This window comes from Chanodichthys erythropterus, chromosome 5 (genome assembly GCF_024489055.1).
Source record: "Chanodichthys erythropterus isolate Z2021 chromosome 5, ASM2448905v1, whole genome shotgun sequence".
NCBI lineage: Eukaryota > Metazoa > Chordata > Actinopteri > Cypriniformes > Xenocyprididae > Chanodichthys > Chanodichthys erythropterus.
The window spans coordinates 30,857,766-31,001,944 of NC_090225.1; the positions used below are offsets into that span (position 1 = coordinate 30,857,766).

Genomic DNA, 144,179 nt, shown 5'->3' on the forward strand with positions numbered 1-144,179 from the left:
CTAAGAAATGTTCATTTCCAGGTTATAGGAAATAACAATCTTATTCTACTAAAAGCCTGTAGTCAGGACCGACATGAATAGGGACTCCCGTACATGAGCGCAAAACACGGACAACCTTACGTGTGACATGAACAAGACTTTATTAACTAGACTAAACACTTAAACTACTCTAACATTCACACACATACATGCATACAGTTTACCAAGAGAGAGAGAGAAAGCAGAGTACAGGAAGCAAGAAGTTACAGCATTGTTGGACATTCAGCAGATCAACAGCCTTGAGCAAACCATCAGTTTAGTTTTAACAGGCCCTTCTTTAAAAGGGGTAAGGATACTCAATGTATCCGATAATGAGACTAAGTTTGATACTTGCATGTCTCTCCAAGTTGAATTAAAACTGTCCTGATGCAATTTGTGGAGGCTCCTGTTGAATCTTTGCTGATATTTTCTTGACGAAAGAGAACCGGCTGGATTCAGAGGATCTTTGGTGAATGGAAGGTCTAGGCCGAGGCCTGGCACAAGCTTGGGGTTCCTTAGAAGCTTCTAGCTTCTTAAAGCATCATCTTGACGTCAGCATTCATCAGTAAAAGAGAAGAAGAGGAGGAAGAGCAGGAAGAGAGGGGGTTCCTTGTGATCAGTGAATATAAGGGGTGAAGATGTCACACCCTCTTGAGGTGTCTGAGCCAATAAGGAGTTCCCCTTTCAGAGGGAAGTTTCTACGAGTCTTTGTTCTGTAGCAAGATATTAGCATAAGACACTGGATTGGATGAATGAGAGAATAACCTTCTAGATTCTTATAATACTAATGTGTCACAGAGTTAGTAACATGTGACATAAATTACCAAATAGGAAATGAAAGTTGGAGTCCGTAGATACCAAGCATGCTGCCAATGTGATCTCAGTTAACTATACATTTGCAACTATGGAACATTAATACCAAAATAGTTCAAAGAGAGAAATTAATACATAGAATAAAGCCTATAAAAGGAAAGTCATGAGATGGGAAACTTGGATACATGTTTATACATTTCCCAAGTGGTTATATAGAGAATACGTAGGATTAAGAGAGTTTATTTGTCCTTCTCAGGAAGAATGAGTCACTAGTCTCTCCAGAATTCTTCTGGATCATAAAAGTACCATATAACTGTAACAGGACACCTAGGTTGGCCTGTGTGCTAGCAACATTGGGATGCTGGTTACAGTTTTAGGGGGATGAGTTCAGAGAACTTTGATAGGGAGAGTGAGTTTATGGGTAATTCATTGAATACCATGAATAATTGTGTGGCTGATTGGTCCAGACGCTACATCCCCCCCTTTCGATCGTTGTTGTTCTTTCTATGGACAACAGCGAACGACGTTGAAGGTGTAGAGAGATCAGACACACCACTGGCACACAAGGCTGGAAGGCTGTGATGGGCTCTGGTTGTATGTGTCTCTTGGAGTGGTGGTCGTTCCATTGCGGTTGATGTAGACAGTAGACAAGCTCAGGTCTCTGAGCTGGTGTTGTGTGAGTGGTCAGAAGCTTCTACTTCTGAGTACTCCTCAGGTAAGAACTGTTCAAGGAGCTATCTTACTAGCGTTAGAAGCTCCTGCAGGTCCGATGCAGGCGTGTCCAGTCGTCCTTGTGCTGCCTGCTGTTGGAGATCCTGCTGTGTCTGCAGGAAGAGGATGCTCCCATCCCTGGCTTCTCCCTGTGGTAGGTCTGGTACCTGGGTCTGTCTGAATTAATCCTTCTCCTTCTGCAGCTGCAGAGGATTTCAGGAAATTGGCTGATAAGGTGTCAAGCAGAAGGCTTTGGCTTCCCCCTCTGTACCTCTGTGCTTGGCTGGGGGAGGTTCTTCTGCTGACTCCATGCAGTGAAGTGAGATGTTTCTCCTGCAATGGTTCTGTTTGCTGCAGGTAAGAGAGTCTCAGTTCTCTTTTCTTCTGTGTCTCTATTCTGTCAGGGTCCTTGTGTCTGTCCCGAGCCTCCATCTCTAGCTGGTCTATGTGGCTTTTAGCATGCATCAGCTCCTTGTGAGTCTCTGTGATCTGGAGTTTGAGGTTGTTCACCTCCTGTTTCAAAACAGCGAGGATGTGGGCCAAGAAGAAGTTGACTTCAGTCAGATAATTGTGATCACACCTCTGGTTTGAGTCATCTGCCTTTACTTCTCTTCCATCTTTGTCCAGTTGCTTTTGGCTCTGTTGCTGTAATTGATCAGCAGCACTGGTTAGGAGGGTGTTCCTCACGACACATAGCCAGTCCTTTTGGTCTGCCATCTGGGCAGTTAGGCTGAGCATCTGCAACATTTAGGCACGCTTGTGGTGAGAGTAAGGGCAAGAGACTACTGCAAGATCAAACAGAATTTAGGGCTAAAGGCACAGTGAGCAGCCAGGTGTATAAAATACAGCTAGGTTTAATAAATGACTTAAGATGGTTCTTGTGGTCAAATTATTTCTTAGTATTTCTTACTGATGGCTCACAACAGGCTTGACCTCTGAACAAATGGAAAAGAGAAAGAGAGAGGAAGAGGAGAGCTTTCCTATTAGATTGTGCTTATTAGTGGTGCTCAAAATTATGCCATAGCAATCATTCAGATTCCTTTGTAACTGGCTCATAAAATTGAAGCAACTGTTGTAAATAAACAAAATCAAGAAGGAGAGTATGTCTAGTTGCTTGTGGTTATATTGGGAAATTAAACCACACAAGACTAAACAGGAAAATGTAAATAAATCACATAGATGAAAGAAATAATTCTAGTAAAAACAAATAGCTGACTGCTATTATAATTAAAACCAATAAAATATTTAAAGAAGTGATTAAAACAGCAGAATGACTTGGTATTGGGAATAGTCAATAGCACTAGTGATTAACAATTAGATTAGCTTTGGAAATCACTGTATAGTTGGTCACAGCTGCAGCGTGTTCAGGACCACACCATGTGTGTGTCCCTCCCAGAAGTTTAGTCAACGTGTTATTGAAAAATCTCAATAAATCCTAGAATTCTTCTTTAGTTAAACAGTTTACATGTAATTAAATTTAGATTTAATTACCCTAATAACTGCAGATTTAGCTGAACAGTGTTCAGAGAGAAATGCACCTAAGTGCAGGTGAAATTAGCTGAGAAGAATTAAAGGTAAGGAAAGAGAGAAATCAGAAAACCAGGAATATGGTTAAGGGAAATTGGTTTAGATCAGTTCACACTGCATGCACACAAGCTATAGTTAAAGGCTTCACGTAAATGATGCTAACCACTAACTGTAGAAGCTATTAGTTAGCTTAGCCTGAGCGGAAGGGTTGCTAGGTGGGGTTAGCTTAGTGACCTAGCCTGGTTTGTTTACACCATGGCATCACAAGGTGATGAGTTAGCACTTCCTGTGACAAGTCGTTGTCATGGGAACCAATGCACACCACAGCAATTCAAACAGTTCATGAAGACTGTCTGCTCATTTCAAACTAGTTACGTACAGAGTTAAAATGTGACGCTTATACTTTCAGATTTTCAAAAACTTGATATTACATTCAGTAAAATGCAAATATGTTTTGGCATTTGCAAATTTTACTCATGTAAACTCTTCTCTCTACTTTAAACAACGTCTTGTACTTGTTTAAAGGGTAATTACACAGTTTGCTGTAAGTCAAAGCTTGTTTAAGCATATATAGTTAAGTCCGTCTTGTGCAGGTATACTGATATTCCTTTCAGCGAGTGAAACACAGTTTTGGTCAAGAGGTAGCTATGCTTGTAGATGCAGCCAAAGTTTAGATGAATGACATCAATCTTAACTATAAAAGGGGAGCATTACCCAAATCTACATTTATATAACACTGTACTGAGATTCATTCATCAGAAACAGGTTAAGCAATACTGCAATTGGTATTTCTCCAACCAAAGCAGAATAATCAATTCTGGTACAGTTTACATGCCGCTGAGCTGAGATTCCTTCGTCAACACAGGCTTACGCTCTAATACTGAGATTAGGATTTCTTCGCTAAAATCAGATTAACTTTACACTGATACCATTTGAACATATGCTAAAATGTCTTAAGAGTAGACTCTTTCAGTTACAGTAGAGATGTCAATTCAAGCTATCACTTTATCAGCATCTAACAAGCCAGCAATTAGTGACCAAAATGCACATCGTCTGACATATTCTGACTGGAATTATCAAATGCACACTTTTAAGTTGACAGTGGTTTAAGCTCATAACCTTTGTTTATTCATGCCCGTATTCTCCACCATTACTGTAGCAAATTAGCTCAAAATAAATATGAATAATTAATCATAACTAGTTATAATTAATTATTAATATTTTAATCAGTCAATAAAATTAACTTAATGTAATAAAATTAATATTACAATCAATTAACCTGTTGTTCAATGAACACACAGTGTTAATTGTTTATTACCTAAGAAATGTTCATTTCCAGGTTATAGGAAATAACAATCTTATTCTACTAAAAGCCTGTAGTCAGGACCGACATGAATAGGGACTCCCGTACATGAGCGCAAAACACGGACAACCTTACGTGTGACATGAACAAGACTTTATTAACTAGACTAAACACTTAAACTACTCTAACATTCACACACATACATGCATACAGTTTACCAAGAGAGAGAGAAAGCAGAGTACAGGAAGCAAGAAGTTACAGCATTGTTGGACATTCAGCAGATCAACAGCCTTGAGCAAACCATCAGTTTAGTTTTAACAGGCCCTTCTTTAAAAGGGGTAAGGATACTCAATGTATCCGATAATGAGACTAAGTTTGATACTTGCATGTCTCTCCAAGTTGAATTAAAACTGTCCTGATGCAATTTGTGGAGGCTCCTGTTGAATCTTTGCTGATATTTTCTTGACGAAAGAGAACCGGCTGGATTCAGAGGATCTTTGGTGAATGGAAGGTCTAGGCCGAGGCCTGGCACAAGCTTGGGGTTCCTTAGAAGCTTCTAGCTTCTTAAAGCATCATCTTGACGTCAGCATTCATCAGTAAAAGAGAAGAAGAGGAGGAAGAGCAGGAAGAGAGGGGGTTCCTTGTGATCAGTGAATATAAGGGGTGAAGATGTCACACCCTCTTGAGGTGTCTGAGCCAATAAGGAGTTCCCCTTTCAGAGGGAAGTTTTACGAGTCTTTGTTCTGTAGCAAGATATTAGCATAAGACACTGGATTGGATGAATGAGAGAATAACCTTCTAGATTCTTATAATACTAATGTGTCACAGAGTTAGTAACATGTGACATAAATTACCAAATAGGAAATGAAAGTTGGAGTCCGTAGATACCAAGCATGCTGCCAATGTGATCTCAGTTAACTATACATTTGCAACTATGGAACATTAATACCAAAATAGTTCAAAAGAGAGAATTAATACATAGAATAAAGCCTATAAAAGGAAAGTCATGAGATGGGAAACTTGGATACATGTTTATACATTTCCCAAGTGGTTATATAGAGAATACATAGGATTAAGAGAGTTTATTTGTCCTTCTCAGGAAGAATGAGTCACTAGTCTCTCCAGAATTCTTCTGGATCATAAAAGTACCATATAACTGTAACAGGACACCTAGGTTGGCCTGTGTGCTAGCAACATTGGGATGCTGGTTACAGTTTTAGGGGGATGAGTTCAGAGAACTTTGATAGTGAGAGTGAGTTTATGGGTAATTCATTGAATACCATGAATAATTGTGTGGCTGATTGGTCCAGACGCTACACCTGTTTCTTGTTTAATCCCCCGTTTACTCTGTGTATATATAGGCTTGTGTGAATCTTCCTTTGCCCATTATTGTCTTTGTTTCGCCAAAGCTGTTTTAGTGCTTTTTTTTTTCACACTGTTGTACTTTCATTGTCTCCTTGTCTTGGATTACCTTCTTGTTTTTGTTTAATAAATTGCTGCATAAAGATCCATGCCTGAACTACTCCTTACTTGCAGCGTTACACATGTGATCTTTCAGAATAGATATTCAGTGTTGAAAACAGTTGTGCTGCTTCATATTTGTGGAAACCATGATGACTCTACCATTCAACATTTTAGACTATAAGATTTTACAAAAAGAAAAAAGAAAAAAAAGAAAGAAAGAAAAAAGAAATGAATGCAGCCAAATGTGGGATCTACTTAAGTTTATAACCTTAGGAACTACTTAGAAAAGTCTACATCCATTCAACCTTCGAATCCCTTTTAAATCTGCCCAAGTATTCATAGTAGATGGCTTGCTGTATATCCTGCAGGCTTGAAACTTCTTTTCAAACATGTTCAAACTTCAAAGTGACCTTCAAACTATTTGAAACATTCAGGCATTGCTTTATCAAGCCAACCTTTTGACAAACTTTCATATTCTAGCTGACCATTGACTTATTTATTATTAATTTTCTGTTGACACCATTCTACTAAAGCATTGTGTTACATAGATTTTACCATGAGCAAGGACATTTAAAACACCCCTTACCCATAACTAGGTATGTTTCCATCCACCTATTTTAAAGCAAATTTGGGGATGTTAAAAAAAAAAAAAAACTAAAAACTAAAAGTCTGTTATCAAAATGATTTGGTTTAATTCCCTCCCTCATGACAACATTTATTGCATTTCATCAGCATGCTCTGATGCAGAAAAAAAAAAAAGAGCCACAGTTTCTTCGCAGATTGCAGCAACTTTCATTTTTATTACTGATAATTTGCACCAATTTCCAAGGAAGAGACATTTTTTTTTCTTTGAACACGGGATGAAACAGTGCTTTATTCGCATATGTTTCATGTGATATTCCAGTTTTGGGGATAAGTTAAATTTGTAACTTTGTATAAAAACATCGCTACTGTAACACATTCTTATAGCTCATAACTTTCATAAAGCTCACCTCCTATTGTTCACCATCTTGACTTTTAAAAGAGCCAAAACATCCGGATAGTTTTGGTGAGCTATCTTAAAGGGATAGTTCACCCAAAAATGAAAATTATCCCATGATTTTCTCATCAGGTCAGAGATTACTCTTTTGGTGTAAGTCGATTTGTGTAGGCTGTCTCCCAGAAGCTATAGATATTTTGATTTATAAAACCAAATTATTTAAATATGGATATGTTTCTTACAAAAACCCATCACGTCACTTCAGAAAATATTTATTAACCTCCTGGAGTAGTATGGATTACTTCTATGATGGATGGATGTGCTTTTTTGGACTTCAAAATCAGGAGCATCATTCACTGCCATTATGAAGCTTGGAAGAGCCAGGATATTTAGGGCCGGAGCACCGATGGTGTGAGGACCCTATTGTAATCGCTCTGTCAATTATTCTTCTTCTCTGACATGAATCGCATTTTTGAGGGCCTAAACATGTTCGAAAACTCATGAAACTTTGCATAAGCATCAGAAGTGGTGAAAATTTACATCTGATATGGGTTTCAGAATTCGGTGTGGCAAAATGGCTCGATAGCACCATCTACAAAATTTCAATTAAACGTCCTTCACTGTACGATTTACGTACAAGTAAGAAATTCGGTACACACATGTAACAGCCCAATACCTACAAAAAAGTCTCTTGGAGCAAAATCTGAAAACCAACAGGATGTGAGATATTTTGAATTTTCTTTGCAAAATTTGTGCAGTTTTTGCCATTTCCAGAGTTTGTACATTAACAAACTCCTCCTAGACATTTAATCAGATCAACATCACATTCGATCAGTCTAATCTAAAGGCCTTTGGGACATTGAACTGCGAAGATATAGAGTTTATATTGAGGCACGTGTCCGTGGCGGCCTGACAAAATTTAGATGTTTTGCCATGAAACAGGAAGTTGTTGTAACCTGGGCATACAATGTCCGATCGTCCCCAAACTTCACATGTTTGATAATAGTCCTGACCTGAAGACATCTACATGGCAATATTCAGTTATAGTCAAAGTGCCACCTGCTGGCAGCAGGAATTGTGGTGCATCATATTTTTCCTCTATTCATCCGCTTTATCTCCCACTGTTCACTGTTTTCCTAAGGCCACCGGGTGGCGGTGAGCCCGGGTGTGAGGGCTTTTTCTTCTCTGTTTGCAGCTTTAATTTTTTAATATAACTGCTATTGTCTTTGTCTTAAAAAAGATAGTCATATACACCTAGGATGGATTTTTGGGTGAACTATCCCTTTAAGTGTTAAGACATGACTTCCTGTTTCACCGGACACACAGACCAAATTCCTATAGTCATCCATGACAATGGGAAAGACCTGAGAATACAGTAATGATGTGTAGCAAAAGGTTGTTGAGCTTCACAAATCATGAAATGGTTAAAAGATAATAGTTTAATTGTTGGAATTCTTTTTTTTTTTTTTTTAACATTAATTTAGAAGTTTAACTCAACTGGAGATGGTGACAATGTACTTGGAAGAGTACGTGTCTCTATATTGGCCCCACATGCGCTGAAGAGGATGATTTGAGTCACCAAACAAACTGTAAGGATTCAAATTTGGACAATTGCAGTCGCTAGTTGGGTCTTAGGGTCAGAAAGACACCAAAACTATGATCAAGACCTCACCTATATAGCCACAACCTGTTTGGGAAGGTTGCAGTAAAAAGCCTTTGGTGACATCAAACAGCATCTCATGCACATGTGCCAAAAATGTTTTTTTTTTATTATCATTATTATTTCAACTATCTGACTTTAATCAGTTTTTTGTGAATATTTTGAATGAAAGACTAAGAGGAGAAATTGCAAAAACAAAATGTTCACAGTCCGTTTTGCTCATATTTACCAAGATGTCAATATTTTGTGGAGCCCACTGTAGGCTACTGAGTCTTTGAAAGAAATTAATTTTAGAGTGGCAAAATCTTATTTCCATGCAATAAGATATCCATGTCATGAGGTTTATCAGTGGGTGCACCAATGGATGTATTGACATGACGTGTAGTAAAGTACTGGCTGTGTGTGCACCAATGCCAGACTGTAGTCGAAAAAAGTTTGTTTTTTTCGTGTGCCCTAAAACAGCAGGCCCTGCAATTTTTCATTGTCAAACAGAGGGCTGTGGAAGCGTGTCATTGTAGTCATAGACAGAGCTGCTGATCTGGAAACAAAAGCAGAACTCAAAAGATCATTCAACACGGCAAAGCCCTCGACAATGCTGGTGCTTTTGCTGGCCTTGTGCACACAGGACTTCACTGGAAGAATCCATAGGGACACCATGTGAAACAGCAGTGTTTAGCTATTTGGCCCCGTGGCCCGAACGGGCAGAGTTTAGTCTAGCATGAGACAGCAGAGGGTGAGCACCCCAGTTTTCACACACTAAAGGTGCTGAGGGGTAAAGCACTAAGTTGAAGATTGCCGAGGTGGAACCATCCCGCACACGGTATGTTGAAGACCAGCATCCTGCGTGAGGTGCGCAAGGAGAAGTACGAGCGCTCCGATGTCGTCGAGGAGCCCAGCAGCCCAGAGACTGAGTCGGCTCCGGCCGGCAGGCCCTCCACAGCGGGCGTCCCGGGCTGGGAGAGCGTGCAGGAGCTGAACAGCCGTTTCGCGCGTTACATCAACCGGGCGCGTGTGCTGGAGCAGCGCAACGCTGTGTTCCGCAAGCAGCTGGAGACTCTTCAGCGCATGGAGGAGGCGGCCGGACTGGAGGAGGCTTTCAGCGAGCAGATCAGCATCAACAGGCAGCGCATCCGAGAACTGCTGTCTGACCGGGCCAAGCTGGAGAGAGAGCTGAAAGATGCCGAACGCATGCTGGACGAGTACAACAGCAGGTCAGAAAATGTGACAGATGAAGAGCGTATAAGGTTTTTAATGACTGAAGTGTAGCATGAATAATGCAAATATGTGCCATTTAATAGATTTAAGACAAAAAGATTATTAAATCTGTTCATTGACTACTAAATGCTGGGTTAAAAACAACCCAAGTTGGGTTGAAAATGGACAAACCCAACGTTTGGGTTTTAGAGTGTAGTATCTGAAACCAAGACAAGGGAGAGTTAAGGCCCGTTCACACCAAGAATGATAACTATAAAGATAACTATACTAGCGGCCACATAATCACATGATATTGTTCAGTTTATTATAAGTATGTGCTGCAGGTTTGTCATCTGTCTCTTTAAATGCTCAAGCTCTTTAAAGCAGAATGGATTCTGATTGGCTGTCAATGTTATTATCGTTCATCAACTGGGAAAAATATCATTGTGAAAGATATTATTTGTCTGTGTCGTTATCGTTATAGTTGTGGTGGGGACTCTGCTGATTTTTAGAACCATGTCTTTATTGTTATCGTTAAAGTTATTGTTGTCCTTGGTGTGAACGGACTTTGGCACGGTTATTGACCAATGTCAATAATATCAAAATGACCAAATATCAAGATATAAAGAATCAAAAACTACAGTCGACTTTATGAAACTGATACAAAATTATACCAGAATACACTCTGTGAGAAATGTATTATCAGATTAATTTATAATAAACTGATCTATTCAAGTCATTAATATTGTTATTAACAATACAAAATGTGGTTTTTTTTAGCAAGTATGACAGTCAAACAGACCTTTGACTGAACAGCATAAACTCCACATTACAGCATATTCTGGTCAGGAACAAACTACTTTAACAGAAAGAGACCTGTAAAGATGTTTTAAGGACCGTTTTGGGGCTGGTTTACCTGAAATAGATTATATAATATTAATAGAGAAGAGAAGGAAAGCTATTTAAAAAAAAATAGAGCAGCAAAATACAGATTAATTAACAGACATAAACTCAGAAAACAAAACAGAATGTAAAGTTCTGATTTTCAGCTTGTTAGTTGACTTGATACTAAGTGCCTTAAAAGAACATATTTCAAAGATTTGATTTCACTAACCTGGCAAACTTTGGAAAACCGTGGGTCCCACTTTATATTAAAGGTTTAGTCCACTTTTAAATAAACTTTTCCTGATAATTTACTCACCCCCATGTCATCCAAGATGTTCATGTCTTTCTTCCGTGAGTAGAAAAGAAAGTAAGGTTTTTGATGAAAACATTCCAGGATTTTTCTCCTTCAATGGCCGGATGAAGGTCAAAATTAAAGTATCAGTGCAGCTTCAAAGAGCTTTAAACGATACCAAATGAGGAATAAGAGTCTTATGTAGTGAAACCATCAGTCATTTTGCTTTATAAACACAAATGATCGCCTTGTACGTTCGTTTTTTCCGTAAATAGAGGCGTAGGTAATTTAGGCGTAGGACATTCAACTGTTTGGAGGCCATTGAAGTCCACTATAAGGAGAATAATCCTAAAATGTTTTCATCAAAAACCTTAATTTCTTTTCCACTGATGAAAGAAAGACATGAACATCTTGGATGACATGGGGGTGAGTAAATTATCAGGAACATTTTATTTAAAAGTGAAAACTCATCCTTTAAGTGTCTTAAAATACTAATATGTGCATCATTTGATATGATTCACATACATGTTTTTGCATTGTATACTTACATTTAAAAATACAATTAATATCTTTAATTACACTGTAATTACATCCTTGACCTACCCGTACCAGTCCTAAACTTTCCTGTATCCACCTCAATAGCAGCACAAGTGTTGTTCCATTCAAAATCAACACAATAAGTACATTGTACATAACATTTTTTTATGTAAGTACATAGTAGTTAAAGACACCTAATATAAAGTGTGACCACATTTTATAATTAATTCTTCCTCAAAGGTGTTCAATGATTCAATAAGAAATCTTAGTTTCCAGATAGACTGAATAAAAACCTGAAGTTCAGTAATAAACTTTTTCACAGGTCAAAGGCGTAGTAAATTAGAATCAGTCATGTTTGCATGCTTCATAACACCCAAGAAACCTCTGAACTATGGACAAATGAAATGACCTCAGACACTGAAAGCAGCACAGAGCATGTCAATAACAAGAAAGCCTTGAAATAAAACCGTGAACATACCCGAGTGCTGTGATGGACTGTACTTGAAATACTCTCTGTTGTCCACAGATACAGAAACGAGTGCGCATACCAAGAGCAGCTGCGGAACACGCTGGAACAGCTCAATAAGGTACAAATATACGGTGCCATTCTCTGACCTGCAATTTCTCCGGCGATTATAAAGCAATAATCTCCAGTGATATAACCACAGGCGAGGGCTGTTCACAGGCACAAGGTGAAGTGCTTCAAACCCCCTTAGCAACAGTAAAATCAATGAAACAGACTCAAGTGACTTGTAATTTTTTTTTATACATGCAATACTGCAAGCTACTCGAGATTGTTTGCACCAAGCCCAAGGTCAAAAACATGATCTATATGAGTTCTTGCAAATCCAAATGCTTTTAGTTGTCTAAACCTGAATTTGTGCATTGTTACAGTTTGTTTTGTAGCACACTGCATTCTCGGCAATAATATATTGGGGTCTTATAGCAGACATTAGTTTAAAAACAGAGTGTTACTGACAGACAAGCTGCAACAATGTCGAATATAGGAAAAAGGTGTTTTTGAACATGGTAACACTATATTTTACAGTGTCATTGTAACATATGTTACATGCAGTTACTAATAACAGTAAACTATGCATAATTACATGCAACTAACCCTAATCCAAACCAAACCCTAATCTTAGCCCTATAGTAAGTACATGAAGTTATTCAATATTCCTCAGTAGTTAAGTGTATAATTACAGTATAACAAAGACACATTAAAATAAAGTGTAACCTAGGAATCTTAAAGAGGAACAAGCTAGAAACAATTTAATTGAAAATCAGGGAGAGAGATGTCTTGCTTAATCAGGTGTTTCCACCACTACTGTTCGCTGCACAATGTTTCCCAGAGAAAGTTTCAATTATGAGTCCATTTGCTCTTGTGTTTGCAGGAAGCTGACACAGTGCTATTGAGGAACCTTGAGTATCAAATCCAACTGCAGTTCCTGCAAGACGACGTCAATGCTACCAAAGAGAGGCACAAAAAGGTAGGAGGCAACTATAAGCCCTATTTCTACTTCTGTCTTTTCAAGTAGCTTCTTGAAAGTTCTTCAGTAATGTCAGTTGTACAGAGAATGACACACCATGGTACAGCAGATTCACTCACTAAAAGCATTTGAAACAAATTATGTTTTAAAGCGCACACCAGTGGATGTTTCCAGCACATCAAACTGAAATAACAGCAATTATTCCTTTACAAAAGATCACACCATCTCTCACGCACAATTTGTTTGTCTTGCACAATAGTGAGTCAACATGAAATCAAAACTGTATGTTTTTCTACTTCAAAATGTCACATTTAATTCAATTTGTTTCTTGGTTTTCCTTTGTAATTGTAATTTGCAATGTGCAGTTTCTGAGTGAAAACTGTTTACACCAGAAACAGTTTTTTTCACAAACTGTTTTTTTGTTTGTTTGTTTGTTTGTTTGTGCTGACCTTACATTTGTTCTCTCAGAGAGCAGAATTTGGCACTGGACCATCTTTTAAATGTGATGTCAGCAGTGCTTTTCAGAGCCGTACAGTGACAGTCCATTGTGTGGCTGTGCATTTTGTTTAATCAGCAGTGCTGTACAACACATTCAGCGTCTGAATGCCAGAATATTCTCATCAACATGTACATTATTTCAGAAACTTTTACAGAGCAGCCAGAAGCGCACGTAGACATATGACACAGCAGCGAAAATGCTGCTTTTAGCAGTGATTGAAGTCTCAATGGTATTATTGTTTAATATAAAATCATAATTCTGTAATAATCTTAATGCTTGTCAATAAGCTTAATGCTGTCCAGTGACCCCAAGTAGTATTTGTACGCTTAAGAAAGATTAAACATATGAATATCAGTAATATTCTCCATCTGACATTTATTCGAAAGACTCCATGAAATAGCTTGACGAGTGCAGTTTTCTTTCTTGTGTTGACATATTTCCTATTGAAACAGGAAGTTGGGTTGGAATATATCAATGCTAATGCTAGTTGGAAGGAGGTTCGCTTTTTTGTTTACTACTAAAAATGTCTTTTACTACATTATATAGATGTTAGCCTCAAAGCTAATAGACTGAAAGCCACAAAAAGCTACCAGATAAGATGGCACATGTACACCATTCAACCACAACAAATAATTTGAAATGGCAAATTAGTAGATATACTGATATACAAAATGTAGATGTACAGTAAAGACAGTATTCACAAATCTGATTTACTTTTTAAACAGACATGCTGTTGGACTGACACCCTGCTCTGTCATTTTGAAGTTGATGAATTTGGATCTGTTTGTTGTCAGTAGTTATTTTTCATCCAAATTTGTGAATTTCACTAATGCCTAAAATTAGAATTCCATCCAATGTTTATCAAGAGAACAAATTGGTCACTTCCCAGGAAATTGACGCAACATATCAGCAATGAAAATGGAAGGTTTTTCCCTCCATCAGGAAATTAAACCAAATCATTCTGATGACAGACTTTGACTTTCAGAATCACCAAACCAACATTTGAAATGCTGCGAGGTGATTGGTCCACTGGTTAGTCCACTGACTTTTACATGATGTCATGGGGTGGCGAGAAATGCAGATGGAGGGCAGGAAGTGATTTTCTACATAGGGAAGCACCATGAAATGTCTATGTTTTGTGTCATTTATGGTTGCTTTAATCGATCGAACTGACATGAGGTGAGTAATTAATGACAGAATTTTCATTTTTGGGTGAACTAACACTTTAAGGGGCTCTATGTAAGAATGACAGCTAGTGGTTGAAATGGGTACTGCAGTTCAAATTCAAAATATTGTTCGCCCCGCCCCCTCCTCCTCGGACTCAACACTCTCGCGGGTTGCCAGTTTGAAGACACGCAACCGGAGCGACATTGGAGGGCAGGTGACTTACACACTGTAAGATAATTAGTTGATTTATTGATTTATAATGAGTTGATATCGCGTTTCAATATGCTCCAGTTCGTCGAGATTTTTAGATGGATGCTTAGGGTTTTTAGGATGGGTAGAATCTGCGATCTCTGACCCAGTTTGTTTGCTGGCTGCCATTGTTGCAATTCGCTGCATGTGTTTTATGCCAACTGACAACGGAACGCAAATTCCAAAGTAAAATAACTGGCTGTAGCATTGGTTTGCAGAGAAAAGAGTATGTGAATTGAGCATGTTTAATAAATATCTGCAAACATATTATGGTATTTTTAAGCTTTAGTACAGTCAAAAACTTACATAGAGCCCCTTTAAGTGTTACACGGAGCGAGCAGATTCAGTTTTCTAATGAGACTTTTTTACATGATAAGCATTTTAATTTAAGTGTTTATTTAAACACTGATCAAATTACATACGTAGCATATCCTATCTGTATTAACAAATAACATGTCCATGGCAACAAAACTATTCTATAACTGCAAAACCTGGGTCGCTGTCGTGAAACACATAGAGGTTTAAGGGATTATATCAAAGACTTTATATCAAAGACTATAGAATAACACAAGACGTGTCACTCGTATTGTTTTGAATGGGAGAAAATGTAACACACAATATGGCAGTCCCGCCTTCTATATAAGAGGCAATCGCCGACTGGTAAAGTCATCGTGTCACTTCAGCGGCCGTTAGAATCACTATAGAATTTCTATAGAAACAGTCAGACGCACGCCTCCGAAGAGACGCGCATTTAGGTCTGCGCATGCGCATTAGCTTGATCCAGCCTGAAAAATACAGTTTTTTGTCATGATTCGAGCGTTTAGAAGCTAAATTTATGAGCCGGTTGTTGTTAGATTTCATTGTTGATTTCAAATATGAAAATTAAAATCGTAAGGTTGGCGAACAGTTTTGGAGAATTTGATGTCTCCCCAACCGGGCACTGGAAAAGTTGCTTATCATCTCGATAACAGGCAAATATTCCAATTCAGTAGAAAAATCGTTCCTCTTTATAACGTAAGCATAACGTCCAACATGTGTTGTGATTTTCTCTTTATACCTGCTTTTCTGATTTTCATTTCCTGCCCTCCACCTGAATTTTGCGTGTCAGAATCAAGTGACTGCAAACAAGCTACTTCCCAAAAAATTTGGATGTGGAAACATAGCTAGTGTTGTCAGTATTTGTCAGTTGCCAATGTATTGTAATGATGTAAGCATCAGCAAGATGCCAAATGATTTTCTCATATGCAGGGCTTGACATGAACTAGTTTGCTCACCAGCCACTGTGGCTAGTGGTTTTTAAAAGTTACTAGCCTTTTGACATCAACACCATGGGAAAAACTGCCATACAGATATTTTTATTATCTCATAATTTAGCAGCAGGTATATTAGGCTGCTGTCACTTTAAGAGCTAATTCACAGATCCATTATACTGTTACACATGCGTTAAAACATAACTGACTGTGTTTACATGAACACTTGCTAAGATCAGCATTTTGACATTATTTTGTGTGTATTTGACTGTTTAAGCTCAGAAAAATAACTTAATTTACTACTGAGAGGAGGCTTAATGCTCGGTCACTTTGGATGTGAGCGCAAAATCTTTGGGAATGAGTAAAATGCCGAAATTCAAGCCCTGTAACTCCTACAATATTCATCTGGAGCAAATGAAAAGAGTGAGTGAGGGGACGCGGGTTTGTGTGTCGACTCACTGTTGGAGAGATGAGAGAGAGAAAGAGCAGCTGGGATTGTGTATCTGTTCTACGGAAAATGAGTACTGGAAGATGTTTCAGTATTGATATGTATCGAAAAATTGATATTTTTGACAACACTGCTCTTAGTTTATTATTTCAGATGCCTTTTATAAATGTATTTTTAGGCTATATATAAATTATCATTTAACCCGCCAAAGTGGCTAGTAGTGACTGCGTTACACACCACTGCTGAAATACACCCGCATTCGGCAGGTTGGCGGGTGTTAATGTCAAGCCCTGCTCATTTGAGAACTGAGAGTTCAGTAGATATCAGTGTGGAAAGTGAGGATGGGAAACCAGAAGCTGTTCGTTCTCCTGCTCATGTCTGTCAAGACATCTCATGAGGCGCATGAGAGAACATAAATGACAGATGCTTTTAGCGCAGTCATGCATACTGTGTCTAAAGCCACTGACTTGTTTAATCATTCACGGTTTACTACAAATTAATATCATATGAGGAAAGAGTGAGTAAAATATGCAAGTGTGTTTGGATGCAGTTTCAGACAACACTGCAAACTTTGTTTGCCATCACATACAGCAATGGAAAAAATTAAGAGACCACTCCAAGTTCAGAAATCAATGTTAAGTGGTCTCTTAATTTTTTCCATAGCTGTATGTGTCACATCAACTACTCGTGATCCGATGTTCAAATTAAGATGCATTGCAAAATGTTTGGTTTTAATCAAATTGTACGGAGCACCTGACATGACATGCAGGGAAAAAATAGTAGAACGAAATAGTAAATTGTGTACACATTTTAGTAAATCGAGGTAACAAATTAGTAAATCTTGCGCACGATTTAATTTTTATTCATGTCATGTGCGGGGCTCCATACAATTGGACTAGGTTTGCACCCGACTGTCCTCCAAAAAAAAACAAAAAACACAACCCTGTAGGTAATTTTTTCAAGCACCTTATTACGACCTATATTTACGTTTTAAAGTAATGCACCCTCTAGCTGGCATAAAAATATGACAGTGTCATGTTACGTCTGTCGTTACCAATCAAAATGTGTGTTCATTTAAATGCAATATGTGGACTTTTACACGGTCTCTTACCCACCATTTGTCCTATTTCCATTTAGCAAACTCATTTTTTTATTAACGACTACACCTACTCCACCCCTAAACCTACCCTTAGTGATTTATAGTGCATATACACTTTATGAGCACATGAAAGTATCCTGTTATCAATAGGGGCGCAACTTTAGTAAACACTCCCATAGGTCGTATTTCATGGAAGTGACAAACAACCTACAGTATATGGGTGTATTGGTTGGAGGACACTGAATATCATATGGTTTTTCGGTAACACTTTCTATGAAGTCCATGCTTATAAAGAATTATAGCTCAGTTTATACTTATTTATAAGCAAGTATTACTATTTTATAAACATATTTATAAAGATTTATTAAGACCTATACCACATTATAAGACTAGTTATAGTTACATTTATATTATTTTTATAATTATACTGTAAGTCATGCATTTTCCTTTTCAATGCATGTTCATAATTCATTATACACTGATTTATAATAGTAATTAGCCTGCCATATGGTTCCATTAATGTATTTATAAAGATGCAGCTTGCATTGCTATAATGTTATATATCTATGTTAGATTTATTTGTCAAATTAGTAAATATATATTTATTAATAGCCGTGATATAAATAACTTATAAATGCTTATTGTGAGTAATAATAGTTACTAATCTACTGCATCATTGTTGGCTCTAAGTAAAGTGAAAACACAGGATGCAATTTTCCTAAATCAAATGTTAAGAAATCACGAATATGTGCTCATTTTACATTTTAAGTTTACTTGTAAATGTAACTAATAAACAACAATTCATGTAATGAAATTTTAAAAAATGGAAATCATTAATATAAACAGTACAAAAAAATATATATTTTTAATGTTATATACTAGAAAAACACTGCAGGTATAATTCCAAACTGCTATAAGCAATACCATGCAAATGGCTGAGCAGATATAGATTTTAACAAATCAAAATTACCATTCATTACCTCTAATGCAAACTTTAGCCATTAAAGACATAATAACTAGTTGATACAGCATACAGAAAAACATTCTCCAAATGCGCCTTGTGAAACATGGATTCGGTCTTACGAACTTTTAGCATTGTGTCAGTTGATGTGTGAGGTAGAGAGAGTGTAAAGACGGTGCTTACTTTGAAAGAGCTTGCACGCACGAGAACGGCTCCAGGTTCAAAGGTCAATACGGAATGGATTAATCTGCGTTAGATACCACAACCATCCAATCAATTCCGCACAGACAAAATCAAGCCCCACCCTACATTTGTTCTTGTTTGAGAAGCATTTCACTCGATATACGTCACAATAGGGAAGAAAAGACTAGCGCAGCTTCCGTTTCAAGTCAACTTTAAACATTTCATTTTAAGTGAGTAATGTAGCATTGTGGTTCTCAACTGGTTTTGAGATCCTATAATTCAGACAGAAGCACTACGCTTTGATAATTTGTTATTCAATCACAAACATGTAATTTATATCGATATACAATTTTCTTTTTATTGTTGAAGGGAAACAATACCAGGTGTTAAAAGATGTCCTCTAACACCTGGTATCTCCTCCTCTGTAATGAAATTGACCTTTCAACAGTCTCTCTCACTCATAATGTCCTCCTCCATTGATCCCTGTCCATGTGTTTGTTTTCCTCCACAGAACCTTGCTGAAATCCAGACGTATCTAAACATCCTGCATCAGATCAACCAGACTATTCCCCTCATGGCGAGCGCGTCCGTCTCAGAGGTAGGGTGACCTTGTGGCTCACAGCGCCTCAGGCCCGTTCTGACTCTCTGCGTGTCACATGCAATAAGAATTGTGCGGCAGCGGTGCCAGTGAAATTAGCGTGGCGCTCTGAATGTGCCCTGAGTGATCAGGCTCCCTGAGCGATGACACCCTTTATCTTCCTTTATCGCCGTTCTTCTGCGCTCAAGAGCAGCAGGGCTTCTCACTGTCTTCCTCACAGACATGAGACACACACGTTTACTGCAGAGGAAAGTCTGTTGTGTTCATTGTAGAACCCATGTTTTGCTTTTTGGTTTGTTTTTTACTTAATAATTAATTGTATTTGTTCATATTACTTGTAGAAAAGCAAAAGCAAACTTTTAATGAGTCTCTATTAGTGGTCAAGTCACTCTCAGATTGTTTAAAAGCAGCTTCATATTAATAAACAGAATTCATCAATTATGAAAAATTTCAATTTCAGCTATAAAGCAGCTGAGCAGAAGACAACAGTGTTGTTATTCAACTCAAGTCAGTATGTTAATTCAGTTCAATAAGTGTCGATGACGCAAAGTAAATCAATTATGAAAGAAACTGTCTTCTGTAGAACTGCTTATACTTGAATTAGTGTCATGATTCAAATCATTTTAGTTCAAATTTGTTCTCATCTGATAGTGTCAGTGCAGATGAATCAATGATGTTACTGAATATTAATTGTCTATATTATCTGCTGATATGGAATATTAGTGGTCGATACAGTAATTAGTGAGTGAAATGACCAGTGTAATGCCAGTATGTGATTTATATAACATTGATAATAATAATGAATGTTTCTTGATCATCAAATCATCATATCAGAATGATTTCTGAAGGATCATGTGACACTGAAGACTGGAGTAATGATGCTGAAAATTCAGCTTTGATCACAGGAATAAATTACACTTTACTGTATATTGACATAGAAAACAGCTGTTTTATATATATAGTTTCCATTTGCACAAATAGCAAAACAAAAACTCAACAATAGTGTTGACAACTTTCAAAACGAGGAAATAAATAGAGAGCGATTGATAACGGCAGTCAGAAGAGAAAAAGATGTCATTTTTACCTTCACTCATAGCAGCTGCATTAGAAACACCCTCACAGCAGTGCTAACTATTTTTTTTGTAATTTGATGCAAAGGTAATATAATACTAAATATAGTGTTAGAAATGTACATACATTAAAAAAAACAAATTAAAAAATGAAAATATATATACCTACTTTGCAGGATTTACAATATTGATAGCCATTTATCACAGTCTGTGAAAAGCAACCCTCGAGAACATCCAAGCAATAGGGCTGGGTGATAAAACGGTAATGATAAACATCGCAAAATAATTTTCCCTCGATAAAACAATAAAAGATTGATAAATATTCGCACTATCACTGACCTGGGCCTTTTTAAAGCTAAGCTTAAAACTTATTTATTTAGACTGGCTTTTAATATCTAGCAGTTGTGCTGGCATTTTGTGTATTTTGTGTATTTTTTATTCATTTTCTTGTTGCTTATTAATTTTTGTTTACATTGTTTTGTTTTTATTGGAAAGCACTTTGGTTCACCTTGAGTGTTGTAAAGGGCTGTATAAATAAATGTTGATAAATATTCGATATAATGTTTATGCGCCAAAAGTGAAACAGACCATTTTTCTGCTAAGCTCAAAGTTCAAATGGCAGCGCGAGCTTACTAGAGCAGATATGTTTACAATTTACATCCGTATCTGCACCGGACGCGAATGTCGTAACAGCTAAAAACTGTCTGCACTGGACGCGACAAAGCACCCGTTGCAAAGCATTTGTCCTTCATGTCAATATGTAATAAATAGAATGAGGTATCAGTTTACTGTCGGAGATTTGTCGCTCACGGATTAGCCAGGGATGACGTGTTTTTGTAGGCCAACCCGGAAGTTAGCGGCGCACGGGTTCCCTCGATCGAAAGCCTATGCGTTTTTCCCATAGACTTTTGGAAAATCGCAGAAAATAAGCTCTGTGTTTAACAAAGGGTTATGACACTTACACGTTTTGTCTATCAAGATAATCTTTACAAGTTAACACAACATTTATAGATTTTGAAGCCTAAATAAAGTCCTCAGATATAAAAAGCTAACAGTAGGCTATAAACGGACTACAGCACACCATGGTCGCGGATCAACTTCGTCACCACCAAGCGTCCTCAAACTGTATTTAAAAAACAACATTATTTAAAACATGCTCACTGATTATATATGCGCTGTGTATGAATACTTATCCACTTTTTCATCAGAAATGCTGTCCAAATGTCCTGTTTATCGTGATGACGTCTAAAGTCCCCGCCAAAGGAAGTAGTCCCTTTTAGCAATTTGTTAGCAACCGCCGATTTTAAGACACAGTAAAAGTAAAAAAAAATCACAAGTGGGTTATAACTGGTGCGTTTTGTGTCATAGATCAAAACATGAAAGTATTTAGAGGCTTTAACCACAGATCTTATTTCAGGCGATTTAGCAAAAACCCATTCAAAAAAACCATAGACCTTACGGGTTTTGGAACCGGAAGTCCTAAAATGCTAACTCGCTTCCGGGTTTTGCCTACAAAAATGCGTCATTCCTGGGGCACTCTATAGTCTTTTGTCATGTTGCAGCGTGCCGCTGGCGTCCATTGAAGACATGGTGTTACTCTATGATCGGTCTCAGTCATGCAACCACTAAACAGCGCTGTGAGATCCAGTGAGAAGCGCTTGAATTCAGCACATGTCTCGTTGACTTAAACAGCAGAAGGCTTTTCAATCTATAAATCACCATCATTTACCATGGATTTACTCTAGTAACATAGGCTATACACTAAATTATGACGTTCTGAGCCGAATGTGAGTGGTGCATGCCTTTGCAAAGCACACTGCTAAAGTTGGTCGCTACATCCTGATATGTGATTGCTAAGCTGTTTTAAGTTTGTGTGTGTGTGTTGTTGTGTGGCTGATATGGTGTTGTTGATGGTTGTTTACTGGCCCAAGTCAAAAGGTCCCTCTTTCATCGAAAGCCTGTGGAATAGTTTTGCATGTTTTATAGTCTGACAGATCAAAGTCTGATTGCATAGAAAAGTAATAGCACAAAAAAGCCCAAACATTTAGAAGTATCATGTCTGTTGCTGGGGATGTTATGAGCTAAAATTGAACCTAATACTTCATTTTAGGTGTTTGTTCAAATTAATAACACTTAGTAATAGCAATAATAGCTATGTTTGCCTTACAAGCATTTAAGCTAATATCTTGTTAGCTTAAATGCTGCGACTGGGTGAAAAACTATTAAAACCAATTTCCCTTTCATGTCCTTCACATCTCTTTGCTTTTTTAAGGACAAATACAACCATGAAAACCTGTAATAGCTTTATTAGAAAATGCTTATGATTTATAAGAAAAGTGGAGTCTGAGTTGTCAGTTTAGACAGTTTTAAGAGATTAAATGTAATCACACTTGCACTTTCATTAGTTGGTGGTACAGCAATTAATAAAAAAAAGAAAGAAAAGAGATTCCCGTAAAATGGTCTTAAATGTCTTATTACTTGTCAGTTAGTGATTTACCTTTTTCTTTTTAGTGAATACTTTAATAATTGAATCCTCCATGTGGTAATCATTCTTCTCTTAATAAAGACTCTTGGGCATGTTTGACCTTCAGCGTCTCAGCCCTTTTAGAAAAGTCAGTGTCGGGATTTGAAGGTGTACAGTGACATGAGTCAAAGAGAAACATGTTCGACCTCTATGTGATCAGATTACAAGCGTACTTTGATCATAACTACATTAAAAAGGGTGTCACCTGCTGCTTTTCTGCAGGAACAGGAGCGGCTGAACGCTCAAAGGCGGGTGCCGGCCCTGCGGAGCCAGCTGGAGGAGTACAAGAGCGCCATCTGTCAGCTGAAGGCTCAGAAGCAGCGACTGCAGACCGAGGTAGGAGAGAGGTGGATTCAGAGACACAGCAATAACCATAACACCATCAGAGAATGCTCTAAGCATCACGTGAACTTCAACAAAGATACAATGCTTCAGTTGTTGGGCAGAGATACAGTAGCCAATATAATCAAATTAATGATGGACAGAACCCCTTTAATTAATTTTATACTTAAACATTTAGGAGATTCTTTAAGGGTTAGTGCACCCAAAAATGAAAAAAAAAGGCATCAATTACTCACCGTCATGTCGTTCCAAACCCATAAGACTTTCGTTCATCTTCGCAACACAAATGAAGTCATTTTAAATGAATCTAAGAGATTTCTGAGTCTACGCAACCACCACTTTAATGCTTCAAAAAGTTCATAAAGAGATCGTAAAACTAATCCATATGAATTGAGCCGATACCGATAACGATACTGATAGTTTGGGGGTTCTGCCTTTTATACCTTCTTTTAAATTAATGATAATTTCATTATAATTAATCATTACATTTTTAATTATTATGTTTTGAAAGAAATGCAAATAAAACCTTTATTCTCTCCATTTCATCAACTTGTTTCAGAGTAACTGGTATCAGTTACAAGCAAACACATTACTCAAATTGATATTAGCACACATTAACTACATTAAATTAATATTTCTTAACTTTCTGAATTTTATTAATTCATATAATTACTATTAATATTGAACATCAAACTGGTTTCTTAGCATTTTCTTTACACAAAGCACAAATGCAGTGCATTTCCCTGCCCTCTTTAGATTGACAGGATATATCAGCCCTGAATATCGGCTGTTTTTAAACTATCAGCCAATAATCAGTATCGGCCGATAAAAGCAAACTTTCACACTATTGGCTATCGGCTGATACCGATTATTGGCCAATATATTGGTGCATCTATAATATATATATATATATATATATATATATATATATATATATATATATATATATATATATATATATATATATATATATATAAATTGATATTTTTTTCAGCAAGAATACATTAAATTGATCAAAAGTGACAGTAAAAACATAATGTTACAAAAGATTTCAGATAAATATTATTCATCAAAGAATCCTGAAAAAAAAAAAAAAAAAAAAATCACCATTTCCGCAAAAATGTTCAACTGTTTTCAACATTGATAATAATCATAAATGTTTCTTGAGCAGCAAATCATCATATTAGAATGATTTCTGAAGGATCATGTGACACTGAAGACTGTAGTAATGATGCTGAAAATTCAGCTTTGATCACTGGAATAAATTACAGTACTATATATTCAGATAGAAAACACTTTATTTAAATTGTAAAAATATTTAACAATATTACTGTTTTTACTGTATTTTGACCAAATAAATGTAGCCTTGGTGAGCAGCTGAGACTTCTTTCAAAACATTAAAAAACATTGGTAACACTTTATTTTAGTGTCTTTTAACTAGTTGCTTATTTCTAGAATATTGGCTGTTTATTAGTAATTATTAAGCAGATATTAATGCCTTATTCTGCATGACCTTATTCTACATTCTTAATCCTACCCTATAACTAAACTTAACAACTAACTTACTAACTATTAATAAGCAGTAAATTAGGAGTTTATTGAGGGAAAAGTCATAGTTAATAGTTAATACATGTTTCCTATAGTGTTACCAAAAAACCTTACAACCCTAAACTTTTAAACAGTAGTTTGTATATACGGTACATTAGTCATTATCATGTCTGCATCGCTATAGAGGCATACTTTATCTTTCTTCTGCATGTCTTACTCTCACTAAACAGACTGTGTAACATCACACATCCCTTTCATGAGTTATCAGGGTCATATAATTGGACTATGTGTTTTTCTAGACCTCTGGGTTGGAACAAACCATCAAGACCACACAAGAGAGCTACGACGATGAGATCCAGCTGTACAACGAACAAATCGAGACTCTCAGGAAGGAGATTGAAGAGGCTGAGAGATCACTGGACAAATACACTAATAAGTGTCGACAGCTGGCCATGTACCAGAGCTCTCTGGAGAACGAACTCGAGCGCTACACGAGGATCATCGAGAATGAGGACAACAGGTTAGTCTTAGACTCATATGAGGCTCATAAAAACATCCTGAAATGACAGTCATGCTCCACACAGTTTTATATTTGACACCTGTGCATATAAAATCTGTGATTTATGTGTAATGCTGTCACATTATCTTATTATGACCATTAAGCACAAGTGTTTCTCATTACTGTACTGGCCAAAAATGTCATCTTCATAGTATTAGTTGCACAAATGCATGAAGACTTAATTATTTAAAGCAAAAAAAAAAAAAAAAAAGGATTATTTATTTGTGTCAGGGCAGGCTAGCTGCCACACAGGGGCAGTATAACTACATCGTCGTTTTACCCAATAATCTCAGCAAGATGTTTTTTCTTCTTAACCTGTAATTAAAGCCTATTATAGATATTTTAACCTAAATGTATTCCAGAATCATTCATTAACACACTCTGTGTTTGATAAGCTTTGTATATTTTAAAATGTTTTAGAATCTTTTAATATGGCTGATTAATTGTCTTTCTCCCTCTCACTGGCACAGATTGAATTCAGCGATAATTGGGACACCTATTACTCTCCTCACAACCAATTATAAATGCACCCACAGTCCTACCATGAACAGGAAAGGAAAAGGTGAGAGTCTGGTGGTGGGGGTGGGACGGTTACGTAAAATGACTGCATCATTGTGATAGTCTTTACAGGCAACAAATTAACAGCCAGCAGCTGCTGGCCTGAATGAAGATTTACGCCCACTCAGCTGTCAATCAAGCCCACTCTGTCTCGCTCAGTCTCTCTCAGGCTAGTTGAATCTAGAAGCATAATAAAACTGCCTTTAAGATCCTTGCATTGGCCCTGTTAACAATGATAAATGACAATGACCTTTATGTCTGTGCTCACGGTACCATAGCGAGTAACTGCTGTTTGTTAAGAACACGTAAGAAGAAAGAAAAGGCTCTAGGTCACACTTTGCATCAACTTTTATATTTGTATAAAATATTACCATTTTTATATTTAAAATTCAGTTTAAAATAAAAAAATAAATGAAAAGACACCACACTATAACGCCACAATATAAATAAATATTTAGAACTTTGTAAATATCCAGAACTTTTCCTACTGACATAAGGTTTGTGCTCTATAGCTGCTGATCTTGGCCAAGAAGCTTGTTTCCGCCACAGAATAAAAAATAAAAAGTTAATTGCGACTTTTTATCTCACAATTCTGAACATTTTTCTCACAATTGCGAGTTTACATCTTGCAATTCTCATGTTTTTTTTCTCAGAAATGCGTGATGTAAACTTGCAATTGCAAGTTATAAAATTAGAATTTCATGATATAAAGTCGAAAATGCAAGTTATACAGTCAGAATTGTGAGATATGATCTCGCAATTGCATGTTATAAAGTCAGAATTGTGTGATTATAAAGATTAAATTGTGTGTTATAAATTCAAAGTCGAGATACAATATCGCAATTCTGACTTGATAACTCGCATCTGCAAGTATATAACACGCAATTGTGAGAAAAAAAGTCAGAATTGTGAGATAAAAAGTTTTTATCTAAAGCAATTATCTTCTTTTTTAAAGAAAATCTTTTTCCATAGAAAAGTGACCATTTGCAGTTTTGTTTTGTTCAGCATTATGTTTAGGGCTGGTTAAATGTCTCTACAAGAAAAGACCATTTACCTATGCCGCAGATATCCCTTCTCAGTGAGGTACTTCACCCGATTTTCCATTGCCGATGCATGTTCACCTGGAAATCCAAAATGTCAGCCATGAAAATAGCACTTTTATGTATCCCATTGGGGCTTTTAAATTCAGCTAGGTGCCTTCAACAAAATGCTTGAATGTCTTTTAAAGTTTTTAAGTCATGCACTTCACAAACCTATTTAAATTCAGCATTTAGTTGCTCGTCTAAAGTGTTCATTGCTGCAGTCCCAGAACTTGTAAACATTTTTTTTTTTGTTGTTTCCTGGTGGACCATTAAATATAATTTGACACTATAGTTTTCCAGAAAGCCCATAGAAGTCAGCCAATCAGACTTAGTGTTTTGCTTTTGCAAAAGTGTTTTCAGTTTAAGTAGACTTTTGTTCTGATGTTTCATCCTTGTTCATTGTCTGCGCTATTTCTCTCCAGAAGTTATCACAGATAAAAATGTCTTTGTACTTGTTTAAACTAGAGTTTCAGGTATCGCTCAATCCCCTCACTCAAGCGCTCATCTATTGTCATTATGTCGTTGTTGTTACTCATTGGTTTCTTTTTCATCTGAGGAAACAATGGGCCTGGGCAGTGTTTTCACCTTGTGGACAAACTAATTATTGTAACATTAAGGTGCATGTGCGAGCTGAGCATACAGAGCACGAGGGGTTAGAAAAATCTAACTGCGTGTGGTTGGATGTGTTGTAACTTGCTAAGTGGGAGTCTCTTCAAATAGATGCTCCACCATAAGACCTAAAAGAGAAAACTGGCAGTAGAAGAAGACAGTATACATTAATGCCTGCTATAACGCCCCCATGAGGCAGAGTTGAGAATACAATCCATACTTTACCATTGCAAAAATATGAGTTGTAGCTACAAATGTTTCATATGTTTCATATGTTTCATGCCTCAGCTTGGTCAGAGCATATTTCCAAAAGACTGATATGCACCTTGATTGAAATACTTTAGTAATTGTTTAAGTTCACAAAGTATTTGCATAACAAGACTGACCCTCAGATTACACCAACATTTCTTTAAAATCACATCTGTTATTTGCTTTTTTTTTAGATATCACCCAAGCCATCCAAGACATCACTAACATAAAGCCTCGTCAGAAGCACTTGGCTAAGAAAGTGCTTAAAAAGAAAGAGATCACTTCCAAAGGAGCTAGTGGACTTGAGGAGAAGGCAACAGAAGAATTTGAGGAGGAAGTAAAAGAACAAGTGATTGAGGAGCAGGGAGCAAGAAGAGAGGAGCATGCTCCTCGTGAGGATGTGCCTGATGGTGCACAGATCAGCAAGGCCTTCGACACGCTCTGCAATATGTTCCGTGATCGCATGAAACGGGTGAGGAGACCCGAGCCGATCGCTGACTTCTTCACCAAGGGACGCTACGTGCTAGTGACAGGTGACTCTAGCTACCTGGACCCCTGCTTCTGTTCGACCACCCCTTCTGCCAGTCACATCTATGTTACAATCCGAGATGGCATGAGGCCTTATGATCCTTACTGGAGAGGTACACCTCCCCCTCCCCCTACTCCCCTATCCGGACCAACACCCCTAACCCCTTCCACACCTTCGGAACCAGAGAAGGGAAAAGAAGATGGAGATAGGGAGAGGGAGAGGGGTGGAAATGGTGCGAAGGAAAAGTCAGAAAATGGAGAGCCTGATCCAAAGGCGAAAGAACCAGAACCAAGCCCCAGTCCACCACCAGGTCCTCATGACAAAACAGGCCCCAGTCCTCCTCCAGGCCCCAGGCAGCCCTCACCCAGAAGAAAGTCTCCGGAGGATTCCAAAGGTTTCCGAGGCCCTCCACCCATGCCATCGCACAGTTCCATCCCCCCTGACTCAATGAGTTATGAGAAGGTCGAAGTAGTGGAGTCAGTGGAGAAGCTCTCGCCTGACAAAAAAGTGAAGGGCTATGAAGAGACAACCACAGTGGTGGAGACCATGATCGAGAAGACTAGTAGAAAGAAACATGCTGATAGATCTTCTTGAGCGCTGCCCGCCAATGAAACATTTCGAAAGTTCTATCCATTCTTGCCTCGGACCTTCTCCGGTTTTGCCTCCTGCCTGCCGTTGACGAGATTCCTAGTGCTGCTCTTAACTTCCTGCACCATTGCCTTTGGCCTTTACTGTCTGAAAACTTGGGAAGCCAAAAATGAATTGCCCCATCTCCCCCCTCACACAAAAGATGACTAAGAACCGTGACATGGAGAACCTTACTTGCCCGTTCCAATTGGATTCACAGGCTCTATTCCAAAACCTTGTGAGCTGCCTTCTTGAGCACCAACTACATAAATGATTGACTTGAAATGCTCTACCTAGGCAGCAACCTGTGCACAGGTGAATCTAAAAAAAAATATTTCAAAAGAGTTTGGTGTTACCATGTTGCAAAGCTTACAACACAATGCTCACAAAACAGAACCATAAAAATTGATGGCTTACAAATACTAGGTTAAATAGTACATTTTTAGTTTTATATTTTAGATTCTGCTTTTCCTCTTGCTTCATTCACCATCTTGGATGGATATTTTTTACTCTGGGATTGCCTTCTCTGCAAAAGATACTTGCAATGCTGCCTTAGAATTGTTTGAAGTCCTGGTATCATAAAAGGCAGTGAGAGAAAAGCTGCCTACCTTTTGGAACAGTGATTGCATCTGGTCTTAAAATGCTGCCTAGGCAGATAGTTCCCTAAGTTCTGGAAAAGAGCCATACATCTACCCCAATAACATGTACACTATCACCCTCATTTGCTCTTACCCTGAAGTCAAACTACAGCAAATGTTTAGAGTTTTATTTGCTATTATTTTTTTTCAATTAAGAATGCCAGCATTGCCCACCACAGTCTTGATGTGTAATAACTGCACCACAAATAAACTTCAAAACCACAAATCTCACCTTGTGTTGTCTTTTAGTTATGTCATTACATGGCACTGGCACTGTTCTTACAATCAATGCAATGTTGTAGGAACCATTGGATTTTAAGGTGCAGTTCTACACTGAAACAAAATTATTTTCACTCACTCAAGATTACTTAGTCATATGAGTGTTCTAGGAAAAGTTGTTTTATTCTACATAAGGTGGCTGCCATGTTGAGATCATTGCACTCTACTCACTCTCGGCAACTCAGTTTAACCCCCTACTTTATTCTGTAGAATAAATCAATTATGGGTGATGAATAAGTTTGTGAAAACTGTATTTCTTCACTGCTATTGATAACTTTGTATGATGCTGCATCCACACCAATAGGTGTCAGGTTAAATTCCAAAACCGCTATCATATTAATTCTAAATGAATAAGTGCCTACAAAAATGACAATGCAGCTTTAAACCTATAAAAGCTTTGATTACACTTTATTTCGATGGTCCAGTTTAGAGATTCAACTAACTATAAGTAACTTTGCAACTACATGTCAACTAACTCTCATAAGGGTATTAGTAGACTGTCTTTATATCTGCTAACACTTAATTGTAATGTTCCCCAACAGACTTCGAAGTATAGTTTTATCAAAAGGTTTCGTCAGAATCACTGGTGTAACTGTATACTATTAACAACAGACCTTAACAGGGTTCAGTTAGTTCAAAACCAGCAGTCTATCTCTTTCACTCCTCTGTGTGAGGTTGCTTCTCTGCGTGAGCCAGTTGCAAAATGAAACTCATCCATTTTTCATTAAACTGACCTTGCGGGATACAGACGTGACCTCTGCATAATCTACTATCCAAGGTCCAGAGAGCAAGAGAGAGAAAATACTGAAGTATCACATTCAGAATTGAAAGGAGGCCTCTGACTTGGGCACAATGCACGTTTTTGCAAGAGATGTTCATACCAGTTTACAAAATCATTAGTTACTAGTTTTAAATTCAAATAAGCCAGGTACAATGCCTATAAACACACCTGCGACTACAAATGTACATTAAAGGGTTAGTTCACTCAAAAATGAAAAATACGTCATTAATTACTCACCCTCATGTTGTTCCAAACCCGTAAGACCTCCGTTCATCTTCGGAACACAAATCATTCTCCTATGCAGTTGATGTTGTGAGCGCAGTGCAGGGCTTCCATGTTTATTTCCGAACGCAGACTCATTATTGGCTGGCTCCTACGTTAGTATCACACACATAAGCCGTGCTGCTCACATGTACAGCTTCGGCCAATACAGAACCGGCGCTCGGACGTAAACATGGAAGAGCTGCACTGGGTTCACTACATCAACTGCGTAGGAGAATGAGAGGGTAGAGAAGAAATTGTTCAATAAAGTCATTATTTTTGTTTAGTTTTTGCACACAAAAAGTATTCTCACCATTTCATAACATTACCAGGAAAATTTTATTTGAAAGTGGACTAATCCTTTAATTTACTCACCCCCATGTCATCCAAAATGTCCATGTCCTTCTTTCTTCAGTCGAAAAGAAATTAAGGTTTTTGATGAAAACATTCGAGAAAAACGTACTTACAAAAAAAATGGAACTGCCGCAGTGTTTATTCCATAAGTTGAATAGCGTTTTTTAAGTTTTTATAAGTTTTTTTTAGAAAATGAGATCTTGGATGACATGGGGGTGAGTAAATTATCAGGAAAATTTTATTTGAAAGTGGACTAATCCTTTAAGGTTGTCTTTACTACCTTTCTGGACCTCAAAAGGTGCAGTGACATTGCTGCCTATATGTGGTTTAGAAACCCTCGGATTTCATCAAAAATATCTTACTTTTTGTTCTGAAGATGAACGAAGGTCTTATGGGTGTAGAATGACATGAGGGTGAGTAATTAATGACAGAAATTTCATTTTTGGGAGAACTAACACTTTAACATAGCAACTTGCTTCACTGCTTGGCAACCAAAAACAGCCTACAGTTAGGATAATTAAATATATTACCTAGAAAAAAGAATTGTTTATTCTGATTATTAACAATAAATGTACCTATTTATGTGTATCAATTATTTTACATTACTTATAATTCTTTCTGAATGAGTCGTGTTCAAAGTTTTTGTTGTAAGCCTCTTGGGAACCAGTTTGGAAGTTAGACTCCAACTCTAAACCATTGCACCCTGCACCCCAGATCACCCAACCCAATGGGGAAATTATTGTCTTAATCACTCAGGTGCTTTAACAAACAGCTAAATAGATTTATTATATATAGACAGTGCTATGAAATATGCTTTGTTTGGCCATAAGCAGTATAATGACTCGCATTCCATCTCTTCATAATAAAAACTAATCTTCTCCTCGCAAAATATATTTAATATATTACAGAAAGAAATATCACTGCTCTGTTTGCAAGATACTAAACTTTAAGGAGAACAACACAAAATGATTTACAGTCACAAACTGTACAGCAGAGGTGGGGGAAAGCAGGGTAAACAAGAACATAATAAAGTGTAGATATATTTGGTTTATATACATTTCTGTAAAGAGTAAAAAAAAAAAAAGAACATCGAAAGATGTAATATATTTCTTCTTTTTTTTCCGTTGGGACATACAGCAGTGCAAACATACATTTGGACACTTGAGTCACACTTTAAAGTTTGAATGTCACTGGGTTAAAAGACAAAATATCAAACCAAGACAAAATGATGCTGGAGGTTTTCTGATATATTTTTGCAATGACTTTAAACAAACAGCTGTTGAGAGATGATTTACTAGATGTACACATTTTAAGTGTTATCATTTGAAACCTGTCAAACTTCTTTTTGTGAAGTGTTTTGCTTGTAAAATGTGCTTGTGCTGTCAGACACTTGCATTGATATTTTGTGCAATGACATTTTTAAGTGCGTCTTAAGTGTCCGAATAGTTTTCAGGGCCACTGTATCATTCAGAGAATACACTTTAATATGAGAGACTCACATCAGACATTCATCAAATAATTGCAAGAAAAAAAGAGAAAGCCGAGAGAGAACGGGCTAGGAATATATGCTAATACACAGAGGATATCATGCACATGGCTAGTTATTTTTACTCAAAAGGCTTTTCAAGCTTCTCTCCACAGCTTCGTCTAATTCCTCCTCAAGCTCTTCTTTTTTGGACATGGCCAGTTTGGACTGGTAGTCCCTCACCACTTGGTCTATGTAAGGGGCACTTTGTGTTCCGTGCAGCATGACGGTCCACTCTTTCAGCAAGCCGCTCTGTGGGGTTTCTCCTTGGAAACCCACCTCCAGCAACCAGGTTCCACGAGGGTCCTCACCCCACGTGTGGGTGGTCATGAAGGGCCATTTGTCGAAGCCCACCTTGGCGTCGTCATCCCGGGGTCGGCGGCTCAGCAGGATGGACTTGGTCCCCATGGGTGAAGTCATGTTGATGTTGAGATCTCCGCGGCGAGTGGCGTTGACGGTGATGACGGCCTGCACGTGCTCCAGATACCGTACGAAATTGTCCTTTCCCTGGCAGGCATCGGTTGTGATGCTCAGCACCAGTTTGTTTCCCGACTGTATTTTACTGCACAAAGAAAGAGAGCAAGAGAGTGAGATATTATAAAACTTGCATTTTATACGGCTAGAAAGACAGAGGCAAAAGAAAAAAATTGTATGCTGTGATCGACGATGGAAGATACTGTCTAACTGGCTCGTTTACAGACAACAGATGACATTTTATCAGGTGCACTATATGTTAACCACTGCTGTATCACCACCACCATGCTAACAGGGGTTGATGTACATGCTAAAATTACACAGAGAACCTTTAGCTCGAAACAGATTTCTGTAGGATTCAAACTTCACAAAGTTCTACATCTCAACCCTTGTATGTAACGCATTTTATAAACAATTCTGGTTTTGATTTGATTATCCATTGATTCTGCTATTGATAAGAGTGTAGTACTCTCTGCTCAGCTCTCAAATGAAAAACCCATTTTTCCTAATCTGATATATTTCATAGTCTAAATGAATATTTAATGGGTGAAAAATGTAGGATACAATAGGACTTGTTTTTATCCATTGGGAATTGGTTACTGAAAGGTGGGTGTTACATATCGGAATAAGGAGGGTTTAAAAATAAGATGACTTTGTGATAAAGAAATATGTTTTATTTGGATAAAACATTGCAAAGATGTTTAAATAACACCAAGAACATGCATTCCCTTTTGAAAAACAACTGTGCTGCAGCTAGCAGGACGGGGCCGTGAGCCATGAGAACAGAGCTGCGTGCCACACCAGCCTCGTATCTCTCACAGAGGAGCTCTAGGAGCATAAAAGGAGGAGCGATGACAGTGAAGGACAAGAGGACGTTTATTTACTGTATATGATTAAAGTTTGTAAAACGTTTGATGGTTCTCGCCTCCTTCTTCCCTTATTAACAAACCTCATTACACTGGTGCCGAAACCTGGGAGGAAGGACGGACATGCTGTCGGAGAGCCCTCTCTGCTGAGAGGGATTGAGGTGTTGAGGGGGTCGGGCAGCCACTGGCAGTCACTGCTCAATTGCGCTGCCCGACCCCCTCAACACCTCAATTCAGGCGTGGTGCTGGACCGATGGAACAACAGGTGGGATGGAGAGCTCGCTGCCGTGCTCCTGGGGCGAGGAAGGAGTTGCTGTCGTTTGCCGTAGGCCAGGCCTGCAGAGGTCTGCCATGATAGGGGAGGAGCAGGCAGACCAAGGGAATGGGGAGCTCACTGCTGGGCGTCTGTAGCCAGAGGAGCCATTGCCGGCCATCAGGCAGCAGGGGAGTATCAAGTCGTCTAACAAGAAGTGTCCAGTACCATCGCATTGCACTGCGAGCAAGAGTCTCTCAGCAGCTGTTTGAGGGTTGAGGGCTTGATCCAGGAACCGGATCAAGATTATTTTTCCCCTCTCTCCCCTCCCTCGTCTCTGTCTAAACTCGTGCTTCTGTCTCCTTTCCCCTCGCCTTGTTTGTCCTTAACCACAGTTGCTGCAGCCACCATGACTGGCCGAGCACAGTCCCGGCCTGCAAGGATCGATGGGGGTTCACGAGTTTGCATGTGCATATAATTAAATAGAGTTATGCCAAATAAGAGTCCAACCAGGGAGTGGGGGTGGGCACCCTGAAGTCCTGGAGGTGACGGGCGATGAGCAGGGCAGTGCCGGCAGGTCAGATAGCCTCCAGGGTGGCTCCGGGAGCTCAGGAGGTCAGGGCAGAGCCGGGAGCTCGGGAGGCCAAGGCGGATCAGGCAGTTCAGGGGGCCATAGCCATGCAGCCTCCAAGGCCTTGGCCCAGAACCCAGGCTTGGCCACTATGGCCAAGGGTATACAGCAACCTCACACCCCCCAAAAAAATGTTGGGAGCAGCTATGGGTTCTTGGGCTGGAGCAGAGTCTGGAGCCGACTCGCAGGCTGGAGCGGAGTCTGGAGAAGACTCAGGGACTGGAGCCATCACTGGACTCTGGTCAGGGGCTGAAGCTATCACCAGACTCTGGTCCGGGGCTGAAGCCATTGTCGACTCTGGTCAGGGGCTGAAGCCATCACCAGACTCTTTTCAGGGGCTGGAGCAGACAATGGACCAGACCAAGGGGCTGGAACTATCTCTGGGCTCCAGGACATCCCCTCATACTCGACCAAAATGCCTAACGCTGCATTCACACGGGGCGTCAGTGTCAACGCTTGACGGAGGGCGTGTCTGAAGCTTGTGACACAAACGTTATAGTGATTACAGCCAATCACATTACTTTCCGGTGTTGCACGAACGCAGTTGGCTGCGACTGCTCTAGGGTATTTGCATAGGGCGATCTGATTGGATGACGCCTGCGTTGGCGCTTGAAAAGTTGAGAAAATCTTCAACTTCTGCCGCTTGCAACGCGAGTGAAGCGACGCGACGGAACCCATAATTCAGTTCGGCAACGCATGACGTCACCCATTCAAAGTAAACGAGAAGCGTTAACGCCGGCGCCTGCAGCCTAAGAGTACAAGTGTGGTGGCCATCTTGACCGAGGGCTCAGGCATGGCGGCGGCCATCTTGACCGAGGGCTCAGACGTGGTGGCGGCCATCTTGGGTCAAGAAACACAGGGTTTAAATACAAGAACAAACAGGGGAGCTAACAAGATAATTAATCAGACACAGCTGGGACAAATGAACTCAATAAGGGTAAACATAGAAACAAAGCAGTGGTGGGAAACTGAACAAAAGATCTAATCAAAATACAAAAAGTCCGAAACAGACCGACATGGGACACTTGAATGTTCAAGTGTACATCTTTTCCACAAGGGTTAAGAAAAAAAAAAAAAAAAAAAGGTTAGTTTATATTCCACATTGATTTTAAACCCTTATGCACACTTGCCCAATAAATCAGTACATCTGGGATTTGCTATTAGATCACATTAATGTTCCCAAAGACATTTACAGAGTTAATATTAATTCAGCAACATTAGCTAATAAACAAGTATGAATGTGAAGACCATAATGTGAAAACCATCTCTGGCCATAATGGATAGGCACCAGGCTTAGACAAATGTGTTATGCTACATCTACAGAAATGTCAAATAAATAAACACCAAAATTAGTATCTGTGCAAGAGTTAGAGCTCTAATGCAAAGCTTATGTTTTCATTTCAGAAATAACCTTACTGTTCTACCATTCTGAGCAACTGCCATTTCAAAGCAAGCAGCAAAACTGGGCCATGGGGAAAAAAAAGATTATATGTTCCTTCATTTTCAATGGCACACCATCGTGGTGCCAACAATTGGTTTGGCCAGATGATGGGTTTTTTTCGCCTCCATAAGGCTTGCTTTGTTGTGGCGTGAGCACAAAGGCCCGCCGCTGCTGACTGGCTGTTTTGTGCCACTGCGATGATAACGGCGGAGGACTTGAGCGAGCGGACGTAAAGTGGATGTAATGGCATTATCAGAGGCAGGTCTCCCAGCCTGGCCCATTACGGCACTCAGATTAGTGGGTGTGTTTGTGTGTGCATCAGTCTTTGAGAGGCTAGTGTTTCCCGGGAAACTAGTTAATAGAAATATCCGAAGGCCACACAAGAGGACACAAGGGTGTGGATATGTTTGGTGTATAAAGGCGAGACAGCAGTTATTAAAAGAGCCACGGGAAACTAAGGAAATGTTAGATCCGTTGTGAGGCAGTGTGTTTGTGAAGACCTATTTAGCACATAAATGTCATACAGCTAGGAACAAAAGTGTTTCATGTTAATCAGGTTGTTGGCAACTATTTAATTTGTAATTATGGACATCATTCATAAATCGTGAATGTAACTGTTTTGACATTAATTAAATGCAACAATTTACATAAGAATGTACACAGAACACAGTTCATTAATGGAAGCTTGTTTCCACCACAGAATAAAAAATAGAAAAGGGGAATTTTTATTTCTGAGTTTACATCTTGCATTGACTTTTATCTTATGCTTAAGTTTATATCTTGCAATTCTGAGTTATCTCGCAATAGAGTGTGTGCACCAAATTTTCTTTCAAAATTTAGGGTACCTTAACTCGGCAGTGATCTGACAACATGCAAATGTAATAAATGGCTTTGCTTATAACAGCAGACACATCAGCGAGCAGAGAAGTCTGTCTGGGACAACAAATTGAGCCATGACCTGAAGCCAGTGTAAGTTATAAAGAAAAATGATGTTGGTAGCTATAGCTGACACTGAGACAGCATTGTGGGACTTTGGGGGAGATCATTAATGAACATTGTTATAGATAGAACAGCTCACAAACAAGAAGTAACATGAGCTGATGCTTTGTTTTTAATTACCATTCTGCGAAAAAAGGTGGTACACTGTGTCATTTGCTGCCTGTGATTTTTTTATTTTTCTGCATAGCTTCGTGGGAGCACTGCAACAACTACTGTAATCAGCGTGCCTACAAAACAACATTCCATATGTGGAAAATGCAGACAGATTATCTACCATATATTTGTACTTGTTTTTCAACTATAAACCTAGTATGCAATGCAGTTTTATGTATCATTTTTTTGTCACCTCTATCTATCCATCTATCTATCTATCTGGCCCTGTTTACACCTGGTATTAAGATGCTTTTTGGTCGATTGGATCACAAGTAGATGAGGGAGACACTTTACCATTTACACCTGGTATTTTAATCCATTTTTTATTTTAAAATTTTATTTTTGGTCCACTTTCAACCTGTCCTGATTTCTTCAAGGGGAGGGTCTATGGGTAAATGTATAAGTTTTCCAGATATTATCTCTCAAAATAAGCTCAAAATAAGCAATTTGAACATGAATGCTCCCAGAGATGATGAAAAAACATACAGAGAGCCTAGACAGTCATACATTTGGGGAACTCCAGCAAAATCAATTAAATCCTGATATTTTCTGGCTAGAGTGACACTTGTCATTTTGTTCTGTAGTTAGTATCATATACTGTACGCTTGGAGGGATTCATTAGCCAGTGCGGATGGGGGTCTTATCACACAGCAAATGCTCTGCATGCCTCTACTCATTACCCTTCACTCACATCTTTCCCTCTACCGCTGTTTAATTGCTGTTCTTGAATTGTGCCTCGGCCAGAACTCCCACCAACCCTGTGTTATGGCTATGATACGAGGGTTGACGCTTTGTCGATGGGGGTTTTGACAAGGACACCTACATAAATAAGAGCACACACATACACAGAGACAAATCTCTCTGCGCCAGAGGAGCTCAGTGTAATTGTGGCTGTTGCCATAGCATGCAATGCCCAGCAGTGAGTGGGAGAGGACTAATTATAGCAGATGTGAGAATGAGAGGCAGAGAGTAGCAGAGTGAGTGTGGAGAGTCAGGAGGGCTGACACATGCAATATGGCATCACACAGAGTATGGAGGGGGTCAGACCTGAGCCGGACAATTAAGCTACAGCTATCACACATTCACAGAGATGCACATATTTTGGAATGAATTTGAAACCTTATTGAAAAGTGTTACCAATGAATGTAATAATATTATCACTATAAATACAATATGCAGTTCTTTTCGGCAAGTAACACAGTTCTCCATCTGTCAGTCACTACAACGTTATGTCGACTGACAAATGGGGTCTCACTTGGGATCCCCAGTCACCTCTGAGCTTAAGAAAAACGGCCAGTGGAATTGGCGAGTGGAATTTGCATGTCGAGCCACTCCCCTGTATATACGGGTATATAAGATGGCATCACACATCTACTCATTCAGGTTTTTGCTTCGGAGCCAGTGGGTTGCATAGCGATCACTCTTCCAATCACGAAGCAACGAGTGTGCTACTGAGATCGTTCTACGCTGATGGAAAGGGCGCATTCAGTGGGTTTAGTCATTCTAAAAGAGTAGTGTACAGTTAAGTTCAGTGAAATTCAGACAGCAAGCGTCTTTTTAAAGATGCCTTTCCATCCGTGTGTTTCTGCATGTGGTCATTTCCTTCCAGTCTTCATTTGACGGCCATGATCACTGCATGTCTGGGGCAAAACCATGCTGAGATCGTCTCGGTTACATAGGTAACCCTCGTTCCCTGAAGGAGGGAACGGAGACGTACGTCGGACAGACCGACGAATAGGAATCTCGCTAGAGAGGCCAATCTACTTCGAGTGTAACTAAAACGAGCCAATGCACATTGGCATGCAATCATATGCATCAGCTGCTCGCCTCGCAGCGCGGGTATATAATGAGCAGCAGGTGCGTTGCATCTTCAGGTTTTCGCTGAGGAGCCAAACCCAGCAGGCGGCAGCATCAGCAGGACAACGCCTGTGGCGACGGGACGTACGTCTCCGTTCCCTCCTTCAGGGAACGAGGGTTACCTATGTAACCGAGACGTTCCCATTCAGTCGGTCACGTTCGACGTACGTCGGACAGACCGACGAATAGGAATCCCTACCAAAGCGCCACAGGAGCTGCCCTCTTCCAGCGCTCTGTCGTGAGCCACCTGAACCCCCTTGCCTAAGGACGGTGGGACCAGGCTCACACAGAGAGGGTCGATCACTGTTGTTCCCAAAACCCACTCAGTGCGACAATTGGATAACGCTGGGAAAGCGTAGCCTTACATGCGATAAGGAACGCTGCGGAAGCCATATCCTTCCCCGAAAGAGTTATATGGATAAGTACATATGGACTAACCTTGTAGGTTGTACAACATATGGAAGAACTGGGGTGACTCCACTCGGTGAGAGATGGGTTCTCCCAGAGGGAAAGACACGGGCTTCGTTTAGGAGCAGCCGTGGAAAAAGCCATATGGGATCCCCGTGGGGTCACACATATGGAACCCAGCCTAAATCCGGTTCTCAAGGATACAACGGAGTATAGGCCTGGTGCCAGATGCTCCGCCACGTCGGCTGCCGAAGGGTAACCGGAGGACTCAACAGGGTCTGCCCGTAGGGACTCTCTGGAGAATAGAACGCGCATGTAGCGCAGCAAGCCGACACTAAGCCGGGGCCTCTCCGTGCCTCTGACCTGAGGCGAGAACACGGGAAGAGACCGGCTCGACACGAAGGCTATAGTATCTAGCGAACGTGTTAGGTGTTGCCCAGCCCGCAGCTCTACAAATGTCTGTTAGCGAGGTGCCACGAGCCAGACCCAGGAGGATGCCACACCTCCCGTGGAGTGAGCATGCAACCTGAGCGGGCAGGGCACGCCCTGAGCTTGGTAAGCCAGGGCGATGGCATCTACTATCCAGTGGGCCATCCTCTGCTTGGAGACAGCCTTTCCCTTCTGCTGGCCTCCGTAACAGACAAAGAGCTGGTCTGAGGTCCTGAACCACGTGGCTGTCACCCGGCCCGAACTCTAGGCACGATTCGTCGACCGAAAATGACTGCAGGTCCCCTACCCTCTTGATGGAGGCCAATGCCACCAGCAGCAAAGTCTTCATAGACAGAATCTTTAAGTCTGCTGACAGCAAAGGCTCAAAGGGAGCAATCTGGAGTGCTCTGAGCACCAGAGTAAGGTCCCAAGAGGGTATGGAGGGGGGACGAGGAGGATTTAACCATCTCGCCCCCCTAAGGAACCTGATGACCAGGTCGTGCTGACCAACAGATTTGCCATCTATGTGGTCGTAGTAAGCAGATATGGCAGCAGTATGGACTTTGAGGGTGGAGGGGGACAGCCTACGCTCCAACCCTTGCTGCAAGAAGGAAAGCACGACTCCGATCGAGCATCTTCGGGGATCTTCTTGGCGAGAAGAGCACCACTCGATGAACAGGTTCCACTTCGAGGCGTAAGCACGTCTCGTAGACAGTGCACATGCCGAAGTGATGGTGTTAAGTACCTCAGGGGGTAAGTCACCTAGAACCTCCGCGTCCCGTCCAGGGACCAGACATGGAGTTTCCAGAGGTCTGGGCGCGGGTGCCAAAGAGTGCCCCGTCTCTGAGAAAGAAGGTCTTTCCTCAGAGGGATGGGCCAGGGAGGGGCTGTCGCGAGGAGTGAGAGTTCTGGGAACCAGGTCCGGTTGGGTCAGTAAGGCGCAACTAACAAGACCTGCTCCTCATCCTCCCTGACTTAGCACAGGGTCTGTGCAAGTAGGCTCACTGGGGGAAACGCATATTTGCGCAGGCCCCGGGGCCAGCTGTGAGCCAGTGCATCTGTCCCAAGTGTCCCCTCGGTCAGAGAGTAAAACAACTGGCAGTGGGAGGTTTCTGGTGAGGCAAACAGGTCTACCTGAGCCTCTCCGAACTCTCTCCAGATCAGCTGAACCACCTGGGGGTGGAGTCGCCATTCTCCTGGCAGCGCAGCTTGTGATAGCTCGTCGGCCACACGGTTGAGCACACCGGGGACATGAATGGCGCGAAGCGACCTCAGAAGCTTCCGACTCCACAGGAGGAGATGGGGGGCGAGTTGCGACATGCGACGGGAGCGTAGACCACCTTGACGGTTGATGTACGCAACGGTCGCAGTGTCCGTACGGACCAGTACATGCTTGCCCCGTAACAGGCCTTTGAGGCGGCTCAGAGCAAGGCGTACTGCCAGCAACTCGAGGCAGTTGACGTGCCAATGCAGATGGGGTCCCGTCCAAACCCCTGACACTGCATGCCCGTTGTACGTGGCACCCCAGGCGGTGGCAGAAGCATCTGTGAACATCACAGCATGCCGGGACACCTGTTCTAGGGGCACTCCTGCCCGAAGAAACAAGGGGTCCGACCACGGACTGAAGGTTCGGCGGCACTCCTGAGTGATTGGCACCCGGAACGTGCCGCGCTGCCACGCCCATCTCGGTACTCGGCCATGAAGCCAGTGCTGAAGCGGTCTCATATGAAGCAGACCGAGCGGTGTTACAGCCGCAGCAGCCGCTATATGCCCCAGGAGCCTCTGAAAGAACTTCAGTGGGACCGCTGTCCTGCCATTGAATGTATTCAGGCAGTTCAACACCGACCGAGCACGTTCCTCTGTGAGGCGTGCTATCTGCTCGACCGAATCCAACTCCATACCGAGAAAAGAGATCCTCTGCACCGGGGCGAGTTTGCTCTTTTCCCAGTTGACCTGAAGCCCCAACTGGCTGAGGTGTCTGAGCACCAAATCCCTGTGTTTGCACAACTGATCCCGGGACTGTGCTAGAATGAGCCAGTCATCGAGAATGCGAACACCCTGTTCTCTCATGGGAACAAGGGCTCCCTCCACGACTTTCGTGAAGACGCGGGGAGACAGGGCCAGCCCGAAGGGTAGGACTTGTACTGATATGCTCGACTTTCGAACGCGAATCTCAGGAATGGCCTGTGTCGCGGAAGAATTGAAACATGGAAGTACGCGTCCTTCAGGTCAATCGCTGCAAACCAATCTCGGGGACGGATGCACTCGAAAATGCATTTCTGCGTGAGCATTTTGAATGGTAGCTTGTGGAGGCTCCGATTCAAAACTCGCAGGTCCAAGATCGGTCGTAACCCGCCGCTTTTCTTGGGTACAATGAAGTAGGGGCTGTAGAACCCCGACCTCAAATCGGCTGGAGGGACTGGCTCTATCGCGTCCTTCGCCAGTAGGACTGCGATCTCCGCACGCAGGACAGGGGCATCGGCATCTTTCACTGTAGTGAAGAGGACGTCCCTGAACTTGGGGGGGAAGCCGGGCGAACTGAATCGCAAAGCCGACCCTGATGGTCCGAAGGAGCCAGCGAGACGGACTGGGGAGCGCTAACCCGGCTCGCAGAGACCGTACAAGCAGGACCAAAGGGACCACCGGTGTACCCGCAGCAGGGCAGCGACGCGGCTCGGGGGGCTCTCTTTGTGAGGCGGCCCGAAGCGGCATCACAGTGTGCTAGGCAACACTTACCTGGCTCCACGGATGGACAGAGGGAGCAGTCGAGGCTTTGGCTGCCCGCTGCTCACTGCTGTCCGCTGGCGACAGAAGAGGGGGATGAGAGTGGTGAGGTTTTTCACCTCCCACTGCTCTCCAAACCATCTTCAGACCTGGAAATGGAGGAACTGCTCTTTTAAATTTGGGTACCGCTGCCTCTTGGGTCAGTGGCGGAACAGAAACAAACCCAATAAAAGGATTTACCACCTGGCCCTCCTCCAGGGGTGGAAGAGCAGCCCCACCCATCTCTGGGTCGCCCGTCTCAGGGGTGATTCTCACCAACCATTTAAACAGCTGCAGAGATGGGAGGCGTCATCTCCCCGCAATGGATACAGCAGAGCCTGCTGGGCCGGAGTTTCTTGCAGGGGACGACACCCTTGGCGACGAGCAGACTGAGGGGCGGCCTAAGACGAACTCAATGGTTTGTCATGGGAAGCTCCCCGATCCGCTACTAACTGAGGAGAACTGCTGGGCTCAGTCCTCGACAGTGTCACAGAAAAGGCCACCTCGTAAGATGGGAGCATTGAGAAAGCATTTAGCTTGACAACCTCTCACACCTCACAAGGTAAGCCAGGGGGCACTTCTGGACCACTGAGGTGGACATCGTCTGGCTGAGGGCCTGCGCCGTGACTTTGATCACGGTTAGTCAACAAGCGCAGCTCAACCCCAGCACAGAACTACCCTCATGCAAAAAGAGTGCCTTGGCCTCACATGCAGGGTGGGTGTGGTCTGTGTACAGCCACCCCATCCAAGAGGGTAGTGAGAGAGGAAAAACTTATGCAGATTCTGGCACCTTTGGCATTCCATATTTATGGCACCAATATACCCCCATACTGCCAAGTTTTCCATGCACATCTGGAAGACCGAGGAAAGCATGGCTGTAAACTCCGAATCTGAGTCAGCATAAGCACACACCATTACAGTGGGCAGCGTCACCCTCATTTCCAGAGCATAACAGCACTCTCTCCAATGCTGAAATCGACGTCTGTCCCTCAGCTGGAGCTCTGAATGAAATGCTAGGTTCCCCTATGAAAACGACCAGCAATTCAATCCAGAAACTGCACAGCTTGCAATGCGCTAGAGAGGGAGGGGCCCTAGGGGGTTGGTTCCCCGAAGGAACCCCTCAACCTCATGTCACCCAAGCCATATCAGCAAAGTAGACCTCTTCTGGTGCACCAAAGAGGGCGCTACAATGGAGATTACGCAAGGGAACCGCGCATCTAGAGCGCCGAGCGAGCGCTGGGTTACCGTGACAACCCGCGCTGCAGCCCGGCAGCTCGACGGCACACGACACGCAGAGGAGCGAGAGGTTTGCTCTCGTTGATCTCCACGGTCTCCCAGAGTGTCGGGCAGACCCGTGGCTGTGCTTTTACACACAAGCGGCAGCTGGACAACAACAGAGGGGACTCAAGCTTCCCGGAGAAAGAAGAGTCACGACCGGCGTGTCGACGTGATCATGTTCTCATATGAAAACATGAACACCCACGAACATCACTTCAGCACGCGCCCAGACATGTGAAACGGTGATCGTGGCCGTCAGTGAGGACAGGAACGACCGCATCCAGAAACACAAGTAGGATGTCGTCTTTAAAAAGACGCGAATCTACTTGTGTAAGCTCTTTCAGGGACTTTACTCTTTTAGAAGTGCTGAAGCACGCAGGGGAACGGCCACCGCAACACAGACAGGGATTGTGTGCAGCCTGTCGTGTGCTTTCTCTCTCTTTGAAGGCGCTCACTCTTACCAGCCGCAAAAACGGCTTTTCAGCGCTCAAAAGCGCACCGTAACGGCCGTGAGAACAGCCTTCTGACGCTGTCAAACAGCTATTTGCTCAAAAACGGCAAACAAAACAAAAACAGAAAAAGAGAGGACTTCAACCCCGCAGCTGTGCTGTTCGCCCGCACTCTGAAAAAAAGAGAAGTTCAACCAAAAAGCTTGACTCGTCTTCTAGCAGACACTCGCTTGCAGAGAACAGGAACAAACACCGTTCGGCTCCGAAGCGAAAAGCTGAAGATGCAACGCACCTGCTGCTCATTATATTCCCGCGCTGCGAGGCGAGCAGCTGATGCATATGATTGCATGCCAATGTGCATTGGCTCGTTTTAGTTACACTCGAAGTAGATTGGCCTCTCTAGCGAGATTCCTATTCGTCGGTCTGTCCGACGTACGTCGAACGTGACCGACTGAATGGGAAGGTGAGTTACAGTGAGAGAATTCCCGCTGGGCCAGTCCATCAACTAGCCAGCCAGGTTGATGGCCAGTCGTGTGCCATCAACCTGGCTGCTAAAGCTTACAGTGCCACTGGACAGGCGTCTCCGCCTTGCATGCAATGACTTGATGATGTACATCTGATAATCTCTGTGGTCCTTTCTGGTTTGCAGAGAGCTCCCTTTGAGCTGCTCCAGAGGGTCGGGCACCCGCAGGCATTTTCAGTCAGCAAATCATGTCTTGAGTTTGGGCCGGCTTCTTCTCATGTCATCCTGAGACCCGAGCCTGGATACTTGCCTAAAGTTCCCACCACTCCCTTCCAGGACTGGGTGGTGAACTTGCAAGTGCTGCCCCTGGAGGAGGCATACCCAGCCCAGGCATAGCGAATGACCACACCCCTGGCTAGAAAATGTCCACTCTGGTGGTCCAGGAACATCATCTCTGGCTGAACCTTGTCTGCTTTGGAGGTCAGCAGAAGGGAAAGGCTGTCTCCAAACAAAGGTTGGCCCACTGGATAAAGGATGCCATTGTCTTTGGCGTACCAATCCCAAAGAGAGCTGTGATTGATCACTCAGAGTGTTGCCTCCTCCTGGGCGTTACTGAACAGTGCCTCTTTGGCAGAAATCTAATACCTTTGTTCAATTCTTCAATCTCCAGGTGGAGCTGGTTTCTTCCAGTGTTTTTGGGTACAAACAGGTAATGTGCGGGAAGGCTGGCTCGGTGTCATGCTTGCAGCACCATTCCCCTCTAAGGGGGGCACAAGAGCTTAGGCTCTACAGCTGAGTTCTCCACTTGGCGAACCCTGGATTGAGTTTCCTCCAAGCATCCTTCGGCAGTCAGATGCGGCGGAGGCGTCTGATGCCAGGCCTAGTTCTCGAGTACATACCCGCTTGGTCAGCCCCTGTACTGGGCTAGATGCCCTATGTGTTTTGATTCCCCCTTGGTAATTCCATATATGTATTCTTCTACGGTACATTTTCCCTGTCAGTTAACCCATGTCTTTCCCTGGGCAGATTTTGCTCTGCCCTGCCTCCATCCCTCTCTAGACAGGATGTATCACAGAGGTCTTTCCATATGTAGCACTGCACCACGGGTCAGTCTATTTGTGTGTTTACACATGTTTACACATGTTTCTCCCTATGGGTAGGATGTGGCCTCTGTAGCATCGCTTATCCAAAGCGACTTAAAAAAGAGGAAATAAGCAATTAGTCAGAGAGCTAACAATATTTGTAATAGACAATGCCAGAAAACTACATTAGGGAGGAAAGCTAGCAAAGAGGAGATATGAATTTATAGGTAAGAGTTTACAAAACTGATTAATGTGTGTTCTTATATTATTACAAAATGTTTGTATTCATAATCTTTTATTAAAATGTAATAAATTATGCCGACTTTGTGGCCTTTTCTTTTCGGCTGACATCACCAGTCCCTTTTATTTTTCAACCATTTGTCTTACTTTTGGAAAGTACTGCTCACAATCCAGCCATTTCCCACCCTATATTTTTTTTCTTCATCATCCTGTTCACTTGGAAATATTACTGTCAGATTGCTGAAGTAAAATGGTTGCAAACAGCATTACATGTTGTAGTCTTATTGGTTGCTTTTCTGGTGTATCTGGTGTATTTTCTGTACTCACTGTATCTCCTGCACAGATCCAGCCACACAGTGGAATCGTTCCGGAACAGTTTTCCACTCACGGGCGAGTTTGACCATTCCTCCAGCATCTAACACGCCATAGCCGAACAGATGGTTGAACTCCAGGCCCACACCGTTCCTCCTCCACTGATGCACCTCGTCATGCAGTTTGTTCCTCTTAGAGGTGAGTACTGTCAGATGCTGCAGGTCCCTCCAGGTCAAGTTTGGACTACAGGAAAACACACACACACAAATAAAAATAAAGGAAATAAAGTTTGTACAAATAAAAAACTGCTTTGATAACGGCTGTTTGTCATAAACTTGAATAATTCAAGCCTCCTTTAAAATAAATGTGTTCTGTTGAGTCAATGGCTTCCTGTAAAGAGCACATAGCAACGGAACAACAAAACCCTTACAGTCGCATATGGTTTCTCAAGAGTCCTTGATTCAAGATGAAGAGCAATGTGCACAGAGCGGTAGAGGAAGCGGATGTTGACTACGCTGTTTTACTGACTACTCTCTGACTATTAATCTAAGAGATGGACAGTTAAGACTAAAATCTGGCATGAGTGAATGGTTTATATTTTATTATTACACAGCTCTCTCGAATACTTCACCCTGATCAATCACAGCATTCAGCGGAAAAACATTTCTGTATAACTACCGCTTACCCCATCTGGGCAACCCGTCTTACAAAATGATCACTGACTGTAGTTAAAATAGGCTTGGAGGTCTTTAGCATTACTTTTATGGTAATGTTGTATTGTCTCAGTGAAAAAGAAAAAATGTAGGGCAGGACTTGATTCTGTGCATCAATTGTTGATTGGATGATGAAATGTGAGCGTGACACTCAAAAGTATATGCATATGAGCGTGAGCTTGCAAGGGTGGAATTAAAGTGGAGTAAATGACTGGAGAATCCAGCATACGCCACCAGAGAGAAGTCTGACATTTAACTAGATCCAATTATGACATTTTGATTAAACATTACGAAGTCAAAGAAGTCGAAGAAAAAAAAGAAACGCATACATCGATGAGTGGTTCAGAATAAGATCTATAACATGGAAAATGGAAAAAGGATAGCGTGAATTTTCATTTCATGTCAACAGTAAAATAGAGGAATACAAGTAACTTAGATTGCAGATTAATAATAATACATACATGAATGCAATATTGTTGAAGTCTAGTTTGCGTGTAGTTCATATGGTAATTGACTACTTTTCTTGCTCGAATCTTTATGCTAAAGTAATATAACAAATACTCCAATTAATATTTTACACCTGTGTGTTTATTCCTTTGGTAAGTATCGGTTGAAATGGGTTTTATTTATGCTATCTCCCTGACCCTAGAACTGGGTCGTAACACAGTGCACCATGAAACCTCCCAGCCCTATACTGTACAAAACCCTTCAGCCATAGCTCTGGTGCTGCTCAAGTATACAGTACAAACACATGCAAATGAACCTACAGTTTACAATGCGTATTTGCTTTTGGCTGAACAAAGAGGCTGCTCTCTTGCCACCTACATCATTATTTAGTACTGAGCAAACACAAAGACTTTACTCAGGAAAGGCCGTGTCAACAGTTATTAACACCAGTCCTAACATCCTACTGAAATGTGTGAATGGAAGCAGAAACAATGTGGCAAAACTGCCACTTTCTCACCAATTCCTTTTTATAAATATTTCTTAATCAAGTGTAATGAACCGGCATTTATCACGGTTGGTGTTGAAATCACTGTCTGTATGGTTCCTTAAAACACTACACTTTTTTCTTTTTTTTTTTTCTTTTTTTCAGTTCTGACTTTCCACAACTAGCCTTGACTCGTCTAAACTGAAAACTGGGGCAAAACTCTAGGCAAAATGTGTGTAGTGTATTCCAGCCTTAAGCATCTACATGCATTATTACCAAGGATAACAATTTATATCTCTGTAGTCAACTACAATTGCTGTAGTATGTTCGTTCTCACAGCTCTGCCTGTTTCCCATCCAAAGTGCAGTTCTACATTTGTATTTGTAACTTGCTCCTCATCTCTAGTAGCCTATTAGTTCTCTTTTTGGATTCTGTTTTTTCCTCATTTCTGCTCACTTGTGGCAATTGCTTTATCTGTGATTCCTGCCAGTCTCATTGAGAAAAGCTCTGTCTGTTTCTGACCTAGATCCTGCTTTCTGTTATAGACTTGTTTCTAATTAGAATAAACCTGTTTTTTTTTTTTTTTTTTTTCTTTAAAATGTATCAATTTGTAGCAGTAAATGAAGAGATGTCATATCGTTCACAAGTTCAGTATGGAATACCACAAGGCTCAGTACTAGGACCGTTGCTTTTCACCCTGTATATACTACCCTTGGGAGCTATCATTAGGAAGCATAGTGTTCATTTTCATTGTTACGCTAATGATATTCAGCTGTATTTTTCTTTGTGCCCTGATGAAATTTCACAAAATTAACGAAATGCATTTGCAGTTGGTATAAAAAAATTGGATGACTACTAATTTCCTTCTACTTAATTCTAAAAAAAAAAAAAAGAGGTTTTAATTATTGGAACAAAAACCCAACAAAAATTGGAATTCATGCGTTCATATTCTCAAGGCTAGATTACTGTAATGCTCTACTGGGAGGTTACCCTGCACACGTAATAAACAAACTGCAGCTGGTCCAAAATGCAGCAGCTAGAGTTCTTACTAGAAGTATGACCATATTAGCCTGGTTCTGTCAGCACTGCATTGGTTCCCTATTAAACATTGCATACATTTTAAAATCTTGCTAATTACTTACAAAGCACTAAATGGTTTAGCTCCCCAGTACTTGAGTGAGCTCTTAACACATTATAGTCCTTTGTGTGTATTGTGGACTCAAAATTCTGGCCAGTTCATAATACCTAGAATATTAAAATCGACTGCAGGAGGTAGATCCTTCTTCTTAGCACCCAAACTCTGGAACAGTCTTCCTAGCTTTGTTTGGGAAGCTGACACACTCACTCAGTTTAAATCTAGACTAAAAACACATCTCTTTAACCTGGAATATACAAAACACATTATTAATTTCTATTACTCAAATCAGTCAAATGATTGTTAGGCTTCTTAAATTAGGTCAATTGAAACTGGGAACACTTCCTATAACATCCGATGTACTTGTTACATCGTAAGAAGAATGGCATCTACGCTAATACTACTAGTCTGTCAGTCTCATCTTTATCCCAAGGTTACCATAGTCAGCCAGATCTGGGTCATATGCAGATCAGATGGTGGACCTGCATCTAGACCTCATCACAGCCCTGAATGTCAGCAGAGACCGTGTCTACTAGAACAATCCTCTGTGAGGATCTCGTTGACATGACAGCCATCAGCACAGATCCTCAGCAAAGACCACAAGAACCAGACAAGTCCTCTGCACAGACGTATGACCAGCTTCAACTCCATAATGGCGTAATGAACCTGATCTTCAAGCAGAATTAGATGAATATTTGAATGGTGCTGATTCACAATCTGACTTCTGACTTGTGATGCAGCTAAAACTATGTTAATTCACTTGCTTTGTTGGGGACACTTAATATTCAACAATATTAATGATTAATGATCTGGACTGACACAACTGGATGATAGCTGAATTTAGCTGGATTATGACATCACTGTTTTCTGCAGAGCTGCTTTATAGCTTTAATTGAACTCATTTCATAAGTGATGTACTTTACACAGTTATTAAATCGAAATGAATCTGATTTCAACTGAACAATCACTGTTTACTATTGTCTTTTTCGAGCTGCTTAACAGCAGATTTGAATTCTGTTCACATCATTGAATCATTATTTTCCTTTTTATCACTGTAAAGCTGCTTTGAAACAATCTGTATTTTATAAAGCACAATATAAATAAAAGTGATGACTTTATACCTTGTTTGTTTTGATATTTTGGAGTTAAAGAGAGTTTATATTTTTGGATTTGGGTGGATTTATTCTATTATAAGAGGTGTTTATTGGGGAGTAATGCACAACATGTACATGGATTTTTTTTTTTTTTTTACTTTTTAGGTCAAAAATTATATGAATTTAAAATATACACTGCTATGCCAAAAAAACAAAAACAAAAAACAAAATGCTATTTGGATTTAAATAGACAAATGCTTGAGAGTCTATGCCTGCATCATAATTGCAGTGATTATTATGTTTCTAGCATGTTATATGTTTGGCAACAGTTCTTCTAACCCTAATTGATGGAGTGTGTAGCTTCTTAAATAACCATGTAGGAAGACACATCACCATATTCCAGGATGATGATGTCAAGATTCATCAGGCTCAAGTTGTGAAAGAATGGTTGGGAGGGAGCATGATCAAAAAAGAATCATTTTCACACATGATTTGGCATATTTGAGTCCAGACTTTAAATTCGATGTAAGTCTTTGGGATGTGCTGGAGGAGACTTTACAGAGTGCTCACCTCTTGCATTGTCAATACAAGATTTTGACCAAAAACAATGTAGGTTTTATTGACACTTCAACTAACAAAAGAGTTTCATGTCAAGCTGTTATTTAACTTATGATAAAAAATTATAAAAGTCAGGAAAATTTGCCAATCAATAGACTGTTCCTCACTGTCAGAAAATTGCATGCCTTCTTAAGCATCTTAGGAAACCATTTTAGGAAAGAGTTCATGGCAAGGTTTTTTTTTTTAAAGTTGCCAGCCAGCGCCAGCAGTTTTTGTGTTTTTCATGGCCCCCTGAAAATTTTGTTGTATGAATATCTGAACATACAATATATCAAAAGAAAGAACAGATAAACAACAGCAAAACATTTTATTCTAGCTTCATGCATTCTTTTTTTTTTTTTTTTTTTTCTTAATCAACACTTGAATGTGGGTAAGTTTCCTTTTAAAAAAAGATTAGTCCAGATTGGATTCAGAATGATCATCAAAACACAGATGGAGTCCATCAACACCCCAAAGCTTCACAATCGTTCTTCATGGGTTCAACATTTCATTTAATAACATAAGGCAGTTTTGATTTAAGTGCTCTTAAATGTCTGATGATCGTGTTATTTTACATGTGCCTCAGCAATGCTTCTATCACTTCTTTCTGCTTCTTCTTCACTTGTTTTTGGATCCAGAGATTTTGTACTCTTTCAGAAGATGCGTAATAGAACCCCCTACCGTATAACGGTGAAAACATGGATAGCTAGAAAATTCCTTCAATGCCAGGGAAAGAGTTAATAACTGCAGGAGAGTGAGAGAAGACAGCCAACCCAGTGATACAAAAGTTCACAGTTGAGTTCCACACCTTTCTAATGAGCCTGAAGTACCAGATGCAGGCCAAATATGATTTGTTTCCTGGCATTCAGCGAAACATAGGGTAATTGTTGGCTTGATCCAAAAGCAACTTTCAATTTCTTTTTCATGAGGCAATCAGCAACATTTATGCCAGTTTCATTCCTCATCAACAGCTGAAAGTATGTCGATATGAAGTGCCTCATCTGAGGGTCTCAGAAATGAACGGTGATACACTTGTTTTCCACCAACAGGGTAACAGTGCTGGTGCCAGAGCCCAGTCTCACCCTGTACCACACATTTATGCTGAAGAAAAGTGTTTTGTATTTTTGTCATGTTGCACAGTGCTCCAGCTACTATATTTGTTCTGTTTATTTCAAGTACAATGAACTTATTTACAAAATTATCACTTATGTGAATTAATTTCTTAATTTTATTTGTCTTAAATTTAAATAACTGTTACAACAAAACTGCTCTGGACTGGCCATCTGTCCAGGGTGTTTGGAGAATGGAAGGATGGATGTTACAACAAAAGCAGCTTATTAACTCTTTCCCCACCATTGACAGAATTTTCCAGCAATCCATGTTTTCACTGTTATATGGTAGGGGGCGCTGTTACGCATCTTCTGAAGCAGTACAGAATCTTCGGATTCAAATACAAGTGAAGAAGAAGCAGAAACAAGCAATACAAGCATTGCTGACGCACATGTGAAACAGCATAATTAAAACTGCCTAGTAAAAATTCAAACTGCCTAAATGTTGAACTGTGAAGCTTTGGTGGTGCTGATGGACTCAAACTACTCCATCTGTGTTTTGATCATCGTTCTGAATCCCATCCAGATGTATTCTTTTACAAAACACAATTTTCTCAGCTTCTTGTTCGAAATGTTGCTTTTTCATGAAACTTACCCACATTCAAGTGTTGATAAATAGAAAGTATTTTTTAAAGCAGAGGCTTTGTTCTTTCATTTGATAAATTGCATGCTCAGATATTCATACAACAAAATAATAATAATAATACCTTTATTTTATAAAGAGCCTTTAAAAGTGGCTTTCTCAAAGCGCTTTACAAGAAAACAGAGAAAACACACTTTAAATAATATAATCAAAATATACATCAAAGAAATAGAAAAAAAAATAAAATGATTAATCAAGTAAAAGAAATCCTAAAATAGAATGTTTTGAGAAGAAATTTAAAAGTCACTAATGTATTTGCTTCCCTGATGTCAGCTTGGAGAGAGTTCCAATGCTTAGGAGCATAAGAAGAAAAAGCTCTATCACCCCTAGAGAGAAGCCGTGTCTTAGGAACAACTAAGAGTCCACTCTGAAAGGAATGCAGATTCCGACATGGTGTGTAAGGCATTAAAAGATCAGTCAAGTTCTGAGGAGCCAGATCATGCAAAGCCTTATACAGTGGATACGGAAAGTATTCAGACCCCCTTAATTTTTTTCACTCTTTGTTATATTGCAGCCATTTGCTAAAATCATTTAAGTTATTTTTTTTTCCTCATTAATGTACACACAGAACCCCATATTGACAGAAAAACACAGAATTGTTGACATTTTTGCAGATTTATTAAAAAAGAAAAACTGAAATATCACATGGTCCTAAGTATTGAGACCCTTTGCTGTGACACTCATATATTTAACTCAGGTGCTGTCCATTTCTTCTGATCATCCTTGAGATGGTTCTACACCTTCATTTGAATCCAGCTGTGTTTGATTATACTGATTGGACTCAATTAGGAAAGCCACACACCTGTCTATATAAGACCTTACAGCTCACAGTGCATGTCAGAGCAAATGAGAATCATGAGGTCAAAGGAACTGCCTGAAGAGCTCAGATACAGAATTGTGGCAAGGCACAGATCTGGACAAGGTTACAAAAAAATTTCTGCTGCACTTAAGGTTCCTAAGAGCACAGTGGCCTCCACAATCCTTGAATGGAAGATGTTTGGGACGACCAGAACCCTTCCTAGAGCTGGCCGTCCGGCCAAACTGAGCTATGGGGGGAGAAGAGCCTTGGTGAGAGAGGTAAAGAAGAACCCAAAGATCTGTGGCTGAGCTCCAGAGATGCAGTCGGGAGATGGGAGAAAGTTGTAGAAAGTCAACCATCACTGCAGCCCTCCACCAGTCGGGGCTTTATGGCAGAGTGGCCCGACGGAAGCCTCTCCTGAGTGCAAGACACATGAAAGCCCGCGTGGAGTTTGCCAAGATGGTGAGAAATAAGATTCTCTGCTCTGATGAGACCAAGATAGAACTTTTTGGCCTTAATTCTAAGCGGTATGTGTGGAGAAAACCAGGCACTGCTCATCACCTGTCCAATACAGTCCCAACAGTGAAGCATGGTGGTGGCAGCATCATGCTGTGGGGGTGTTTTTCAGCTGCAGGGACAGGAAGACTGGTTGCAATTGAGGGAAAGATGAATGCGGACAAGTACAAGGATATCCTGGACAAAAAACTTCTCCAGAGTGCTCAGGACCTCAGACTGGGCCAAAGGTTTACTTTCCAACAAGACAATGTCCCTAAGCACACAGCTAAAATAATAAAGGAGTGGCTTCACAACAACTCCGTGACTGTTTCTTGAATGGCCCAGCCAGAGCCCTGACTTAAACCCAATTGAGCATCTCTGGAGAGACTTAAAAATGGCTGTCCACCAACGTTTACCATCCAACCTGACAGAACTGGAGAGGATCTGCAAGGAGGAATGGCAGAGGATCCCCAAATCCAGGTGTGAAAAACTTGTTGCATCTTTCCCAAAAAGACTCATGGCTGTATTAGATCAAAAGGTGCTTCTACTAAATACTGAGCAAAGGGTCTGAATACTTAGGACCATGTGATATTTCAGTTTTTCTTTTTTAATAAATCTGCAAAAATGTCAACAATTCTGTGTTTTTCTGTCAATATGGGGTGCTGTGTGTACATTAATGAGGAAAAAAATGAACTTAAATGATTTTAGCAAATGGCTGCAATATAACAAAGAGTGAAAAATTTAAGGGGGTCTGAATACTTTCCGTACCCACTGTAAGTTGACATAAGGACTTTAAAATCAATACGATACCTGACAGGGAGCCAGTGCAAAGACTTCAAGACAGGGGTAATATGATCACCAGCCCTGACCCCAGACAGTACTCTAGCAGCCAAATTTTGTAAATATATATATATATTCTGGCTGGTAACTTTTTTAAAGAATGCTGGTGAGGAAAGAGTTAAGGCATAAAGATGCAAAATCAAATGACTTTAGATGCAATATAAGTTTTCAAAATGAATATCAAGACATATGAATAAAGGAATGTGATGCAGAATGTTTACTTGTTGGCAGGTTATGCAGTAACATCATCATTCAACTCTCAATTAATTGTGAATGCAGGTTTGGCTATGGCATCGGCACCATTTTGGTGTTAAAAGGGTATCAATCATGCATGAGGCAAAGCTTTTTAAATCCAGAGTTGTGCTTGCAGTGCTGAGCTCTGACACAAACCTCGTCAGCAGTAATCTACGATCTCAGCTAGAGTCTGCCAGCACCGTGTGTTTGCGAGCTGCCTTATTGTTTCATAAATCTTTCATAGTGGCTCACTACTCATCAGAGCTGTACGCTGGAAAACAAAAGTGTACATACTTGGCCTCCAACGCCAAGGCAAACACGCCAGCAGCCTCAGGGGCAGCAGCAGATGTGCCTGAATGACGCAGTGTGCAGTTTCCATACAGATCTGTGGTGGCCTGGAGACAGAGACAGACAAAGAGAAAGTCTTAATTAAACATTAGTGCCAATGATGTCCTAATTGCACTTTCCTTTGAAATTCTAATTCAGGTACTAAATTTGAATTGAATTAGATGCATAATTCTAGTTTAAATGTAAAATTTAAGAATGCAAAAAATTCAATTGAATTTAACTGCTTTTTAACTGATTTTAATAATGTTACATATAACATATATAATAATATATTGTATTAATTATTCTACTATAATAATTACAATTTTCATATAGGCTAAAATACGCATAATCATCTTAATCATCTAATAATTTTTCATTCAAAATAGAATACTTCCCTACTATATAGTAGGTGAAAAACATTATGCGACAAGAGTCATATGTCCAAATTCATAAAACTGCAGGTGGAAAAATACCAATTACTTCCGGCAAGATTCTGAAATGTGCATTTGATGGACACTATATATATATCGTTTCCATGAAAGGGTGTACATGGTCTGCAACAACGCTTAAGTAGGTGGTACGTGTCAAAGTAACATCCACATGGATGTGACCCAAGGATTCGCAGCAGAACATTGCCCAAAGCATCACACTGCCTCCACCGGCTTGCCTTCTTCCCATAGTGCATCCTGGTGCCATGTGTTCCCCAGGTAAGAGACGCACACGCACCCGACCATCCACGTGATTTAAAAGAAAACGTGATTCATCAGACCAGGCCACCTTCTTCCATTGCTCCGTGGTCCAGTTCTGATGCTCACGTGTCACTGTTGGCTCTTTCGGCGGTGGACAGGGGTCAGCATGGGCACCCTGACTGGTCTGCAGCTATGCAGCTCCATACACAACAAACTGATGCTCTGTGTATTCTGACACCTTTCTATCAGAACCAGCATTAACTTCTTGAGCAGTTTGAGCTTCAGTAGCTCGTCTGTTGGATCGGACCACACGGGTCAGCCTTCGCTCCCCACGTACATCAATGATCTCGGCCGCCCATGACCCTGTCACCGGTTCACCACTGTTCCTTCCTTGGAGCTCTTTTGATAGATACTGACCACTGCAGACCGGGAACACCCCACAAGAGCTGCCGTTTTGGAGATGCTCTGATCCAGTCATCTAGCCATCACAATCTGGTCCTTGTCAAACTCACTCAAATTCTTAAACTTGCCCATTTTTCCTGCTTCCAATACATCAACTTTGAGGACAAAATGTTTATTTGCTGCCTAATATATCCACCCACTAACAGGTGTCATGATGAAGAGATAATCAGTGTTGTTCAGTTCACCTGTCAGTGCTCATAATGTCATGCCTGATCGGCGTACATATATACACTTACAAATAAAGCAAACAGGTTTGTTACTGTAACTTATTTCTTTAAGGAAGGAAAATAAAGTAATTTGTTTGCTGTTAATGGTGTGATATTTCATACTTGTGGGGATTAAATGATTACATTACAAAGCAATTGACTTGATAAGTCCCATCTGGATTTCTTTTAATTTTGCCATTAAGGAGGTGTTTTATTTTCTTCTTTAACATGCTACCTTTGGCAGCTTTAGAAAATACATACACAAGATTTATTAACCAACATTTTTCTCAAACAATATGATTTTTATTAAAATATATTTACACAGATTAGACCCACATCAAATAAAACACTAAATGATTCCCTTTTGGCTTTACAAACATCCATCCATCAAATATGGATGTTTCTTTCATCTCCTGCCTTTGATAGATCATGAAATGCTGGGCAACTCCAACGTCTACATCACCTCAAAGAGTTGTGTTGACGAATAAAGCTTTAAGATTTTGCAGGGTATTCCTAATTGCACTCAGCCGAACCAAGAGTTTCATTACAAGTTCTGTTTGTGGTCAACAGAGTTGGGAAGAATTCAGAATTTAATATTTGGCTTCTAGTCAGTTGATGAGCTGGAATGTGAATCACCAACAAATAAAAGGATGATGAGTTGGAATGTGAATGACTGAATTGCATTTAAACAAATTTAACAGTCACACAACAGAGGAATTTTAATGGTCCAACACAACAACAGATGGGTATTGAATCACTAGTATCGCAGAAACTACACATTTAATTAAGAATTAAAAATAAGTATAATATAATAAATATTAGGAGCCTATTATAAATTAAATTTTAGTACAAAATATTAAATATTAATAACTACCCTTTGGAAATTGTTGCAAATTTGGTTTCATTATTACTGCTCATTGCTGAATCAGAGTAAAGCGATAAACTGAAACACCAAACCACAGCAACCCTGATCGCCCTGACTGAATCCAGACTGACATGAGGCAATTCCCGCTTTTCCATTGACAGGATCACCTCTGACAGACTAAACACAGTCTTCATCTCAGATCCTTTCTTTGAGTCTGCAGATATACTCTGATTAGGTTCCTAGCTGAATGCATCCCTCCGATTCCATTTTCAAGTCATTGTTCAGACACAAAATGCATGAAACAATTAACTCCCTGTCATTTTATCACTGTCATACTCTGTATTATCTCACTGTGCAATAAGGGATTGCATTTCTTTAAAGCACCTATGAATTGCACACTCTTGAGCACCAAACTGAATCTTGTTGTAAAAATGTCAACATCACACGAGGACAGATATATCCCACAAATCATTGCCTTTCACTACGTATTTTAACTTGTTTTTTGTAATAAAAATAACTAATTAATAGATAAGAATATAGAGATAATAAAATGGTTTGTAGATTCCTTGTATCTGAAATTGGTTGTCATGCGTTTTAATTCATTATACTTTCTAAAGGTGTAACAATGAATATTTATGTACTATAATGTATTATAACTCTGGGTTATCTAGAGATCATACAAAGCATTATAAGGTGCATTACAAATTGTAATACTTTTATAATGCATTATACACCAATCAGGCATAACATTATGAGCACCTTCCTAATATTTTGTTAGTCCCTCTTTTGCTGCCAAAACAGCCCTGACCCCTCGAGGCATGGACTCCTCTAGACCCCTGAAGGTGTGCTGTGGTATCTGACACCAGATGTTAGCAGCAGATCCTTTAAGTCCTGTAAGTTGTGAGGTGGATCCTCCATGGATCGGACTTGTTTGTTCAGCACATCCCACAGATGCTCCATTGAATTGAGATCTGGGGAATTTGGAGGCCAAGTCAACACCTCAAACTCGTTGTTGTGCTCCTCAAACCATTCCTGAACCATTTCTGCTTTGTGGCAGGAGCATTATCCTGCTGAAAGAGGCCATAGACACCAGGTAATGGTACTGACCACTGCAGACCGGGAACACCCCACAAGAGCTGCAGTTTTGGAAATGCTATGTGTCGTCTAGCCATCACAATCTGGTCCTTGTCAAACTTGCTCAAATCCTTACGCTTGCCCATTTTTCCAGCGTCTAACACAAAATGTTCACTTGCTGCCTAATATATCCACCCACTAACAGGTGCCATGATGAAGAGATGATCAGTGTTGTTCACTTCACCTGTCAGTGCTCATAATGTCATGCCTGATCGGTGTATATAAAGACTTTAAGTAAAGTGTTACCACAATGGTTTTTAGATTTAAAGGAGAAAAAAATGTGTTTGAAAATATAGCTTTGTTATTGTTTGTTATTGTTTAGCAAGTCGTTATTGAGGATTGAGTTGGTGCTCCTCACTACCAAGTCCTGTAGGAATCACTGATGGGTACACACACACACAAACAAACACGCACACACTCACCACGCCAGCTTCAGGGTTTCGTTTACGGCCATTGCTGAAGGTGGAGGCAAGAGTGGAGGAGCAGCTTTCATCATAGAGCGCTGTGCGTCCGTCATTGATGGCTGAGTTAATAGAGATGGTCCACATGCTGGAGGCGTATCCGTCGCAGTTACAGTCGTCATAGCTACCACCGTCTCCGGAGGCCCACACATAGATGCTGCCTTTCCCACCTCGGCCCTGTTGGACACACAAATCGGCGCGATTACGACCCGTACTCACACCTGCTGCAGCTCAATAAGGGGCAGTCAACTCTCTGTGATTTTTTTCTTTAAGAGCTTTTGAGATTCACTCCATTTATCATAAAAATTACACTCACATAACCAGAAGTAATTGAACAGCGACATCAGAGAGGCGTTTCAAGACCTTTTAAAGACTACAAGCTCTCTTCTGAGTGTCGCTGATTCAGGCAGAGGCATTGTGTTTAAGCTTCTTGTCTGAACATATAATTTTGATGCTTTTAGCTGAATGCAAGAGCGTTCTTTTCTTTAGGCTTTGGGTTTTATAGCGGCAGGCACCTGACAGGAGGAAATTTGTACAGTGCAATTGTGATCTTAAAAGGGTGCTTGATTGTTGTTATTTGAACAGTACGTGGTTATTTTACCATGCTAACAAATCGAGGACTGATTATGGTCCTTTGAGACCTCTGGACACCAGCAGCTTTGGGGTAAACAAATAAGAAAATAAGATGGTGTCTTTAAATTCTGCAATCGCTAGAGAAAATCTCTGAATTTTGACTTTATTTTCTGATAATTGAGGCTTTATATCAAAATGACTCATTCAGCTTCTAATAACCCCAATGTGACTTGTCAAGTGACTAATAAAGCTGAATTGATGTAGTTTGCAATATCTGCTAATATGAGAAATGAAGTCTCAACTGTGTAATACAATAAAGTCACAGACTCCGTGTTTAATACATTGCAATTGTAAAAACAATTTAGACTTTATCAACATCTAAGCTACAGTATGTTAAGGTGTTATTAGAGCTGAGGAAGCATCGGGGACCAATAACACATCTGATTTCTTCAACCCAGGCTCACAAGTTTCGTGACACTTTGAAATCAAAATGTCCAGTGAGTGCTGTTAAAAGTGTGTTCAGTTTTACCCGAAACAGATGAACGTGAATCTGACAATGCTTTAGTACGTGGGTTGTTGCACATAAAACTACAGTTTGGAAATTAAATGTCAGGTTTGCGATTGTACATAACGAAGCGTCTACGCTAAACCCTACCCTAAACATAGAATTAACAAAAGCAAACATGAGATTAAAAAAGGCCTTTTTCTAAAGTAACCATGACATTTTACCTTGATTCCACAAGCTGTTTTATCATGACTGTACCAGGTGAGCTCCTGAGCAAGTTTACTATGCCAGAAAACCTATGGAGCTGGTGATGTGATGCAAACGTCAAAAAATATTAGTTTACAAGTCATGCACTATGGTAGAAATAGTCAAAACATGGTATTGTGCAGGTAAGCATGCAACAATAAATATTTATTAGTTGACAATCTGCTCCTGTAATTATAATTTGTGTAAAAAAAAAAAAAAAAAAAAGTTGGTGGTGTTTTACTGCCAAGAGTGTTCATTTCTGCTGAAAAAAAAAAAAAAAAGGAGGTAGAGGCATGTTTTTCCAACATTTAGAGGCACTTATTCAAGCACTGTTTGTCCATCAATATCAATTTACATTTGCAGTGCCTTGTTTTTGGGGTGTCAGATATCTAAGTGCACTGGCTTCATTGGTCTGGACCATGATCCACATCCCTTGACTGATTAAATTAATATTCTGGTGCTCATTTTAGTGAACATAACCCTCTCCATCTCTCTCTTTCTTTCTTATTTCTCTTCCTCTCACACTCTTTATGAATGGAGACCCATCAGCTGAACTCTGGAACAATTAACTAAAACAAACAATTGAGCTTTAAGCACTGCTGGTTTTGTAACAAGCTCTGTTTAGTGTGAGACAGAGAAAATTCCTTCCGGACAAATGAAGGAACATTTGGTCAAAGAGCAGGAACAGAAGCGTCTGTGCAGCTATTCACAGAATGCAGTGTCATGACATTGACTTCATTATGGAAATATGGTTATGGGTGGTTTCTAGCACACTGCTGTGTGGTTTCTTCTAAGTCCTTATGATATTCTCCTCTCTAGATGTGACTCAGGGTCCCTCCTTTAATGGCAAAAAGCACTTTTTTTCAGAAAATGACTGATTGTCTCACTAGAGAGGACCCTTATTCGTCAACTGGGGTCGTGTGGAAACCTTTAAAGCTGCCTAAATATAGATTTTGGACTGTCAAAAATGGAATACGGTGATCTACGTTCACATGCATTATGGGGGAAAATCCTGGAATGCCTGAAGAAACAAAATTATATAAACCTTGGCCTGGGGGTGAGTAAATCATCTAAAAACTTTCATTTTTGATTGAACTATTCCTTTAAATTTAGTTGCATTATATGTGTAACACTCGTTATGTATTTAATTATTTCGACTACACTGAAACAAATGTATTAATTAATAAATTTGACAGTTAATTACAAAGAAACGGCAAATAAAACAATGAATTAAATATGAAATATTGAAGTAGAAAGACTGAAACAATGTTTTCTTGTAAAATGTACCACAATAATCTGTTTTAGACAGACATGGATTCTAGAGTTTTCTCTGAGTAAACAGTCTCTTTCTTGTACTCTGTAATTACACATATTTTGTGCATAATCGCACCGTGTTACAAGGTCCTGACACAGAGGTTGAAAGACTGGATATATCACTGCAAAACAAATTGTTATAGAAATTTTCACAATTAATTACGAAGAAATGGCAAATAAAACACTGAGTTTTAAGAGGGCAGAAAGAATATTTTCTTGTAAAACATACTCCAATAATCTTAGTTTATTGCAATATTAGCAATATTAGTATCCACAGTTTTTGACTGACAAGACATTATGCTTATATTAAACCCAGAGCGTTCCTTTAAGCTATGACCATCATCAAAACCACAATGCTGAACTGTATCTGGCATTTCATTAGCACTCTCTGTGGCATCCTACATATAAATACAAATGAAGTGTTTGCCATCTGACCCTTAAAATGATTAAACAGCATTCAGGATTACTCCCAGGCTCAACCTCAGTCCTCTCTCACTGCAATGAGAACGCCTGGGGGACAGACGGAGTCTTCACCCATCACTGCTATTCTTGTCCAATCTGATTTCAATTGCAAAAGGCTGTTCAAAACACACAGAGATTACTTTGTGCGATGCCTCGTCTTGACAGGTGGGTCACCCTCATAAATCCTGCTCAGCAGAAGAACGCTGAGCTCCATTTATACCCATTAGCTGAGGCAATTTGTGAAGGCACCAGTCACGGGCAGGGAATGTGTAGCTAAATTACATGTATAGTGTGAAGCAACAAGACTTTGCAAGGTTGACGATTGACATACTGTATATTAGAGAATCTTGGAGGGGGGTGGTTTATATATATGTATATATATATATATATATATATATATATATATATATATATATATATATATATAGTAATTTTATTTTACGTACCTTAGTTACATTGTACTTACTCAAATAAGTACTGAGTACTATTAATAAACTACATGTACTTACTATAGAGTTACAGTTAGGGTTAGTTACTTGTAATTATGCATAATTTACTGTTATTACTATAGTAAGTACATATAGTAACATGCAACATACGCACTGTAAAATAAAGTGTTACCCTTTATTTGACAGTGATGTTCCACGTGTACATATTATAGTCTACTTATTTTTCAAATCTCTTAATAGAAAACAAACATAATCCTAGGTATTTATTTGACACAGTGGCTAAATTAACTAGAAACAGAGATTCAACTGCTGACGTTTCCATAGAGCACAGCAGTAATGACTTTATGAACTTCTTTACTTGCAAGATTGATAATATTAGAGAGAAAATTATAAACATGCAACCGTCTACAGTTTCTCTTCAGACAGTGCACTGTAGTGTCCCTGAGGTAAAACTAGAATCATTCGCCGCTATAGGAGAGGAAGAATTATCTAAACTTATCAAATCATCAAAATCAACGACATGTATGTTAGACCCAATGCCGACTAAACTACTGAAAGAAATGCTTCCAGAGGTCGTAGGTCCACTTCTTGATATAATTAATTCATCTTTAACACTAGGACACGTGCCAAAAACCTTTAAGCAGGCTATTATCAAACCTCTTATTAAAAAACCTCAACTAGATCCGAGAGATTTAGTAAATTACAGGCCAATCTCGAATCTACCTTTTCTGTCAAAGATACTAGAAAAGGCAGTTTCAACACAACTGTGTTCCTTTTTAGAAAGAAATGGAATCTGTGAGGATTTCCAGTCAGGATTTAGACCATACCATAGTACTGAGACTGCTCTCGTTAGAGTTACAAACGATCTACTCCTATCATCCGATCGTGGCTGTATTTCTCTATTAGTGTTATTATATCTCAGTGCTGCTTTTGACACTATCGATCATAAGATTCTTTTAAAAAGACTTGAAAACTATATTGGCATTAGTGGAATTGCTTTGGCATGGTTCAAATCATACTTATCTGACCGTTATCAGTCTGTGGTAGTTAATGAAGAGATGTCGTATCGATCACAGGTTAAATATGGGGTACCACAAGGCTCAGTATTAGGACCGTTGCTTTTCACTCTGTACATGCTGCCCTTAGGAGAGATAATTAGGAAGCATGGTGTTAGTTTTCACTGCTACGCTGACGATACTCAGCTCTATATTTCCTCGCGCCCTGACGAAACCTACAAATTCACAAAACTAACAGAATGCATAGCTGACATTAAAAACTGGATGACAAGAAATTTCTTATTATTAAATTCAGAAAAAACTGATTTCCTAATCTTTGGACCAAAAACTTCCTCACGAAAAAACCTTGAATACTCTCTAACACTTGACGGGTGCTCCATTAAACCTTCGTCCTCAGTTAGGAACCTGGGTGTGCTCTTTGATACCAATCTTTCATTTGAAAGTCATGTTTCTAGTATCTGTAAAACCGCCTTCTTCCATCTAAAAAATATATCTAAATTACGACATATGCTCTCAATGACAAATGCGGAACAGTTGGTTCATGCATTCATGACCTCAAGACTAGATTATTGTAACGCTCTACTGGGTGGTTGTTCTGCTCGGCTTTTAAACAAACTACAGTTGGTTCAAAATGCGGCAGCTAGAGTTCTTACTAGAACCAGAAAGTATGACCATATTAGCCCAGTTCTGTCAACATTACATTGGCTCCCTATTAAACATCGTATAGATTTTAAAATCTTGCTGCTTACTTATAAAGCTCTAAATGGTTTAGCTCCCCAGTACCTAAGTGAGCTCTTAATGCATTATAGTCCTTCACGTTTATTGCGATCTCAGAATTTAGGCCAGTTGATAATACCCAGAATATCAAAATCAACTGAAGGCGGCAGATCATTTTCCTATTTAGCACCTAAACTCTGGAACAATCTTCCTAGCATTGTTCGGGAAGCAGACACACTCTGTCAGTTTAAATCTAGACTAAAAACACATCTCTTTGCTCTTGCATACACATAACACATTATCAATACATTAACATTTTTCAAATCCGTTAAAGGATTGTTACGCTGCAATAATTAGGTCGGCCGGAACCGAGAACATTTCCTATAACACTAGATATACCTGTACATCAGAACAAGAATGGCATCTACGCTAATATCTGTCTCTCTGCTTATCCTGAGGTTTGCCGGGTGCTGGATCCAGGCCGTATCCAGGTCAGATGGAGAACCTGCGTCTGGACCTGACTACAACGTAGCCCAGGATCCCCGTATCCGCTTACATATATTTATATATAATCGATTTTTAATCTCTATAATAAAAATGTACAATTCAGAATTTGGTCTCCATATCCATTTACATATATTATATATATCTTCCAAGGGGTTTTTTCCCTCCTAGGACTTTTTTCCCAGTGCTAGCACGCTGGGTTTTTTCTCCTAGGGGGTTTTTTCCACCCCTGGAAGTCAGCCGACATTGGCTTAATGTAGCACCATCTTGTATATGTTACATATTACCACGCTTGTTTGTACAGTTTTAACCACTTCCCTTTTTTTCTGTGCTTCTAATATGTAAAGCTGCTTTGAAACAATTACCAATTGTAAAAGCGCTATATAAATAAATTTGACTTGACTTGACTAGTGATTACAATAACTGTAATAACTAGGTACTAACCCCGAACCTACCCTTAAACCTAACCTTAACCCTTGTAGTTGCCTTATATTACCCAGTACTTTATTAGGAGAGAACGCTGTAAGTACATGTAAGCGCACATACTGTAAAACAAAGTGCAACCATAATTTTAATGGTAAAAACTGCAAAAATGCTATGGTAAAAACGTTATGGTAAGTTCCCGTTGAAAACCGGTAATAGATCTAATGAGACATTTGATGCAATTTTACAGTAAAATACTGTTAAATGTAAAGTTTTTGAAAGTGATAAAGAACAAGTCACATTATAATTTACATTGAAAAACCGTAAATTGACATTTCCAAAATTCTCTGTGTGACACTTCATATTTGATGGGTTTCATTGAAATATCTCTGTTTCTTCTTAGTTTTTTCTTATCAGTTATGTACGGTTTTATGCTACATCTTATGTTGTTAGATGAATGTTTATTGCATTATTTTAGTGCCATGTGTGTTACCATGATGGTGTTTTATATTTCTGTGTATGACACTGTGATGAACTTTACTGTAAATTTAAGCTCAGTCTTGCTAATATATAAATATATATTAAAGTTTTGGTAATTACAGCAGCATTTTTTTATTTATTTTGTATTATTTCACTTTGATAAAATTTGCATAATATTTTCATATTTTGAACTGTGGGATCCTGGAATATTGGGATATATGGGGATATATACTTATGGAAAAGCTAATTCTAGTTCTATTAGTTAATGTGGTTTTATATTGAAGCTGAATCTCTGAATACACTGATATTTTCAGAACTACACAATTATTTGCCACGGTGGCTGGTGTTACAGTTGATCTAAAGTGGCAGAGGACTCTGAACTCCAGGATTTTATCTGATTGGACCAGATGTTACAATTCTGTACCTGTCTATTTTTTCTTCTCTTTTTTTTTTTCTCCACAGCACCAGGTGATTCATGAGGGAATCACTTTGGCTATGCTGCAAGAAAACTCTGTTGCTTTTAAATAGGACTGCATTAGCTTAGGTACCTTATTGACTCCATCTGCCATGGCCTGCAGGGTGAGCTCACGAGGGCCGTCCACCGTTTTGCCATCATCGGTGGGACCCCAGCTGGCGCTGTAGATGTCGATAACCTGTGGCATGTGGCTGATGGAAGAGGCCTCAATGATGTCCGTCATGAATGGCTGGTCCAGCATACGAATACCTGCACAAATGGAAAGACTGAGAACATGGGAACAACAGGAAAACCCTTGATGCCACTCCAGCCATCATGCTCTGCAGTGATAATTGGAGGGGTGAGAGGGTATGAGATTCATTGGTGACATATGGAAGAGGAAGCAGAAGATAATTGCTTTGGTTCTGCATCAAGCACTTCACAAGTTTTAACCTTAACTTTGCTTCTGTCTCTCTCTCTCTCTCTCTCTCTCTCTCTCTCTCTCTCTCTCTTCTGACTGACTTGCAGAAAAGAAGAAAATGAACTTCCATGCTGGTCTAACTGGAGAACTAGCATGCAATGCTACTCTAGCTAGTAAAGGCCCCGATATACTAAATGCACAATTCTTTTTAAGGGGGAAAAAGAAGTAAGAAGTTAGCAAACATCCCGAAGCCGTACACTCTCACATTTAGATGAATATCTAAAATATGCGCTGCGCTTTCCTCTCAATAACAAATCAACACAACAAAAATAACAGCGGTGAGAAAACAGCAGTTCAGATCTGATCACAGTGATCTGGACATGTTTGCACCAGCTCTGCATTTATACAGCACTTTACCAGCTGGAGCTGGTAAACCCCTTTTCCTTTTCTGGAAAGTTCATTTTGGCAAGCTGTTTCAAACTCAAAACAAACTTCTTTTGTCCAGACTTTGTTCGAAATTACATCACACCAGTTTGTTCTTTGAGTTCACTAGAGATATTAAAGCTGGGCAACCAGCATGATAATTCTGGTGAAGCTGGTTGACCAAGGCAGTCTTGCTAGTTAAGCAGTCTGATGGGGACACCAGCATCCTGTGATGTGGACCATCAATGTAACTTATGCTGGTAACCTGCAGATCTTTTTCAACAGGCAAAATGAGAAGCACAATCTTTGTCTTGTCACATATATCTGCACACGTTTAAGCCTGAAGCTCTGTATGAATGCACTCTAAAAATACCATTGTGATGTAAAATAAGACATCAAACACAAGTGAGATCTACTGACCTCTTCCTGGAAGGTGATTAGAAAACCTCCCAAGAGCTGAAGTGGTGAGACTAAACACAAACAATGTATGTGTCCTTTTGTGAAGGACAAAAGCTAAACCGAAGATATTCACTGGCTATTAGTTACTCTCCTTTACATGTGTGACCTTTTGAAAAGGAAAAAAAAAATCAATGTGCTGCAGAGCGTAAATTATGTTTTTATTGATGCTGATGTTTGTGCTGGATGCTGGATATTGTGAAAGAGGGGAGGGGTAGAAGTTATCAATTTGATCAAGGTCTGATTTTCAATTAGACTAAGAAACAAAGGTAATCATAGTCATTCAAAGTAATTTATCATATTTATTGACTGCAGAGAACAAACCTGATAAAACAAAAATGCATATAAATATTTTAAATAAAACAATGTCTTGAATTTTGATAGTATCTGAACACATTGATATGAATACTGTTTCTTAATTTGATTGGCTTCCTGATTGTAATTTGAAACATGCATTTGTGTAAAGCTGCATTGAAACTTTTCACTTATTGTGAAAATTGCTATTTCAATTGAATTGAATTTTATACATGAATTTGTATGTACCATGTGCTATGGGATTTATGTTCTTTGTATTATTAGGCTTGTTTGAGAAGAAACTTCTTCTCAAAAGACCAGTTGTTGTCATGCTGACATGAGCCTAAGCTGTCTTGCGACAGCGAGATGGTCACAGTTTTTAGAGCCAGGCCCTAAAGTTGCTCTTCTTCAGGGGTATCCAAACCTACTCCTGGAGGACCTCTTTCCTGCAGAGTTTAGCTCCAGGTCTTCAGAATTTGCCAGAAACTTCCAGGCAAGTGTGTTGGTTGGAGTTGGAACTAATCTCTGCAGTACGTTGGCCCTCCAGGAGCAGGATTTGACACCCCTTCTCTACACTAAACTACTGACGTGACAGCTCAGCACTTATTAGCGTACTGTAAAGTATGGGGGGAGGAGTCAATGGGGTGAATCAACTGTTGGGTGACCCATATTCTTCAAAATACACCAGAACTTGTGAACACCAGATTTGGGTGACCTGAGAACACCAGACTTGGGACCACTGAACTTGGGATCATCGAACAGTGGAAAACTGGACTGGAGAGACTTGGGACCACTAGACTTGGGACCACCAGACTTAGGAGACCTGAGACCACCAGGTTTGGAAACACTGGACTTGGAACCACCAGACTTGGGATCACTGAACTTGGGATCATTGAACGGGGAAAACTGGACTTGAGAGACTTGGGACCACCAGACTTGGGATCAGTGAACTTGGGATCATTGAACGGGGGAAAACTGGGCTTGAGAGACTTGGGACCATCAGACTTGGGAGACCTGAGACCACCAGGTTTGGAAACACTGGACTTGGAACCACCAGACGTGGGATCACTGAACTTGGGATCATTGAACGGGGGAAAACCGGACTGGAGAGACTTGGGACCACTAGACTTGGGAGACCTGAGACCACCAGACTTGAGACCACTGGATTTGGGACCATCTGACTTGGAATTCCCGACCTTAAGACCACCAGTATTGGGATATCTGGGACCACTGAACTGGGAAGCGTTGAATGGAATCTGGCTTACATCAACAACCTCCAACATAAACTTTGATCCACTGAGATATATGGTGTTGTCAAAGTATACCGCTCCAGAGTTCATTCAATGAAATTGATAGGCACCACTGTATATAAAGGTTCAGTCAGCCCTCCCCTCAAAAAAAAAAGTCTTTAAGGGACACCTCAAAGTTTATTACAGGTATACATTATTACAGGTATACAGGTACACCCCCCCCCCCCATGTAGTTTCAAAGATAGTTAGTAAAATGTCAAAAGTGGAACTTTCTAAAGTAACTGGAACTTTAAAGTTATTATGAGGCCATCACTGCACAAAATCAGAAACGTACCTGCTACCTTGGAGTTGTAGGCCACGCCCACCCCACATATGTTGTTGTTAGAAACTGCAGACACCTCACCAGCACACCTGGTTCCATGACTGAAAGAAAAAAACATTCAGAGATGTCTAGAGTTATATATTTCTCAATGATTTACGTGATATAACAATTAAATTAAAAACTATTAAATATCCATTTTGAGTAAGTGTTGCTCATATTGGGGGGATGTGGAGCAGCAGCTCATTTGCATTTAAAGATGTATAAAGGAGCATAATAGGTCCCCTTTAAAAGTAAATTAAGTCATTGATGTTGAACCTTGCTCCACTTAAATAACAACACCTAAATATACAAGACAAGCTTCTAAAAGGGTCTCTAGATCAGAAAATCCTCAGGAAGATCCCCGGCATGAAGCACAGCAATGAATCCCTCCTCTCTTCCACTCAGACAGACAGCACTTCTATTTATATATATATATATAAGCGTCTGATTATGCTGTGAGTCTGCAGCTCAGATAATATTACTGCTGCTCTCACCACACGCCCCAGCATGCTTCACACCCGCAACGATCGCTGGAAAAACAGAAGAGGCACTTGTCGTCTTTCTATTAGATTGTATCTGTCCTTGATGCACACTGTAAAAATATCAATTATGACAAGGTTTAACTTTAATATCTTTCTACAAAATCAATGCAGGTTACATCATTTTCCGTGGTAACCATGGACCTGCACAACTAAATATTTTCAAAATCGGCTAGTCTGAGGGTTGCCTGAAAGACTAATCGGTTTTAAGAAAGCCCTGTATAAGGCTAGTTTCAGGGTCACCTGACCTCGATCTGACATGTTTTTACAGTGGTGTTTATCAAATCTTGCATCTAAAGACTTATCATAATTGTAGCAATATTTTTGGTTTCAATACAGAAAATGTTCAATGTTTTATAATCAACGATTATATTAGTATGGGTTCTCAACCAGAAAGGCACATGGCACAAAACATGGCATACAAAACACGGTATATGAATGACAGTTGTCATTTAACTACAAATGTAAGAATTTCCCATAAAAGCACAGCAGCTAGTAGCCAGAATCATGCCATAAATTTGCATTTTTTACTTTGTGTGTGGTATAGTAATAGTCTTTGAAGGTGTGATAGTTTGGTGGGGGTCTTTGAGCAGTGCAGCATGGCAACAGAAGGCTTGCCAATCTTCAATGACCTTCCTCCCGTAGGGCACCTTCTGTCCAAACATACATATGCAGGAGAAATATCTCACCACACACTCATGAAGGCGTAGGCTGCCTGCTGCACAAATTTCCACAATAAACAGCTTTGCATCCAAGCCAGGAAAACATCTTACAACATACTTTGTTGTTTTTGATATATTTCAGTTTCAAACTATTTCATAGCTAGGAATTCAGAGTCTCTTGAGATTATATTACTCTGGGCCCTCATCTTTTTAATAAGGTTCATTAGACTAGTGGGTAACATTTTACATTAAGGGTACATAAATTATCATGTACTAATACCTGAATTAATACTTCATTAATACTGAATTCAACATGAGCAAATGGTTATTGAAGGCATGAACTAATCATGAACCAAAAAAAAGAAAGCACTTTAACTCCTAAGCACGTATGTGAATGCAAATGCTTTTAGCTGCAAGCTCGCTTTTGTGTGCCACTGTGTTACTACTTTGTGTGGAACTGACCCTTCGTCGGAAGTTTGATTGACAAGCGATCTAACCAATCATAACAACGAATCCGCCATTTTGTCCGACAAAGCAACCAGGAGTTAGAAGATTAACCTCGGTGGACTTGAACTTGAAAAATGGTGTGTTTTTACATCTTTCAGCGTTTTAAACAACATTCCTTCTCATGTTTATTTGATGCTATAAATGAACTAGTAGGAAGAGATGATCGGTTCACGAGACGCTTGAGCTGAGGCGTTACAGCGATCTGTCACAACACATTAAAGAGCCACGAAACGGTTTTTATTGTGTGAATTTCTTTAAAAAATTACACAATTTGAAAGCTGGGACTTTGTTTAATATCATAAGTAACCTGCTCTGTCTTGTCTGTCGACGTGTTGTGAGTGTCCTCTTTGCTCCGCAATGTATTTTTCACTGCGTGTGGCGTGACAGCGCCATGGCTTGTTGGACAAAGCAACCGCAACTAAGGGGGCGGGTTTTTGCAAAGAGTCAACTGCATTACGAAAAGCTCAATTTTGTGTGGCACTGCACAATGGAAAGCTAAATTTTATGTGCCACTGCATTACAAAAAGCTCAATTTTGTGTGACACTGCTTTACGAAAAGCTCGGTTTTGTGTGGAACTCCATTACAAAATGTACAGAGCGCACACACGTATGTTACACTGGACCATATTGAATGGTGAGATTTGTGATTCTTTTCCAAACAGCTCCTTCCCTCACATAGACATCTCTCATTTGTTCTGTTTCATAATGCACAGCAGAGAGGAGGATCAAATGATTTATTCAGCGAGACTGGAGGAAAACATTGATTCAAGTATTAAAACTACTTGCATCACACAGAGCATTAATGAATGTTATTGTAATGTAAAATCTATTTTCTAAGAATCTTTGATCAGTCCTACTGGAGCTCGCAATGATAAAACACAACACAAAATGATGGCACAATTTGCCTCTTAATCTTCACCTCTGGGTGGTTTTGGTCAGTCCTACATTGCTCTGATAAGAGTGTAGAAGGAAAGACTCTGTGGAAATTGCGCTGTGGCACGACTGCTGTGTTAATGCAGCTGGGCTGAGAGCCAGTGAGAGATGACTTAATGGGGTTACGTGTAAGGAAAATCAATACAGAGAGGCAAGGAGTCCTTCATCCAACCACTGCTAAGAAACGCAGTTGCAGGTCAATGCACTGCCTGCCTACTAGGGGTGAGCGGCAGGAGAAAAATCTTTTATGAGTAGTTTTATATCTTATATGGTATGCAGTGTACACAACCATTCAAAATTTGGGGTCAGTAAGATTTTCTCTCTTTCAAGAGATTAATACTTTTTTCAGAAAAGATACAGAAAAATTGACAGTAAAGGCATTTATAATGTTACAAAAGATTTCTATTTTAAAATAAACATTGCTCTTTTGAACTTTCTATTCATAATGGAACCCTGAAGATACCTGTGGCATTGCGTCTATAAGCTTTGCATTGTGTACACTCTGTATTTTCACATTTCTGCATGTTTCTTGCTACTTTCACATGGAAATATCAATATCTGTGCTGACCACTGATATCCACTCTAACAACTACAGATGTACACATCAAAATATGGTCACACATACTGTCATACTGAAAAGCACCTGCAAGAAACAGAGGCGAGCCGCTGACACGGAGCTCATTACCTGTTAAACCAGTCGTCCGTGTAGCGAGGGTAAGGGAACGGGTCGTTGCTACTGAAGTCAAAGCTGGCTTCTGCATTCTGGAATACCAACAAGAAATAAAGTATCCGTCATCAAGCTTCACAGTCTTATGAACTAGTGCCAATTATGTCAAAACAAACAATGAGCTTCATTTCAATAATTAGTCATTCGTTATTTGGAAACCATCAGTGGAATTCCCATTGTGCTCATCCCTCTGTGTGTTTTGAGTTGCCCTTCATTAAGCATTCGTCTAGCTATTTGTTAATTAACTATCCACCCACTTTCAGAGGCAACACTGCGGGAAACACAAAACTGACACCTAAATTATGAGAGGAACTTCATTCTGGTCTGGTGGAAACGTGCAGAGAAATGAAGTATAAGATGAGGAAGAAAAGGTTGGTGTGGGTGGTATGACCAAAATCTAATAGGAGTCATTTTGTCAGTTATGATATTATATATCACGATATACAGGAAATTCAATGATCAAAAAATGTGTAATTCTTTTTTCTTTTTTTGAAAAATGAATATTTTTTTCATTTTTGACAGAAGTCTCTTCTGCTCACCAAGGCTGCATATATTTGATGAAAAATACTATGTGAAATGTGAAATATTATTCAAATTTAAAACAGCTGTTTTCTATGTAAATATGCTGTAAAGTGTAATTTATTCCTGTGATTAAAGCTGAATTTTCAGCATCACTGCAGTCTTCAGTGTCACGTGATCCTTCAGAAATCATTATTAATGGTGCTAAATTATTAATGGTGGTTCCTATTATAACAATGTTGAAAAAAGTTTTTGCTACTTAATAGTTTTGTTTAAAAAATGTCAGGAATCTTTGATGAATATTTTTGAACAAATGCCCTCTTCAGAGCGGAACCAGGCAGAACCGTCTGGAGAACCTTCCGTGTGCTCATCAATGGCTTTTCTCACCATGGTCCTGCCAACCATACCCGCTCTTTCATTATCCACAGCATTCATTACCCAGAGAGGCCTGAGCGTGGCCTTCATTAGGCCAGAGTTGAAAAGATGGTTCACTTGGATAGTCAAAGGCTCCAGGCTGATGAGGATGCAGCCTGGCATTTACCAGCGTGACTCAGTGGGAGACAAAAAGGAGGCCTTTCGTTCCCAAGACCCGGCTTAATGACATGTTTGGAGCAGGTAACTGGGAGGATGGAATGGCTTGGAGGAGGTTTTCATAATGATGACAATGGACCCTCAAAAATGAGATTCACTGGTTCATCCAAATTCAGCTGGTCTCCTAGTGGAACCATTGGTGAGTTATATGGTTATGACAAAGTATAATCAGTGCAGTTGTTGTTCTGACCATAAACTCAATGTTAACTATTAAGAAAAGCCAAACGCATGCAATGTGAAATCCCTTCTTGACTGGTTGAGAGTTAAGCCACAAGTTCAAGTCACAGATAATTCTCGAGTCCCTACAATCAAGTCTCAAATCACAGTAACAAATAATAGAAACAAGTATTTAATTTATATTTGCCACAACATATGTATTTTCCCCACAGAAATGAAGTTTCTTACTTATACATTTATTATAATAATATGTAATGCTTTATTGTACTTATTATTTATAATTATTATCATTCTGAATTATTATAATATCAATTATAAGAAGAAATAAATCTGCAAGCAGCATTGAAAGGGCCCTTGCACCCGGGGCCACCACCACCCCGTGGCCTTAGGAAAACTGAGTGACATGCATTTAAGCGGGTAAATATAGGAGAAATATGGCAAAGTCCTTTTGATGTGCCACACTTCCTGCTGCCAGCAGGTGGTGCTTTGACTATAAGTCAATATTGGGATGCAGATGTCTTCAGGTCAGGACTGTTATCAAATGTGAAGTTTGGAGCAGATCGGATATTGTATGCCTGAGTTACAACAACTTCCTGTTTCTTGGCGTTAATCACATACATTAGCACTCAGCCAAGTGTTGCATGATTCAACGTGTTTCTAGCATGTTTGGTACTTCATGGCATATTTAAATGTGTTTCTGGGAGTGAATTACAGTGTAAAGCATGCCATTTCCTGTTCCCAGCAGGTGGCGCTATGACTAACTAAATATTGCCATGTAGATGTCTTCAGGCCAGGACTCTTATCAAACAGGTTAAGTTTGGGGCAGTGTGCAAAGTTTTGTGATTTTTTGAGCATGTTTAGGCCCTCAAAATTGCGATTCACTTCGGAAAAGAATTTTAAGAAACGGAGCAATTCCAATGGGGTCTTCACACCATTGGTGCTCACGCCCTAAAAAGTTGAAGGTAAAAAGAGTTGAAGGTAAATGCATAACTCTACAATATGACATATATATAAGACAAAAACTTGCCCCCATATATAGAATTTGGGGGTCAAAATTGAAATATTTCATTAAACATTTGCAAATAAACCACCATTTCCATCCCATGTGTTCAAGAGAACAAAATCGTCACTTTCTGGGAAATTGGTGCAAAATATCAGTAATAAAAATGTATGTTTCTGCAATATGGCTCTTTTTTCCTCCATCATAAATAAGTTGCGCCTCAGAGCGGCAGACTAAACACATGACAGACTTTGAGTATGGCGTTTCAGAACCACCAAACCAACATTTGATATGCTGTAATGAGATTGGTCCGCCGGTTAGTCCAGTTATCCAATCACATCCTCTGCTGAGGCAAAGTCATGTAAGTTTTTTGTTGCGCTTCGAGGGATTTATTCAGTTAATGTGTTTCCATCGTAGTTTATGTGCATGTCTTCTTATTAGATAGAAAATGTATCCACCTCAATTGAGCGCATACATTTGTATTCATACGCATACGTTTCCATCCAGCGTTTTCACATAAAAAAAGGGGTGGATGGAAACATAGCTAGTGTTACTGCCATATAAAAAATCCACTTTCTCAGAGTGTGCGCTCAGAGAAAGTAGAGCATGATAATGGACAGCAGTCCCCGAGTGAACGGCTCCCAAAGCCCCAGCACACAGTGAGGGTAGGAAGAACAGGAACAAATGACACATCAGTCTGCTGTGCTCTAGAGCAGTGCATCTGTCTCCATAATCCATCAGTGCAATCATGGAGATTCAGATTCTGCCGTTCATGTCGGCCTTCACTTCAGCTCTCCCAGAGGGGAGGAAATATTCTTCTCTCTGCTGCCCAAGAGAGTTCATTAATGGAGAGCAAGTCGAAAACATGAAATTGCATCAGTGCTTCAAAACATCATCAGTTATACTGAATTGCAATGTGTGTATATTTATATATATATATATATATATATATATATATATATATATATATATATATACACAGTAAAATCCACAGAGTTAAATCAACTCTGCTCAGATAACATTTGGTCCCTCTCTGAATAGTGTTAAAATAACACTGAAACAGAGTTAAAGTTAATGAGATAATTAAGCTATTAATTAAGGGATGATTGAACATTAATGATGAACACCTGCTGTTAACAAGCAGAAGAAAAGAGAAACACAAGAACTTCAAGTGACTTCAGCCAAAACCATTTAATTGAAATCAACTGAAGGTAAAAGACATTAAATCTCTCAAGATATGATTTACTTATTACTAGCCATATTGACTTTATTTCTGTCACATGTCTAAATAATTTCTTATTGAGAATTAATAAGGTTTAAATGTTGGTGTTTTATTGATCAATAAATTATGCCACCATTGTGGTGGTCAGGGTTTGTTTTAGTTGGGCTCTTGACCTTTTTATGTTTTTAAAATAATTTGTGTTTGAGCAATTGCAATAGTGTTTCGCAGCAATCACTTGTGCATTGCCGAATCAAAAGACTAAAGGAACAGTTATTCTGCTTGTTAACAGCAGGTGTTCATCATTAATGTTCAATCATTCCTGAATTAATAGCTTAATTATCTCATTAACTTTAACTCTGCTTCAGTGTTATTTTAACACTATTCAGAGAGGGGCCAAATGTTATCTGAGCGGAGTTGATTTAACTCTGTGGATTTTACTGTGTATATATATATATATATATATATATATATATATATATATATATATATATATATATATACACACACACACATGCAGGCAGCTTCATTAATTATTTGCTTGAAAAACAAGAGATAATGTATAATTTACATGACTGCAAATGACAGAGTGTGTGATTTTACCATAATTAAAGGGAAGCTGACACCCCTTATACAATGGCTAAATCACTGTAACACACAGCCTGAAGTATTTTTGTATCGTTTTCGGGTAAAGATATCTAAACATCAATCAATATCTAAAAAATCAAGATCAATTTACTTAAGAAGCAAAGTGAGTTAAGATATTAAGTTTTGTTTATGTATCTGCCAGCGGGGCCAGAAAAATAAACTTAATTCATAGGGAAATAAAGTTTAATTTTCTGATCCCATTGGCAGATATTTTGCAAATAAATTCAATAAATTCTTATTTTAAGAAAAATTTACTTAATTTTGATACGTTTTTCAGAATCAAGATGCAATTTTACTTCTCAAATAAGATTTCAAATCTTGATTTAAGAATTTTTAGATATTTGTAAACAAGACAAACATGAGGAAGAACATAATTTTCTTACATTGTATAAAATAAGATTAATGTTCACTAAATAGTTCCACTCATGCTATATCTGTGAGGTCAAAGTTTAAAAACGCTATAAACCCCTTGTGTGTGTGTGTATGACAGCATTTTATTCACCATGGAAACCGAACACCATAGAGGAAAGCACACTGAAAGATAGACATAAACCACACTCAATTCAGCAGCAGCTGAGAGTGATGCGGTCTGTTCTTTGGCAAGTCTCCATTTGGCTGCCGCCTGGAGACCACAGTTAGCAAGCAATGAATTAAATCCAGTCCCCTGTCAAAAAAAAAATCCTTCAAACGATTATGCTAATTCACTCCTCATCCCACATTAGTCCTTATTAGGCAAATTATCCTAAATCTATTTTTAACCTCACACACTTCAGGCACACACAAACAATCATTTACATTCTGTCTTTCAGCGAGTATAGTTCTGTTGCACTCTGTGTATAAAAACACAGAGCTTATGGTGAGTAACGGGGAGGTCTGGGAGGAATTGAAGCTAAATAAAACAGTAGCAGGGGAGGACATGGTGAATTATGCTTCAGCTGGGCCCGGTTGGAGACATCAGACGAGCGGAGCGTGCAGCAGCATCAGCCCCCACCGCAGTCAAACCCAGGTTATTTTTGGGTTAAAACTCATCTGTGGTGCACATTCAAAGCTCCTGCGGCTCACAGAGCTCAGCAGGTCTCAAAACAATAACAGCTCTATTTCACTGAAAGATGAGCATTTGCAAAATATTCTGTAGGGATGGAATTCTGGTTCCGACTCCCACAAGAACTTCCGCAATAAATACTGTATATACTAAACAAAAAATCTATTTTCAACTGGTCAGTCAAACAGATAGTCCTGTCCCAATCTCAATGTCAATGTTGCTGTAACAGGTTCCCTTTTTAGGGAAATTCGAAACTGCGTCATTGCGTTGACACTATGGGAACATCTGTTCTAGATTTGGAAGCTTGATCTGCGATTTCTTCCGGTCTGGAAAAGTACCTTCCTTCCATTGAGTCTAGCTTCGAGGAGTTGGACTTAGAGGTTTCCAATCGGCTATGGCTGTTGGGCAGCCTTCATATTCTAAATCTTATGAACAGATGCTCAAGGTTGTGATTTGAGCAATGGCTAAATTAAGCATCAAATGGCCCGATCAAAAGAGGGAAGCACCTAGTGGTAAACTGGATGAGCGTTTCCTTATGAGTGGAGGAGCTTGCACCTATCTCTCTTGCAGATATCTCTCTCCCTCTTCTGCATAGCCCGCCTTGCCAGGTCATGCTGTATATTATCAGCACTGGTAGGCAAGGCCTATGAAGAGGCAGGTCATGCTGGTGGTTCCCATTCAGTCGGTCACGTTCGACGTACGTCGGACAGACCGACGAATAGGAATCTCGCTAGAGAGGCCAATCTACTTCGAGTGTAACTAAACGAGCCAATGCACATTGGCATGCAATCATATGCATCAGCTGCTCGCCTCGCAGCGCGGGTATATAATGAGCAGCAGGTGCGTTGCATCTTCAGCTTTTCGCTTCGGAGCCGAACGGTGTTGTTCCTGTTCTCTGCAAGCGAGTGTCTGCTAGAAGACGAGTCAAGCTTTTGGTTGAACTTCTCTTTTTTTCCGAGTGCGGGCGAACAGCACAGCAGCGGGGTCGACGTCCTCTCTTTTTCTGTTTCGTTTGCCGTTTTTGAGCAAATAGCTGGTTGACAGCGTCAGAAGGCTGTTCTCACGGCCGGTACGGTGCGCTTTTGAGCGCTGAAAAGCCGTTTTTACGGCTGGTAAGAGTGAGCGCCTTCAAAGAGAGAGAAAGCACATGACAGGCTGCACACAATCCCTGTCTGTGTTGCGGTGGCCGTTCCCCTGCGTGCTTCAGCACTTCTAAAAGAGTAAAGTCCCTGAAAGAGCTTACACAAGTAGATTCGCGTCTTTTTAAAGACGACATCCTACTTGTGTTTCTGGATGCGATCGTTCCTGTCCTCACTGACGGCCACGATCACCGTTTCGCATGTCTGGGCGCGTGCTGAAATGATGTTCGTGGGTGTTCATGTTTTCATATGAGAACATGATCACGTCGACACGCCGGTCGTGACTCTTCTTTCTCCGGGAAGCTTGAGTCCCCTCTGTTGTTGGCCAGCTGCCGCTTGTGTGTAAAAGCACAGCCGCGGCTCTGCCCGACACTCTGGGAGACCGCGGAGATCAGCGAGAGCAAACCTCTCGCTCCTCTGCGTGTCGTGTGCCGTCGAGCTGCCGGGCTGCAGCGCGGGTTGTCACGGCAACCCAGCGCTCGCTCGGCGCTCTAGATGCGCGGTTCCCTTGCGTAATCTCCATTGTAGCGCCCTCTCTGGTGCACCAGAAGAGGTCTACTTTGCTGATATGGCTTGGGTGACATGAGGTTGAGGGGTTCCTTCGGGGAACCAACCCCCTAGGGCCCCTCCCTCTCTAGCGCATTGCAAGCTGTGCAGTTTCTGGATTGGATTGCTGGTCCTTTTCATAGGGGAACCTAGCATTTCATTCAGAGCTCCAGCTGAGGGACAGACGTCGATTGCAGCATCGGAGAGAGTGCTGTTATGCTCTGGAAATGAGGGTGACGCTGCCCACTGTAATGGTGTGTGCTTATGCTGACTCAGATTCAGAGTTTACAGCCATGCTTTCCTGGGTCTTCCAGATGTGCATGGAAAACTTGGCAGTATGGGGGTATATTGGTGCCATAAATATGGAATGCCAAAGGTGCCAATCTGCATAAGTTTTTCCTCTCTCACTACCCTCTTGGATGGGGTGGCTGTACACAGACCACACCCACCCTGCATGTGAGGCCAAGGCACTCTTTTTGCATGAGGGTAGTTCTGTGCTGGGGTTGAGCTGCGCTTGTTGACTAACCGTGATCAAAGTCACGGCGCAGGCCCTCAGCCAGACGATGTCCACCTCCGTGGTCCAGAAGTGCCCCCTGGCTTACCTTGTGAGGTGTGAGAGGTTGTCAAGCTAAACGCTTTCTCAATGCTCCCATCTTACGAGGTGGCCTTTCGGTGACACTGTCGAGGACTGAGCCCAGCGGTTCTCCTCAGTTAGTAGCGGATAGGGGAGCTTCCCATGACAAACCACTGAGTTCCTCTTGGGCCGCCCCTCAGTCTGCTCGTCGCCAAGGGTGTCGTCCCCTGCAAGAAACTCCGGCCCAGCAGGCTCTGCTGTATCCACTGCGGGGAGATGACGCCTCCCGTCTCTGCAGCTGTTTAACTGGTTGGTGAGAATCACCCCTGAGACGGGCGACCCAGAGATGGGTGGGGCTGCTCTTCCACCCCTGGAGGAGGGCCAGGTGGTAAATCCTTTATTGGGTTTGTTTCTGTTCCGCCACTGACCCAAGAGGCAGCGGTACCCAAATTTTAAAGAGCAGTTCCTCCATTTCCAGGTCTGAAGAGGGTTTGGAGAGCAGTGGGAGGAGAAAAACCTCACCACTCTCATCCCCCTCTTCTGTCGCCAGTGGACAGCAGCGAGCAGCGGGCAGCCAAAGCCTCGACTGCTCCCTCTGTCCATCCGTGGAGCCAGGTAAGTGTTGCCTAGCACACTGTGACGCCGCTTCGGGCCGCCTCACAAAGAGAGCCCCCGAGCCGCGTCCCTGTGTTCCACCTCGCTGCCCTGCTGCGGGTACACCGGTGGTCCCTTTGGTCCTGCTTGTACGGTCTCTGCGAGCCGGGTTAGCGCTCCCCAGTCCGTCTCGCTGGCTCCTTCGGACCATCAGGGTCGGCTTTGCGATTCAGTTCGCCCGGCTCCCACCCCCAAGTTCAGGGACGTCCTCTTCACTACAGTGAAAGATGCCGATGCCCCTGTCCTGCGTGCGGAGATCGCAGTCCTACTGGCGAAGGACGCGATAGAGCCGGTCCCTCCAGCCGATTTGAGGTCGGGGTTCTACAGCCCCTACTTCATTGTACCCAGGAAAAGCGGCGGGTTACGACCGATCTTGGACCTGCGAGTTTTGAATCGGAGCCTCCACAAGCTACCATTCAAAATGCTCACGCAGAAACGCATTTTCGAGTGCATCCGTCCCCGAGATTGGTTTGCAGCGATTGACCTGAAGGACGCGTACTTCCATGTTTCAATTCTTCCGCGACACAGGCCATGCCTGAGATTCGCGTTCGAAGGTCAAGCATATCAGTACAGAGTCCTACCCGTCGGGCTGGCCCTGTCTCCCCGCGTCTTCACGAAAGTCGTGGAGGGAGCCCTTGTTCCCATGAGAGAACGGGGTGTTCGCATTCTCAACTATTTCGACGACTGGCTAGCACAGTCCCGGGATCAGTTGTGCAAACACAGGGATTTGGTGCTCAGACACCTCAGCCAGTTGGGGCTTCAGGTCAACTGGGAAAAGAGCAAACTCGCCCCGGTGCAGAGGATCTCTTTTCTCGGTATGGAGTTGGATTCGGTCGAGCAGATAGCACGCCTCACAGAGGAACGTGCTCGGTCAGTGTTGAACTGCCTGAATACATTCAATGGCAGGACAGCGGTCCCACTGAAGTTCTTTCAGAGGCTCCTGGGGCATATGGCGGCTGCTGCGGCTGTAACACCGCTCGGTCTGCTTCATATGAGACCGCTTCAGCACTGGCTTCACGGCCGAGTCCCGAGATGGGCGTGGCAGCGCGGCACATTCCGGGTGCCAATCACTCAGGAGTGCCGCCGAACCTTCAGTCCGTGGTCGGACCCCTTGTTTCTTCGGGCAGGAGTGCCCCTAGAACAGGTGTCCCGGCATGCTGTGGTGTTCACAGATGCTTCTGCCACCGGCTGGGGTGCCACGTAATACGGGCATGCAGTCTCAGGGGTTTGGACAGGACCCCATCTGCATTGGCACATCAATTGCCTCGAGTTGCTGGCAGTACGCCTTGCTCTGAGCCGCCTCAAAGGCCTGCTTCAGGGCAAGCATGTACTGGTCCGTATGGACAACACTGCGACCGTTGCGTTCATCAACCGTCAAGGTGGTCTACGCTCCCGTCGCATGTCACAACTCGCCCGCCATCTCCTCCTGTGGAGTCGGAAGCATCTGAGGTTGCTTCGCGCCATTCATGTCTCCGGTGTGCTCAACCGTGTGGCCGACGAGCTATCACGAGCTGCGCTGCCAGGAGAGTGGCGACTCCACCCCCAGGTGGTTCAGCTGATCTGGAGAGAATTCGGAAAGGCTCAGGTAGACCTGTTTGCCTCACCAGAAACCTCCCACTGCCAGTTGTTTTACTCTCTGACCGAGGGGACACTCGGGACAGATGCACTGGCTCACAGCTGGCCCCGGGGCCTGCGCAAATATGCGTTTCCCCCAGTGAGCCTACTTGCACAGACCCTGTGCAAAGTCAGGGAGGACGAGGAGCAGGTCTTGTTAGTTGCGCCTTACTGGCCCAACCGGACCTGGTTCCCAGAACTCTCACTCCTCGCGACAGCCCCTCCCTGGCCCATCCCTCTGAGGAAAGACCTTCTTTCTCAGAGACGGGGCACTCTTTGGCACCCGCGTCCAGACCTCTGGAAACTCCATGTCTGGTCCCTTGGACGGGATGCGGAGGTTCTAGGTGACTTACCCCCTGAGGTACTTAACACCATCACTTCGGCACGTGCACTGTCTACGAGACGTGCTTACGCCTCCAAAGTGGAACCTGTTCGTCGAGTGGTGCTCTTCTCGCCGGGAAGACCCCCGAAGATGCTCGATCAGAGTCGTGCTTTCCTTCTTGCAGTAGGGTTGGAGCGTAGGCTGTCCCCCCTCCACCCTCAAAAGTCCATACTGCTGCTATATCCGCTTACCACGACCACTTAGATGGCAAATCTGTTGGTCAGCACGACCTGGTCATCAGGTTCCTTAGGGGGGGCGAGACGGTTAAATCCTTCTCGTCCCCTCTCCATACCCTCTTGGGACCTCACTCTGGTGCTGAGAGCACTTCAGATTGCTCCCTTTGAGCCTTTGCTGTCAGCAGACTTAAAGATTCTGTCTATGAAGACTTTGCTGCTGGTGGCATTGGCCTCCATCAAGAGGGTAGGGGACCGGCAGTCATTTTCGGTCGACGAATCGTGCCTGGAGTTCGGGCCGGGTGATAGCCACGTGGTACTAAGACCCCGGCCTGGCTATGTGCCCAAGGTTCCTACCACTCCCTTCAGGGACCAGGTGGTGAGCCTGCAAGCGCTGCCCTCGGAGGAGGCAGACCCAGCCCTGGCTTTACTCTGTCCAGTCCGCGCTTAGCGACTGTACATAGACAGAACCTAAAGCCTCAGGACCTCAGACCAGCTCTTGTTTGTTATGGAGGCCAGCAGAAGGGAAAGGCTGTCTCCAAGCAGAGGATGGCCCACTGGATAGTGGATGCCATCGCCCTGGCTTACCAAGCTCAGGGTGTGCCCTGCCCGCTCAGGTTGCATGCTCACTCCACGAGAGGTGTCGCATCCTCCTGGGCGCTGGCTCGTGGCGCCTCGCTGACAGACATTTGAAGAGCTGCGGGCTGGGCGACACCTAACACGTTCGCTAGATACTATAGCCTTCGTGTCGAGCCGGTCTCCTCCCATGTTCTCGCCACAGGTCAGAGGCACGGAGAGGCCCCGGCTTAGTGTCGGCTTGCTGCGCTACATGCGCTTCTTTCTCCAGAGAGTCCCTACAAGGCAGACCCTGTCGAGTCCTCCGATATCCCTTCGGCAGCCGACGTGGCGGAGCGTCTGGCGCCAGGCCTATACTCCGTTGTATCCTTGAGAACCGGGTTTAGGCTGGGTTCCATATGTGTGACCCTACGGGGATCCCATATGGTTGGTTCCACGGTTGCTCCTAAACGAAGCCCGTGTCTTTCCCTCTGGGAGAACCTACCCTTCATCGGGTTGGAGTCACCCCAGCTCTTCCATATGTAGCACAGCCCTACAGGGTTAGTCCATATGTACTTCTCCACATAACTCCTTCGGGGAAGGATGTGGCTTCCGCAGCGTTCCTTTCCCAGCGAAGGGTACGCTTTCCCAGCGTTATCCAATAGTCTCACTGAATGGGTTTTGGGGAACAGCAGTGATCGACTCTCTCTGTGTTAGCCCTGTCCCACCATCCTCAGGCAAGGGGGTTCAGGTGGCTTGCAACAGAGCGCTGGAAGGGGGCAGCTCCTGTGGCGCTTTGGTAGGGATTCCTATTCGTCGGTCTGTCCGACGTACGTCGAACGTGACCGACTGAATGGGAACGTCTCGGTTACAAAGGTAACCCTCGTTCCCTGAAGGAGGGAACGGAGACGTACGTCCCGTCGCCACAGTCGCTGTACCCCGCTGATGCTGCCGCCTATCCGGTTCGGCTCCTCAGCGAAAACCTGAAGATGCAACGCACCTGCTGCTCATTATATACCCGCGCTGCGAGGCGAGCAGCTGATGCATATGATTGCATGCCAATGTGCATTGGCTCGTTTAGTTACACTCGAAGTAGATTGGCCTCTCTAGCGAGATTCCTATTCGTCGGTCTGTCCGACGTACGTCTCCGTTCCCTCCTTCAGGGAACGAGGGTTACCTTTGTAACCGAGACGTTCTCTGCACACCATGGTGGTGTTACAGGCCGACCAAGCTGACCTGCTGAAGGAACTGGATACCGGTGAGGGCCTTAGCAGTAACATGGTTAAAGAGCTCCGCAGAGCCACAGACTTGTCTCTTCAAACTACCAAACAGATGGCCCACACTATCGGCCATTCAATGGCAGCCATGGTAGCTATAGAGAGGCACCTGTGGCTAAACTTGTAGGGGATCAAGGAAAAAGAAAAAGGCCCTGTCCCAAAAGGGACTCTAAACACTCGTGGTCTTCCTACGAGTCTGCACTTTCGTGACGTAACAGCACTTTGGCTGTCGGGAAGAAGTCTGCTGTGGCTCAGCAAAAGTGTGCATCAAGGGCCCATATCGACCGCAAAGGGAACACCTTTCTGAAAACTCAAATGACAAATGTGACTTGGACTTAATTGACATGCGCACATGGCAGCCACTGTAAGTCCAAAAGATTGAAAGTGCATATGAAATGTGCCATTTAGGACACCTCAGACCTTTCTGCAGACCACAGGTTCCTTCATGGGATCTTTCTATTGTTTGGAAGGGTTGTCGGATGCTCCCTTTGGACCTTTGGAGTCAGCCTCAGCAAAGCTTCTGACTCTCAAGGTAACTCCGCTAGTAGCAATAAAAGACGTTTCCATTACAGGCCCTTTCAGTAGCCTACTCCTGTCTTGATTTTGCCCCTGGACTGGTCAAGGTGATGTTGCACCTAAGGCCGGTCCAAAGGTACCTTCATCGCCATTTCATCTTGTTATTCTTCAAGATTCATCCCATCCACTGTTTGACTCATTGAAGCAGGAGAGGTTGAATAGATGTACAGTACGGGTCCTTAGAATGTATGTCCACCAATCAGGCCATAAAACCAATCCACTCTTTGTCTGCTTTGGGGGGCACAACCGAGGCTCCATCGCTACCAAACAGACTATATTGCATTGGGTTTCAGAGTGATAACTCTGATAACATTCCCAAAGTGTCAATGTAATATTCTGAGCATTTCATATTTGAACATGGTTTTTCTATTTAAAGAAAAAAAATATGTTTGGATAATCAAGTAAACCTAAGCTGTTTCAGTCCAGTAAACGTTCATCTTGAAATATTACTAACAATGTAAAAGTTATTCTTCAGAATCAGAAATCAGAAAAGATTTCACAGCAAAAAGACACTTGCACCACGAGCTGAAGGTGGACATTTGTACACTTATACTAAAAGTTCTTTTACTTGCTAAAAATCAGTCTAAACTATCAATCATATGACATAAGGTATGTAATAGATTCAGTCCAACAGGTTTTTCAGCAATCATATTGATAATTTAGAAATTTCATATCAATTATGATATTGTAGGCTTTACAGGGTTATTGTTCATTCAAAATAATGGTTCATAAAAGTCATTCGTTCAAGAATGTGTTTGTTGCTGCGTGCAACTAGTAAAGACAACACAAAAGGAAAATGCATTAATTATTTATAGACGTTGTATTACTTTATGGCACCATCATCTTTCATCACATTCAATTCAGACTGAAAAGCTCACAACATCGTAACTAAAAACATCATTGCCTTTGCCTTGACACAGCCACTCACTATAAGTGCAGGAAACACTGTATGAGTGTTTTACCAGTGTTTTTTGTTTGTTTTTTTATCAAAAGTCATGAAGGACTGGCAGAATGAAAATAGTACATCTCTTCTGAGAGACACAGGGTGAAGTAAAGGTGGAAAGAGATCTGTGTATGCAAGTAAGGCACTGATGTATGATGTGTGGCAGCATTTCTTAATTGTCAAGGTGCAGCAAAATCCCATCTCAGCGGGGAAGCAAATTCAACCATTAGCTGAATATTTAATTGCGCACAGGATGCAAATGTGTCATCTGTTTGAAGAAAAGAATGCCTGTCTTTGCAAACCTTTACAACAGGGATCATTGCCATACATTGGATTTAGTCCACTGTCTACATGCTGTACTGCTTCATAAGCCGTATGAACATTAAACATTAATAAGGATGAGAAATGGAAAACAACACATTATTTTGCCACAAAGGGGTTTGCTTGGTTAGCGCTTCACATTAGTTAATCTGCCTCTAAATGAGTTCTAGACATGTGAGAGGAACTATGTGTGCGGCATGACCAAAGTTTCATTTCAAAATATCATTCAATATCATAGTAACCGTATATTCGATAATACAAATATTATTGCCTAGCATTCAAATTAAAATGGTTTATCTATTAAATAACCATCCGGCAATAACTATTTTTGGACAGTTCAGTAAAATAAATACTTCACAGATGAAAGTACTACATCGGTAACACATTACAACAATGAATTATTAGTTAACAGTAGTTAACTGCATTAGTTAACATGAACTAACAATGACAAAATGTATAACATTTATTAAGCATTTATCAATCTTAGTACATTAGTACAAACAAATACATTAAAATCCAAAAGTTGTATCTGTTAATATTATTTCATGTACTTGAGCTAACATGAACTAACAATGAACAGTTGTATTTTTATTAACTAATTTTAATAAAAATTAAAAAGTACTATAAAAAGTATTGCTCATTGTTAGCTTATGTTAGTTAATGCATTACAAATTGGACCTTATTGTAAAGGCTTTCAATTTTTTTTTTTTAATAAATATTTAATATAAGGATTAAATGAAAAAAGAAAGTACTTACATAATTTGAGGCAAGATCTGGATGTAGATAATCAATACCTGCAAGGTAATGTCAAAACAGTACGTTACTGGGCATTCAATCTTACATAATGAAATTCACTAACAATCCTGAACATTATCAAGCCTTTTATGGGCCCTATTATGCTATTTTAAAGGCTTATAATGTTGTTTAGGAGTCTCCTTGCAATGCGTTTACATGCATCCAAGGTCAAAAAACACTGCATTTTTCTCATAATACACATTACAGCATCAGCATCGGTACATCAAAGTGGATTTGCTTTGGCAGCAAAAAACAGCATCTTCTCGACATGAACAACATGAACCAAACTCTTCCAGTCTCAGATACAACACTACAGTGTTTGAGGGCGGGGCAAAGGAGACATTGTTATCTGGCAGCCAATGAAGACCATAGGCTGGCACTATGCAAATTAGTTACAAACCTATGAGGGTTCATGTAGAAAGTGAAACTGGACGACTCGTTTCAGGCAGTTCAGAATTGCTTCTTTCTTTTAGGAGACAATAGCCACGTTTCCATTACAGATTTGTACAAAACTTTTGCAATATTTTTTAAATACTGATAAAAATTTCCATTAACTGATGTTATGCGACTAAAACATCTTTTTTTCCTCTCACGATAAGCCATTCCAAAAATCATGGCAACAGATGTTGGTAGGTTTACACATATTCCAGCCACTGCACTAGCCATTATTTTTAATCAAAGGAGACGTAGGCGTGTTATCCAAGTATTTATGGCAAGGAAAGCACCTTATACTTGGGAGCGGCCAGAGCGGAAGGGTAATCGGAAGACTCAACAGGGTCTGCCTTGTAGGGACTCTCTGGAGCAATACGTGCATGTTAACACAGCAGCCAACACTAAGCCGGGGCCTCTCCCTGCCTCTGACCAGTTGAGGTGAGAATACGAGAGGAGACCAGCTTGACACGAAGGCTATAGAATCTAGCAAACGTGTTAAGTGTCGCCCAGCCCGCAGCTCTACAAATATCTGTCAGCGAGGTGCCACGAGCCAGCGCCCAGGAGGATGCAACACCTTTCGTAGAGTGAAAATGCAACCTGAGGCAAGGCACACCTTGTGCTTGGTAAGCCAAGGCGATGGCGTCCACTATCCAGTGGGCCATCCTCTACTTAGAGACAGCCTTTCCCTTCTGCTGGCCCCAGTAACAGACAAATAGCTGGTCTTGAGGCCTTGAGTTCTGTCTATATACAGTCGCAAAGCGCGGACTGGACTGAGCAAAGCGCGGACTGCAGGCTCACTACCTGGCCCCTGAAGGGAGTGGTAGGAACCTTGGGCACATAGCCAGGCCGGGGTCTCAGTACCACATGGCCGTCACCCGGCCCGAATTCTAAGCACAATTCGTCCACCGAAAATGCTTGCAGGTCCCCTACCCTCTTAATGGAGGCCAATGCAACCAGCAGCAAAGTCTTCAGAATCTGCTGACTGCAAGGGCTCAAAGGGAGAATTCTGGAGTGCTCGAAGCACCAGAGCAAGGTCCCTAAAGGGTATGGAGGGGGGTCGAGGAGGATTTAACAATCTCACCCAAACAACCAGGTTATGCTTACCAACGTACTTGCCATCGATGTGGCCGTGGTATGCGGATATTGTGGCAGCATGAACTTTGAGGGTGCAAAACACTTGCTGCAAAAAGGAAAGCATGACTCCAATCGAACATCTTCGGGGGTCTTCTCGGCGAGAACAGCACCACTCAATGAACAGGTTCCACTTTGAGGTGTAAGTACGTCTTGTAGGTATGTGCCAAAGTGATGGTGTTAAATGCCTCGGGGGGTAAGTCACCTAGAACCTCTGCATCCAGTCCAGGGACCAGACATGGAATTTCCAGAGATCTGGACGCGGGTGCCAAAGGGTACCCCGTCTCTGAGAAAGAAGGTCCTTGCGCCAAGGAGGGGCTGTTGCAAGGAGCATGAGTTCTGGGAACCAGGTCCGGTTGGGCCAATAGGGCGCAACTAACAGGACCTGCTCCAGGGGCACTCCTGCCCGAATAAACAAGGGGTCCGACCATTCCAAACCATTGGCGGCATTCCGAAGTGATTGCCACTCTGTATGTGCCGCATTGCCACGCCCGTCTCGGGACTCAGCCATGAAGCCAGTGCTGAAGCGGTCTCATATGAAGCAAACTGAGCGGGGTTACTGCCACTGTGACTGCCATATGCCCCAGGAGCCTCTGAAAGAATTTCAGTGGGTGCGCTGTTCTGCCTTTGAACATATTCAAGCAGTTCAAAACTGACTGAGCATGTTCCTCTGTGTTCTCTCCTGGGAACAAGGGCTCCCTCCATGATTTTAGTGAAGATGCGGGGAGACAGGACTAGGCTGAATGGGCAGGACCTTGTACTGATATGCCCGACCCTCGAATGAAAACTGCAGAAGCAGCCTGTGCCAAAGGAGAATCTAGACATGAAAGTACAGATCCTTCAGGTCGATCGCTGCAAACCAATATTGGGGACGGATGCACTCGAAAATGAGTTTCTGCATGAGCATTTTGAATGGTTGCTTGTGAAGGCTCGCTGATCCAAGATTGGTCGTAACCCACCGCTTTTCTTGGGTACAATGAAGTAGGGCTGTAAAACCCTGACCTCATATCAGCTAGAGGGACTGGCTCTATCACGTCCTTCGCCAGTAGGACCGCGATCTCCACACATAAGACATGGGCATCGACAGCTTCCACTGAAGTGAAGTGGATGCCCCTGAACTTGTGGGGACGCCGGGCAAATTGAATCGCATGGACAAGCCTGATGGTCCAAATGAGCCAGTGAGGCGGACTGGGGAGCACTAGCCAGGCTTGCAGAGACCGTAACAGCGGGACCAATGGGACCGTAGGCGTACGCAGTGGAACGCAGTGACTTTGATCAGTGCAGCTCAACCCCAGCTCAGAACTACCCTTGTGCATTAAGAGTGCCTTGGCCTCACATGCAGGGCGGGTGAGGTCTGTGCACAGCCACCCCACTATTGAGGGTAGTGAGAGAGGAAAAAAACTTTATGCAGATTTTGGCACTTTTGGCATTCCATATTATTGGCACCAATATAGATCCATACTGCCAAGTTTTCCATGCACATCCGGAATGACCCGGGAAAGCATGGCTGTAAACTCTGAATCTGAGTCAGCATAAGCACACACCATTACAGTGGGAAGCTCAGCGTCACCCTCATTTCCAGAGCATAACAGCCCTCTCACCGATGCAGCAACCGACATCTGAACCTCAGCTGGAGTCCTGAATGAAATGCTAGATTCCCCTATGAGAAGGACCAGCAATCCAATCCAGAAGCTGCACAGCTTGCAATGTGCTAGAGGGGGAGGGGCCCTAGGAGGTTGGTTCCTCAAAGGAGAAGCCCTCAATCCTCAAGTCACCCAAGCTATTTCACCAAAGTAGACCTCTTCTGGTGCACCAGAGAGGGCGCTACAATGGAGAATAGGCAAGGAGACTGTGCATCTAGAGCGCTGTGACACTGCAGCCCGACAGCTCAACAGCACACGAAACGCAGAGGAGCGAGAGGTCTGCTCTCACTGATCTTCGCGGTTTCCCAAAGTGTCAGGCAGACCCGCGGCTGTGCTTTTACACACAAGCGGCAGCTGACCAACAACAGAGGGCACTCAAGCTTCCTGGAGAGGAAGAGTCGTGACTGACGTGTCGACGTGATCATGGTCTTGTGCGAAAACATGAATCACCCATGAACACCCGTCACCAGCTGTAAGAACAGCCTTTTAACACTCACTGAAGGCGCACACACAAACAAGAGAACCTGATCACCGCCATTGCACCATCAAGCAGACACCAATAAAGAGAAAGCTTCTTCCTTGAAGAACTCTTTTTTTTTTAAAAAACACTGCTTGCAGATTAGAGACGGGAACAAACGAACCGCTCGGCTCCGAAGCAGGGCAGAGCAGCTGCTGCAAAAAACTGCATGCCAATGTGCATTGGCTCGTTTTAGTTACACTCGAAGTAGATTGGCCTCTCTAGCGAGATTCCTATTCGTCGGTCTGTCCAATGTACGTCGAACATGACCGGCTGATTGGGAAAAAACATTCCATTGCAGTTTTGTGAAATATACCTTTTTTAAATTGCCTGAAAAACCACCTCATGTAAGCATAAAAACTTTTTTGAGATATATATAGAGTTTTTGCTAAATTGATGTGTTTCCATTGGCCATATTTTCAATTCGCAATTTCAATTTGCACAATGTAAAAGGTAATGGAAATGCAGCTAATAACTCCATTTATCTACACAGACCTTTTACACTCACAAACAGCTGCTATATTACACACTACATGAAAGGATATATCCAATGAAGCATAAAATGGGCACTTTAAGTCATTTATAACTGGTCTATGGTGGACAGACTTAGCTCACCATCGTCCATGATGGCGATGGTCACACCTTTGCCGGTGAAGCCCAAGTTCCAGGCTTCTGCCACATTGAGGTCCAGCCCTGGGGTTCCATCCGCTTGGCCTGTATTTATCTAATCAAACAATACAGAAAGCGTCACACGAGCTGAGCATCCAACACACTGAAAATTAGATGTTGTGAGGGAGGAGGCGAGGTAGAGAAAATAAATGTCACACAGATATTACACTTTGCTGAAACCCTGCTGTGGAGTGTTTATAACTGACAAACTAAATTAAAGAATGTTCTCCTTGGCAAAGCAGACAGGGATGCCTGTCACGATAAGCCCTGGAGAAATAAAGAAGATATCAATGTATTTTGACTCTGGCTCATGCACCAATGTTGACGGTGATGGCTAATGAGGAAAATCATTTAAATAAAGAGTCATCAGCGATCACGACTAATACAATACAATCAGTTCCAATGCTGAAGGTCAAATGAAATGAAAACATTACGAACAATAATTACTTACAAGATACCACTGCTTGGTGAAAAGCGGGTCACTTATATTGACATCAAAGTTACTGATATCTCTGTAGCCCCTCTTTTGACGGCCAAACCCCTCCTGAGGAAACACATTTTTCACCTGAAAAACAAAGCAAAGGCAACTTACATTGGATTTCTTTTGATTTTAAGCTTCAGACTTACACTTCTTTCCTTGAATACCATGTTACAGCCAACAAATACTGTAGCAATAAGGTAGCAGAGTATAATCATAATATAGCATATAGCTTATAGTAACACTTTATATAGTAATATAGCTTATAGTAACACTTTATAATAAGGTTTCATGTGTTAACTTTAGTTAACTACATTAACTTGAACTAACACTGTTTTCTGCAGAGCTGCATTTAGCTGAATCAACTTTGTTTCATGATTGACAACATCAACATTGTTATTGAACAGAATTGAATCAACTCTTAATCACACTATTACCTTTTTAGAGCAGAATTTACAGCAGAATTTTAATTTGTCTCATATTTGATTCTGTTATTTTCCTTTTTATTAGTGATTTGAAAAAGTTTATTTTATAAAGCACTAAAAATAAAGGTGACTTGATGACATAACACTTCTATGGCATTAATTAAGGGGTGGTTGGTTATGATTTGACTTAAAAACTTTAAACTTTTAAACTTTTAAACTCACTAACCTTTAGTTAGTGAGTAATAAACAATTACGTTATGTTAGAGCATAAACAACATCTGCAAAGTTACGACGCTCAAAGTTCAATGCAAAGGGAGATATTTTCTTTTACAGAAATTGGTTTTTAAGGACTACAAAAAATGGCTGGTAGGAACTACAACGAGCTTCTTCCTGGGTTGGTGACATCACAAACCCTAAAATGTACATAAACCCCGCCCCTGAGAACACACAACAAAGGGGGCGGGGCCATGTTGGGCTGCTTTAGAGAAGAGGAAGAGTTGTTGTAGTCGAGTGTTGTTGACATGCCATAGTTTAACGCCGGACTGCTTCACAAACGAGGGTCAATTCAACACAAAAGATGAACATGACGGCACATGCTAGTGGATGAGTTGAATCAACTCCACAGCAACTACATCAATTTATCCACTAACCAATCAGAAACGTCTAAATGTTGTAACTTCTTCCTGAGTCTCTCCATCAGTGTCGACTCCGGTTTGAACAATATAAGGCTGAACACCGTTAAGGCGGGTGCACACTGTGTGATTTATAATAGTCCTTTATGATTGTTGCTTGTGAGACTGTACGAACATGATCCTCATGTCACACTGTGGGATCTCAGCTGTCATTTATATCAGACTATACGACAGTCAAGACACATTAAAAACGGACACGCGCTTGAAAACTCACACACATTCGGTGACAGTGAGCTACATTATACTTGGGACTGAAATGGTGGCTAACAAAGAAATCTTTAGCGTTAATTTTGATTATGGCTTATCTTGAAAAACGAAGGCCATTTGATGTTTGTCGTAGGAGAAGTCACACTGCAGGACTGTGTGCCAAATCTTCTGACACTCCCAGAATTTCATCTGAGGTAAAATTTGGTCACAACGGTCATTAATCGGCTGTTTGTGAACATGTCAAACTAGCAATCAAAGACTATCAATTTTTGCTTAGGATTATAGGAATCTTTTAAGATACTCAAAATTTGTCTAAGACGACCAAATCGTGGCCAAAATCGTACAGTGTACACCCGCCTTAACTGACCATCTTAATTTTGGCTGCGTGAGATTCTCCAGCTTTGTTGTTGTTGAGCTGTTAAAGCTCCGCCCTCTTCTGGAAAGGGGGCGGGGAGCAGCAGCTCATTTGCATTTAAAGGGACACACACAAAAACGGCGTGTTTTTGCTCACACCCAAATAGGGGCAAATTTGACAAGCTATAATAAATGATCTGTGGGGGATTTTGAGCTGAAACTTCACACACACATTCTGGAGACACCAGAGACGAATATTACATCTTGTGGAAGTGGCGGCATAGGGCAATGTTAAATGTTATTTTCAACATTTACTAATGCATTTTTTTAAATCAAAAGTTGCACAAGGACTGCACTATGAACAAACAATGAACAATTATATTTTTACTAAAAACTAAGATTAAACACTCTTTAAAAAACATATTGTTCTTTGTTAATGTTAGCTAATGCATTTAAGTAATGTTTACAAATGAGATCATATTGTAAGTGTTACCGCTTTTATAAAAACAGTGATTTTGGTCACACTTTATATTAGGTGGCTTTAAATATTGCGTTGATGTTGTATTGCAGAATACTTGTGCTGTTATTGAAGTAGATAAGGGTAAAGTTAGGACAGGTTTGGTGGTATGGGTAAGATAAGGGAAGGGTCAACAGTGTAATTATAGATGTAATTACATGTGAGTTAAAAAGCCTTTTGTGGACACCAGCATCCAAAACACAACATCTTCTGGTGATCATCCATGAAGTCTAATCAGTAGACACAAACAGCAGAGCAGAGCACAATATTCACAGCTTGTAGAGTTTCAAAGTACAGGATTAATCATGGTTGGATTGCTGTCCTTTAAACCAGCACACTAAAGAAGCTTCACAGCGAGACCCTTCACCTCAACAGCAGCAGAAACCCCCGAAGCCCATCACTACCAAAGCATGACGTCAGCCATGCCTCACAGACAAAGAAACCCCCAATTACGCTCTCACATCTGCATGTGCGCTCGCTCCCGAAATAAAGACAAAACAGATCAAAGTCTGCACTCTGTTTCAAAGAGCACTTTGATGGCGGCTCAAACCGGCCCTCCAGACAACACCAATACTAGCATCAAATGAGCATTTTCATTTTCACGGCCATTTTGCTTGCTAATTTACGTTGTGATCTTGATTGTATCAGCAAGTGTAAAGACACACACATTAAAGAACATTTTAAGGCTCAACACACTGCAAACTGATGACATTTGAATTATTTTCATGAGCAGTTGGGATTCTCAACCTTATATGAGAGTGTATTATGAAACATATTTCTGGTTCTGCATTATGATTGCTAAAAACAGCATTACAGTTGTGTTAAAATACACAATATACTAACAGCTATTACGTGAAACAACTGCTTCCCTTGTACTTGTCTGCAATCACTGCTCAAATAACATATTTTTATTTACTTATACTTATAACTAATGCATAATAAAATAATGTTTTAAAGAAAAATATGAAGGTTGCATATTATTTAGTAACATTTTATGAAAAATCTGTTCACGTTGGAATAAATCTATTAATTTAGCTCAATATGCGACAAATTGCTACTTTGCACCTTTACATTCATTAAATTCCATTACCAAAACAAAAAAGCTAACAGCTGTCTGCGAGGGTACGAATAACTCTCAGTTGTGAAAATACTTTACAGCAGCATTCTTGTTGCCAGAGACCCATGAGAGGTCAGAGCTCTTTGACCCCATTGATCCACTGCGACAGTAAATCAACACATGCAGGGTCATTTAAATAAATTAATTCAGACAACATAACACCCGTATTTGGTGTATCTGCAAGTAAGGGGCACACTAAGATACACAAAGCATATACACAAGATTCCAGCATATTATTCAGAAAAAATTAACCTTCCCATTTGGAAAGACCTTCACAGTAACAGAACCATGTGGTAGTACAAGTATGACAATTACGAACAATATAAAATTATTTCTAATGCATTATAGATAAATCTGACTTGAGGTTGTGCCTAAAGGTGCGATATGTAAGAATTTTGCAGTAAAATACCCAAAAACCACTAGGCCAGTGTTATATATTTTATTCATATGGGTTCTTTCAATATCCCAAATGTTTCCAATTATTTGTAAATCGTGAGAAAATTGCAATTTTAACCAAGGCTGTGAGAAGTCATACCCGCTTTACCCTGGGTTTCCGGAAACCATGGAAACACCAAAGACGCTTTAATATTTACATGTTTTACAACTGTTTTGATATATTTATAGACAGAAAACTAATTATTGTTATATAGCTCAACACGTTTAGTCTTATTGTTTAAATCTAATTTACAAATTAGTTTTTTTTTTTTGCGAGTCTCATGCTTCACCATGCCTCAGAGAAAAACACTATTTTGTGAAGTAGCTAACATAGCATAATCAGATGCAGCTTTATTTTTAGTTACAGTAATGCAGCATTTTCTCCATCATACAATACGTTTTAAAATTAATTGCATGTCATTTCTCAACACAATCATCCAGCATTTAATCTGATATTGTAAAATGGATCTATCTTACTGCAGTGTGTAACAGAGTCTCACAGCAGCCGCCGAGCGAACGCACAGAGTAACGTTATAACATCATTTTCAACACTCTCAAATGTATCTAATATGATAAACAGAGCTGTGTTTCCTCACACTCATGACCGGAAAAGCGGAAGCGGCGCCGGCGACTGTGTCATAATAAAAGTCCCGCTGCTCGTGAGGCGTGTTGATCAATCGCTCCAGCTCCTCGTTCAGCTCCACAACACTCGCTCCTGCTCTGCTTCATACTACAGTAACGTTAATAATCACATCCATAAACATGATTTCTTCCGGAGTCCTATCCCGATTCTTTTGCACCGTCCGTTGAGGTGGAGACCACATGTCCCATGATTCCGCTCTAAAACTTGACGTCATCAAGCTACGCTTTTGTTTTGAATAGGCCTCTAGCGACCTCTAGCGGACAGAAAATCTTAAATATTGCACCTTCAATGTCTGTTGATGATTCAATGTAATAATGCAAACTACAAACCACTGCACCTGTCACTCTTTTCGTTCATTGGTTTATAAAGTGAGCCTGTTTTCTTTGCTCGGTCTTCATTGCATTAAGTTGCTTGTTCTGCTCATGTTTTCTGAGTACCTTTTGTTTTATTTTGAGTTTGTAAAAGACATTGCTTCAGCTGACAGTGTGTTAGTCAGAATTTAGTGTCTGAATTATCATTGTCATTAGTTTTGCTGTTTTGAATCTTTTGTTGTTTAACTCAATTTGTTATGAATAATCTTATTAAATATGCAAGTTCCAAATAAAAAGTTTAAAAAATAAAAGGAAATGTAGAACATTTAATTTAATTTAAGTATTAAATTCACTGGTTTATCCACAAATTGGCAGTACCACATCATTAAATGTATAAAACGTTTTCCTCAAATTACTAGGAGAAATGTGTTTCATGGTGTTACTGTTATAAAAAATTACTTATACATGTGCTTTCTTTCTGCAAAAGATGACAAGAAAATCTAGCTCTACCATGAGCTAGATTCAAGGACATGATAATTGAGTTGAACGAATTGGAGCTGAAGGTGGGAAAGTGACAGGTACAAGGATTAAATTGGCTTCAAGGGTTTATGGCTCGATTCTGTACATTGTAAAAATTCACATAATTTGCAGAGCAATTTCTACACTAGCATATATGGGTTTTGAAGGACACATTACCTTTCATTTACCAATTTTGCAATCAGTTGCATTGTGTTTTACCATCTGTGATCCCAAAAAACTGATTTATTATGTTTCCTGATTAAGGGAACAGACATATGTTCTTAACCCTGTCTGTTTCTCTCTCGTGCATCTCTGCTTTGTGTATGTGGTGTTTCCTGTGGGACTGCGCTCAGAACAGCCTGTCTTATCTCCTCGCATCTGACATACTCGTGACTCAGATGTTGCTGCATCTCAAAATGGCACCGTACGCTTCATATGTGCATCACCCTGAACACTTTCCTTTCCCTTTTGCAGCCAGATCTTCATATGCAATTATATTTTAATCATTTGCATATATTCATTTAGAAGACTGCTTTATCCGAAGTGACTTTCAAATGAGAAAAATACAAGTTGTAATGATTAATCCAAGAGAGAAAATAAGTAGTGCAGCTTTGCAAGTGTTGCGAGTGGAAATACAAGTGTTTCCGTGGTAGCAGAAGTAAGAGGGTCTTAGCATAAATATCCTTCTAAATTTTATCCATAAAGTTCTAAAGAACACATTCTTATTTAAAAGAGTCTTTAAAGGTGAAGTGTGTAATAATTGCTCCACTAGCATTGCTGAATCAAAACCCAAAACCTAGAGCGATACGAAGAGCCACAGCACTTGGTACTGTGTATTAAATTGAACATGACATAATAATTGACCTTGTTTCATTAGCACAAGTTCCTTGTCTTAGTGTGCACAGTTCAGTACACTCTTAAAAATAAAGCTTCAAAAAGGGGGTTTAACATATTCCATAAACTGAACCCAAAACTGTTCCTTTCAGTAAACAGTTGTCTTGGTTATTTCGATTATTGAAATGCTCTTCACACCTTTCTCCACCTTTTGTGCAACAAAAAGGTTCCATAGATGTTAAAGATTCCATATAGAACCATAAATGCCCATAAAAAGAAATGTTACTTTATTTTTAAGAGTGTAGCTCATGTCCTCTTTGCAATCCTTTATTTAAATGTAATAACTTGCTTTGGATTAAGAAAAATGATCCACGGACCATGACGTTCAGCAGCAAAATGAAGAATGCTGTTATGCAACATCTGAACAGGACAGAAAGAGAGAGACTGTCCAAATGAAGAGCAAAGCAAATTTTAGCAGTGCGTCAGTGTAAACAACCTGAGAGAGAGTGTGAATGAGCAGAGCACAAAAACAAGAAACAGATCAATACACAGCGCTTTGTGACAACACTTGAGCTGAAAATGATTGTGGCGATGGAGAAACCTCTCCTTCATTCTTCTGTATCGATTCTGAAGGGCCTTCCAGGGTCATCTGAAGACTCTTGTCTTGAATATGAATGAGAGAGATTGAGGTAAAACCTAAAGTTGAGGTAAATCCATCACAAACTGTGATCATTTTGCTCCAGGATTCGGATTTACTCACTAGACATTCGTTTTGAACAATGTTGGCTGTACGGATGTCTGTCTGTGAAAGTCAAAATATTACTGAAAATCACTTAATACACCTAAACATATAGATTTATATGGCTAATTGCTAATTAAAACAACAATTGCAAGTTACCATTTGGCTAAATTCTACACAATACAGTAGAATTTCGGGCACAAAACCTTTGATGTCAACAGCTTTGTAAAAGCTGATAAGCCTTTTTTTATAGCATAATTTTATAGTCTGTTGTATTTTTTTATATATATATATTATTTGCATTGCAATTTATTTATTTATTTTTTTCCCTGATGTCCATTTTTAGGTTGTGGCCATCAGTAGAGATCCTCTGAGCCAAAGCACATCACAGTCTGTTAATGAGATGTGTGTTATTTGTCAAGATGATGAATGGATTGAATGTGATGGGACTGTCATTTCTTAATTTATTACCCTGGTCAATGGAACGGCCCTTAATTGAATCAAAACTCTAAGTGGGGAAGTTTTCACAGATATCATCCATGTAAGGAAACAGGCATAGAAAAATTACTGCATTAGTGACTGGTTTGCTTTTTCTTTCTAGTTTAAAGTGAATTAAATAAAACATAAACGTCAGGCTGCATCCATAATCGCATAATCCCCATTATTTCTAATTTGACATAAAATACGTCAGATTAGGCAGGAAAAATTACTACGTTTACGTGAATCAAGTTGAAATCAGTTTGTTTTCCTGATGTTCAGAGAAGCTTTAACCGGCTTAATTTAATGCATCTTCATGCTTTGAAGATCTTTGCAAAACTCAATATGTCGATGAAAGGCTGTTATGATGGTCGGGAAACATTTTATGCCAGCGGATGAGTTAACACACTCCAGTCGGAGCGATGCTTTTGAGAGGTTCAGCCCTGACGAACACACTAATAAATAATTCAACTCCTCAAGCCCGATTGAAACCCACAATTGAACATTAATAGCTGTTTAGTTATTAAAAGTGCAGAAACTGAACCGATCCTCTCATGTGAGTGCAAATTGGTGCTGCACCGCCTCACAGGATTATGGAGGATGATTATAGGCTTAAATCTTACAGATTGAAATCTTCCCATTTTCTGTCTCAAAAATACATCTATGGTTCATTTAGAGCAGAATTATTTCCTTATGAAATAGTAGTCTCTGCTTCAAACAGAAAGTGTAGTCTGTACTAACAAAACTGTGTTCAAAAGGTACCGTCAAAGATAAAATAAAATCTTATGCTATACATTTATTAATGTGAGAGAGGCTGTGCTACATGTGATATATACTGATATTGTCATGGCACAGTATAGCACGACCTTGACACATGACATTATGGCATAATTTTTAAATAATCATAGATGCCACCCTTCTTGCCCTAGACATGTAAACTAATGTTAACAGTTGGCCTCAATGGGTCTGTGCAGCAATATACACAGTAACAAGTGTTTCACGTCAGAGCTGTTACTATATTGTGTATTTTAGCACTGCATTGACCAATCAGCATCCAGGATTATAACGAAGCATTTTTATAAATAATAACGCAACCTCATTCAAACTGCATGATGTCATAATACCTGATAAAAGAGCACTTAAATATCAAGCCGAAAACTTGATTGGCATGTTAGCCTTTAACTCGTACAAACAATGGATCTGGCATCAGATTAGCTATTGTTTTCCAGTGACTGGCTGGTTTCTATGGGAACAAACACACTGTGAGATTCTGGTCTTACCCGATGATCCTTCGCCAGGCGGTGGATATGGTGAAGGCTGCGTTTCCTCCGAGTTTTAGGGATATCCCGTGGGTAGAAGTGAAAAAGCCCTTCACCGAAAGGAAGCTGAAATGAAACACACCTCTGTTAGAAGGACTGCAAAGAGTCGTGTGGAATAAAACAAACCCTGTAGATGCACTTGAGTATGATTGATTTAATGTAATGTTAATGTTCTGTTTTCAAAGGTCAAAATACAGAGTGTCTGGTTAAATGGCAATATTTCATCTCACTGTGTTGTTCATGTGAATTCATAAACTGACACTCATACACTTATCAGCATGAAACTGTTTTGAAATGGGCCTAGAAAAGATGCTGAGATTGTCTGCACATGCAATGTTTGCAAATATTAGATACAGTAAGACGTTTATGGGTCGAAATCAATGCCACTAATGCATCCCACAGTAATGATCATAGCGATGTGTATTACTGTATATCATAAGCTGACACTCTTTGAACATTATAAGCAAGAACTTTATTGGCTTACACTCATCTACAAACCTGGTCTGACACCAATAAATATTCACTGTAATCCTAATAAGTTAACATTGAGGAAATATGTTACATTATTTTTCATGCAGAAGATGTTAAAATGTTTGCTACAAATCAGATCCAGTTACATCCTTCTAAATGTGAAAATCCACTCTGAATAGTGAGGGGACGGGGAGGACATGTCCCCTGTACTTTACATAAAATGTAAATTTGTCCCTCACACTTTGTACGTGTTCACTTAGAGGCCAATGTGAATAAATCTAGATTTAAATTCAGATAGATTTATTATTATCCAAAAGGAGGCGATTGAAACTTTGTGGAGCGCTAACACTCTTGTGTAATGCATGTTTCATTTATATTTGAAGCCAGAGGGCGCTCTCTCACAGAAAGTCCAAAACGGATTCGTAGAAGTAATAATTTATGACATTCCAGGAAATCCCTTATATGAACAAAGGCATCCAGATATTTGCTATGGCAGCAGCTGAATAAAAAGCCGAAACTTTTTGACTGATGAAATGTGATGAATCAAACACACGATTGCGACAATATATGGTTTATGTGTGTTTTTCAAGCCATCTCAAAGTATTTAGTGACAATCACGTATATGATTAATGCAGTGCTAATTGACAGCCTTTTAATGTTTTTCAAAGAAGTCTCTTCTGCTCAACAAGGCTACATTTATTTAATCAAAAATGCAGTAAATTTTGTAATATTGTAATACAGTAATAATAGCAAAAACAGCGAAATATTATTACAGTTTAAAATAACTGTTTTCTACGTGAATATATGTTAAAATGTAATTTATTCCTGTGATCAAAGCTGAATTTTCAGTGTCACATGATCCTTCAGAAGTCATTCTAATATGATGATTTGATGCTCAAGAAACATTTATGATTATTATCAGTGTTGAAAACAGTTTTTCAGGATTCTTTGATGAATAGAAATTTCAATGAACAGCATTTATTCATTATATTTATTAAAGTATTTAATAAATAGAAATATTTTATAACATTATAAATGTCTTCACTGTCACTTTTGATCAATTTAATGCATGCTTGATGAATAACTGAATTAATTGATCTATCATTTTTAATCTTACCACACATTTTCCAATGGCATCATTGTCCACCAATATATGAAGGAATAAGTTACATTACACAATAAATTCACATAGAAAACAGCTGTTTTAAATTGTAACAATATTTCACAATATTTTTGTTTTTACTACATTTTTTATTAAATAAATGCAGCCTTGGTGAGCAGAAGAGACAAAAACATTTTCCAAAAACATTAAATGTTTCCAAACTTTTGACTGGTACTGTATATTGGTACTGTATATTTTATGCCTTATTCTGTGATAATCTGAGGACTTAATGCAAAAGTGTTTGTAATACATAAATCAATTATAAAATTGACATAAAAGGAAAAAAATATCACCGATATTATTGGTTATTGTTCAGCAGTGTATTTAATTTCTTACCAAATTAAAAGCAAGAGATAAAAACAATAAATAAAAACATTTCTGTCCCCCTCACCTCTGAAATGATGGCTCTGTCGCTCTGAAACCATTACATCTAAACGATATTTTGGCAGCTGTGGTTTTTGTTTTGTTTTTTTACTTTAGCTATCTAGTGTATATTACACTATAATTTATCTTTTATTGATTCTTTAATTGTTCTTCTTCCCACAACATCTTTTCACAGGCAGTAATTGTTCATTTCAATCTTGTTCTTAGGTGATTTAAAAGCTAAGTTGTGATTGTGAAATTCTGATCAAGGAATTGAATTGAAGTAAAATAAAGTGAGTGACAATCTCCAGAACCTCCAGTAAAACGAATAGAGGCTTCATTCCAGAGTCCAAACATTGTTTATCTATTTCGATTTTTTTTTTTTTTTTTTTTTTTTGGTTTAGACAACGAGTGCATGAATTAGAAGGACAAAATCTCTCTCAAAAACAAAACAAACAAAATATACATATCGAAATCAGTAAGCCATATGGTTATAAGGTGTTATTCCAATGCATGGCCACACGTGAGCCTCAGTTCCACACCAGTGATGTTTTGACATTTGACAAGGCTGATTTGTCAAGCTAATCAAGTCCTCTGTTCAGTGATAAATGGCCCTTTATGGAGATGGAATAAATAAACATTGGGATGTCAGATGAAAGACATGTTTACTATTTACACTAGATTAATTCTCACTCATTTTCTTACTGCTCCTGATAACATTATAGAATAACATAAGCATAATCAAAATGACAAGCTAAGCTTTTTTCAGCAAATTTGAGGGGTTGATGTTTTACATGTGAACATTCCTTATGCCCTGCAAACAAGAAATTAGGTGATTCAGTTGCGTAATGTTTTCACAATCACCTGCATAATTGTATATCTACAATCTCCACTAGTCAAAAATATCTGCAGGATTTCTATTGGAATCATAATTTGGAAACCAATCCTAATAGGATCAAATACATGCCATCCAGGAATTAAATAAAATCCTACTGGATCAATTGAAATTCCTTTCAAGTTTTATTATTACCACATTTTTATTTGAAGTTAGGATTGGCAGTTCCAGTGGGAATCCTGTGCATGTTTCTGAAGGAAAAATGAACTCCGACTAGTAAAAGCCTAATGATCCGTATTACCATTAAAAACCAATAAACTGTAGTCAGCATGACTTTGTAAATGGATGTACTTCTCAACTTCTGAGTCTATATTTTGCAGAATGAATGTAGCACTTAATTCCAGTGGTTGTGTTTCTGTTGTAAACAAGAACACCTTGTACTCAGATTTACATGATGATTTATGTGCTTCTATATTATTGCATAATTATTAAAAAAACCTGCCTTTGTGCCTGAAGCAAACATGCATGCATGAAATTGGCAGTTTTGAAGCCATTCTGAGGTGCATACTGTTACTTGCCTTCCTTGCACTCCCAAAGCCATGCTCCAGGGCAAGTTGATGAGCATCTTCATTCGTCCCCTCGTGCAACTGGACCAGAAAATGATTGGTAAAGATGAGCTCCTCGTCTGCTGCAGCTATGAGCGCCCATGCACTGAGCAGTGTGAGAGCCACCGCTGTCCCATCTCCAAAGAATCCACGCATCGTGTTATTTCTGCTGTCTGTGAGTGAACGCTGTCAAACGGAGATCGCTGTGAACGCTGGACCGCTTCAGCAAGGCTCGTCAGGACGCATCTCCTCAGTCATCGGTGGATGAGGTGCGCGGAGTCGGACCGTTCGTCGAGCGAGCTCCGTGTTTGTGTGTGGGACCGAATCTGCATTTTCAGCCTCCCTTTAATCTATAATTCATCGGCATAAACGTGTGGCTCTTTTGCATGTGACGTTCCACGGAAAGATGCCCAATAAGCTGAAGCGGGTGTGGCTGATCGCCTCTCTCCCTCCCTCAGTAGAGTGGATGAAGTGCTGTACTTTCAGCACCCTGGAGAATTCCTCCATCCGACTCGGGTTAGTTTACTTTACCCAGCTCGGATTCATGAGGAATCCCAACACAAAATCATTTCGACGCCTTCCTCAGTTTGTAAACGAGACTTCAGAATAATTGCAGCTCGTATTTCTTAAATGAGATGTTTATTTGAAGTGTAAATGTTTCCTTTGTAAAGTGTCCTTTTTGGTAGCCTATCCTAAAAGTTATCTGGGTTATCTGGGATGGTCATCATTCAGCTACTCACTTTGTTCCGCCAATTCCAAACCTTTTGTTGTTGTTGTTGTTGTTGTTGTTTTTCACATTAAAATGAGGTCCGTTTCCTGCAGAAAAAACAATAAAGCACCACAAAAAATGAGTAGTGAAGTATTGTGAAGTGACATGATTTCAGTTCTCAGATCAATTAGGCTAATCTCGCGTGTGCCATTTTAATTCGAGGAGAAGATTTTCAGGCTTCAGAAATAATGTGTATTGAAACACTGCGAGGTAAATGATTGAAACCACTATGTGGTGAATTCAGATAATGTGATACGTTTTTTAAATGTTTAATTTAGTTTAGTTTTTTATTATTTTTACACCACTATGTCCAACTGCGTTCAGCACTCGCTTAGTGAGGTCTGATCGCGCTCTGACAACGGCAGTGATGTCTCGCGCTTATACTTCAATGAGTAAATGAGCCTGTAAACTGCTCAAAGCAGTTGGATATAGTGGTGTTTTAGAGGTAAAAAAATTATATAAATACTGTTCAGTTTCTCGTTTTGTGTTTTAGGACATCAATGTGTCGTCACGAGCCGCAGGGTTTAATTTGGATTTGACTGCATGTTTTTTTGACTCTTATAGATGAAGTTCCCATTGACACGCATTATACGACTGACAGACGGCAACGGTTGGAGTTAAAAATCATCATTTGTGTTCTGCTGAAGAAACAAAGTCACCTACATTTTGGATGCGCTGGGGGTAAGCAGATAAACATCACATTTACATTTTTGGGTGAACTGTCCCTTTAAATGTGTCCAGAATAGCTATCATAGTTTTAGTGACAATGACATAAATTATAAACCAAGTATGAAAAATGTCCAGAGTTTTAGATTTTTAAAAAAAAAAATTAATTTGTACCCGTGGTTTGCCCCACAGGTGGGGTAAAATGCTTACGGTCTGACAAAGCAAGTTACTTTAGCGAAATCAGACTACAGGCAGTTTTAGCTTAAATTTAAAAGGAATACAATCAACAATTATGATTTACAAAATTATAATATCTTATTTGAAAAATATTGTTAGCTGATGCTAACTGGCTTGCTAGCTAACTAGCTACCTGATGCTAATTTGAGGTAATTTAAAAAAAATAAAAATATAAAGTCGAAAATTTTTTATTCAAGCACCTAGTTAGATGTTCAGATGTATTTGATGTTCAGAACAGAGTAAGTACAGTAATTATGGGGCATTTATCCCACAGACTATGTTTGAAAAAAATATTTTGTCATTCTGAAAATATAATTATATTTTCCTAAGATAACATGTAATCCCTGTCTACAGGGCTTACTATTCTCATATAATATAACTGATGTTCTACAAAACAAGCTTTAAAACTTCTTTTCTTATTGCAGAAAAAATTAGATCATTTACAGTGAAATCCATTTTTTTTTTTTTTTTTTTCTTTAAAGATTTTAAAGAGGGCGGTTCATTCATAAATCTGTAAGATCTTACCTTCATGCTGTGAAAATACAAACCAGAAGACAGAACAAGACGAGGGACGGGGCTACAGAACATTTTGGCATCATGCACTCCAGACAAATATCTTTTCAGGTAAAGTGGGCCATCCCTCATTTAACAAAAAATTATCCTGTATCTTAATTTGAAATGTTGAAAAAACACATGTTTTATTAACACATATTATCAAAAATAAAATATATATATATTTTTAACAAATCCAAAAACCACAAGTTCACTCAATTCATGTATAAAATTCAAAACAACTGATAAAACATGTTATGTTGACATTAAATTTGATGAAATATTAATATCAGAATATTCAGAAATCAGAATACTGATGAAAATTTACTCTAACATATTAAAAAATATGACTTAAACACATGCGACAACAAATAGGCATGGGCTAACAAAAAAATGAATGAGAGGACCATATAAAATGTTTTCCTATATCCATGTTTTCTCTTATCACTTTAAATGAACTTTAATTGTGTCTGAATTTTAACGTCTAAATTTTGCTCCTCTCATCATTTCTTCACTCCACAGATTGAATTTAATGTCTCGCCTTCCTCTCTGCTCTTTCCTTTCTTCCATCTCTGACTTGAATTTCCTGACTGTACACCCATTTCTGTTTCGAAAAAAGTAGATTATACATGTCAACTATAATATATCCAACAATTTAAATTTCTATTCCACAAAAATTCTTAATTCCTGGTCACAATTATTGTGAACAATATGACCAGGAATGTGTTACAAGGTTTTGATTTTCATGTTGACATTCAAGATTTTACGTATGCCAGTAGCCTTTGCTGGCTTGGCTTCTTTTTTATATGCAAATGAGGAGCACTTCTTCATTTAGACTGAAACACTTCCGTATGTGAGTTTCCATAGAGGAGCACGATTATGAAGCCAACGAGGGGCTAAATGTCCATCATCTGCACTGCGGCGTTTCCTTTCAGCGCTGAAGGCTTCTTTTCACAGAACGCCCATTACTAACACCAATTAAATCCAAACATGGGGTCAGGGAGGGATGCGTGTACAAACAGATGTTGTTTTACTGAGCTGTCATCTGTGCAGTATACGCGGCAGACCCAGGGAAAACTTCTGTGTGAAACTCTTCTGTGATTGAACATAGATGTGATGCTGTAGACTCATTTGTTATTGGGGTTTCTATTGAAGTGACCTTTTCAGTCTGTGTCTCTGAATAGGCTCTCGGTGTGAACGTGTCTGAACATCACTGTGTGTTCGGCAGAAGCGCTGTGGCCTTGTGCTGGAAGGACAACTGTCTAGCAGGTTAGAAATTAATTAACGTCTGTGTTTAGGTAGTTGACATGTCATTTTACAGTCTTCCAAGGAAAATTGTTTTTTATTAAATTTTTATATTTTAATTATTTGCCTGGGAGCCAAAAAAAACACATGTTTTGTCCATAAATATAAAAACCTATTCAAACCTATTGCTTTATCTAGCAAAGTGAAATATAATGTGGAAATTATGAAAGCAAAAAAATATGAAAGAAACCTATCAAAATGAACAATGTTTGACAGAAATATTCATTTAATTATATATAGGCATTAAGGTAAACAATCTTGGGGGATTTTTCAAGTGTTGGGGTAGTTTTTGTGTTACCCAGATCCTGGGTCAGATGTAATTACCCAGGAGTTGAGTTATTTATTGTGGGGTTTTTGCGCCCTCTTCAGGAGAGAGCAGTGCAGCTCCGTCAAAATGGTGCCTGTCTTCAGTAAAATGCAGGTTTGTGTACATTTTATTTGATCTAAAAATTCATTATTGTTCTTTATATCGTTTCATTTTATGAAAAGCAGCATACAGGGGTGCGATGTGACACCTAAATGAGTGTCGTTTTGGTCTTTTCGAGTGATGAAAAATTTTATGATTTTATTCAAAAAGATACAGAATACCTATGATGTTAAAATATGTTCTCAGACACTGATTATTTATGGAAGTCACAGCATTTTTTGGCTATGACTAAAAACGCAGGCGGCGGTCTGAAGTTATCAGTTCCCATCAAGCGCCGTTACGGTGGAAACGGGACAACAGAGACTGGTCCATTACACTTGAATTATTTCTAAATGTTTCATTTTTACTTCTTATATTTGTTTAACAAGCTTAAATATAGGCAATATAAAATATGCTGTATTATAAAATATAATCGGAAATAAAGGAATTATCATGCAAACCAGTGGTTGTGTGGAGTATTTAAAAAAAGCTTTTAGGATTTAAGTTAATCCGTAAACATTAACTCATGTATGAAGTAAAAAAAAAAAAAAAACTAAAAAAAAAAAAAACTAGTATTGTAGTAAAAACGAATCAACCCATTATGCTGGGTTAAATAATAATAATAAAAAAAAAATTTGCTGGGTAAAATTAACCCAATATGTGTTCTGTCCTATATTTCCCAGCCCTTGGATTGAAAACAACCCAAATTGGCCACGGCTCCTTCAAAACACATGAACGCATACAGCCAGAGCAGAGTCTGCAAAGAATCACAAGAGATGGTGATAAATTACCTCATTTCTCAAAGCACATAACATTACAATAATATTGAACGTAAACAACTTACAAAGCTCTTCATACCACCTGACTGCTGCTGATTAATTTCGCTGTTGATAGTGTTGACATAGAAACGCATAAATTCCGAGTCTCAGGGTAGAACATCGCAGGTTACCATCTCACAATTATGGGTACAACATGGCGTGAACGCAGCATAAGCTCGTTGTTTTGGTTCAGGAGGAACTGTTAAAGGTGGCTGCTGTTTGTCTAACGCAACACGCTGATGACGTGTGATGTCTGCGTGAGCAGGTGGGCGGAGATATGCAAATACATATGTTGACATCGTATTCAGACCGAATGCAATGATTGGACAATCCTGAGACTTCCACAGAAGATATATGTACATGTTTTAATATTTTATTGATTGCTAACAGAATGTGAAAAGAGTATCAACCAGAATAAAAAAAAAGTGTCTATGAAAAAAAAATGCATATACCCTACTTTTAACTATTCATTGCTCATGAACTTGCATTGACCTTAAAATATAAAAACAATTCTTGGCAATTAGTGACAAAATTGGGCAATTTTCTCACCAATTAGTGACTCACAAACCCCTTTCTAAAGGGACTCTCTTGGGGATCCATGAAATTGTTGCTAATCAGGAACCCAACACAAAATAAACAAGACATTTTCAAGCAAGTACATTAGGAATGGTGAGAGGTTTACCTCAGACTATTGATTAAATTTGCAGTGCAGTTTTTCATCAAATTCATTGTAACACTATGAAAATTTAAAAATTGACTAAAAGTGGAGTAAAACATAATGATGACCAGACACAGCATTTAAAAACATACACTCTTCCTTATACAGATATATCAGTTTTAACCATAAGGTTTGATGTTGAAAATGTCAATCTATTTACGTATTTTTGCAGACACCTGATTTGTCAACACCACTGGACTAATGCATCTGCATATCTCATAATGACAGACATATGCTCCAGTTAACTCATAACTGATTATACACTTAACCCTCTTTTGCTCTGGCTGAGTATGAGACAAGAGAGATCGCTCAAACATTCTCAGATAGCATAATTTTGTGGAAAATTAATAGAAATGCTCGTTCTTTCTAAAGAAATGTGACATAAACATATGATGTTTTATTAATATGTTTCTAAATGTGTAAGTCTTTGGACTTAAAAGCCTCAATGGAGTTGTTGTGTGCATTCACGTGATCACAAATAAACAGAGGCAGGTATGTGTTCTCTTTTTATATCGAATAATGATAAATACCATTTTGATTCAGAATTATTGACGCACACTCCTGACACAAATTAATAAATTACTCTCACTGCAACAATTAATCTTTGGTCAAATATTGATGCTGGAGTCTTGAAGGGATAGCTCACCCAAAAATGAAAATGACCCCATGATTTATTCACCCTCAAGCCATCCTATTTCTATATGACTATCTTCTTTCAGATGAACACAGTCAGAGTTATATTAATTAATGCCCTGGCTCTCCTAAGCTTTATAATGGCTGTGAATAGAAGATGAGATTTTGAAGGCAAAAAAGTGCATCCATCCATCATAAAAGATATCCACATAATAATAAATAAATAGATATGATGCCACTTTTACGTTAACCCTTGTGCATCGGTTAAAAAACGTTACGCAGGTCCATAGAGGACAAAAATGTCAGTGTCAAAAAAAATCTGCCATAAAAATGGAAAAATTGATGTTTATCTGCTTACCCCCAGGGCATCCAAGATGTAGGTGACTTTGATTTATGAACATTATTTTATATAAAATATATATTTTATGAAACATGTTAAAATGTTGAACTCGAAAATTGCTATAGAATAAAAGCCATTAATCTAAACAAGTTGTGTTCCAAATTTAAGTTTGATATCTCAAAAAATGAGCTTTCAGTAAGATTTTGTTTGGGTGCAGTACCAAATGCTCCCCATTAGATGCCAGCAAAACTCCACTGGTGCTAACAGTGGTTGGATATGTCATTTGCAGCAGTTTTTCTCTCTCAAATATTACAAGCACACACACACACACACACACACACACACAATTTTTACACACATACAAACCACACTTTGACATCCACACCAACACACCTACACAATTATAGCTGCATGATTTATCCAGTTGTCTCTATAATATGCATTAGCAGAAAACAGAAATAAAGTGAGTATTTGCTTTATAGGCCAAACCTAAGAAAATGGCACCATCTGTAAAAAATAGAAAAAATAAACCTTGTCAACAGAATGAAAGCCTATTAACAAAGATACCATCATTTTATAGTTAAATGTTCCTGGGATTAAAAATTACAGTTTAAACTGGTTTCAATGGTACTTAAAAAGCTATTTTGTGTACCTATAGTGAAAAATGAGGGTGAAATAGCAAAATTCCATTGAAAATACACTCCTGTGCCAAAATGTTTGCAGTCAGCATTAACACAAGCAAAACGATATATATATTTTTTTTTTTTAAAAGTCCATAAGGTCGCACAGGGATTAATGCCTGTTCATTGATCTTTTTGTTCATGTTCACTGCATTAGGAGTCTTTCTAATGGTCCCCTTTTATTCACAATCTCACTCCATACGCACCTCCAGCTCATTACCGTACACTGTTGCTCCAGGTATTATGTTGGTAAATCATGCATGTGTCCTCGCATTACAGTAACAGTAGGAACAACCAGGCAATTGTAAATCAGTCTGAAAGGTGGGGTGCTAATCTTGATGAGCGTGTTTGCGTGCACTTGAACAAATCCTCGCACACCTGCAATTTACAGGGGAGAGATAATCATTTGTGCTGTTTGACTTCTTCTGTCCTTGTTCATAGAGAGGAAAAATAAGGCTATTTTAAGGAATTTTGTTTAACAGTCCATCAGCATGAGAACTCCAAAGAGCCAGGAGTTAACAGCAATAATAGATAAATATGTTATAATTACTATAAACATTTATAATTGTAAATACATAAAATTTCCATAAACTGCATTGCATCTATATCATTGAGAATCTTTTATATTGTTTATTGATTATCTTTATTATGGATCAAGGCAGTAGATAAGAGGAATTTGTCGTCCCAATATTCAAAATATTTCTCTATGATTATGGGTTTTCTGCCTTGATGTCCATTTTATTACCAATTTATTTAAGAAGTATTTAAAACTCATTTAAAACAAACTATTTACAGTAAATTTTAAGGTGGTACAACAATTTTGGGAGAAAAGTATTTAACTGTCATGAAAATAATGTCACAATGTCTTTACAAAAATTGCTTATAAATTGTTAATGTCCCTAAAAATAGACTTGACTTTTTATTATTATTATTATTATTATTCATTTTATTTATAAAGCACATTTAAAAAACAACCCAAGTTTGACCAATTTTCTGTACACAAAATATTAGAAGACACAAATAAATGAATACACATTATCGGTGCTGTACAATGGTAAACTCACACTAAACACATTATATATTGAGCTGTAAACTGCTGTTTTAAAAACCCACTCTCTATCAAAGATTGCCGATCGTAAAAAATTGTCGTAGAGCTATAGTTAGTCATCTTGCCAAACACAACGGCACCATCTTTAGTCTATAAATAAATCAGAGTTTATTTTGTTCTTTAGATTTTGGGGTGAAGAAGCTTTGGGCAGTTCAAGCCTTGCATGCGGGCTTCCATCTGACCGCTCCCGGGAATCAGCCATCAACTCCGGCATTCTGACAGTGCTGGAAGTGAAGCGGAAAAGCTATGTCAGCGCTGACCTTTCACTGTATCAGATCCACTCACCTGGTCACTGTGACCTTTTAAACATAACAACATATCGATCTGATGTTTTCACTGAGAATGCATCGTTTGATATTCTAGAGAGCTTCGTTTTTTTTATTTTGCATGCGGTTTCTTTAAATCTTTCCTAGAAAAGGCAGAGGAATCACTGAGAAGAAGCCCGATGTCAGACGTACATCAACATTGCCGAACAGCATCCAAATAAAAACTTGTGAAATATAATCACTTTATGTTGCCTGGGAAACAAGCAAGACATCTTTAACGTCTGGAAAGACTAAAGCTTGTATTTCCTCCTGTGGTTCCAAAGGCTCTTCTTTGGAGACGTCTGCTTCTTTCTCTGCCCCTGAATGGTAGATTAAGTGAGAGGTGAGGGTTCAGACTGATCTCTGTTTACACACTGCCACTTAATCACAGCCATTACATCCACACTGATTGCAGGTTCGCATGCGCATCAAGGCCTTCGCTGCTGCTCAGAGACTTTGCATCTTTCTTTGGGTCTACTGTCTCTCTCCAGTGGGGATCCTAGGGTTTTTAACTTTCATAATGCATTTAAAAACTGCCAGCACCTTTTGCATTCCCTGGTCAGCTTTGAACACGATCATTAATAAATGCATTTGTTCATTAAAAATGTCAGTTTCAGATATTACAGCATTATTACTGTGTTGTTACTACATTTACCCTGTTTAATAATTAAAAAAATGTGAAATTATTTGAAATTACAAAATTTAAACTATAGCAAAACCACTGTGATGCACAAAAAAAAAATAATTCCAATATATATATATATATATATATATATATTTATTTATTTATTTATTTATTTATTTATTTATTTATTTTTTTGAATATATCATTATATGAAAATTTACAGGAATATACCATTCAGTTTCTTTGAACATATAACTGCTTACAAACAGTCCAAATTTATGAAACATACTTCTTTTTTTTTTTTTAACAAATACAACATAAATGTAAAAATGATATACATTAGAAATGTAAATGTATATAATTTTACTTAAATACATTAATTTTACATGCATAACTTTCACTTTTATCATGATATAAGATGATATATTTTCATGGGCTGTAGTTCATATAGTTTATTTTTTATGTCAGTTACATCTTTTGTACATCTGTAGTGTATTTGTATGTGCGTATTCATGTTTACCAACAAAATTCAGTCCTAAAAGTGTGTGTGAGATATGGGAAAGAGACTGAGATTGTTTTTAACTGAAAATGGAAAACTTTTTATGCATTTTGGCTGCTCATTTACATGACAATGATGTTTTGGGGGCCTGAAAACACAAACTTTTGAAATCAGGATTCAAAGTGCAAGTTTTGAAAACGATACCATTATCATCTCTGTGTAAACTATGAAAACGTGGATTTTGTGAAAACGGTGATGTTTTTTACGAAGTGATATTGCCACCTACTGGCCTGGCTGAATAATACAGCATTTTTAACAGTTTTTGTGAATCGTTTTGACATTGTCGTCTATATACAAATAAAAATGCAAAGGAAAAACATTTCTGTTTTTAGTACATCGTTTATGTGTAAACATACCCTAAATATATATTTACAAAAGTATTTTTGAGACAAAAACGAGCCTGGTCTTATTAGAAAAACGTACCTGTGGGAACATGTTTGCGGGTCGCAAAATACGTGCCAAATGTGACATAAAAAGCATCCGTAATCATGCCGTTTTAGCTTGTTTTGATCTCTCATCTTTGAGCTCTTTTACCGTGACTCGTTTTTCACCGGATTCGGGCCCAAGGCTTCCTCATCTTAAATCCAACTCTATCAGGTGAGCTACCAAGCTAGCTTGTTATGTCAGAAAAGCAAAACATATGGAGATGCAAAGTCCAAAATATATTTGTTTATAAATCGTGCACTTTGCAAAAAGCGTTTTGAGATTATAACATAACATTGTGCAAGGAGACGTGAAAACGAGTCTTTATCTGACCCTGTAATCGTAACTGTGTATGATAATGATTAAAAGCGCTTGCTGTTATACTGCCTCTAGTGTTTCTGTTGGAAACCACAGTGATTTATACGTATTGATACGTATTCTTGCGACTCGCGAAAACGTTCCCACAGGTATGTCTTTCCATGAGACCAGGCTACAAAAAACACCAATTTTAAAAGTCATAATGAATAAAACCATGTGTAAAGCCTCAGTTGACACATGGGTCAAAATTGAGCCGGAACGCAAGTGGTGTTACAATGTACAATTTTTTTTTATGTTTATAGCTAAAATCTGAAAAAACTTAATTATGTAAATTTTGATAGATGCTTTTTTCTAGTACTGAAAACTATGAATTTTTTTTAAATTTTTTATGTGCCTCTTCCGGGTCCAAACTGACCCGAATGCAACTGGCGGAGCTGAAGAAGGTCCAAACACGCCATTATGAATTTATATTCTTGAAAATTTATAAAATAGCCATCACTTGATTTGTGATCATCTGCCTCATAGTGTATTGTCCAATGTCTTTTCTAGCTGCCAATTGGAAAACAACTTTGCGTCGCTCCTCTAGAGCCATATCACAAGATTGCATGACCGCTCAGACTGAAGAAAGCACCTGTTAAACTGAGTTTGTAGAGGCAGACAGTGACTGACGATTTGTCATGTGACACAACACTGGCTGAGGTAGATTAAATTAAATCCATCCGTCTCGCTTCCCTCTCTCAGGAAACTAAATTGTCCTGCCACAGTGTCAGAGCTATTTATATTTTCCGCATCAGGTCAGGAATCGAATGACAGATGAGTCCCTCGCATTGCTAACTCAGTGATTTGCTGCGTGTGTTTAGCGCCCGCTGAGGTATATGCTTCCATCGCAAACTGATGTTGTTTCGATACGAGGACACTGACAGAATATAACTCTCTCAGAATATATCATGACAGCCTATACTGAAAGAAAATCATTTAAAATTCAGCATTATATAAGTTGTTCCTATCACAGTTATGCATGTTTTATAATGCATGATAAATGCAGGCTTCATTTGCTGTTATAAAGCATTGTACTCTTAAAAGGTATAACCACAGATATTAAGATATTTTTGATGAAATCCAAGAGCTCTCTAACTTGACAGCAATTTAATTACCACCGGAACCGGAAAACGAAACACGGAAGCACTGCACTCCGTTCACTACATCAACTGCATATGGAGACTGAAATGGAAAGAAGAAATTGTTGAATAAAGTCGTTATTTTTGTTTTGATTTTGCGCACAAAAAGTATTCTCGTCTCTTCATAACGTTAAGGTTGAACCACTGCAGTCACATGACTGATGTCTTTAGTTCCTTTCTGGCCCTTGAAAGTGTTGATTATATTACTGTCTATGGACGAGTCTCTCGAATTTCATCAAAAATATCTTAATTTGTGTTCTGAAGATTAATGAAGGTCTTACGGGTGTGGAAAGACATGAGGGAGAGTAATAAATGACAGAAATTTCTATTTTTTTAGGTGAACTAACCCTTTAAGTGTCTTGAGTTGAATTCTTAAATTAAATTTAAATAATCTACTTTTCTGCTATTTTTGAAAGAAAGAAAGAAAGAAAGAAAATAGAAAAGAAAAGAAAACAAAGGAAAATTTCCAGAAAATGATGCACCCTTGTTATTCTTTGTATGCTCTGTGTGCAAATTTCAGATAATTGATGAAAAGAAAATGGGAGTAATGCATAATCAGACTAATTCGCAGCACTCGCTTCATGTCTTGTTTAGCACTGAGCACTTGTGGCTCTAAAGAATGAACCGCTGATGGACAGAGAAGGAAGTGAGTGATTCAGAGTCAGCTGGAGTTCCTCAGGACACAATTCATATTTAGGAAAAATCTAGGCTAATCAAAGAAAATTGCCTTGATAAATAAGACAATCAGAGTCAAGATTTTTAAAACGCCAAGATTATAAAAATGAAAGAATTGAATGACATTGCCTTGGCTTTGGCGTCTAACAGATCCTACAGAGACAAAGTTACCTATGGCAAATTTCATTCCTTTACTATTAGGCCAATCAATTGCAGATGCTCAATGTGTTCTCAGACTTTAGGACCCACTGTACATCAGTTGATCTCACTGCAAATGCCACATATGAGCACAAGCTCTCTTGCCCTGTCTGCAGCTATAAAATAGATTTCATGACCATATGTTGTCTTTGTAAGTCAGAAAGTGAGATGAATTCTGACCCTTTCACATATGCTGTGAATGCATTGTGCACAGGCTTCACTGCAGTCACTGAAGGGTAACGCTGGTCATAACTCGGAGACAGCATGGGTGGAACGACTCAAAGGCGAAGTGTCCTTCGAGCTCCATCTGTGTTGTGCACGGATGAAAGAATACGACACATTAGGGCTGCTCTTTGAAAATGACTCCTTTAAAAGTAGGTGAAATGTGACCGCCGTGGACAGGCTCACTCCGTCAAGATCAAACTGACACCTGAGAATATGCTCCAAGAAAATGATCTCATTCGGTCACAAGCAGATAAAAAACAAAACAGTTATATCCTGTTAGGTGGATGATAAGATGCTTGCTAAAATGAAAGCACCTTAAATTAAAAGGACTCAAGACTGCACCCATGATTCACATGTTGCAAAACCATTTCACATGTAGGAAATCGTGTTTACAGTAATGCATTCACAAATGAATTCTATGGGGCAAGGTATTTTGGAGGGTTCAAAAAGCTAAAACAGTGCGACATACAAAAATATGAACTTAGAACTGAAAAAAAAATATATATATCATATCAGCTTTAACTGTAAAAAAATATATTTTTTTCAAAGTTGTAAATAAAACAAATATTATTGGAGAACATTATACAAGAAAATGCAATTTCAGTCTTTCTGCTGCAAAAAATAATGTTTTATTTAGTGTGTTACTTGCCATTTCTTTGTCAAGTCACCTTTATTTCTATAGCACTTTATACAACAGAAACTGCTTCAAAGCAGCTTCCCAGTAATAAACAGGAAAAGAACAGAATCAATTTCGATACACTCTAAAAAATGCTGGGTTAAAAACAACCAAGCAATTGGGTTGTTTTGACCCAGTGGTTGGGTTAAATGTTTGCCCAACGTGCTGGGTAGTTTTATTTAACTCAATTATTGTATAAAAATTACTGTATTGCTTGCTTAAAATGAACCCAAAATATGCTGGAAATTAACATTTATTAATATGATTAATAAATGAGCATTTATTAATAAGATAATGAATAATAAACAATAAACATTTATTAAATTGCTTATTAATAAATGTGCACCTTTTGATTATTATTGTTGCCTCTAGTAATTATGTGTCTGATTTTTAATTGCTCACCTATTTTGGATTCATTTTAAGCCAGCCATATAGTCATTTTTAATCAGTAGTTGGGTTAAATAAAACTACCCAGCAGGTTGGACAAACATTTAGCCCAACCACTGGGTTAAAACAACCCAATTGCTGGGTTTGTCCATTTTCAACCCAACTTGTGTTGTTTTTAACCAAACTATTTTTTAGAGTGTAATGTCAGCACAGTCAAATCTAATTATTTTTGAAATTTAGTTGTAATTCTTCACTCTTCCATTCATCCTGTTGTCGACAGACTCAAGTGCATAGAGTATGTCAGAAACCGAACGCACATCTGTATACTGTATCAGCGTAGACAGCGTCAGTCATTATAATGCTTTTGATGCGATGCTCACATCCAGTGTAGGAAAATGTCAGCTGTTAAGCAACTGAATGCCTATGGTGTGATGATGTATATCTATTTATCAATGTCATATGCAAATGTATTTGACCATGTTATGTCACAGATCTTGCAATATCAAAACAAGCCATTTTATTTTAATGATGACATTTTAATCTATGAATTTTCCTGGACGTTTTAATGGTACAAAGTCAAAAGATCCAGAAATGTTTGATTTCTCATGTCATGACTCTTTTGATGCTAAATAATAAACACAGAACATTCTGACTGCTTTGATCATTTTCTAGCATTACTGAAATGAATATTGTGAACTAATGCTTGGGTTAATAAGAGAAATCATTTGCAAAGTCAGACATCTGACCTGCGGTTTGGGTTTAAGTCGACGTTCACGCAAGTGCTACAACTCACCAGAGCCATGTGTGCTTGTTTGTGTGTGGGTGATGTTCTTTTCCACCTTCAAATTACATTAGCAGAAACAGTAATGATACCTCACTGTTCTCAGCCTGCGCTGTACTCAGCCTATCACAGAGGCAACACCTGACCCAGCAAAAGAACACACTCCATTAGAAAAGCAAACAAGGTTTTTTTACAGACAACCCAAAGGCACAAAGCTTAAGTAGGTTTCCACTTCTCCCCACCGCAGTACACAGACACTGGATGTTTGTTCAGCCGGCACTGATAAGCCTGTTTATAAAACAATGGACAAAAAGAACCGAGCCAGAGATGAAAAGTGTGTAATAACATACAGTACCAGTCAAAGGTTTAGAAACATTACTATTTTTTAATGTTTTGAAGTCTTCTCTTCTGCTCATCAAGCCTGCATTTATTTGATCAAAAATACCGTAAAAACAGTAATATTGTGAAATATTTTTACAATTTAAAATAACTGCTTTCTATGTGAATATATTGTGAAATGTAATTTATTCCTGTGATCAAAGCTGCATTTTCAGCAGTCTTCAGTGTCACATGACCCTTTAGAAATCATTCTGATAGTAAATATTTTATATTCTTAGAAAAGATTTCTATTTTGAATAAATGTTGTTCTTTATTCATCATCCTGAATCCTGAAAAAAGTGTCCGGTACTGCATATAAGTAAATGATAACTTGATCATTAGGTTTTACACAAACCTGTGGAGTCCACGCCGCCTCCAGTTTGGCTGTCATTAAAGCAAAATGATGATGACGGCGTAAGGTCAGAGGTCAAGCCTGCAGGTCTGTGAAGAAGCAACAGTGACACTGAGGCGTTCTGACAGGAGGAGCTCTTAGCAGAGAGGTGTGAGGCTGTCAGATTAAAAACTCTCCGTCTGGATGGATGGTGTCCCTGTACGACCTCTTTCATGATCGCTGACATGTGAGACACTGCAGATCTAAGCAAATGTAGTTGATCATCCAGTTATGCTGTTTCATACTTTGCAAGGTATGCATACTATATATTGAAGAAACACATACTGTATTCTGCTGTACTATACTGCTTCTATAACAAGAACAAATGTAGGGCGGGGCTTGGTTTTGTCTGTGGGGAACTGATTAGATGGTTGTGGTTTGCTATTGGTGGATCTCATGTGATTGACAGGTTGTCCCGCCCTCGTCATCAGAGAAGAGATTCTGATTCAAGATTATGAGGAACATGGTTTATTCATTATTACCAAAGGTTAAGTCATCATTACACAAAGTTGCAATAGAAATATTTTTTATTTCTAAGACAACTGCATGCCACTACCTGAATAAATGTGCAAGGTAATAAGTTCATATGACAAATTTCTTTGACATTATGTTTTTTAAAGACATTATATAGTACATACTACAAAGTGTTCCTTGCTGGGTATTGTCATACACGCTCAAAACCTTATTCATGAAACGTGAGCAGAACAAACAATGGCTATATAGGCCTGACTTATTAACCTACAGGGAAAAACAACAACAGCCTAAATAAATATAAATGACATTTTTAAATACTGTATAGTCATTTTACACATTCATAATTCTCTCGTTGCGTAACAAGACTGACTCATATGCCAAACCGAATGAACAACAGGCTCCCTCTCGTTCGGTCTCTGTAGGTCAGCAGATCCTCATTAGCCAATATGAAATGTTAAGGAAATTGTCTGGGATGTTACTAATACTAATACAACATGCAGTCCAGCTGCGGCACAAGGAAAGACAATTTCATTATTGAGCTGAATCCTGTTGGCATGCACAGCAACTGATGAAAGACGCTGGTTCAATACCCTCTTCAGAATCCAAGCTTAATCAGACATCTGCCTGAATAAATAACGCTCTCATAAAGGCACTCAAAACAAACCATGCATTAAACACAACCTGAGCTATAAAACCACAGAGCAAAAGGTGCCTAGATGTCCTTATTTAAAAGAATATTGCTCTCGTCCACCAAGTAGGTACGCGAGCAACTCAATCAATGAAAAGCCCATTAAGCTTAACAAACCTGCAGGATCTATAAACTCTCTATTGACTCTTGAAAATAAATAAAAGCACAACTGGGGTAACAGATAGGAGACGTTTACTCATGCATGAATTTGTGACCGTTTGAGGGGTGTTCATGTGCGTAGGCACTAAAAATAACCCCGGAGCGGGTCAGGGCCGTGTTTCCTGTACAACGACGTAACTCACTGCTTAACCAACATAGAAACTAACCAGCTAGTCATGACGGTCGCACTTCTGCCACTTGAAACACGTTACTTCAACAATATAGGACTGTCGATAATGACGTCACATGCAGGTAATAACTTCAGACAATTAATCAATTCGAGATCCCAATTAATGCATTTAACATTTTATACTTAATTTATTTAAACAACAGAAAGCTGTTCATTTTTTAATCACATTTACATGCAGTATTTGCCATACACTTTACTCCCGTTCAGTCAGCAGCTTTCTCCATATAACGTAACTCTTCTGACATGCTTCTGTAATGAACTGAGCACTACTTCTCTGTTTTTGTGCTTTATTCGATGTTTGATTTCCACTTTTTTGACATACTCATACATTTATATTTAAAACATACAAAAGACATATTTACCTACATATTATTTACCTCTGTTTGCATCTGCATAGTGTTCATGACACATTTTTTGTGTTAATTAATGTCAGAGTGTCAATTGACACTTTCCTCATGTAATTTCACAGCTTTCTCATCTTCTACCTTTATATTTAGTGCTACAATAGCTTGTGCTTTCTGACTTTGTGATGATCAATTGCATTTTAAGTAATGTATTCCAAAATCATCAGGTACTTCAGTAAACGAGCCGATTAGTGCCGTCATTTTGACAGAGAAAGACACATATATATTGCCAGAGAACCTGCCCTCGAAAAAGCAGTGGCTGTAGTTAAAGTCGTGATGAAAGTGAAAGTGATTTTTCTTCTCTAGTGTTACATATATCTGAGTGAAACACTTCTGGAACAAGAAAAAATATAAGGTGGGACTTGATTATGTCTGTTGGGAATTGATTGGATGGTTGTGGTTTGCTATTGGTGGATCACTTGTGAGTGACAGGTTGCCCCGCCCTCGTCATCAGAGAATAGAAGAGATGCTGCAAGAGGGAGGAGAAGATATTCTGTGGAACATGAATTTAACAAGATAATGATGTGCACCAATAAATCATTTATAATAAAGACCGCAATTGTTACGGAAGTATACTCAGACACTGAGATCTTTCTGGGATCTTTCTCTCCATCTGCCCGTTACTGTTTCCATTGCCATGGGAAGAAGACAACAAGATTTTTTAAAATAGTTCAATGATTACCAGAATGCATGCGTTACCATTAGAAGAGGGAAGATCCGTGATGAAGCCCACTCCTAGGTGTGAGTATGGCTGGTTGGGAGCGAGCAACGGGTGGAGTTTGCCAGATGGTAGGTGCTCTTGTGACATACTAAAATTCTGGCGGAAAGCCCGGCAGAGCGGCGGTGGCGGCATTGGAGGAGGTGGGTGTATTTGGAGAACACTGAATGGGACTCACAATCAGTTCTTTATGGGCTTGAGTTCTGTGCTGACTACTTCTGGAGTGTGCAGGTGGAAGAAGGCAACAGCATTAACACTCTTTGTACCTGGACGATAAGAAATGGATAAATTAAATTGAAGACAAAAAAACAGAGATGCACCGATACTAAATTTCTCCACTGATACCGCTAGCCGATAATTCATCGATTACAATACAGATAGTTTGGGGGTTCTGCCTTTTATACCTTCTTTTATAATAATGATAATTTCATTATAATTAATCATTAATCATTATATTTTTAATTATTATGCTTTGAAAGAAATGCAAATAAAAACGTTATTCTCTCCATTTCATCAACTTGTTTCAGCGTAACTACATTACTCAAATTAATATTAACACATTAACTAAATCCTGAAGATTAAATTAATATTTCTTAACTTTCTGAATGTTATTAATTCATATAATTACTATTAATATTGAACATCAAACTGGTTTCTTAACATTTTCTATACACAAAGTACATTTTCCTGCCCTTTTTTTTTTTTTTTTTTTTTGACAGGATATATCGGCCCTGACTATTGGCTGTTTTTAAACTACCGATTGGCCGATATATTGGTGCATCTATAGTAAAAAAAATAAAGCCCAACATGTCTGGTGAGGATGGAGTCTTTTTGTTTCTCTCAAGTATTGAAGGTTTCTGAATAACATGGAATGGTAACATGGATGTTGTTCACCCTCCAGCCAATGCCTCGACGCTTCTAGGGCCAGCTTGATGGCGAGGAGTTCCCGGTGTCCGATGTCATAGTTCATGTTCGTCAGCCAAGTAGCACGTCCATTCTGCGCCTACGTAAGATGAAATGCCTTTCCGCACCAGCAGGTGGCAGTAGCTGAACAGCCAATCAGAATGATCAGATGGCCTGAAGGACCAACGAGCTCTGATGCCGATTCCACATGTCGAATCAGCCCAAAAAAAAGCAGAAGAGGACCAACTTCAGCCGACGGTGCAGAACATACTGAGAAAACTTAGTTGGTCGACGAACAAAAACTGCCCAGTGGCCAACCGTCAACTTGGTGAGTTCCGGCTTTTACAGGACTTGGAGATTGTGGATTGATGGAAGGGACGATCATTGGATGCACACACCTCGCTGGATGAACGGTGAGTATACTTATCTCGGGTCAGGGTGTGTCACCGGTTCTTGTCTGTTGTTTGTTATGGTCCTGTCATTTTCTGCGGTCCGTGATCTGCGCAACAATGTGTGCACAATCACTAGCTGATCTCCCACACCTGCCGCTCATTCCTTTTACCCTATTTATTCCCAGCTGTGTCTGCCCATGAAAGCTCTAGCATAAGTTCTGCCAGGAAGACTCAATGTTACGTCACCAATTAGTTTGGAGCTAACCAATCTTGCACTTGGAGTATATAAGATTGCTGACACATGTTTGAGTCCGCAGATGCTGACGCAAATCTTCACCTCCATCCTCCCCACCACCACCAGGATGGTCCCTGTCCATACCTCCCGGGGGTCGGCTATTCCCCTGCCTTCATCTTCAGGCAGGACATGCAGAGTCCGCAACCCTTTAGGATCTGAGCTATGGAGCTACGAACATTTTGCTTGCTGATTGTTAATAAATATGGTTGTCACGTTATCTTACCTCCCCGAGTCTTTCCGGTACAACTTGTTGTCAGTCGATCAATATGTTGCGTCGTGTGGATGTTTCTTGTCTGTGCTCTCATTCTTGTGTTTTTTGCTTTTGTGACTTACCTGCTTGATTACTATTGTGCTCAGGACCCTAAGACGAGGAGTTTGTATCACTTGCCGGACTCGGGCTCATCATCTCTTGCTTGCGTTTCCTCTTGGTGCATTTGAGTCCTCCATATCCCTGACAATACTTGCAAGTATAAACAGAAGACTCGAGGAAGGGGAAGACACTGGTGAGGATCAGAGGAGGGAACGCTGGAAATAATCTTTGTGGAAACAAGGTAAGTGTCTACTTCATAAGAACGAGACTGGACAATGAGCTGAAGCGAGGTGTGTGCTTAAATGGCAGAGATGATGAGGGTGCAGACAAGGTGCAGGTGTGCATGGATAGTTTTCAGGAGAGGGAGTGTGTTGTGATTGGCTGGTGCAGGAGCCTGGCAGAACTGTGACAGCAATATTCCATAGAAAAATACAAGAACTGTCCATTTTGACTTCATGGTTAAGTAACCGCTATCGTAAGGTCAACTGAATAGCTGTTGTATGCTGTTATTTTTCAGTGGAGCACAAAAGCACAAAAAATTTGGTGATTTTTTCACGCAGCTTTTATCCATACAACACGAGGTCATGGTGACCAGGGGCTGTCAAGCTCCAAAAGGACAAGAAAACATTAAAATAGTCTGTGCTTCTGTATGACTCATTCTGAAGTCATACAAATCTAGATTCTCCATTTGTGTTCCTTAGATTAAAAAATATAACAGCATATGGTTCTGGATCGACATGAGTGGGTGAGTAAACAATGACAATTGACTTTCATTTTTGGGTAAAATATTACTTCAAATTTTTTTAACAAGAGTGATTCCCACTTGCATATTGAAAATGTCCAACAAAGTCTCATTTGGAACAGTTTTACCATATTGCTTCTACCATCCTCCACAAAAGGGCACTTGTGTGGGTCATGCATGTTTGTAAAGTGTTAACCAGAGTCTGACTCAACGCTCTCAATCTTTCCACTGGATTCTTTTCCTCTAATTACTCCTCTTCAAGTAAGCAGAAAAATTAAATATCAGTCACAGCCGTGAGCACGCAATTCGGCATCAGCACTTAATTGCTTTACTTAGGCTTGTTCTTCTTGCTATGTTTAATTGGTTGTCATGACAAACTTCACATGCAGCAATGAGGGAGGGAAATCGGAAAAGCCACCGTGACAAAAGAAGATTAGAATAGCCAAGAGAACTGACGCTCCCACGTCAGCCAGCCAGTGCTCAAGTCCTCGTGTTTTTCTGTAAGCTTATTGTTGGACTGTTATGTTTTGGTTCAGCTAAATTCAAGGATAATGCAGCTGTGCTTGTGGACCTTCTGACACTCGTCACCGGTGAAGAACGGCTCTCGTTGTGACTGCTGTGACAAACACCACCTGATGTTTCTGCAGTGTTTTAAAAGTTAACCGTGGTATTTAGGGTCACAATATGAACGTTTCAGTAAACTTTCAAAAACCCATATTAGCCTGATTTATAACATGATAAATAATGTATTTAAAAAATAACATATGCTACATGAAAATAAAATTAATATATTGAATTAAAACAATGGAATGTATCCTTTATTTATTTGTACTTTAATTAAACAATGAGAAGCAAGATATTTTATTTTTTCTTTCTTGTCAGAATTGTTGTTCGACAGCAGAATAGACAGAAGCAGATATATTAGACTGCATTTGCTCGTGATGCACAGATGCAATATTTTGACACAAATCTGATATTATCTGGTTTACAGTCAACATATCAGACTGTGTTTACATTAATAACTTGGCTAAACAATTAATAACATTTATGATGCACAAGCTCTTCTCTTGGAAAAAAAAAAAAATCCACATGCAAAAGCACAAAAGCAGCTGCCTATCAGTTTGACAGCACTTTGAGTTGTTTTAATACTAAATTTATCATAATATGTTTAATATATTTGTTCTGAAGTACTGGCACTAAGCAATTTAACTCTGTTTATTACGCTTTTTAACCTCCCACATGGAAAGAACCTATATGTGGATATATGCGCATATATGAAACCTATATGCAGTGTATATGCACATATATGCTGCATATATGCGTATATATGCCACATATAGGCAAAATTGAGGTGCATATATGTGCATATACAGGAAATATAGGTCTCCTGTATTGCTTCTTCATATCCACAATTCCACATATCTATATAGCTAATGGCAGGATCTGGTCATTTTGTAGCTCATATCTCATTTTTGACTGTCATACATGATGCCTAGCTCATATTTTCTATTATCAAGGCAAAAACAAAAGTAAATTAACGAAAAAAAAATATGCAAGAACTTATGTATGTGCGAACACGTGAAATTAGTATCATATGTAATTGGCATGTTATGGAATTTAACTATGGCAATATATTAACATGATATATTAACTATGATATCTACACGTTTTCCAGAAACATTTACAAGGTCAATTCTTATAGGTGAAAATATAGGTGCATATACGTGCATATATGTACCTATATAGGTATATGTATGCACATATATATGTGTGCATATATGTACATATAATATAGGAAAACGGCCAATTTTATATATGTCACATATATTAAAAACCTATATCAAAACCTATATTGAAACATATATGTGGGCTTTAAGGTGAAGTTTGTTCCCTTTCGATATTTCACTCGTACTGCGTATGGGGGAAAAGTCTCCCTTTTTCCCCGCCACTGAAGCCTTTTCAATAACTGCACCGTCATTGGTTCACTCATAGACAAGTTGTTGAACCAATGGCGGCGCGGCTCAGCTGCGCGGCCTATGAGAGGAGAGCGCGCGCACATTCCCGCCAAAAGGGGCGGGGTAATGTGCTATATAAGCGAGCGAATCGCCATTGGCCATCAGTCCTTTCTCCTTCAGCGACGACTGAACTTCTCTTCGCTGATCCTCGCCGAAGCCTGCTCACCGGGAAAGAAGCTCGCCGCCTGAGAAGACGCTTCGCCGCCGTTGAAAAGGCCCTGCAGCGGACCCAGCCGACTCGCCGGATCCCCGCAGCGCCAAAAATCTTACATATTGTGCCTTTAATGGAAATGACTGCTTATTTTTAAATTGGTTGCAGGAATGTATATGATAAGTGATCTTGATTTGATTCATCCTGATGTTTTCATATCCATCTAACACAGAGTGCTTTGGGGACTTTAAACGAGCGTGTTTTTTATGGAGTGAGTCCTCATGCTCTGAATCAGATTCAGGCTCTCCATGAGCATTTTAAAGACAGATGAATGTGATGAAGGCATCAGTGACACACACGTGAAATCCCCTCAGAATGAATGACTCACCCGTGTTCTCTTCTCTTCTGTACATTATGAGATGTCAGTACTTTAGATTCATGTGCTGCTAATGCAAACCCTGCAGTCATGATTCATTCTCACAGAGAATAAGAGAGTGAAAAATGAAAAGAGAGATTTGAAAATAGAAAGAAAGTATATGAGAAACTTTTGTGGAAACAAAAGCAAAAGCTTAGTTTAATTAACCCTTGGCTATAAATAAAATGAGCATACAGTGTGACAACTGAACAGCTTATCCTAAATGTTAATTAACTGCAGCTACTTGTCATTTCTCAGGGCCAGACAGACTTCTGATGTCCCCTTAATGCAATGTTCTCTTAAAGAGATGTTTCTGTCATTTTCTCACCCTCATGTTGTTCAAAACGTGTATTATTTTTCCTTTCAAGGAACACAAGTCATTTAGCCGAATGTCCGAGCACATTTGTCTTTAATAAGTCCCCTAAAGCCATACGTATTTGTGTGATAAACTGTTTGAAGTTTAAACCAATTTTCACATAGTGAATTTTTAACCTCATACGTTCATTACTCGTGTTGGATGATATGCACTGTATCTCAACTTGATTGCTTGTATCATTTCAAAATGTCACTATATTATTGTACAGCTCTAATCTGCTGAATTCAACTATTAGACATGAAGATATCAAGACATTGTAAACATCATGATTTTTATGTAACGCAGTGTATTGTTAAAAGCACTATACAAATAAATTGGAGAAAAAAGTGTAATTTGATAAATAATTGAGAGCTGTATTATAGGTGGGTGAGCATGTAAAGGTAATTATTCAATTAGTTAATTCAATCATTAGTTAAAGGTGCAGTAAGCAATTTCTGAGAAATGCTTTAAAGAGGATTGGACCGAGCACCAAAACACTCTTGTAGCCAATCAGCAGTAAGGGGCGTGTCCACTCACGAAGGGGGAGGTGCCTGTGTTGCAGAGCGTGTTTGTGAATTTGGGGGCGGGGCTATCAAAATAGGGGCGTGTTTGTTGTGGTAATTTCAAATATCAACAGCATTTCTCGGAAACCACCTTCAATGAAACCTAATGATATATTTAAATAAAAATGATTTGTAAAAATTTGCCTCAGCTGGGAAGAGCACAGTGTGTAAAAACTTTTTTAGTTTTTTATATTACACTCCTAAAAAAATACATGTACTTTAACATAAGTATTTTCACAACGTTTCAGAAATGTTGTTAGCATATCCCCTTGCAACATTTTAGAAACCTCATTACCACAACAAAATATCGCCATGTAAATCTTTTCAAGTAAAGTGTTTATACAAATAACATAACATATTAGTAAGAGACAGATCAAAGGAAAGAGGACAGGAACTTTAGACATATTTCTTGTCTAAAAATACAGCTTAAAGCTATTTTTTTTTTAAAGGTGCCCTAGAACTTTTTTTAAAAAGATGTAATATAAGTCTAAGGTGTCCCCTGAATGTGTCTGTGAAGTTTCAGCTCAAAATACCCCATAGATTTTTTTTAATACATCTTTTTAACTGCCTATTTTATTAAGGCATATTTAGAAACGAGCTGATATCAGGTTGCGGCCCCTTTAAATCGCACGGTCGCCGCCCCCTCCCGAGCTCTCGACTCTATCACAGCATAAACAAAGTTCACACAGCTAATATATCCCTCAAAATGGATCTTTACAAAGTGTTCGTCATGCATGCTGCATGCATATATCGGATTATGTGAGTATAGTATTTATTTGGGTGTTTATATTTGATTCTGAACGAGTTTGAGGCTGTGCTCCGTGGCTAACAGCTAATGCTACACTGTTGGAGAGATTTTAAAGAATGAAGTTGTGTTTATGAATTATACAGACTGCATGTGTTTAATAATGAAAATAATGACGGCTCTTGTCTCCGTGAATACAGTAAGAAACGATGGTAACTTTAACCACATTTAACAGTATATTAGCAACATGCTAATGAAACATTTAGAAAGACAATTTTCAAATATCACTAAAAATATCATGATATCATGGATCATGTCAGTTATTATTGCTCCATCTGCCATTTTTCGCTGTTTTCCTTGCTTGCTTACCTAGTCTGATGATTCAGCTGTGCACAGATCCAGATGTTCTGCCCTTGTCTAATACTAACTGCCCTTGTGTTATACCTCAATCATGGGCTGGCATTATGCAAATATTGGGGGCGTACATATTAATGAGCCCGACTGTTACGTAACAGTCGGTGTTATGTTGAGATTCGCCTGTTCTTCTGAGGTCTTTTAAACAAATGAGATTTATATAAGAAGGAGGAAACAATGGAGTTTGAAACTCACTGCATGTAATTTCCATGTACTGAACTCTTGTTATTTAACTATGCCAAGATAAATTTAATTTTTAATTTTAGGGCACCTTTAAAGTTCACTATTTTGTATATCAGGTGTAATAGAATAGTTTAACATGCTTTAATGTTCAAAAAACACATTATTTTTCACATACTGTACATTATTGCAGATTCTCTTTTCCCCATCTGTCTGAAACACACTGAGCCCCGCCTTCCAAAAAAGCTCAGAGTGCTCTGATTGGCCAGCTGACCCAGTACATTCTGAATGGCCAAATACAGAAATGTAAAGACTCTAATAATAACCGCAAGTTTCAGCTTCCAAGGCTTCTAAAGCACTCGTAAACACACAGTTAATAACAGGTGTGTTATCGGTGTAAAACATCAAAGTACATTAAGCAGCGACATGATATTGACAACCAACGATTGTCAACTTACAACATTTTTCACAGTCGATCAAAATAGGCAAGTATTGTTTTAATGGCATATTTACTTGTGAAAGTCCACTGAATGTCCAATGTAGTGTGATTAACAAGACTATTGAATACGGATGTCCGAATGTGTGAACGTAAAACCAACTTTACCCAAGTCTTTGCAAGCAGAAGGTTTGACAGTGGTCAGCTGTCTTTGTATATAGCCAGTGTTTTACTCTCACAGCTGTCCTCTGTAAATTGTGTTGTGCACAAAAACAGCTTTATTAATAACTGTCTTCTCTTAACCTCTGATTTCTAATTTGATTCATTTTTGGAAGGCCAAAAAAGGCATCCCCTTCTTGCTTTGCGTATGCGGCGTTATGCTAATATTTCACATTGTGACATGGATGTTTGAGGAAGTAATATCTGGACTGAAATCAAAGTGTTTTAGGCAAATCTGGATCAGTGTTCTCTCTGTCAGACAGAATAAATCCCTTTATGTGACACTATGAACTTTGTAACTTTTAAGATCATATGCTTGCACAAACCGATACATTAAGAGAAAGGGAAAATATAAAAATGCATCATATGACTCCTTTAAAATGTACCATAAATGTTGCATGGTTTTGTTTTTTCACAGCAAATATATTTTTATTGACGTTTTAAATGTACCTAAAAGCCAAGGGAGTGTTTTGTTTGAGATTCTTTATTGGCATTGATGGTTCCATGAAGAACCTTTAACATCTATTGAACCTTTTCTTTCTGCAAAAGGTTCTTTAGAATTTAAAAAATGTTCTTCACACTAAGAAATAAAAGGTTCTTCTATGACATCACTTGGAAAAAAAAAAACCTTTTGGACCCTTTATTTATCTGAACATTCTACTTTGGTTACATTTATTTCATGGCTATAGCTATGGTTTCTAGAATGAAACCATTTTACTGCAGCGTGATCCAACTGCACGCAAAATGGAGCATCGTGAAACATTCAGTGTTCTCTAGGAGCATATTTAAATGATTTAATGTCATATTTATGATGGCGTTAGTGTGGCGAGACATCAGTCTTATTTGTCACAGTCGTTGTTTAGGCCTTCAGTCCATGTCACTGTGAAACAAACGAGCCCTGTTTGCAATGCAAATCTCTGGCAAAACCCACAAATCAATATAATGTGGTGTCTGATGTGAGAGAGAGCAACTGTTTTGCAGTCCATTCAGATTTCACAGGAATGATACTTGCTCTCTTTGTCACTTCTGTGGCCACATGCTTTATCTTGGCAAAAGCTTAACAAAGAGTGACTTAACGAAACGGAAGAAATTATTTCACTCGCAAAACTGCCTGTAATGACTTTACCCTGACGACCGTGGTGTTTTGCATTGGTGGAGGAGAGCAGTTAAGTGGCGTATGGCACCGTCTCGGAAGTAGTGAAGCCTGCCATTACCTGTTTCTGGCCCATTTCTCTCAATGACCATAGTGCATTTAAGCCATGACGCTTCCTCAAACACAGCGGTTACTATGGTGATGACCATAGCATGGTCAGGGAGCACAGGATCTCATCAGGTCTAAGTAACATTGTTTTAGAAAATAACACCCATAATATATCCAATAAAGCCTTTTTTCCATGTCTGTATCTCTATTTGTCTCTCCCGTTATCCTATAAACACACACTCATTTTGTATCCTTCTTCCCGCCATAAAAAAGCTTTAGTAGGCTCCTGCAAGCCCCAAAACATTGTTGTTTCTTTTTAATGGACATTGCTGGGTCATTCGATGCTCACGGTCACATAATGATTTGAGTGCTGCATGCTGATGATTGTTTTCAGAGGACAGTTTTCCTGCTCTTTCAAAGCTTATTTATACTGGAGATCTGGAATATGTTACGTTTCAACATATTAGCAATGTTGTCACATGATTTGTCTCCTAAAATGCTCTCGCACTCTGGTACTGTTCATTTGGGGCTCACACTTGTGCTGTTCACAGGTCCAAATAGACCTACAGACATACAATCCAAAAAAAATGAAGCCTTTTTTTTAAAGATTTACACAATTTAATAGTAAAATTCCATCAATAATCTTTACGTATTTTAATTGAATAATTGAACAAACCTTAATCAATTATTCAATTTGATGTAATTTTACTAGTAATTAAATTTTGTAAACCTTAAAAAAAAAAAAAAGGATTATTGTATAATAATTGTATTTTAATCAAATGTTCTATATTTCATTTGATTTTTTTTTTTTTTTTTGGGAATATTCTGTAATTTTGGGGAATTTCATTGTACTTATACAATATTCAACGTGTGTGTAGTTGTGTGTGTGGGTGTGTGTCTGTTTTGCACTCTTGATATTGTAAAATGCAACACTTTCATTGCTGTTTTAGCAAGTGGGACAATGGTCAATAAGTTTCGTACCATTCTGATAAAGTAAAAAAAAAAAAAAAAAAGTTAAAAAAATTAAATGCTAAAATGTCAGATCCAAATGAACAGTATCAGAGGGCTAGAAGAGATAAAGATTGATAAAGTCTCATGTAAGCTGGTCAAGTGCGCAGGTGGAAGTTGATTAGGGTTGGCAGCGATCAGCACCTCAGAGAAAGGGATGTTTCTGAGGAAATCTGAGGAAATGCCTGAGACAAAGGCTTGCATGATAGGCCTGCTGTGAGAAATGAGCTGTGCCTGCTGGAATAACACCTCCACTTGTCATCCTGCAAACAAGCCGGAAAGTTTTGGCACTAGAGCAATCATTCTAAATGGTAGTGTCTTCAGTGTTCATCAACTTCTGTCTTTGTGCAGAGAAAAGCTTCTACCAGCCCTAATCCAGCCTGTTTAGGTGCATGATGTGATTTTGCCAAGAAAAGGACACGTTCCTGGATCAAGTCCTGGGTCTGAAGTGCCTAAAGTTCATTCACTGACACTCTGATCCATATTGCACATGCTGTGCAATGTAATTTACAAGGGCCAGGTTGTTACAATGAAGATCACTGGATTTGCCAAAGCTCAAATGTTTTCCAGGTTAGCAGTTGGCTACGCCTCACCAGAGTCTGAGAAACCTGAGTAGGTTGAGTCAGAGTCAAACCCGAGACCAGAAGAGGGTCACGCCCGAGTCACGACCTAGTCCAAATGCTTCCAAGTCCATAAATATATATGGTCTTGGGCTCAGACCTAATCTGGTCCCAATTACTACAACTAGGGCCTAAAACTAACTTTTTCCCACACCTGCTTATGACCAGTGACTTAAGAAAATTTACCAGCCAGAGATATTTTTTACCGGTCATGCAAAAACAGGCAGTTATGACACCAAAACTTTAGATATGAGTGAAAATTCACAATTCTCTATGTCAATATCTATACCACAGCTAAAACTACCAGCCTAAATAATATTCATTGAACATGCTATTAAAAACAGTCAATAATACAATAAAAACAAATAATCCAATTACAAGCAATAGCACAAATAAATACAATAGAACAATGATACTGTCACGGCTACACAACCTGCACCTTCAGACACGGACACTTACGCCACGCCCACTCGTTCACAATCACCGGAATACTGAACACCTGTGCATCATCACCAGAGCCACATATAAGCACACCAGTCCCATTCACTCATTGTCTGGTCTTGCACCGATCCCTACACGTCACTCGACCTCGTCTTACCTGAACATTGTACCTACTGTTGTCTTCATCGTCTTCATCTCCAGTCCTGAGTCCTCCGTCATCATCTGTGTCACCATCGTCATCTGCCAAGGAAAGTTTACATTGTTATACCATTCACCAGTTCTACGTGTCAAGATTCTTTACCTGTGTCTTCACCTGTGTCTGAAACCTCTGTTAATAAACACTGTTGCACTTACTTCATCTGTGTCCTCGTCTGTGTCTGACAGATACAAATGAAATAAACAGTGCTTTTTAGATAGTACACTCTAAACTGTTGGTTTAAAACTGAATTAAAAATTCAATTAAATGGGTTTGTCCATATTTGGCCCAAACATCGATTGAAACAACCCAGAATTGTTTAGAGTGTAGTTTTAAGAATTTGTTCAGTAGTTTTCAGGTACAGAAATTGAATAGTAGGCTAATTAAATGTAAAATAACACAGCATAGTCTAAATTAAACAGTTTAATCCTTATTAAAGTTACAAAAGTTATTCATTCAAGAGCAGTGATTGTTTTTTATCATTAAATAATGCAGATTGCTGTCCCTTTAAGACCTGCACGGATCCAATATACTGATACATACTGTACACATGCTGATTTTTACTCACATTTGGCTCTTGGTGAGTGTTAATTTTAGGCCCTGACTTCAACACTGCATGACACTATGTTTAGCATAAGCTGACACCACTACTGCACCTTAATACCCTGCTGAAAAATCCAGCATTGCTGGTCACCAGGATAAGGTATGTTTTGCACCATCATTTGTTGTCTTTTGGGTGCTGGTATGATTCCAGCAAGACCACAACAAACTTGCGTATGTGCTCACATTTCTTAGTGTTTGTTCGTAGTTAAATAAAGTCCCAATTTTCCAAATTAATTTGAATAAATGATTTAATCAAGAAAAATGCATGTTGCTGGTTACATGTTTACTGGTACACAGTAAAACCTCAGTGTTAAACAAACACAGCTCAGTTTTCATACGGTCCCAATATATAGGGGGTAAAAGTAACACTGAAGCAATGTTGCAGTTAGTGAAATAAAAAAGATTCACTTCACAAGTGATGATTGAGCATTAGTGATGAACACCTGCGGTTAACAAGCAGAATCACTGAAGTTAAGAGGATGAGCAGAAACCCAACAACTACTCCGTACCAGCAGGTGGCAGTAGCTGAACAGCCAGTCAGAATGATCAGGTGGCCCGACGGACCAACAAGCTCCAATGCTGATTTAACATGTCGAATCAGACAAGGACCAACTTCAGCCGACGGTGCGAACACACTGAGAAAACTTAGTCGGCCGACGAACAAAAACTGCCAGACGGCCAACCGTCGGCTTGGTGTGTTCCTGCCTTTAGATGAAATTAACTGCATCAATATCTCACCAGAAGATGATTAAACAACTCTGAAAACAGCACTACCATATTCACTTATTACAAACCGTTTTGGCTTTATTTTCTTTGGTACATTGGTACAAAGATTGTTGCAGTCTGTTTGGGGTCACCATTATGGCAATTGGTGTTCCTTTTGGTTAGACACTTGGCTATTTACTCTGGTTGAATTAATTATCTTTCAGCAGTTGATGAAAGTACGTTATCACTATTGTCTACAATATTTCATGCTCACGACTGCAATGACATACTGTTTATTAGGTACACTTTTTGTCATCAGTGATTGACAGCTGGATTATGACACATGTGAGTTCCCAAATGATCATGAAAATCTTTAAAAACAGCAACTTTCAGTTCTAAAGTTTGTATTAACTGTCCCACTGAAAGAGCTCTCATAACCCCTGTTATTGAACAAACCCCTATGCTTTTATTAGGCATTGTTCTTGGTTTTCATATCTCTAAATGTTTTTGTTTTGCACTGTACACAAGCTCTTTATAAATTATTTGATCTTTTGAAACAAGAAACATTTCCTTTGATGCTTTGAATTTTTTCCCCCTCATTTTACCAGTGACATTGATTAATAATGTCATCATAACTAAAACAATTGGTAACGCTTTAGATTACAGCCCGGAAAGTACTGCGTAATTACAACGAATTTACAGCATTACTTTCAATAATTATAGTGTAACTATACAGTAAGTATGTGTAAGTATAGGGGAACAATATGTAACGTATTGGGAATAAAGGGGGAACAACCAGGAAAATAACAAATTATTTATACTGTAAATATTTTATATCTAAGGGGTACCCATGACATATAACTAAGGGGTAAGTATGACATTACGGGCCGTAAATTAAAGTGGTGCTTGTTACCCTCTTATTTCATTTAGTTACAGGGTAAGTAATTGATAAAATGCAAACAATCTGATATCACTGACTCCGAAACCTTTATTTGAAAAACAACTTTATTAAAAACAGGTCTACAACACTTATTATTCATTTTTTTAAATCAACTTTTCATTTCAAACTCTAAAGTCCTGACAGAAAGTAACAAGTTTTGTCCATTTTTTGGTTGTTGTTTTTTCTCGCTTGGCTTCCACCTGCTCTTGTTTCTCAGCTGATGAATCTTAAGAAGGAATCCCTTTGCTATTCTGTATTATAAGAAAATACAGTAAGTTACACCCCGAAATTTTCTCATGGTTTAGGCTATTAATATTTTCGCTTCTGACCAACTGTCACCAGCGCCTGCATGAGATTCGACTTCGCGTTCGATGCGGTTCGATGAAGCAGCATGAAGCTTTCATGACGTTCTCGCGGGAGATTCGTGTGAAACTCGCGCGAGAACTGCCGTCTCTGTTATTCTGTCTTGTTTGTTTCTCATTCTCATTATCTGTTATTCTGTGTATTTTGTTGTGAGCATTACTAAAATAATAATAATGAAAAAAAAAAAAAACTGACGGCATCCAACATCTGCGTGAGTTTCTCGGCACGCTTACGTCACGCTTCAAGTTACGTCACGCATGAACTCTCAACCCTCGCATGCACGCGCAAGGAGACAGTTGGTCGAAAGTTTTAAAAATATTCAAATATTTGGCATTTTTATTACAAATACGTATCGTTTCACTTCAGAAGACATCGATTCATCCATTAGGGTCGTATGGATTACTGTAGTTATTGCTGTTTGTGCTGTTTGATGCTTCGACTTTTAGGAACACGTGAGCTTGCATAAAGCGTTCCCAGATGATTTATTTTTTTCCTAAAATCCTTTTAGTGTTCATCTTAAGAAGGAAAGTCGTATACATCTCAGATGGCATGAGGGTAAAAGATGAGTAAACGGTGAGCACATTTCCGGGTGTTCTGTATTTTTTAAATACAGAATAGCAAATGGGATTCCCTCTTAAGATTCATCAGTGGAAAAAAAAGAAGAAGAGGAACAAGAGGAGGAGGAAGCCAAGCAAGAGAAACGAATAAGAAGTGTTGTAACTTTAAATCTGTTTTGAAATAAGTTGTTTTTCAAATAAAGTTTTCCAAGTGATATGACTGTTTGCGTTTTTATTTATTTATATTAATTACTTACCCTGTAACTACATGAAATAAGAGGGTAACAAGCACCACTTTAATTTACGGCCCGTAATGTCATATTTACCCCTTAGTTATGTCATACGTACCCCTTAGTTATAAAATATTAAAAGTATGAATAATTTGTTATTTTTCCTGGTTGTTACCCCTTTATTCCCAATACTTCACATATTGTTCCCCTATACTTACACATACTTACTGTATAGTTACACTATAATTATTGAAAGTTATGCTGTAAATTTGTTGTAATTACGCAGTACTTTCCGGGCTGTAATCTAAAGTGTTACCAAACAATTTCAGCAGAGGGAGCAAAAGAAATTACAAAGTTACAATGATATAATTCAATATGCTTTAAAGGTGCCCTAGAATTAAAAATTGAATTTATCTTGGCATAGTTGAATAATAAGAGTTCAGTACATGGAAATGACATACAGTGAGTCTCAAACTCCATTGTTTCCTCCTTCTTGTGTAAATCTCATGTTTAAAAGACCTCCGAAGAACAGGCGAATCTCAACATAACACCGACTGTTACGTAACAGTCGGGATCATTAATATGTACGCATCCAATATTTGCATATGCCAGCCCATGTTCAAGGCATTAGACAAGGGCAGTCAGTATTAACATCTGGATCTGTGCACAGCTGAATCATCAGACTAGGTAAGCAAGCAAGAACAACAGTGAAAAATGGCAGATGGAGCAATAATAACTGACATGATCCATGATATCATGATATTTTTACTGATATTTGTAAGTTGTCTTTCTAAATGTTTCGTTAGCATGTTGCTAATGTACTGTTAAATGTGGTTAAAGTTACCATCGTTTTGTACTGTATTCACGGAGACAAGAGAGCCGTCACTATTTTCATTTTTAAACACTTGCAGTCTGTATAATTCATAAACACAACTTCATTCTTTATAAATCTCTCCAACAGTGTGTAATGTTAGCTTTAGCCACGGAGCACCATCAAACTCATTCAGAATCAAATGTAAACATCCAAATAAATACTATACTCACATGATCCGATATATGCATGCAGCATGCATGATGAACACTTTGTAAAGATCCATTTTGAGGGTTATATTAGCTGTTTGAACTTTTTTTATGTTGTTTAAGGCAAGCGCGAGCTCCGTGGGCGGGGAGCACGAGATTTAAAGGGGCCACAACATGAATCAGCACATTTCTAATTATGCCCCAAAATAGGCAGTTAAAAAATGACTTAAAAAAAAAATCTATGGGGTATTTTGAGCTGAAACTTCACAGACACATTCAGGGGACACCTTAGACTTATATTACATCTTGTAAAAAAACGTTCGATGGCACCTTTAACATTATACTGTTCTTCATTTACTTCATTAATGTGTTAAATATAGAAATATGCAAGCAAAAACTATGCTTGTCCTCAAAACACTGCTTGCATTCAGACTGCCTCAACACACTCAACCCCACAAAACCGTTCAGTTGAACCAGCTTCACCGGCTCTGTTTTGCTTGAGAACTGCATGAATATGCTGGTCCACCGGCTCTATACCAGCCTGGAATCCATGCTGGTTTATGCTGGATTTTTCAGCAGGGTGTTCACTGGCGAGTCGACATCTGCCATGAGCCTGACCTTTGTTCTTCTGGAAGATTCACATCACTTGCTCTGATCCATCCATTGATTCCCATGCCTGCCGAAATAGGATTTACGGCCCTGCTTCTGACCTTCTGTTTTCAGACCGCAGACTCCCGCCAGGTCATTGTTATCAGCTGAATCTCGTCACTTTACACACAGAGACTCTCTGGATTAAGCTAGATCTAGATAAGGACTAGAAGCAACTGCCAATTACTTCCCAATTGCAGCTACAGTGTCGCACCATGGTCCATTACTGTTAGTGTAATACTGTTTGAAAAATATTTCAGTGTTTCGTGGCAGTTCTGTTTGACTTTCAAATGTATTAGGTCTTTCATAACATTCTGAAAACATTCAGGTATAACATTTTCATAACGTAATGGGAACGTTCTCAGAACGTATTTTTGTTAGCTGAGCAATAGTCCTGGCACACTATAGTGTGTTACACACCAGTCCTTTTGGTAAGAAAGTATGCATGTTAAGACAGAAACTAAAAATGTGCTTGTGAATCCAAGGATAATGTCGACTGTAGACCCGGGGATTTGCTATTCAAGTATTTTCCCAGCCCAAGTACAATCAAAGACTCAAATAGCAGAGTCCGCTGAATAGCAGATTTACATCAGCCCGACTGTAATAGATGCTTTCTGATGAGATTCAGATTGATTTTCTTTGTGAGCTCCTCAGTTGTGGACGATGCAGGCTGAAGGAGCACAGCTGCTGCCCTCATTTTCACAAACACACACATCGAGGTCTAGCCGTCACTCCGTCACTCCACTGTGCACAACGGACCCCTCCGTATCCATGGAAACCCTCCAATGCTGATGCTGGCCAACTGGTGATCGACTCCGGGTTGAAGGAGATGTGGCGTGCTGTGATGGGATGTTGGGTAAATCAACTCAGATACAGGGACGGACAGGGCTGTATCACACAGAATGTGAACAGGGTACGGCTCTCGTTTCAGAGAAATCGACAAAAACGCAAATACGAGATGCTCTCTTAACAACAAGAAATGATGCATTTGTTGCATATATTAAGCATGTGGAACTTTGAGGATTGTGAAACATTCTGGTAGCAGCAATTCATGTCATCTGTCACGTTACGACTGTATTAAAAGATATACTTGAGAAAAACGAATGTATTTATGCATAACTGCTACTGAAAAGCCTCATTTGGGGTTTTTGAAGGCGGCTAAAAGAGTTGTTTTCTCATGTAGATGCAAACCATTGAATACTAAACAAGTTAGCGCCCTCTAGAGGCTGAATAGGTAAACAACTCAACATTTACGCAGAATTCATAGCTGGGTCATTCTGAAATGACATTTTGAAAAGGTCATTTTTACATTTAAGTACAGGGTTCATAGCATTCTGTCTGACAAATAATGTTTAAGATAATTGTGGCATCTCAAGGTAAGCTAAAATTACATTTTAACGTGTTGGAATAAAATTGCATTTTAATTTGACATTATAAGCCCAAAGTTTTTGGTTACCAGAAAGAGAATTTAATGCTGATATTTGTGCAATTGTTCATTTTGAGTCTCCTACTGATAAAAATAATGATGGTTAAAAGGTTGACACATGTCTTTTTAGTGATTCATTATACAAAAACATATATAGAGAGAATAAAAACAAAATGCTAGTTTTGATTTACATAATTTGCACTTGTTTCATAGACAGAGTCTGACCCAAAGCTTTAAGATTTTAAGTAAGGTCATACACATCAGTCGTTCTGAAAGGATAAGTTAGTCTCTCACACTAACATCATAAAACAAGGTGGAAGAATGTCAAAATCAGCCAAGAATCAAAGAACAAGCCAGTTAATAACTTTCATAAAAATCTTTCTTACAGTCACTCGGTTGAATATGATTTCAGGCAGATTGAGACGATATTAATAACTATATGCACTGATCTGACACCCCAGCATGAATGACGCGGCTGAGAAATTGAAAATTCAGTGTTAATCAACATGGAGGGGAAATATAATAATGATCCAGTACGCTCCTGTGGTAGGTCTCTTAAATGAACCAGGAAATGTCAGGCCATGTATAAGCAGCCCTGAGGGCAGGCGATGCCTCTGCATTCATCTGTGCGGTGTGTGAAAGCAAGGGCTTGTGACTCATATCAAGATGTCGCGTATTTTCAGTCGCATATGATGAAAAGTCTATTTGCCAGACGGGGGTCCAGATAACACTATTTTTATTTATCATTAGCAGTGTTGGGGGTAACGCATTACAAGTAATGTGAGTTATGTAATCAGGGGCCGTATGTATAAAGCGCTCAGAGTCGAAATTCTAAGAATTACATAATTTTACTCTTATTCCTAGACTTAAGAATAAGTATGATTCATTAAGGTTCAAGACATCAAGACTAGCTGCAGAGGTCTCCTAACCTAGTAAGGAGTAGCAAGATGGCAGCCGAGAAGAGGAGACACGCGCTTCCCAATGAAGAATTGATGTATTGGAGTTATATGATGACATGGGGTTGACCTAATAAGAAATACATTTAAAGTAATAACTTTAAATAAAATGAATAAATATTACTTAATAATTAATACGTTTAATGCATTTTAATACATTTAATGACTTTGAATAAACTTCTCCCACTCTACAAATCAATGCTCTGACTGTAGAAATGAAATAGTAGTTACATTTTTTGGTCACTGGAAAAATGCAGTGGTGATGATTCTGACCCATCATTCCACATCAGTCAATTGCTAAACTTACCACACCAAACATAGTGGCCAAAATTGATGTGCAAAGTTTTTGTTTTTGTTGTTTTTTTTAATGACCCTACAATTTTGCTTAAACTATCAAAATATGAGGAAAATATTTTTATGTTTATATTATACAAAATGTTTTAAAATATGAAGGAAGAATAAAAACACTAAACTAAGCAAAGGTATTTATCTGACAAAATTTTGGGAAAACTACAGCTACAGGTTTCAGAAAAACATAAAAGCTCAGAAAAAAGCACACATTGACTACAATATTCCATTTTTTAATATTTCATTGCTTTTCTCTTGTTTTCATAATTTCTTTGCATGACCGCCTGGCCAAAAATAATTTGAAATCATTTGAAATTTCATTTCATTATCACACATGAAACAATTGACTCCAAGCACAGCTACACAAAATGCTTACATCTTTAAACACATTTTTAAAAATATCTGAATTAAGGATGAAGATGTCAGTTTTCATATGGCCGGACATCACATTTGGCCTCTACTCTATGGCAGTTCATTGACTTTCAACTGTCCATCAAACCATATGGCAAAAGAAAGACACTTTTATTTTGATTGTGGGCTTCCTGGCGTTGTTGGAGCTGTTGATGAACTCATGACACATCATTGCTCTAACTGTAAATGAGGAGACAGATATCAATAGAAAAAGATTCCACACCATCAATACTAATTTGTGATCATTTTGCACAATGCAACGCTATTTTTAAAAATAAATAAAAATTAAAACATTTCAGTGTCCTTTTCAGTGATTTCTTTTATAATAACTTTATTGGTGCTATGCTGCTGTGACTTCACCCTTGCAGATTCACTATTGGCTGATTCAGAGGTTGAGGGCGGCCATTTTGAGTTGACAACATTGTAGTCCTTGGTTCACAACACTAAAGTCAGCACTTAAGAATCGAGGCAAGGCGATTTTATTTGTATAGCATATTTCATACACAATGGTTATTCAAAGAGCTTTACATAAAGAAGAACCAAATACATAATAAGAAGAATGGAACACATAAGAAATAGAAATAACAGTAAAAACAGAGAATTCAGCTATGGAAGAGCTAGGAAGTTTCAGGGAGTTTTTTTGTTGTTATTTGTTTTCCGTCAGAGCAGATCTAAACGGATCTAAATGGATCTTCCTCACACGTCACGACCGCTGCCTAGCTCTACCTGTTACACCTCAAACTGAGCCACAAAGTTTCAGTCACATAACCCAACCATCCTTATCCAAATTTACCAAATTTTAACTAATCACAAATGCTTTCTTCCTAATTCTCCCAGCTCTTTCAACCAGACAGCAAGATTTAAAATGCATTAAAAGTCAGAAATAAAAAGATGACACATAAAATATATAAAATGCATTAAAAATTCAATAAAAACAGGAAAAGGAATTAAAAGAATAAAAAGATAATAAGTATAAAATAAAATGCAAACAGTTGCATTCAGTTGCAATCAGTCTTATAATTTACTAAAAGTTGCTTTTAGCTTCTTTATAAAAGTCTCCTAATCTCTTAGAAAAGTCTTACATTTAACTAAGAATTTTTTGACACAAGTCGAAACTAGACTATTCTGAAGAGCATTTCTGAGAAGTTTTATACAGATGGGCCCAGATTTTTATTTTTTTTTTCAAGTAACTAGTAAAGTAACATTACATTTACAACAAAATATTAGTTACTCCGAAGCTTGGTGATATTTGCCAAATGTCCATACCGCGGTCTTCCTACGAGTCTACACTTTCTTCGTAATGCCGCTTTGTCTGCCGGGTAATGTCTTCTGCT

The 144,179-nt window shown here is 39.6% G+C and overlaps 2 protein-coding genes across 3 annotated transcripts; one reads left to right on the plus strand and one right to left on the minus strand.

Moving 5' to 3' along the window:
- The first annotated feature begins 9,297 nt into the window (after positions 1–9,297).
- Positions 9,298–28,991, plus strand: LOC137020209 (filensin). The gene is made up of 8 exons (XM_067385464.1): positions 9,298–9,686; positions 11,910–11,970; positions 12,778–12,873; positions 19,241–19,327; positions 23,144–23,257; positions 25,111–25,331; positions 25,841–25,932; positions 28,063–28,991. Exons 1-8 carry the CDS (start codon positions 9,298–9,300, stop codon positions 28,989–28,991), a joined length of 1,989 nt encoding a protein of 662 aa, XP_067241565.1.
- Positions 28,992–32,301: 3,310 nt separating this feature from the next.
- pcsk2 (proprotein convertase subtilisin/kexin type 2) lies at positions 32,302–105,358 on the minus strand. 2 transcript variants are annotated; one of them, XM_067385465.1, is made up of 12 exons: positions 105,027–105,358; positions 101,579–101,683; positions 93,002–93,115; positions 92,497–92,605; positions 88,120–88,157; positions 73,372–73,448; positions 70,019–70,107; positions 66,935–67,110; positions 59,659–59,874; positions 55,845–55,945; positions 46,976–47,203; positions 32,303–33,424 (listed from the first exon to the last, which is right to left on the minus strand). In XM_067385465.1, the coding sequence occupies exons 1-12, from the start codon at positions 105,207–105,209 to the stop codon at positions 32,935–32,937; spliced, it is 1,926 nt and encodes a 641-aa protein (XP_067241566.1). In that variant the 5' UTR covers positions 105,210–105,358; the 3' UTR covers positions 32,303–32,934. The 2 variants fall into 2 exon arrangements, with proteins under 2 accessions (XP_067241567.1, XP_067241566.1); XM_067385466.1 differs by lacking the exons at positions 88,120–88,157; positions 92,497–92,605; positions 93,002–93,115 and having other exon boundaries at positions 32,302–33,424.
- Positions 105,359–144,179: the final 38,821 nt, after the last annotated feature.

Excerpts from the sequence above, each read along its gene's own strand:
- LOC137020209 (XM_067385464.1), top strand. The coding sequence starts at position 9,298 with ATGTTGAAGACCAGCATCCTGCGTGAGGTGCGCAAGGAGAAGTACGAG. Across the intron at positions 19,328-23,143 it reads CGAGCGCGTCCGTCTCAGAG|GAACAGGAGCGGCTGAACGC; the intron begins GTAGGGTGACCT and ends GCTTTTCTGCAG. Across the intron at positions 25,332-25,840 it reads ATCGAGAATGAGGACAACAG|ATTGAATTCAGCGATAATTG; the intron begins GTTAGTCTTAGA and ends TCACTGGCACAG.
- pcsk2 (XM_067385465.1), bottom strand. The coding sequence starts at position 105,209 with ATGCGTGGATTCTTTGGAGATGGGACAGCGGTGGCTCTCACACTGCTC. Across the intron at positions 101,684-105,026 it reads GCTTTGGGAGTGCAAGGAAG|CTTCCTTTCGGTGAAGGGCT; the intron begins GCAAGTAACAGT and ends GTTTCATTTCAG. Across the intron at positions 70,108-73,371 it reads ACGGACGACTGGTTTAACAG|TCATGGAACCAGGTGTGCTG; the intron begins GTAATGAGCTCC and ends TTTTTCTTTCAG.